Source organism: Phragmites australis, chromosome 18 (genome assembly GCF_958298935.1).
Source record: "Phragmites australis chromosome 18, lpPhrAust1.1, whole genome shotgun sequence".
Taxonomy (NCBI): domain Eukaryota; kingdom Viridiplantae; phylum Streptophyta; class Magnoliopsida; order Poales; family Poaceae; genus Phragmites; species Phragmites australis.
Window position 1 is genome coordinate 558,142 of NC_084938.1, and position 140,061 is coordinate 698,202.

General features: G+C 43.7%; 9 protein-coding genes and 2 pseudogenes across 12 annotated transcripts; 7 read left to right on the forward strand and 4 right to left on the reverse strand.

Annotated features, from left to right (window-relative positions):
• Positions 1 to 15,156: 15,156 nt before the first annotated feature.
• Positions 15,157 to 16,220, reverse strand: LOC133899820 (transcription factor HEC3-like). Its single transcript, XM_062340887.1, has one exon. The coding sequence runs from the start codon at positions 16,099 to 16,101 to the stop codon at positions 15,157 to 15,159; it is 945 nt and encodes a 314-aa protein (XP_062196871.1). The 5' UTR covers positions 16,102 to 16,220.
• A 25,242-nt stretch (positions 16,221 to 41,462) lies between these two features.
• On the reverse strand, positions 41,463 to 41,910 carry LOC133899395 (plasma membrane ATPase 2-like; annotated as a pseudogene).
• Positions 41,911 to 43,047: 1,137 nt separating this feature from the next.
• Positions 43,048 to 45,509, reverse strand: LOC133899141 (glycolipid transfer protein 2-like). The gene is made up of 6 exons (XM_062340095.1): positions 45,186 to 45,509; positions 44,407 to 44,462; positions 44,127 to 44,257; positions 43,888 to 44,023; positions 43,550 to 43,693; positions 43,048 to 43,453 (listed from the first exon to the last, which is right to left on the reverse strand). The coding sequence occupies exons 1-6, from the start codon at positions 45,361 to 45,363 to the stop codon at positions 43,418 to 43,420; spliced, it is 681 nt and encodes a 226-aa protein (XP_062196079.1). The 5' UTR covers positions 45,364 to 45,509; the 3' UTR covers positions 43,048 to 43,417.
• Positions 45,510 to 60,685: 15,176 nt separating this feature from the next.
• On the forward strand, positions 60,686 to 67,014 carry LOC133898820 (TOM1-like protein 5). Its single transcript, XM_062339576.1, has 10 exons — positions 60,686 to 60,846; positions 61,066 to 61,223; positions 61,538 to 61,616; positions 62,173 to 62,271; positions 62,356 to 62,469; positions 62,864 to 63,021; positions 63,742 to 63,817; positions 65,854 to 65,942; positions 66,140 to 66,298; positions 66,377 to 67,014. The coding sequence occupies exons 2-10, from the start codon at positions 61,123 to 61,125 to the stop codon at positions 66,717 to 66,719; spliced, it is 1,218 nt and encodes a 405-aa protein (XP_062195560.1). The 5' UTR covers positions 60,686 to 60,846; positions 61,066 to 61,122; the 3' UTR covers positions 66,720 to 67,014.
• An 877-nt stretch (positions 67,015 to 67,891) lies between these two features.
• Positions 67,892 to 75,238, forward strand: LOC133898860 (phosphatidylinositol-3-phosphatase SAC1-like). 2 transcript variants are annotated; one of them, XM_062339652.1, is made up of 16 exons: positions 67,902 to 68,213; positions 68,317 to 68,521; positions 69,040 to 69,205; positions 69,306 to 69,528; positions 69,704 to 69,780; positions 70,126 to 70,313; positions 70,563 to 70,660; positions 71,184 to 71,317; positions 71,402 to 71,536; positions 72,885 to 73,254; positions 73,465 to 73,586; positions 73,721 to 73,828; positions 73,956 to 74,186; positions 74,268 to 74,456; positions 74,579 to 74,690; positions 74,793 to 75,238. In XM_062339652.1, exons 1-16 carry the CDS (start codon positions 68,142 to 68,144, stop codon positions 75,042 to 75,044), a joined length of 2,682 nt encoding a protein of 893 aa, XP_062195636.1. In that variant the 5' UTR covers positions 67,902 to 68,141; the 3' UTR covers positions 75,045 to 75,238. The 2 variants fall into 2 exon arrangements, with proteins under 2 accessions (XP_062195635.1, XP_062195636.1); XM_062339651.1 differs by having other exon boundaries at positions 67,892 to 68,213; positions 73,956 to 74,456.
• Positions 75,239 to 78,111: 2,873 nt separating this feature from the next.
• On the forward strand, positions 78,112 to 81,041 carry LOC133899601 (uncharacterized). The gene is made up of 8 exons (XM_062340610.1): positions 78,112 to 78,398; positions 78,732 to 78,867; positions 79,051 to 79,120; positions 79,208 to 79,301; positions 79,393 to 79,606; positions 79,758 to 79,899; positions 80,103 to 80,273; positions 80,699 to 81,041. The coding sequence occupies exons 1-8, from the start codon at positions 78,170 to 78,172 to the stop codon at positions 80,888 to 80,890; spliced, it is 1,248 nt and encodes a 415-aa protein (XP_062196594.1). The 5' UTR covers positions 78,112 to 78,169; the 3' UTR covers positions 80,891 to 81,041.
• A 5,948-nt stretch (positions 81,042 to 86,989) lies between these two features.
• On the forward strand, positions 86,990 to 90,860 carry LOC133899246 (uncharacterized). The gene is made up of 4 exons (XM_062340225.1): positions 86,990 to 87,438; positions 89,210 to 90,010; positions 90,109 to 90,264; positions 90,347 to 90,860. Exons 1-4 carry the CDS (start codon positions 87,358 to 87,360, stop codon positions 90,725 to 90,727), a joined length of 1,419 nt encoding a protein of 472 aa, XP_062196209.1. The 5' UTR covers positions 86,990 to 87,357; the 3' UTR covers positions 90,728 to 90,860.
• A 1,273-nt stretch (positions 90,861 to 92,133) lies between these two features.
• On the reverse strand, positions 92,134 to 95,401 carry LOC133899588 (adenylate kinase, chloroplastic-like). The gene is made up of 7 exons (XM_062340587.1): positions 95,136 to 95,401; positions 94,665 to 94,760; positions 94,344 to 94,472; positions 94,125 to 94,259; positions 93,560 to 93,706; positions 92,929 to 93,003; positions 92,134 to 92,413 (listed from the first exon to the last, which is right to left on the reverse strand). The coding sequence occupies exons 1-7, from the start codon at positions 95,325 to 95,327 to the stop codon at positions 92,315 to 92,317; spliced, it is 873 nt and encodes a 290-aa protein (XP_062196571.1). The 5' UTR covers positions 95,328 to 95,401; the 3' UTR covers positions 92,134 to 92,314.
• A 12,090-nt stretch (positions 95,402 to 107,491) lies between these two features.
• Positions 107,492 to 109,539, forward strand: LOC133899126 (auxin-responsive protein IAA25-like). Of its 3 annotated transcripts, none has more exons than XM_062340070.1 (4): positions 107,492 to 107,806; positions 108,563 to 108,849; positions 108,992 to 109,136; positions 109,262 to 109,539. In XM_062340070.1, the coding sequence occupies exons 1-4, from the start codon at positions 107,568 to 107,570 to the stop codon at positions 109,371 to 109,373; spliced, it is 783 nt and encodes a 260-aa protein (XP_062196054.1). In that variant the 5' UTR covers positions 107,492 to 107,567; the 3' UTR covers positions 109,374 to 109,539. The 3 variants fall into 3 exon arrangements, with proteins under 3 accessions (XP_062196054.1, XP_062196056.1, XP_062196055.1); XM_062340072.1 differs by having other exon boundaries at positions 108,992 to 109,170; positions 109,240 to 109,451; XM_062340071.1 differs by having other exon boundaries at positions 107,493 to 107,806; positions 109,240 to 109,539.
• Positions 109,540 to 111,205: 1,666 nt separating this feature from the next.
• LOC133899398 (uncharacterized) lies at positions 111,206 to 117,610 on the forward strand (annotated as a pseudogene).
• Positions 117,611 to 118,492: 882 nt separating this feature from the next.
• On the forward strand, positions 118,493 to 121,559 carry LOC133899054 (serine/threonine-protein kinase-like protein CCR4). The gene has a single exon (XM_062339966.1). The coding sequence runs from the start codon at positions 118,707 to 118,709 to the stop codon at positions 121,257 to 121,259; it is 2,553 nt and encodes an 850-aa protein (XP_062195950.1). The 5' UTR covers positions 118,493 to 118,706; the 3' UTR covers positions 121,260 to 121,559.
• The last annotated feature ends 18,502 nt before the right edge of the window (positions 121,560 to 140,061 follow it).

The following is a 140,061-nucleotide window of genomic DNA, read 5'->3' on the forward strand; positions in this document are numbered from 1 at the left end:
TGGAGGGAGGAGAAGATGAGAGGCGCACGGGCACGCGGTTGGATCAGCGACGCGTGGCCCAGTGGACCGTCGAGGACGCACGAGTGAGCGCGTGAGAGTGGGCCGGCATGGTGCGGCGAGTTGGGCCGCTCGGCGTTGCTGCAGGCTGGGCGCAGCGCGCGCGGGAGGAAGAAACGGAGAAGCTGGGCCGAGCTAGCTGGGCTGAAGAATAGAGAGGGGAGGGAAATTCGGCCCGGGTGAAAAAGAGAAGGAGAAAAGGAAAAGAGAAAAAGAAAAGAGAGAGGGAGGGATTTTGGGAATAATTCAAATGGAATATTTTGAATTTGAATTTTGACTTGGTATTAAGATAAACTCCATTTGGAAATATTTGAACTTTGATTTAAATTTGGAATAAGATCTTTGGGGAAGGATTTGAAACAAAGGTTTCGAACTCAATTTGGATTGGAGCTGAAAAGAATCTAAGAGTATATTTGAAATTGAGAGACATTCAATTTCAAACCTCCACACAAAGAACCAAAGAAATCTCAAACTAATGCATATGAACCAACTTAATGCAGAGACTATTTTGAAATTGATTCTAGTGCACTTTGAATTACCTATGCAACTTATAAATATGAATGCACATATATACTGGTATATATACATCCACTTACATATTCTCTTAACCCATAGTTAGCTTAATTAATCCTAAATTTTTTTAATTTGGAGTGAATTTTGTAATTAATTAACATGCTCAAACTCAGGATGTTACAGGAGGAACATGGGCACCTGTATTGTTACTCACGATTTCGTGAATCAGGATGGAGATCGAGTCCTTCAGCAGGTATTCTAGTCATTCAGCTATATGATCGAGGCATTCCAACATTGTCAGGCGATGATGTGCGTGGATAGGACATTCCTAAAAGGCAAATACAGGGATCATATACTCACATCTATCAAGGTAGATGGTGAGAACCAGGTTCTGACTTTGGATTTTGCATTCATCGAATGCGAGTCTACGGATAGTTGGCTATGGTTCTTGTAGTAGGTAAAGAGAGGTGTTGCAGGTAACAGGCCTAACGTGTGTGTCCTCCACGATTTCTATGCAGGCTTGTTGAACGCTATCAACATATTGTAGAGTGGTGCGGGTGGGGTATTGCCGTGGCTAGATTTGCTAGCCGTTGGTGTATGCGACATCCCAGAGAAAACTTCTACAAACAATTCAAGAGCAAGAGGTTGATGGATATTTTTAAGAAGCTGTGCAAACAGATCCAAAGGAGGAAGTTTGATGCTTTGTGGGTAGAACTGGATAAAGTAACTGGTAAGCTCATGGATTAAGTTTTGAAGAAGCCAGACCAAGGGACACTACTACAAAACATGCCTTATATGCTGGTCTATTACTTCCGGTTCACCAAAACTCGGCCTTGATACAACTATCACTACCAGATTATATGAAAATAACATCACTTCAGGTTTTAAAAACAACCAACATATAATAACTTATCACTGCCTGCTCATATTGTGCACCGGTAGTGATAGGTTTTAGTGCTGGTTCAGTAAAACACCCGACAGAAAAGCTAGGTCTGGACCCGAATTTTTCATCCAACCTAGCCGAACTGGAGTTCATGTCCGTAGAATATACGATCCCCTAATCTCTTCGGCCTACTCTGATCCAGATTTTTCTAAGTCGCCCACCCACCTCCAGAGTTCACGCCCTCTCTCTCTCCCTCTCTCTCTCACCCAACACAACACTCTCCCCCCCCCTCTCTCTATCTCCTTAGCCACCATGTCGGACGCTGGATCCCTACGAGTGAGGGCCAGATCCACTGTGGGGGCAGCCAAATCTACATTGGGGGTACGTGGATGCACACATATTAGAACGCTAGGTAGTGCCGCCAAAAGGATGAGAAGCTCCGCCGCCACCTCAGATCCAACCGCCGCCGCCCCTACCCACTCCTCGACACCATCGACCTACTCGATGGTGCTAAGGGTGATTGCAGAGGGGTTCTTGTGGGTGGAGGAGAGGAGGATGGAGGCCGCGAGGGAGACATAGAGGTTGCGGATGGAGATGGCGCTCCGGCACCTTGACGCGCAGGGGCGGCTCATGGACACGCTCGTTGGCCGCATAGTCGATGCCTTGGAGCGAAGTGGTGGCGCACAGGTGTCTCCTTGCAAGGTTTCTTGCTTGTCTTCATTGGGTAATGGCTTTCGAGTTTAGGAGTTTCTTTGCATTGTTCATTTGTAGTAGTTGTGATAAATATGTGATGTAGTTGAAGTGGACAAATCTTAGTGCTTTAGCAATCTTGTATCTACGTTCGAGTACATATGGTTATGATATGTGTGCCTGCGTTATGTTCGTAGATGTGCTTATTGATGATGTGAATCATGGACAAAACCATTTTGCTTCACACTTCTGGGGTGTAGAGCCTGGGTCTCACTACAAGACCTTTACAAAGCGCCTCCAAATCCATATACACCCACTAAGGTTTCACCACTAACAGGGATTTCATCCACTGCAGAGGCCCCTTCTTGTGCCACTCAACAGCCAATAGGTGCGTATATAATAAGGAGGACATCTAATTAATTTAATAGGCCGTACCCATATAAGCCTCATGGTTGCGCTATTATGCCATGTTACAGGCTCCAAAACCGGTCCTTAGGATCCAAGGCAGGTGCTCGCACATTTCCAATGTGCACACAACAGCCATACCACCAAACCAACCTACCTAGATCCTATGATCAAAGTTGCTACAAAGATTACCCAAACTGGTTCATGTTGCATAGACCATTATTTAGATTAACATTTAACCCACCCGACTTGAAAGCATGACTAAACATTTCTACCCTTAACACCTAGACTACAACACAAGCGACAAGGATAATCACAGAAAGATACTAATAAACCCTAAGCATGCATCTAGAAAGATAAAAGATACACTTTCCTACAATGGGATCAATGTGATCAAGGACACTTGCCTTCAATCGCAGGTTGTTCAAACTCCTCAAAAGTCTGGTCCTGTAGGTTCACGAATTGCTTGTCTCCTACTGGAATCGCGCACACCAGAAATAAACAAGCACAAATATCTAAGAACAGTACACCAAACATTAGCAATGCACTATAAAAAGATTGCTAACGGATAGTACTCGCTGCTACGATCGCGGGAGCACAAGAATCGCCTAAAATGGAGCTCGTATGAAAAAGTTATGAGGGTTTTAAGCTATAGGGGCTTTTCTGAAAAAGAATAGGGCTAATTTGGAAACCAGAAAGTTCCAAGGACTTATTTGTAAAAATTTAGGGGCCTATTTGTAAATAAATAAAAGTTTAGGGGGCTAAAAGAGAAATAACAGGGGCTGGATGGGGCTTTTTTGAAACCCAAAAAGTCTAGGGATCTAACTGCATAATTACCTTTTTAAAAGAATTAATAGATTAATTTTTATTTGGAAAACCTAATTTTGATGTCAGCATGACGTCAGCACCCTGACGTGGTTGCTGAATCGGTTCGGCTGGCTGACGTGGCCATGCCACGTAGGACAAAAGTGTTCACGTGGCCTGCTGACATGGCATGGCTGGTTGACTGGGATTATGAGCACACGTGGCATGATCTAATTGGTCAACGAAGGGGTAAGGCTAGACCTAATTGTGGTCGCTCAAGGTGGATGGGGGAAGTCGGTGGCTGACGGTAACAAGGAGACGGCGGTACCGCCTCAGACATGGTCGGAACATCGCAGGCGACGCTCAATCTAGCGCTACGGGCTACCAAACACGATGAGAAATGGCGCAATCGAAAGAGACAGCAACGAGGATTCTCACCGAAGGCTTCACGGCGGCCGGAGATGGCTCGGCGGTGGTTGGCGACGGTGAGCTTCGGGGACAAGGTTTTGGTGTGGAAGACGCAAAATTGAGGGTCACGGAAGCCTCCTCAGGGTCCTGCGGTGCCGAAGAACCGGTCAGCCGACCTCGAAAAGCAACGGAGGAAGCCAGTGACGGCGAGGCTTACCGTAGCTCGGCGAGGTGATGATTCCGACGGTAGAGAGGGAGAGTCGAGGGGGGGGGGATGCGTTCCTCGGACACGCGGGGGAAGCTCGGCTGCAGCAGCGGGCGCTCGGCAATGGCAATGGCACTCGACGCTGGTGTGGAGCGGCTGGGCTGTGGGCGAACAGGAGAGTGGCGGGTTGGGCGGCATATATAGTCGCGTGTGCGGCGGTTGCGGGATTCACGGGTGCGGGTGGAGACGAGGGCGCTTGTGGTTTCGGCTGCGTTGTTGCGGTGCTGCGCCAAGCGCGGGAGCGAGCGCGGCGTGGAAGATACGCGAGGAAGACGCTGACATGTGGGCTCGGGCTGTCCGAGAGAGAGAGAGAGAGAGAGAGAGAGAGAGAGAGAGAGAGAGAGAGAGAGAGAGAGAGAGAGAGAGAGAGAGAAGGAGTGGGCTGGGCCAGCGAAAAGGAAAGTGGGTTGGGCTAGTGAAAACGAGCGTGACACGTCATGCCCGATTTCAGCACAATAGGTGGTTTTGTTGAAAACACAGTAGGCGTAGAAATTTGATCCATAACCAAACAAGAAACCTTCATCTACCTTAGCAACAAATTTAGAAATCTTTACCTTCTTATTTAGATAAATTATTTACTACCAAAACTTCTAAAGTGTGAAACATTAGGCTTGTTACCGGTTAGGAGCTCATAAGCGGTCTTCTTCAAGATCTTGTGGAGATATAAACGGTTGATGGCATGGCATACCGTGTTGACGGCCTTCGCCCAAAATTGATCTGAGACCTTATACTCATCAAGCATGGTCCTTGCCGACTCTATGAGAGTCGTATTCTTTCTCTCGATAACCCCATTTTATTGAAGGGAGTAGGGTGCCGAGAATTCATGCTTCATCTCTTCTTCATCAAGAAATTCTTCAACTTGTGTATTCCTAAATTTGCTTTCGTTGTCACTTCTCACCCTTTTGATCTTCACATCGAATTCATTTTGAGCTCTTGTCATAAATTTCTTGAATATGGCTTGTGTTTCAATCTTATCATGCGAAAAGAACACCCAAGTGAAATGAGAATAATCATCAATAATAACCAAACCATATTTGTTACCGATAATGCCTATGTAGGCGATTGGTCTAAATAAATCCATGTGGAGGAGTTCCAATATCCTTGTGATCGTCATCACATTCTTGGCAGGGTGAGGAGCTTCAACTTGCTTGCCCGCTTGATATGCACTAAAATTCTTTGTCAAATGAAATATTTGTTAGTCCTAGAATGTGCTCCCCTTTAGAAGTTTAGACAAATTCCTCATATCAACATGAGCTAGTTAGCGGTGTCATAGTCAACCCATGTTAGACTTAGCAATTAAGCAAGTCTTAAGCCTCACTTCATCCGTTGAAAAATCAACAAGATAAAGCTTGCCCTTCAAGCGACTGGTGAAAGATATTGAGGAGTCTTCCCTTTTAGAGACGATCACACCCTCATTAGTAAAAAGATAATTATACCTCATTTTACAAAGTTGTGATACGGATAACAAATTGTTGCTAAGAGATTTAATTAACAAGACATTTGAGATAGAATGATCATTTGATATAACAATTTTACCTAGAACAATTACCTCTCATTTTCCATCATCTCCAAATACAATATTTTCATGTTGTCCTCCATTTTCTTCAAATTAAGAGAACATGTTCTCTCCAGACATATGATTGGTGCATCCACCATCAAGCACCCAACTTGAACCACCGGAGAAGTATGCCTACAAAATAAGTTAAGCTTTTGTTTGAGGTACCCAAATTTATTTAGGTTCTCTCATGTTAGTCACAAGCACTTTTGGCATCCACATATTTTTTTCACAACTCGATCCTTTGTGCAGGCACCAATATATAGAGCAACCATTTTACCACATTGATTCCTCTTTTAAATATAAGATGCATAAAAGGTAGATTGAGGTGCACGACCTTTGGGTTGCTTGGCTTGTGTGGTGAGATAATCTTGCTTTCCTCCCTTGATGAACTTGAGGCACTCCTTGCCATTTATCACCACACGCTCACTTGGTTTGCTTGTATGCATATCAAATCCAATGTCTTTCTTTTGTTTGTTATTCTTGGACTCAATGGTCCTGTATAGTGCGTCCTTAGATTTGTATGTTTTGATGCACCCATACTTAACCAAGGTATTTAGCCTCTCATTCTTCTTTTGTAATGCTTGTAAGGATTGAACATTAGTAGCACAAGCATTTATATTAACATTATAACAACGAGAACAACTAGTACTGGTGGAAGCATGAGAGAGTAAGGTTGCATCATTAAAGGAAAAAGTGTTATTTTCAAGGACATCAAATTGCACTTCAAGAGCTTCATGAGATTCAATCCAAATATTTGAAATTCTCTTGAAGTATAAAATTGCTATTCTCAAGACAAACAATTGAGACATTAGCCAAATTAAGATCTTTGGTCAATTTCTCAACTTTCTTTAGCAAGAAGCTCCTCGAGTTCAAGGTTTCTTTCCTTTTCAAGGATGAGCAAGTCCTTTTGCTTCTCGAGAATCTCCTCTTGACTCTATATTGTTTCCATTAGCTCTTTGATTTTAGACATGGTATTTTTACTTAAACCCTTAAGCAAAGATTCACAACCACTATCACTATCGCTATAGCTATCTAGGAGCTTAGGTTATGATTTTACCTTACGTCTTTTCACCATGAGACACTTAGGAGTGCCATCGTCATCGCTCATGTCGCTAAAGAGTGTTTTTATCGGTGAAGAGGAGTGGATGGTGATAGTGGCGACCCCTTTATTATCGGAGTCAGACTTGGAGTTGGAGTCCCACTCCTCGTCGATGTGAGCTTGACCCGAGTATTTCTTCTTATTGGTCTTGTACTTATCTTTCTTGTAGGGCTTGTTCTTCTTTTGTTCTTTGTCCTTGTTGTTCTTCTTAGGACACTCGGTGATGAAGTGGCCAATTTCGCCACACTCATAGCAAGCTCTCTTGAATGTTCTTCTTTTGGGCATGTCTCTCTTGTACTTGCTATACCCACCCTTCTTCTTAAATTTCTTGAACTTTCTTACAAAAAGGCTATTTTTCATCATCTTAGCCCTTATCTTCACTTGAGCTTGATTCTTTAACTTGTTTGCTCTTGCTTGTCTTGAATGTTACTTCTTTGTTCTTGGAGATTGAGCTTTGCTTGACAAGGTTCTTGACTTCATTTGCTTCCTCCTCCATGAGTTCATGAGCAATAATTCTACCAAGCACATCACTTGGTGTGAGCCTCCTGTAATCCCTTCTTCCACGGATGAGAGTGACCAAGGTGGGATTTCTTGGGGCAAACACTCTTAGCAATCTTCTCACCACCTTGTGATCATCTATCTCTTCACTTCTAGCCCCCTAATCTTGTTTACAAACACCATCATGCGGTCATATTGCTTGTGGGGTTTCATCATCTTCCATAACAAATCTTCCCAATTTTCCTTAAGTAACTCTATCTTTGATTCTCTCACATTTGTGTTGCCTTCATATGCTACTTGGAGTGTATCCCATATCATCTTGGCCTCCTCAAGCCCATCCACCTTGTTGAACTCCTCGGAGCTCAAAGTGCCAAGCAATATACTTGCGGCTTATGCATTGCGGAGGTGAGGAGTGAGTTCTTTGTCTTCATCTAATAGCTCAATACTTGTACACACAATCTTCCAAATACTTGGTTAAAGAGAGATTAAATGCAATTTTATTTTGTGCCTCCAAGCGATATAATGTGTGCCATCGAAATAAAGTGCACGCCTGGATGACACGGATATATAAGAATTAGAGGTATTTAATTTATCATAATTGAATTCAATTGCGACTCTCTTGCTTTTACCGTTACCCGATGTCGAAAGATCATCCTTCAGACTTTTCGGGCTTGCCGAATCTTTCTCTCCGAATGCTGACATCTTCAAATCCTACAAGCGGTGAAGCCTTGTAGGAGATTAAGCGGCTCTGATACCAATTGAATGTACCTGATGTCGCCTAGAGGGGGGTAAATATGCGTTTTCTGAAAATTAAAACTTTGCAGCGGATTATTGAATCCGGATACTCTGGGACAAATAGGAGACTCCAGGGTCCGGAGGTTCTGGGCTCACCCGGATAGTCCGACTGGAACACAAAAAGCAAAATTATGAAAAACCTAAGCAAGTCTAGTTGAATCTAGGGTTACCGCAGGTTTCTAAGGATGTATGTAAGCACATGAAGCAGAGAGGGAAAGAAAGTGGGAGAGGGCCCGATGCCCTACGAAAGGATAAATATCCTAGGTGTACTCAGTAGAGAGTATCTATTGTAACCCGACCTATTTTTATTCTCTAAGGTATATTACGTTTAGCGGCGATACAATATTAGGTTAGTCTTTAGGCGTATTATATATGCCAACGTTTGTTGTCCTCATCAGTGCAGTATGTAACATTCGTGTCAGGTTCTATGATAATTGTGCTTCACTACTACTATTATTCAAGATACCATTTGGACAACTATTTGCACAACAAATATTTTCGGCCGTTCAACATCTGCGTGCCTTATTACCTTAGCCTCTGTGTAGCCATAGTTGATATTTTCATTAGAGTTTGGCATCTTTTATATGATGTATACTGAGCTCTGGCTGTGTCTCAATAATAATTACATGATATTTCCCAAATTATTAAAAAATCAACTATAATGGGGTGTCTCGACCTATCGAACGACGTGCTGATAGACCTGTCAGCTCTCAGCTACCACGACACCCTTATCATTGTCTACGTATGGGCTTGTCGGTATGTAGAATATCGATAGACCTTTTGTCCGTAATCTGTATGCTGACAGGCCCTTGAGCCTAGTGCCACATCGGTTTTTGGCATTCGGAGTACCAACAGGTCCCTTATTTGTACTCCATATGCTAACAGATACATATTTTTGCAAATTTATGAATTTTACTATTATTTTTATAATTTTCTAATAAAATAATATTATTAAAATAATCCAAATCAAAGAACAAGAGGGGGGGAGGTTGAGGGCATGGAGGCAAGTGGTTCACTCAGCTTGTTAGCTATTGTGTGAATGTTCACCCATTGAACGCAAAGCACTTTTCGACGCATCCTGTAGGGTTGATACCCCTACACCTTTTTCCAGTAATCAAAATAATTCAAACTAAACAAGATTCCATAATCGTGCCATGTGAGTGCGTGTATTGCATGCACGTTTGAAGTCTCTTTCAGACAAAATACTTGGCTCAAACAAAATGCTTTTGGGCGAGCACCAACCATCAAACAAGCTGATAGAAGGGCGTACAAACCTCTTATCATCCAATGCTCACTACGCATGTACATACATACATACATACATACATAACTCGACTCATTTTAAAATACGGTAGTAAACATGGGTGCATGATCACGCATCATAATTACATATATATGTGCAGTCATTGACCATGATCAGAACATTGCACATCTGAAAATGATCTGATTTTTAGCAAGACAATATAAAAGCTTAACTTTATGGGGAAAAAATTAAACCAAGTGGTTTGCAATAGGAAATTTAAGATCTGAAACATAACTGTACGTCTCCGAGGATGCGTTACACATGTAACACACTAGAACAAATTGTCCAACGAATACGTTACAGAAGTCACGATATATATGCATACAATTATTTTTTATTGTTGCTGTATATGTCCATGTGGATGTGGAGACTAAATCAGTGCCTACTGGAATACTGCAGGTAGCAGAAAAATAAATTTAACTGAACCAGGTAGACATACATTATATCAATGTCAGAAGTTCAATGTTATCTCTCATTTTTTTGGTTAGTTAGCCAGATAGATAAATATGCACTGATGTAGCATATTATGCTCCAATTGTGCAAATAATAATAAGTCTGCTGCACAAGATCATCTTATTTACGATCAAGGTCAATCAGATGCGTACAATCATTGTGCAAGTTATTGATTTGTGTAATCCGAAAATTAATCAATATGCGACACATACATGTATGCCGATACAGAATCAATGGAGTTTGTCTTATGAGTATGTATTCACCAAATTATGTGTAAATTAGTGGTGCATGTCAAGATTATTTGGTTTGTCACACCTATATGCAATTATCTTGATATGATAATACCAATTGTACCATCCTATAATTTCGTGGTATATCTTTTAAGGTGTGACACTATACCACACACTACTACAGAATATGCCATAAGTAGCGCATCATCAATGTCGGTTCGAGCGTAACCGGTATTATTGACGTATCAGTGCCAGTTCTTAAACTCCCGCACGCGAACCACGATTAAGACCTCATGAATCGGCACTAATAGTGCCTATCAGTGCCAGTTCTTAGCGTCTCAATTATTGCTTAAGCATGGGAATTTAAGAACCAGCACTGATAGCGCCGATTCTTAGCGCCTCAATTATTGCTCCCGCATGCGAACCACAATTGAGGTACCACGAACCGGCACTAATAGTAATTATCAGTGTCGGTAGGAACTAGAACTGGCACTGATGTCTATGTTATATGTATATCCAGCACTTAGCCGCTATCCTCGTTTGCTCCATTCAGCATGACAACGCTCCTCCTCCCCGACTGCCGCCTCCTCCCCGTCCGCAGCCTCCTCGTCACCTCCTCGTCGTGCGTCGGCCCACCGCCTCCTCGTCCTCGTCGCGCACAGACCGTCGCCTCCTCATCCTTGTTGTGCGTCAGCACACCGCCGCCTCCTCATCCTCGTCGCGCACCAGCCCACTGCCGCCTCCTCATCGCCTCCTCGACGTCCCCATGGCGAGTAGCAGCGCGCCAGTGAAGGTGGAGGGCGTAGATCTAGGCAACGTGGAGGCAGCCGCACCATCCTTTCTAACCGCTCGGGTCCAGATGACCACCCTCATACTCCCGACCTCCAGATCCTCAACGGCGTATCCCGTTCCAACCCAGAAGGGCCACGAAACATCTGGGTTAGTTCTCAAATTCAAGTTAGCAAATTGTAGTTAGCAAATTATAGTTAGCAATTGTAGTTAGCCAATTTAGGTCCTGAAATTATATATGTATTTTAGTTCAAAATATGTTAACTTATTATTAGATGTGTATGTCATGATGTTATATGTCTTTCGCTATATCGGTGTTTTAGATGTTACCATCACTTCCCAGTGAGTAACTAGTTTTGTACTTTCTTGTTATGCAATTGATGTCTTGACATAATTGCTAGATTATCCACATGCGTCGATTGATATGGTATTGGCGTTTTTTTTCTCTGGGCATGTAGATGTACATATGACTTGTCTTAGGTAAATCTGCATGCTCAGAGATAAAAATCTCTTTGCTATAAATTATAAGAAGGTCAGTTAATATTACAGTTTGCAGTTAACAAATTTAGAAACTAACATGCCGATTGATGTAGATACTTTCTCATCTACAATAGCTACATGCATTATTACGGACCTTGGTGTCACACCACCTGTGATGACGATCACATTGACTGATAACAATAAAATGAAGGTCACTATCTCTTTTAGCATTGCTTTTCCTAAAGAAGGATATATCACTTTAACAGCATCAAGCTCCAAAACAGACCAAAAACTTATGGCTGAAAAATCTGCTGTCCATGCGCTTCTACAATCGGTTAACCTGCAAATTGGATACATGTTTTCGGACTATAGCTATTTTCAAATTGAAAACGCTTGAACAGAATAAGGATGTGCTTGCAATGACTCTTAGGCTCTCACGAATACATGCAGCTAAAACGGTTGGTGACATGAACATGTAGTATGTAGCTACGATTTTTTCAATAATATTAAAAATTTCCTATATATTGTTGCTCTTTGTTTGTAGGATTTTTACTGGAACACTCGGATACAGATGGATCGTAACTTGACTTCAATCTGACATCTTCTTTCCCAGCAGTGGGGGTACACATTACTTGATCTCAATGCAGGAAGGTCCAGAAAGGAACATACTAGTCACACCTTAAGTTTTAGTGGGATAATAACAGTTTCGTTATTTACAGAAGTCCAATAGAACTTCCGTTTGAAGCAACAGCTAGTGTGCTCATTTATGAACTGAATCATTTTGATGTGATATTTGGAGTTGAAATTTTGCATATCAGCTATGCATATAATGGTATTTGATGTAATTTTAGAAATACATGTAGTTTGAATTAATGTATTAAGTGTTTATCGTGACTTAAACATTAAAAAAATGGATGCATGCGCATATGATGCATTTTGGATTGTACATTTTTTTTTGCTGTCGAGTATCTATCAGTGCCGGTTCTATTTTAGAACTAACACTGATAATCAGTATTAGTACCGGTTCCCAACAGAAAACCAATACTGATTATTCATTATCGGTGTTGGTTCGTGGATGAAACTAGCACTGATAGTGATTTTTAGTGCCAGTTCCATACCCAGCACTAATAGTCATTGACTATCAGTACCGAGTAATCAGTGTCGGTTCAAAACCCGCCACTGATGACGATTTTGAACCGACACTGATGAGGTATTATGCAGTAGTGACAACTTCTACTTCTGGTAAAAAAAAGTGTCATTTTGGGTAAATTTTCACTTAAGTTAGTTCAAGTAAAATTACACTTGGTGAAACCTCTACTTATATTTGTCGCATTTCATGCACACATTCTCCCTGGTCGATATTAAGTGAGAAAAAATAATTAATTTTCAGAGCAAACTGATCGAATGTATTTCTTCATGTTGTTTACTATGTATATTCCTTCAATCTTCATTTTATATGGATGAAGTAAAATTTAAAAGATAAAATGTGTGTATATCAGCTGTTTTCTTGGTATAATGGCTATAGCAGTTATGCAACATATATAATAAACCTTTTGTTACAGTCACCCTTTATCAATTTCGATAGAACTTTTGACATGAAATGTACTGGCAGAGAAATATTAACGTAGCTAGTAAGTATGTAGTAGATGACAGAGATACCAAATTAGTTGACCCAGTGAGCAGTAATAGAGCATGGGTTTAGTTCTATGTCGGACATTTGGAACGGAAAAGTATTGTATGACCTTATATACTGAAAACAAACCATAATACCGAATAACTTATTTGGGTGGTGAGATACTGAGATATGTTATATCCAGCGTTTTCCCAGACATATATACCTAGGCTGAAACTTACATGTACTTCTGTACACAGAGAAATAAAGCAAACGTCACTAGAGGTTACATGAACTATGTTTTTATGGTATCAAACGTGAGTGCCTTTTGACAGTACTTGCACTATATAACGTTGAAAACGCATGGGTAACATCAAAGATCAAAATCTACGCATGATTTATCTCTTTACTCCATTCCAGCTTTCGTGATGAACGTGTCTCATGCACAAGACCTGTTATGTTAGGTTACCATGGTACAAACTTAACAGTACTTGATCTTAATTGTGAATAACTATATAACGAATTTCATACATAATTTGTGGGTCTTGGAAGATTTATTACTTTTCAGTTTGAAGACAATTTTTTTTTACAAAATTTGGGGGTCTTGGACGACTATCCAAACGAATCAAATTAATTCCATGCATGTGTCGAAGTAGTGAAGTTAGATTATAGGTAGACTCTTCACCAATGTTACAACACCAAGAAAATAATGTTCCGTCCATACATATATATGTAAGTATGTAAACTAAACTATAATAAAAGAAAAAGATATGACAAACAAGGGGTGAAAGTTAAAGAATGCAACTGGGCTTTGGGAAGGAGCAAATTGAATATCATGTCAGAAAATGTCAAATATCAGAAGACAAAAATGATTATATGCTCCACACTTCAAGTTCTTCTATTGATCATCATAACTATATATCATTATAAAGGTCCATTTAGAAACCAAAATTATAACTAAATATGCGCGTGACATCAAAATATGAACATGATGCATAGTGTCTGCAAAATTCATTACACCTATAACTATTTTGATATGGATTAAACATATACTGCTACTGCCCAAGATGGACACTAAAGAAATTATATTAACTAACATCACCGCATGACGGTTTACATGAAATACCAGTGCAAATGGAATTTCAGTCCATCTAACACACTACAGTTAACTAAAATTTTCTAATCTGATTTAGCAGAATATAAAACTACTGAGACCATTACAGATATATCTTCACGAACAGAAACGTATACAATGCATTCTTATTGACGCAGGCATGCATGCATGCAATCGAATTTTTGCAACTAGCTAGAGAGTTAAAAAAAGGAAAAAACACAATATATAATACAGCTCTTGTTTATTTTTTTCATGCTAAGAATCAGTACAGGCGCAGGCTACTCCTCTACCTTGCTTAGGTAAGCATGATACGCTGGACATCATACGGACGGCGTAGTAGCTAGCTATAGGTAGACGATAGAGGTCGTCATGCACAGCTTTTTTCGATGGCCGGTTTGGCCGCAGTGTCCTCTCTGGGAACTCTCCAACCCAAATCCTCCTTTCTTTACTGAATTATTTTTGCCCTCTTGATGCATAGAATTCAGCACCTCACCACTCGTGACTGATCATGGCACTGAATACCTTGCACCAATATTTCCATCCTACCTCTATCTCAATTCTCAACTATTTTTTTGAAATAAAAAATAAAATCCCAATTCTCAACTCTCAAGAGAACACGTACAAACAAATATGAGAGGAAGTTTTCTTCCTGGATTTTATCTCTTGAATCCAGACAAGATTGCAAAACTAGTTAGTGACAAACTGCTAATACCAAGTAACCGACCAATAAATGTGAGTGTATCTCTGAAGGGAACTCTGATGGATCGATCACATGATATAGCTAGTCAACACGCTTGTGACAGATCGACTTTGATCGGTTGCCACCATGACATAACACGTACGCAAGCCAGCAAAGCTAGTACAACACATCATGCATGCATGGAGAATTTTATTATATATATATATAGTAGTACTCTACCGCCCCTAAGATTTTTTTGGTTCCTTGAATTTTCCTCAGATAAAAAAGGATAACAGTACAAAACCCCGAAGAAATTAAGAGACATGCATGGTGGTAAAATTGGCACAAACCCTAGCTAATCTTATTAATTAGTTTTGATTTCATAAAACATCAACACCAGATAGAACGAACACATACTAGCTATAGCTATCCTCACAACAAGAACAATTAAGATCAAATCAAAATTACCTCTCTAGTCATCCATCCATCCCTAGTTAATCCGCTACAAGCTTTAATTTCCTTCAATGCATTCCATGGCTGCTTTGGCCGGCGCTGGTGAACCCGAAACCTAGGGCAGCATGTGCGCCTCCCATCGACGACGAGGATGACGGCGATGCCGGCCCGTGGATATCCACGGGCCTCACAAGTCCAGCCCAATCAATGAGCGGCCCGGGACCCAGCGGGAGAAATGGCCCGCCAGGTCGCCCTGGTGGGCCGACGACCGAGGTGCTGGGTCCAGCTGCACCTCCAGCAGCTGCCCCGGCAGGGTATTGCTGGGGTGGCTGGTGCTGGAGATCCTGGACCTGGCGCTTGAGGAACTTGATGTAGCGGATGGCCTCGTCGAGCATGGATGCGGTGTCCATCTTGGTGCCCCCCGGGACGAGGCGCTGGAGGATGCGGATGCGCTCGCTGATCCGCTCGCGGCGGTGGCGGGCGGCGACGCTCTGAGGGTCGTCGCTGATGCGGACGTTGCGGCGGCGCGGCCTCTTGATGGTGGCCGGGTCGATGTCGACCGGCTGCATGGCGGCGATCCGGTACATCATCTCCTTCATGGCGCCGAGCTCCTCCTCGACGTCCTCGGCGCCGGCGCCGCGCTCCTCCTGGCCCCCGGCCGCCTCCTGCCTCATCTCGTCCGGATCGTGGTGGTGCTCCTGCTGCTCGTGGCCGCTGCTGTACTCATGGTGCCGGTGATGAGAAGAGGGGTCGATGTCAAGGCCAAGAGCGTGGCGGCGGTGGTGAGGCAGGAAGAGAGAGGAAGAAGGAGAAGGTTCTAAGATCGGATGGTGGTGGTGGTGGTGGTGATGAGGAGGATGGAGAGGAGGGTGGTGGTGAGAGGAGGAGACGTTGAAGGGCGGCGGAGCCGAGGTGGGGTGGCTGTCGAAGAGGAGAGGGTGGTGGTGGCTGCCGAGACTCATGTCCAAATCCCATGAGCAGCTGCTGCTGGAGTTGTGCGTGATGTTGTCCATGCCGGTGCCACGCACTGCCTCCTCCCTGCTCTAGCTAGATGCTGTAGATGAGACGATGAGCTCCTCCTCCAAAGTGCATCTGTGACCCGGCTACAAACCTACCTAGCTAGGATGAGAAGCTGGTGTTGGCTCAGAGAGAGAGAGAGAATGGCCACATAAAGGAAGGCTTTATAGGGGAATGGAGGTGGGGAGGAAGGGAGCTGAAGGAGACTGAGAAGGCTAGCTTGAGGTTAAAAAGATATGGTGTAGGTATCAAGTGAGGTTTCAGCAAATTTTAACAGCATTGGCAAAAGGCTGAAGAGATAGAAACTGTAAACTTGTCATGGTGCTGTAGATCAGGCTATATCCATTGCATGCTTAGAGGACGGGGAAAAGTTTGCTTCCGCCGCTACCCTATTGACAATCTCCAATTCTCCATATAAAAAATAGTGTAGCTCTTGTCCCATGTTATCACTTTTCACAGCTTCTCTTTTATATACATGCTAGTTGCTATTATATCCGTTTTTATATTGATATCATTCTAAATATGTCTAATTAAATTTTAGAAACTTTGATTATTAATACACACAAAACTATTATAATTTAGCATATAAAAATAATATTAGTAAATTTGTTATGAAAATATTTTAATATCATCTAATTTTTATCAACTTCTACCCAGAAGTAATTATTAAAAATAATAGTCAAACGTGATTATTGAAGACCGTATTGATAACCTAAACGATAAATAAAAGAGAATAGAGATGCTATTTTTTGACTTAATCTCTTTTAACACTGTCATAACAGTTATAAGTTTTGTACACAAATTATAGTACTGGCCATCGGGATTCTCGTGGGCACATCTTTGTTTGGTTCCTTATTTCTCTTTGTTCTTTTTTCTTGCCAACTATCTTTGACCACCGTCAGCTAGCAGCTACACCTGTGTACCTAGGCCGTGAATAGCAGCAAATCACTGAGTAGCTGCCGCTGGTGTTCCAGGACTGGGATTGTATACATCACCCTTGAAAAATAAGAAGTATGTTCATATTGCTAGAAGCACTTGACAATGTCCACCATTACAAAGTAAGTGTGTAACTATTTATTTACTTAATCCAATCCGTTGCACTGATTGGTACTCCGTCCGTCCATTCACTGCAGCAGAACACGATATTTGTGACGGTTTAAAATCGTTATCAGTGATGAATTTTGAGTCACCATTGATTACTTAGCATTAATAGATGCTAGATCTGAAATCGGCACTAAAAACCATATCAGTGTCGGTTGGAGCCACCAACCGGCACTAATATAGTTTTTCCCGATTCAAACTTTTGGGGGTAAAAAAAGCAAGAATTTTTTTTCAACCAGAGGTACCTGACCAGTCACGCTGCTCTCCTGACCGTACAAATCACATGGGCAACCATGACTCAAACTCATGACCTCACAGCAGGCCCTCGTGCGTGACCGCTCTAACCATCTCTGCTATCGTTCGTTCTCAATTATAATAGCAAAATCAATCCTTTTGACATCTTTTGACTGAACATTTGAATAAGTTTATGGATATCTAAATGACCTCAAATAAAAAACTGATCAACTATACAAAGTTGTAGATCTCGTCGAGATCTATAACTTTTATATAAAGTTTGTCTCTATCTGATTTTGTATGAAAACGTTATGAATCTTTTAAGATGAGGTGTCATCGAACACAGCTGAAATTTTGTTAAGATTATTTAGGCATTTAAATGATCTCAAATTATAAAGTTATCAACTACAAAGTTGTACATCTCGTCGAGATCTACATTTTCATATAAAGTTTTTCCCCACCCGACTTCGTGTAAAAAAGTTATGATTTTTTTAAGATAAGCTGTGACAGTAGCAATCATCAGTGTCAGTTCGTGGTTAATCAATGTCAATTCGTGGCTAGAGTGCCGGTTCTTAGCGGCTCACTTATTATTCGCGCGTGTAAACTTAAGAACCGGCACTGATATATCTTAAATTTCGATTCCAGTACAATGATCCTGATATGCCGTTATTTTTGACCCATTCTGTAGTAGTAATTTCTATAATGTGAAATTTTTTTGTTGAACTTAAACTAAAAAATTTACCATGACCACGTGAATGTAAGTTGAAACGCAAATCTAGCAAACCACTTTTCTATCACTAAACCAATATATAACTAACCCAATTCTATGTCAAAACGTACAGAGTTTGAAGCTTAAAATACATGTGCGTCTTATAAGTTTGGATGAAGTGGGTATTCTATTTTCAATTGAACATTATTTGTCGATTACTCAGGGCCGCGCCTCGTATTACAATTGATTCTCGAAAGCATTTATATTTCTGTACAATCTACATGAATCTAGAGGTATGTACATGTACAGGTGCAGAAGCCATATTGTTTTTCTAATCGACTGCTTAAAGCCATGTACTCTTAGATATAATAGCGAAATCTTACTGGCACTCATTAAATTTCATGAGGCAAGCTACATTCTGTGATGCAAGTTATTAGAGCAACTCCAACAAATCATCTATAATACACCATTCAGATCCTTATAAGAATTGTTATCTATAAAAATTCCCCTTTTATATTACTTCACCACTCCAACAATACATCCATATTTCATCTTTTATATTTTCTCTACTATTTTTTGATAGTATTATATAACTAGCAATAATTTTAGAAATAATACATTACTTTATATGAATATTCATGAATTTTTCGTGATTTTTGGGAATTAAATTTACCCCGTAAAAATTCAAAGAAAGTACAAAAATACTCAAATTTAGAGAATTTTTATTTAAAATTTGTAAGAGATTTTTAGTGGGAACTAATTAAAATAGGTTCTTTGTTATTTATTCTATTAGTAAAAAATGGGAATGATTTTAGGAACTCAATAAAGTCATTTTTTGAATTTGTGAAAGAGAAGAGAAGAAATAAAGTTTTAAAGTACCACATCTGAAGTGTGTGATCGCATGAATGGTGTGTCGGCAAAATAGAGTGTCATATAGAAGGTCTGTTGAAGACTTTTTTTAAGAAAATGGATAAAATAGGGATGAAGAGTGGAATAGAAGGAATTTTAAGATGCTCTTAGCACATCTAAGGCCATCTCCAAGAGAGTCCTCAAATCTCACTTTTCCCGTGCTACAGTGTTTTGCGGTGTACTGTAGCACTGGAAATTCATCTCCAACGGATCCTCTATCCAGTGATACAGTGCTGCTACAGTAGAAAAAATAAAGGATGCTGTAATAGTGATAGAGGATGCTGTAATAGTGTTTTGAGGATGAAAATTTGAAGTAGCTGTTGAAGATGGTCTAATACGTTAGATCTTCTCAAGAGGATCATCTTGTTTGTACGGTGCACCTCTCTCTTGCCCGAAGAAATCTTCTCATCCCTCAAGCATATTTATTGCAGAAGAGAGTCGATGGATGGGGTTAGGTAGGAGAAGATGGAAGATAGCCATGCGTGGTAACTAGTAAGTAGGGTGAGGTGGTGGGGTCAACTCATGATGGATATGGTGGTTACTAAATATGGCAATGGTGATGCATGAGAGCAATAGAATAATATAAGCAGAGGACTGCAGCAGGAGAAGAAGAAGAAAGAGGACGCATGCATATGCAAGGCTGATGTGTGTGGGAGTACCAGTAGCAGTTTCAATCAAAGAGCCTGCACCCTCGTGAAGGTCCTGCAGGCTTTCACGCATCCCTAGGTCTCATCGCTCTCTCCTCTCTTTCTCCTATCTGTATTCTTCCTCCTCTCAGGTTTCATCACTGTTCCCTTAGCTTGTCACTTGCCCATGGTACAAACTAGATCCAATTTAAGGCACCGTTGGAAATGCTGGAATTTAATTTAGGGCACTGTTAGAATTTTCTTGATGCCTATAGGAATTGATCAGTTTCTAGTGATATTTGTTAAGATTCATGTGAAACTCCTACGATGTACATATGTCGTCGTCCCAAACAGGCTGCCCTTCAGTTTTCTCGCTAAAAATTTCTATCTTTACGGTATGTCCAGCATTTTAGTTATGAAATGAAACCACTAATATCAATTGTGTTGGCAGTGGTGTTAGATTTATACGGGTGCAGACTCATTAGGAGAAGCTTGTTTGCACTGAAGGCATTATGGGCTGTTTAGTTCTCATCCTGAAGAGGTCAAGCTAAAATTTAGTCATATTAAAACTAAGATCATGTCAAAATTTTGACCGGCAAAAAATTGGAACAGCTATTTTTAAGGTTAAAATCTGGCCTAACTTAATTTGCTATATAACCAAATTGAAGCCAAAATTTCTAAACATGATTAATTTTAGCTTGGCTTCTGAAAAGTAAGAACCAAACAGTCCCTTAACCCCTATGATACTGAAATATAGGTATTCTACTACAATTTAAATCGTTCAATATTGAATGGGAGCATGAACCTCCATGTTTCTTGTGGACAAGATGAGAGGTGATGCACATATCTCTCTCTGCCCATTCTCTCTCTCATGAATGACGAATGCAAGCATTGAATTCCTAGGTTTCCTGCTACAACCAATGTACACCTTCTCTCCGTGGGTAGACAAGCAGTTGCTTCCTACAGATAGCCACCGCTTGCTAGCCCTCTAATCACCGTTCTTTTCAAGTTTACATGCTCCATAATGCAATTATCCTCTACTCCATAGTCGGTATTTGCATTGACAATGCAAAGATTCTGTTCCATGAGCACTACCTATTCTCATGAGAGTTGTGCAGATTCTCCCCCATCCCATGTATTTTTAAAGATGTACTCCATCTCTCTGTCCATTTTCATAAGACATATTTTTGTTATGAAAAAATAAGAGAGATTATGTTCCATGAACATTACTTCAAGGAAGATTTCGATATTTAATTTCTCTTATAATATATTATCGGTAATTATAAAATCAACATCATATTAAAGCACTTTGAAATATGAATCTATTGATACAACTTCAATACACTAAGCATGCATATAATGAGACTAATTGTTAGTCAAAACAAACAAGCTTTAACTTTTTTAAATCAAAATATGCCTTATAAAAAAGTGGACGGGGTACATGCTAGCTAGCAAGAATAGAAAGACTAAGTTAATTTTGTCAAAGTACAAGTGACTTTAGGAGTAGGAGTCAACTGGTCGATTCATATTATAGGTCAATGAATTTGTATTGACCACCAAACCGTCTTAAAAATATATGCATGCATATACAGTGATCTCCATACTGCTTTTATATCTAAATAGAGATAAATCTTGCTGTTTCCTCAAATGGAAACAAGGTAGACATGCATGCAGACAAGATATGCTTGTGTTAACCTAAACAAATGGCACGTGCTTTGTGATCGAATAATCGACTATATATCTATTGATTGCATGACTATCTCTTGAACTTTGGGATAATAAATCAATCAGTTACCACTAGACCAGATTATTAACAATGTTATCCTGCAGGGATGCAGGTAGTACTTACAAGGGATCTCATTTCAAAGTGTTGGAGCAATTTGGAATCAAGACAAACGTGGCCATCACACCCCAGTTGCAGTTGGGTCCTCATCTAAGCTGGCTGAGACATGCATGCATGCATGTTTTCTAAATTAATCATCTCTGCACTAGTTTAATTTCTTATCTAAGCTAGCTGCAGTCGAGTCTCTGTACGACGAAGGTGTAGTCAAGTTAACAGGACAGCTACCTTCACTTGAACATAGCTGATACGTACAACATCATGTCGATCATATATATCTCTGGATTCAATCCACAGATAACCTTCCATACATGGTTCTCTCTAAATATGAGCATGCAATCCCTAGCTAGATTAGGTAATGTTCTTAGTTAATCGTCATTATATATACAAACCAACATAGTATGCACCGAATTGAAGAAACATTGCTGTGCTTTCTCTAAAAGAAAGTCTTCTAAAATAGTATTATCATTTGCCTCTTTGCATCGAATTGAAGAAACATTGCTGTGCTTTCTCTAAAAGAAAGTCTTCTAAAATAGTATTATCATTTGCCTCTTTTAAGGCAAGTAGTTGCTTTTGAACAAAGCATCTCGGCGCAGCATGGAGCCCTGGTTAAGCTGCTCTAGCTACAGTGGTCTCTTCCTTTTCTTTTTCTCCTTTTTCACCCCCACACCACGAAAGTCCCGCTGACAGTAAATATTATCAAAAGCTCACTCCAGCACGCACGTTTGGCAATGCTTGCGTGACCGGTCCTTTGATCACAAAAGGAAACCCCACAACCAGCTTGCTGGTCGTGGTGAAGGTATTCCCCTAACCGGTCTGATCTCATTTAACGCTACCCACTCAAGTGTTTTCTTTCCCCAGGCACCTCCTTTCGATGAGCGAAGTCGTGGCTAGTGCATTAGTGCAGTGGCCCGTCCTGTAGCAATTAATGCTACGCGATGGCCCTACAAGCAGGTGTAACAGTCTCGCAAGTGGATGTGACGACGCGTGACTGGTGGGACAGGATGCATGAGACGTCCCGACAAACCATGCATGCCCACTCATCATAATAGCCTCGTAGTAGGGGTTTTTTACAAGAATGGGATTGCCATAGTTCCGGCATGTATTGTTTGTATATACGCCTCTCATCCTACTATATAAATGAGGGAGGATCAGGCTTGTAAAAAAGGGAACTCTTTTTGTAACCAAGTTGATCCCCATCATAAGAAAATACACAGAACATAGGGCTGTTATTCCACTGGAGGCCTAAACCTGGATAATCACTTATGTTATTGAGTTCATCATCCACACAAACACACACACACACACACACACACACACACACACACACACACACACACACACACACACACACAAACACACACATACACACACACTCGTAGGAAATATTTATCACGCTTCTGTCGATTGGTATACCCTGGGCACATTTTCAGAGATTAACCCTCAACATTGGCTCGCCAGGTAGGGGTGCATTTTCGTGTTTCGGTAAGTGTCAATCACTGCGTGAAAAAGGACAAAGGAGACACACATAAGTGATGGGTCATTACACGACCTGTCACTTATGTCACCTCAAGTCGGGATTAGGTATTTACCCGTCACAGATAACAGGTAATAGGTGACGGGTCCTAATATTACCTGTCACTTATAACATTAGTGACGGGTAATGACTAAACCAGTCACTTATGACTTGATTATAAGTGACGGGTCTCCCTACATCAGTCATAAGTGACGGGTCATGTTACGACCCATCACTTATAATAAATAATAAATGACGGATATTATTATCACCCATCACTTATTACTTAAACCTGTTTTAAGACCAGGCCACCCACTGTGCGGGCGAACAGTTACTCAACAGTTTCACCCGCAGAGTGCTGTCAATTTTCACCGAATCCGCTAGAGATTTTCTAATATCTTGTTGATTTAAAGTTTGAATTGGTGCTAGGTCTTTCAAGGTTTGCATCTCCCCCTTTCCCCCTCCTCTAATCCCTATTTGGTAAATTTGTTATGCTTTGAGTTGTAATCGTTCATTTTGCATCTTTATCCAAAATCTTAGTACAAGTGAGTTGTATTTATGTTAGATTTGATACTAAGTTTGCTTGATCTACCGTGAGATGCCACAGATCTAGTGTATTTGTAGGGAATCTTTAGTCGCATGCTTAACCACAAAATTAAGGAAATTGTTAAGGAAGAATAAATGTTTTTACGTTAATTGTAGTTGACAGATAGAAGTTGGATGTACCCCGAGACCCAGACTTGTCTGGAGTACCTGAGCGGGGTGAAGCATTTCATGAGTGCTGCCTTGGTGGATAAGAAAGATCGTGGTAAAACGACAATGTATTGTCCATATCGCGTCTGCAAGAATGAAAAGAAGTTCCTAAAACCAGACAATATACATGCATACTTGATCATGTGTGGATTTAAAGAGAATTATACATGTTGGAACAAACATGGTGAGGAATGCCTTAACGAGGGAGAGATGGATCGGGCCCTCCATACCGACAGTGTGGATCAAGGACTTACACCCGATGAAATGGATCATGATCTCAGGGATGAGTACATATTAGATTTGAATGATAATGATCTTGAGGATTTTATGGAGAATGTAGACCAAATGGCGTGGGATGTCAAACGGCACGATGAGTATAATAATGATGAGATTGCTAAATTCTTGGAATTTGTGTGGGATTCCAAGACGCCCATTTATCCCAACTATAAGAAAAAGTACATGCGGATATTTAGGAACTTAAAGCTTCTACAGCTGAAGGCAATCTATGGTTGTACCGACAAGAGTTTCAAAGCATTGTTGGATTTGCTAAGAGACATGCTACCGGAGGGGAACTTGGTGCCCGAGGGCATCTACGACGTGAAGAAGATAATTTGTCCTTTAGGACTGAAAATAGATAAAATACATGCATGTAAGCAGGATTGTATCTTGTTTTGTGGAGAGTATGCAAAGCTGGATCAATGGCTCGTGTGTGGAACCCATCCATATAAGCGTAGAAATGATGGTGGTGATAGGGACGGAGGCAAGAATAGTAAAGGTGATCCTAGGAAGGTGGTGTGGTATTTTCCTGTAATTCCCGGTCTGAAGTATCTGTTTGCCAACAGAAAGGAGGCCTAATTGGTGTGTTGGCATAAGGAATGTCGTAAGAATGACGCAAGGATACGACACCTGGCAGATTCTGCTCAATGGTGAATCATTGATTCCACATTTGGTTGGTTCGCCAATTAATTGAGAAATCTTAGGTTTGTATGAGCATAGATGACATGAATCTATTCGGTAATATGAGTACCTCATATAGTACCTGGCTTGTTGTATTATCGATCTACAATCTTCCATCCTGACTTTGTAACAAGTAGAAATACATTATGTTGTAGATCTTGATATCAGGACCGAAACAACCTAGCAACGATATCGATGTACCTCAGGCCTTTAGTCGATGATCTTAAGAAACTCTGGTCGAAAGGCGTCGAGGTTTGGGATTAGTACAAGCAAGAGTACTTTACCTTGCACACCATGTTGTTCATCACCATCAACGATCTGCCAGCACCTCGTAACTTGTCAGGTCAGAGCAAAAGAAAAGGTGAAGCTTACCCCCATTGCTTAGATAACACATGCAGTTTGAGGTTGAATAACTCAAAGAAAATAGTGTACATGCGGCATCGATGTTTCCTTCCTAGGAAGCACCTGTACCGAAACATGGACAAACAGTTCGATGACACATGGGAAAAGGCATTACCTCCAAGGCATTTAAGAAGGGAAGATGTCCACAATCAAGTTAAGAATTTCAATATTGTCTGTGGCAAACGAAAACAATCATCTAAGGATGATGAACAGTTAGAAATATGGAACAAAAAATCAATACTATTCTAGCTAGAGTATTGGGAAAAATTAGATATTTGCCACTCTATCGATAACATCCATGTAAAGAAGAATATATGTGAGAGTCTGATCGATACATTGCTCCAAATGAAGGGAAAATAAAATGATCATGGGAACGCACGAGCTAACCTTGAAGAAATGGGCTTAAGACCAGAGCTCCATGCACAAGATACGGACAAAGAAAAACACATACCCCAGTAGCTATCACTCTCTTCAGGAAGGAGAAAAAAGAATTCTGTGAGTTCTTACACAGTGTGAAAGTTCCCTCTAGTTACTCGTCCAACATCGCAAGACTTGTTTTGGTGAAAGAGCTAAAAATAAAATTTGCCATGATGAAGTCTCATGATTTATATGTGATGATGACGTCACTGTTTGTGGTAGCTATTAGGAACATCCTCCCAATAAAGATTTGTGAGGCTATCCTGATACTATTCCTGATACTATACTGTTAGTAGAATAGTGAATGATTTTGTTCTTTTTGCACTGTGAGTTTTTATTCTTTTTGCACCGAACAGCATGGTTGTACATTCTTTAGCTCGATGATGATCAAGTACATTGAAAATTGAACTAGCAAGTTGAGTACAATATATGAGATCTTGAGTAGTTATCCAATTATTAGATGATCTGGGCAGTAGCTATTTCGCACTTTGATTCTTGTTAGTCCGTTCTTACATACCAATTTTTGAGGCTTTGTAGTCAATCAGTTTAGTGCCTGGCTGTGTTGATCTCCTGGACATGCGCTATTGTTGTCCATAATTCGAGTTAGATCTAGCTGATTGAGTTATGGAAGAGTAGTATATATTATTGATTCAATAATAGAGGTTTTAGCCCTGCTGGTCTGTTGTGCTGCTAGTTTTGTGGTATACAGGTGCTTGATTCTTTTTCTAGTGCTCAAGCACCTGCTTAATAACCGTGTCCAGGAAGCAATAACATTTTCAGAGAATTTGTGCTCGGGATCTTTATCTAGGTGTGATCTCATTTGCTTGTTCAATTTGTGATTTGATTTTAGATCAACTTGGGAGCAAACTTTTATAGTTTTGGAGCCATCTGATAGAATTTTCTGAGAGCAAAAAAAATGTTAACTTTACATCCCATTGTTTAGTTCTCTAATTATCTATACATGATTGCTGCTCTATCTGTTTTTATGAGGACAACTTATATTTCCATGATCATGTATATGATATATGTTCAATTTTTCTCTTGTTATGTTATTTCTGGATTTTTAATATTCATGCTCTTATTATATATATGAATGGCTACCTATGATAGTTAAGCTCTGAATTACCATGGCACTGCCCAACCACGATGATTCTTAGGATAGCAAGATTGCAAACACCATAACTTCTTGATTCGGCTTATCTGTTTGTGTTTTTTCGCCACCTCTTTTGAGCGATGACATCTTAAGGTGCAAGTTTATAGTAATATGAGCAGTTTGTAGTAACCTTGATTCCTTTTCTTTCCTCTATTGAGAATAAAATATACTACACTTGATTTTCATGGGGCAAAAGAAGATTGTCACCCCTGAGAAACCAAAAAGAGGATGCTAGTAATAGAGGCCGCGCCGGCACAAGATGGGGCAGATAGGAGCCTAAGTCTGCACCCGTCGTCCTCCTCTGGCAGCAGCGAAAGCCAGTATCACAGCCCAAGCCCTATTCCATGTGAGCGGGAGGGCCGACATTGGGCAAGTGACGAAGAATACAATCATGCCGAAGAGGTATTGCTATGAGTCAATGCAGTTTATACTTGTTGAATGGAGGAATATTTTTTGTTTATGTCAACTCTCCTTGTTTTCTCCCTAGATAGCGGAAGCGCAGTCTCCAAGCCAGACAGCTAGTAGTGGTGCACGAGCTTGAAAACCAAGGACACAAACACAGTAGCCGACGGACAAGGTTACCATCACGGGAATCAGTGCTGACGGGCTGCCTATGAATGAAAAGGCCCTAAATAAATTTCAGAGGTTCACAGGGCTCATTGTGTTGGTGATATGCCCTAGAGGCGATTGAGTTTGCGGATTGGATCTGCTAATGGGCTTTAATATTGATTAAAGGACCATTAGGGTTTAGAGTCATAATGGGCTTTAATGTTGATTAAAGGCCCATTAGTGTGCTCTATATAAGAATAGGCAGGGGCCAAGGCGCATTGAGTTTTTCAGAAACCCTAGCCGCCTCCTATTCCCGAACTGGGGCCAAGGCGCATTGAGTTTTTCAGAAACCCTAGCCGCCTCCTATTCCCGAACTGGGGCCAAGGCGCATTGAGTTTTTCAGAAACCCTAGCCGCCTCCTATTCCCGAACTCCCTTCGAAACCCTAGCCGGGCGCGCGGTGCTAGCACACCGGCGCACGGCGATTCCATCCTTGTACGTGTGGATACCGTGGAGGCGCTGCTACTATTGCGGTGCTGATCTGCTCGGGAGTACTCGAGACGTACCCGCGAGTACTCGGAAGGTGCTCGGGACGTGCTCGGGACGAGGTTGATGATCGACTACTTGACGCGCACGACGTTGGATTGGTCTGCTCCAACTCTTCTTCCGTTGCACTGCTCGTCAAGTGGTAACGATTCATGATCCCCTACTCGCATGGCTTCCTGGTTGAATGCGGTAGAGAAAATTTATTTTGTGCTAGCGTAGCCTACCCGCAACCCTTCACATTGCTCGGGAGAGGGTGCCGATAACGACTAGGTTCGATGACCTCAGTGACGAAGCAAAGAGGGACTTGTTTAATAATGTCGTCAAGGAGTATCTGGAGTACCCTGGAAACATGAGCGAGCGTTAAACGGTCGCCGCGACCAACGCAGCAATGAAAGCGATCGTGAAACTTCACCGAAGCTTTAAGAGCAAGCTTGTGAATCGGTACTTAGCTAAAGGGATGTCGCCCTTCGAGAGCTACAAGCACTTGAAAGAGGAAGATTGGTATGCTTTTGTGCAGATGAAGAGCTTTGAGTAGTTCAAAATGGAGAGTGAGGAGAAGAAGTAGTTTCGGTGAGGAGAACAAGTATAACCACAGGACCGGCGCAACCGGGTATGTTGGGAAAATGGTGAAATGGCAGGCAGAGGATGAAAAATTAGCCAGAGAAGGCCGTGAGAATCTTTGGTTCCAATTCCTAGGATGATCGTGGTCATATTTGCGTGCGGTGGGTGAGCTATCTGAAAGCGGGAAAATCACATTCAAAAACAGCGAAACCCAAGTAGTTGCAGAAAAAGTCAAAGAAAAGGCAGCCGCAGCCAGCCAAGGTTCTTTCACCGAGATCAGGGAACATGATGTTCTCACAACAACGCTGGGAAACTCGGAGCACCCAGGTCGAGTGCGAGGTGTATCAAGTTCCCGGGACTGGAAATACGGCTTTCCCGAAGACATCGGGATGTACAAGAAGAGGAAGAGGTATGCAGTGGACGTGGATGCAATTACACGAGACATCACCCAGAAAGTTTATGCAAGCATCATGGGATAGCTTACATCAAAGGGAATACATATTTTCATGCCACAGGAAGCTAGCCCCAAAGATGTAGGGAAGAGTAGCTGTGCCTCCAAGGAGGTCGAGCAACAAGTAGCTATTGTCATGACTGAGCCAGATATGATTGAGTTGCTAGAAGGGCCCATACCCTGTAGCCTTGTAGTTAGGCTTGGCGGGTATCACATCGAGGTTGCAAGCGGCCAGGTGCTTCCAGACGTCCGTATCTTACATACGGTCCTGGCACATGCAGGCTATGCCGTGGTTACGATGGACATGGTACATAGCAATGCCACTGATCATGTGTTGGAGCTCCCCCCCCCCCCTCCCAAATGATGAACTCACAACTTTGGGTGAAGCTCTTCGTCAAAGGATCCAGTGGAAGAGGAGCGACATTGTTGTCTCCCATGCATCCCAGTCTAGACGAGCTTCAAGTGCACCATCGTCGTGCCCCTCACTTCTAGAGAAGTCAGCTTCACCGCCTTCTCCTTTGCATCTGGTAGCCTCACTTCTAGATCCAATCCCGTCTCCCCTAGAGAGTCCAAAAAAGAATGAAAAGGAAGCTGAGAAGAAAGGCTCTAAGAAACACCTGCTAAAGATGTTGAAGACCATTGTACCAGCAAAGAAGTCCACGGGTATTGGAGCAGTGTGGACTAGTGCCAACATGAATTCCAATATGGGAAGCCCCTGATGACAGTTGATAGCCTAACAAGAGTGGGAAAAGCATGTGTCAACCTGCATAATTACTATATGCAAGCTTCTAGAAAGAGCAATGCCACATCCATAGTCATACAGTACAAACGATGACACCTCTTAAGTAATGTGACAACTACTTTATTATGGGTTTTGATGACTTATACGACCTCTTCAACCTTGATGGCCTGGACGTTTCATTATTATGGATCTTCATATTGTAAGTCCCTTGAAACTGAATATTTTATGAATTAATACCACTAAGTCTTGAATCTAACTATGTTCTCATATGTAGACACTTGACGAAAGAAACAAAGAAGAACAAGGATTCCATCGCATGTCTTGACCCTGAGGCCATTACAATATCGGTCATGCAACTTCACCCCGACTACGTTGTGGACCATGTGGCCAGGGAAATACAATAATATTCCAAAATGCAGTACCTGATGGGCGCCCACAACACCTATGGCCATTGGATCTTACTGGTCATTTGCCTCAACTGGGACTTGGTGTTCTACCTTGACTTGCCAAGACTAGTATGATCAAAAGGTAAACTTAGATAGCGTGATTACAATGCTATAAAAGGAATCCTCGACGCTTAAGTTCTACCTGACTTAGTTTACATATTTAACTTTTCTAACATTCAAATGCTCCCTAATTGATCCATCTTTAAGTAAGGCTTTTGACAACTACCTTCGAACTCAACCTGACTACAACGAGAACCACGGCCAGAGAGTGACACACAAGACCAACTTCAAGGTAAGTGCTACCAAACAGATTACCAAATGCTCTTTGTTGCTATTTTTTTCCTTTCAATCTAACACTAAATTTTCTTTCCAGCAGTGCCACCAACAACCACCGGGCAACGCCTGCGGATTCTATGTTGCGTAGAACATGCTCCTCACGCTCCGCATGAAGGATATCAAATCCTCCGATGTAAATTCAATACGAGATTATTCATAAGTGACGAGTAACTAGGTTATCAGTCACTTATATATTCCTCCCCAGCACATGGGTGACAGACAAAAGTGACGAGTAACCTAGTTATGTCTGTCACCCATGTGCTGAGGAGGAATATATAAGTGACTGCTAATACCTATCACTTATATTGAATATAAGTGACAGGTAAAGAGGTTACTCGTAATTATGTCTCTCACCCCAACACATGGGAGATGCTTATAGGTGACAGGTCACGGTTATGACCCATCATCAATGATATCATTGGTGACGGGACAGGTCCTTACCCATCAACAATGACTAGTTATGAGTGACGTGTTCGGGGTGACGGGTGTGGGACCTGTCGCCCATGTCCATTATGACCCGTCACCCTTGGTATTTTTTCACGTAGTGGATTACTTGATTGGGCTACCCATGGCCGGATCCACAATGACCGTTGAGTCCCGTTCTAAGGACCCAGGATGCCATGAGGTGTTTGTCATAGGATATGACCTATATGAGCCCTATATGCTCCAAGATTGGGATACCGAAACAGAGTCTTAAGACTCTAAAACCCAACAAGAAGTCTGCATAGCAGCCCATGCAGTAGGGAAGAGTGGAGGTTCTCATCCCACGGGCACCGGCGGTAACCCCTAGGCCATATTCCCAGAGGGAAACCCACCTGATGCTAGACAAGGAAGCACTCCGATACAACCTAGCAACTACAACGCCACCCAGAGGAGCGCCTGCCGAGGAAGCATACCTCGAGGGCATCATCTCCTAGGCCTTCACATCATGTCAATGTTGGGGGCTCTTTCCCTCATGATATTTCACCACTTTGCGGTCAGTAGCTTGACTTCGAGACCATGACACCCGCACAAAACCTACAGACCATACGGATTCTTCTTAGTTGCCTATGGCAATACTAGAGGGTTTGTCGGTGGCACCATGGCTGCACAACCTTGTTCTCCTAATAGAAACCGCACGATGCAAAGTCACGATGGTAAAGACCACGCCCATTTCCATGACTGATGATGGTCGTGGTCGCCAGGAATCATAGTGTGCCCCGCGGTAGGACAAATCCCGTGCCCTCACTGTAACGGGAGGTATTAGGAGAACCCCATCACGTTGGGATAGCAAAACCCCTGACTTGCATGACTCTGTTTTTCAACGTGACCTCTGCAACATGATCCAATGCCAAAGGGCCAACCGAGAGCAAGAGGACCATGTGCAGCAATGGTAGGACAAAGGCAAGCGGCCCTACCGCTCGCCTCTCCCACGTAGATAAGCATCATATTTCTCTATCCCATCGCCAAAACCTCATGACTGTTATCTCTCTCCCCGAGCACGTGCGGCCGCTCATTAGCCAGTAGCTCCCTATTACGGGATAGGGTGCAACACCTTATCAACCCGGTTGCAAGAGGTGCACTGGCCAGACAAGTTCCGGTTGATCCTAGCCGAAAAGTATGATGGCTCTTCTAACTCGAAGGAATTCCTACATATCTACACCAGTATGGTGCAGGCCACGGGTGGCAATGGGAAGGTCATGGCGAACTATTTCCTGACTGCATTGATCGGCTCAGCCTGGTCCTAGCTTATGAACCTCCCCCATGGGTTGGCTCACTCATGGGAGGAATTGTGTGACTAGTTTGTCACCAACTTCTAAGGGACCTATGCTCGACCAGGGGTCGAGGATGAACTATACCAAATTAGGTAACGACGGAACGAGTTGCTATGAGACTTCATCCGGTGTTTCACCGAACGCTGGAACACCATTCCAAAGATCACGGGTGAATCTGTGGTCATCGCCTTCTGCAAGGGGGTTATAGACTAGAAGATGGTCGAAAAGCTGGCCACCAAGCAAGTCCGGAGCACCACTGAGCTCTTTGAGCTCACAGACAAGTGTGTCCAGGCTGTTGAGGCCCGAGAGCACCAAAGTGAGATGAAGCCACAACCAACGTCCGACCGACTCACCTCTTCCAAAGGGGTCAACCGAAAGGAGAAAAAGAAGAACAAGTGTAAGGCAGGACCACCCGAAGTCATGGTGGTCAAGCAAATTGGCCAACCACGTTGGCATTTCAAGAAAAAAGGATAGGAAGAAGGGCTGAGCCTATTGCCCAATCCATCGAACAGACGCCCATGAACTGACCGAGTGCAAGGTCATGCGAGCATCATCGACAAGGAGCTTGGGGAGCTCTAACCCAGGCGCGACAATGATGACGAGGACGGGGCTGACCCCAACTAGTCAGCGCTAGGTTTCTAGCAGGCTGACCACATGGTCCATCACATCTTTGTAGGTGCCGCAATGCATTCCTCGAACAGGGAGTACAAGTTGGTGGTACGTGAGGTATGGGAGACCGCGTCAGGCTCAGACCCTCGTTTGAAGTCGTCGGAGGTACCCCTAACCTTCAGCCAGGTGGATCACCTTGCGTAGGTCAAGCGCCCTGGTCGCTACCCCATTGTGGTTGAACTCACGGTATAGAACATCTAACAGAGTCGTGTACTGGTCGATTGAGGGAACTCCATCAACCTCTTGTTCACTGACGCGCTAGACGTAGTGCAGATTCTGAGGAGTGCCTTGAGGTTGTCTCCTTCTTTCTTCGTAATTACCCCTAGCTCCTCGGCTAAACCATTGGGGCAAATTGAACTGCCCATCACTTTCGGCTCTCTGAATAACTTTAGGACCGAAAGGTTCATGTTCGATGTGGCAAACTTCAGGACAGCTTATAATGTGATCCTGGGGCATCCCACGATGGCCTAGTTCATGGTCGTTGCTCACTATGCATACTAGACAATCAAGATCCCTGGTCCGTCAGGGACCATCATTGTTCTTGGCAACGGGAAGATGACCTTGCACTGCGACAAGACGAGCCTCAACATAGTTGAGCTAACTCCTGGGTCACAGCTCGAGAACGCTGGGCCTAGTGGTCGCCTGGTGAAAGTCCACATCATCGCTAGCCCAGACGATCGGCTCAAAGCAATTTGACTAAATGACATTGGCCCATCCAGTACGGTCCAGATAGGGACCGACCTGGACCCCAAATAGGATCTCACACTCATCAGTTTCCTCTGTGCAAATGCGGATGTCTTTTCATAGAGTTCATCTAATATACCTGGAGTCCCAAGGGACGTGATCGATCACAAGTTGTGTACGAATGGACATGCGACCAGTAAAGCAGAAGGCACGTTAGTTCTCCGCCAACTGGAAGGAAGCACTTCGTGAGGAGGTCGACAAGCTCCTGGAAGCAGGCTTCATCTATGAGGTATAGTATCTGGAATGGTTGGCTAACCCAGTCGTGGCCCAGAAACACAATGGTAAGTGGAGGATGTGTATTGACTTCACTGACCTCAACAAGGCATGCCTGAAGGATCTCTTCCCTCTGCCTTAGATTGACCAGCTTGTTGACTCAACAGCTAGCAGCGATCTACTAAGCTCCTTATATGCCTGCTCAAGGTACCATCAGATTAGCATGTGTTGGGTAGATGAGGAGAAAACTGCTTTTGTAACACCTTTTGGGATCTATTGTTATGTAAAAATACCTTTTGGTGCCACTTACCAATGTTGCATTCAGCTTGTTATTTGACCACAACTCGGTAGGAATGTCGAGGCATGCATTGCTGATGTGGTTGTGAAAAGTAGAACCAAGGTCAGGGACCTCCAAGAAATGTTTGACAACCTTCGGAAGTACCGTATGAAATTAAACCCAGAGAAGTGCACGTTTGGAGTCCCATTAGGGAAGTTCCTTGGGTTCCTCATATTCGGTTGAGGAATAGAGGCAAACCCTAACAAGATCAGAGCCATCGACCAGATAAAATCCCCAACCAGGTTAATGGAAGTCCATAAACTAATAGGATATGTGGCGGCTTTGACCAGGTTCATCTCAAGGCTGGGAGAAAAGGGGATGCCGCTCTTCAAACTCTTGAAGACAAGCGACCACTTCTCATGGACGCTAGAAGCAGAAACGGCCTTACAAGAACTCAAAAGGTACATCTCTTCCCCTCCTGCACTGATTGCTCCTCGACTGGATGAGGAGCTCTTGCTCTATGTTGCAACTACCCCACAGGTCGCAAGCGCGATCATGGTTGTCGAACGAGAAGGATTTCAGCAACCAGTGTACTACATCAGTGAGGTCCTACATGATGCGAAAGCTCAATATCCATAGGCTTAGAAGCTACTATACACCATACTGATGGCCTCTCGCAAGCTCAAACACTACTTTTAGGCCCACAAAATCAAGGTAATCTCGTCGATTCCTATTAGAGAAATACTCCACAATCGGGATGATGTAGGAAGAACTGCAAAATAGGTAGTAGAGCTTGGGGAGTTCGATATTCAATTCATTCCCTGAACGGCTATCAAGTCCCAGACACTGGTTGATTTTGTGGCCGAGTGGTCATCCATTGAGCCCAAACAAGAACAACGGCCATAGATAAACGAGCACTAGACCGTGCACTTCGATGGATCGTTCACGTTGAAGAGAGTGGGGGCTGGAGTGGTCTTGACCTCACCAACCGGCGACATCCTCAGGTATGTAGTTCAATTAAGTATTTTGGCCCCTAATAATATTGCAAAAATGAGGGCCTCTTGTTCGGAATGCAAGAAGCCTCCACACTTGAGATAAAATGCCTATTAGAGATAACGGACTCGCTACTAGTCGTAAACCAAGTGCAAAAGAAATTTCAATGCTCTGAGTCGATAATAGCGGCATACATCATGGAAGTGAGAATGCTAGAGCAACACTTTATTGGTTTTGAGGTCAAGCATGTCCCTCGCAAGGACAACTTCCTAGACGATGAGCTAGCTCGTCTAGCTTCTTCTCGTGAAACTGTCCCAGTCAAAATCTTTGAAGAAAGACTCACATGACCATCCACCGCTACCCCACAGGTCACCTGTGAAGGGGATGCTCCTCTTGAAAATGGAGCACTAGAGGCAACACCTTTGGAGGCAACGCCTCCTTTGGTGTCGTCGACCTCGGATGGCTATCATGTGGTTGCCCTACTTGATTTGGATATGACTTGGATGGATCAGATCTTGGACTAACTTCAAAATCGATGTCAGTAGTATTTTAACTATTTTAGTTGTGTTTTCATTTCAAGCACGGATGATCAAACGTACCCACACCTCTCTCAAAGAAGAAGATATCCAAAACACCCAACTTGACATGTGTCGGTTCATCATGCATGAAGTCATCCACAAAAGTGGCAAATTTTTCGATCTCGAAGGCGAATTGGCTAACCATCCGAGGCTTTATGAGAGGGAGAGGAAATACTTTTAGCAATGTTGACTTGTGATGTAAATTGTGATAATATATGTACTTGTGAATACTATTGTACTTGTGTTAAATATTTGACTTGTGTTGATTCAAATGCTGTTGAAATCTATCTTGAAAATGTGTTCAAATCTGGAGGAAATAAAATATATACTCATTATTTTTTTAATGAAATCTATTTTCACATGCGGTTCCTTAAAAAAACTGCTTATGGAAATCTATATATCTACAGGCGGACACTAAAGTGTGTCGTCTGTAAAAACCATTTTGACAGTCAGTTCTCTTAATGAACCGTCTGTGAAAATAAGGAATCACATGTGGAAATAGATTTTCACATGTGATCTATTTTGCGTCTGTAGAAATCGTTCTTTTTCACAGATCTTCGATCATAGGTGATTACGCTAAACGTCTATGAAAATGGGTTACAAACCGTCTTAAAAATAATTTCTGTAGTAGTAAAACCTTCTAAAGGTCAACATGATATAGCTTATTCAATTAACTCAAATCTTTGTTTAATACTAGCATTTCCTAAAGTGGAAGTAAGAGTTAGCTAATGGGAGGAACAGTGCATGTTATCAACACAGAAGAATCATCTGATCATTACTTCATTAGTAAGTGACCACACAAACCCCCAAAAAAGGAATAATATTTCTAAGGACTTTGAGTGTATGTACATGCATGCATGCAGTATAAATAGACAGGACACCGCATTAGAAGTACTTAGAAGAAGTTACTGGTCAGTAACAGCGAAGGGAATGTTGGTGCTTGTAAAGCTGGGCCGGAGCTGCAAGGAAAGCTCCAAAAAAAAATTGTCACATAACTAACTCCACTGGCCTGTGGTGTGCATGCATGCAAGCAGATGTCTGCCTTCCTGCATCTGCCTAACAGTACTACTTCTATGCACCTTTCGATTAGGACAGGCATGAAACAACAAAGATAAAAATCACATCTTGTATACATATGCGATCTTGCTTTCGACCTAGCTTCTCTGTCTGCGTGCATGCATCGACGGATCGTGCTTGCAGATCGATCCAAAGCTGATACAAACTTATTTTTATATATCACAGAGCAACAATGCAATCAGATCATATTGCAGCAGAGAAATGCATGATGGGCCAGGAAAGCAAAGTCTGCAAGGATCAATGCATATGTGGACAACTCACAATATAGTAGCGGCGATGAATAACTACTCTGTATAAAGCTGTGATCAGATAAGGCCATCAATCCATCATGCATGGAGACAGACTTGCCAAGAAATAGCATGTTCTCTACGCTCGCATACACATTAGGACCATGCCTAGGCTCCTGCTTACACATCCCGAAAGGTGCCTTTCGGGTTTTCAGATAAGCTAAAAAGGAAAGGAATTGTACTCGATCCCTGGTGTTCTAAGTAGATATATGTAAGCGTGAAATTTTAAAGCACTTTAGTGCTGCCGAAAGATTAATTTTGCACTATTTTAGAGTAATATCTTCTTTCAAAGCTAATGGTAGTTCTACCTCTTATCGGTATAGTCTAGCTATCTCAGGATATATACTACCTTTAATTGTCATATAAACAACTACTATCATAAAATCAGTGAAAAAAGACGAAGTGTTCCAGACGGTTTTTTAAAATCCGTCACTGATAAAATACCTATTGAAGGTTACTAAGACAGACGTATTAGTAACATGGCTGTCGTTTAGATGTGCAGAACTCACAAACGGTTTTTACAAATTCATCTGTTTCTATCATACATACATAAAAAGAGTTTAGAAAAACTCGTCTATAATATTTTTACAGACAGTTTCTTATAAGATATGTCTATATCTATATGATAGACATAGAAGGATTTTCTAAAAACCGTATGTAGTTAAAGACTCGGGTATTGTATTAAATATGACCCTTCACTTTTTCGCTTCCCACTACCCTCATAGACACAAACTACTTATCTCCCTCGCTAAAGTGACGTGAAGTTCATCTCCCTCGCTCTCCTCATTGCCATCCGATCTCTTTCCACAAAGATTTTTTAGGGTTTTTTCGCGAGGGAGGTTCAAGATCTGGGCTCTGAATCCCCTTCCTTACACTAAGGTGAGTAGGGTTTGCATCACGGTTTTATTAGGGTTTGTTAGGCTTGAATTCGATTTGTGTACTAAGTATAATGTTGTGTTTGAATGTCCCATATCTACAATAAAATGTCTTTGTTCACTGCTTTCAAGCGTTGGGAGGATTGGGTTGTTCCTATGGCTATTTCTATGGTCCAGATGTTTGATGTCGATTTTGATCTTGTGGAATATGTGTTTTTCGTTATTGTGAAGGGCACCACTGTGGACCTAATTTATGCTGTAAATTGTGTTCTATTATCTTTTATATCTGATGAAAATATCTCTATTGGTGTTCGCTACAATGGAGATATTTTCATAAACTGCAAGACTAGTTGAATCGTCATCTCTTATTTAATAAGGGCAAAGGATTTGGAAGTGATGTAGAGTTCTGGTGCATGATTGAGTTAGTCAGGATGGAGCCTGATCTGGATGATAGCGAGATGATAATTAAAGACAATACTTTTATTGAGATTGTGGTGAAATACAGGTGGTTGAAATAATGTCAATTATCTCATCCTTCTGGAAGACAGCGTCAATGATGTCATCTCATCTTGTTGAAAGAACTACGATATAATTAGGGATTGTGTATAGGTTTATGTTCTGAACAATATATGCTGCTAAGATTATGTACATAGAATAATATGTTCTTATGTGTTATATATTTATGTTCTTATATGTTATATGTATAGAAGTGTGAAATTTTTATTTGTGTGATGTATGTCATATCATGAAAATAGCCAAGAAACAAAATGGTTTATCAAGGGAAAAGGGTCTATGTACATAGATGTATGTGGCACTTTATACATATGGGTTTCAACAAATAGTTTGTGACCCTTAATATGCACGGATGGTTTTTCAGAAAAATCAGTATGTGTTTGTATTGCGAAATGATATGTGTAGCTATATTACAGATACATGTCTTATTAGATCTATCTGTGTGTAGCTCTGTTACAGACAAAGTTATAACCGTCAGTAACATGATTGATATAACAGATACTTTTGTAGAGATAGAACATATAATCGTTTGTGATATGGATTAAAATCTGTTTGTGATATCCGGTTTTAAGCATTGAAGTGTTACTTTTGGTGCATATATACCCGTTTACACGATCGATCGATGAACCAAGCATCATTATTATTGTCAACTTAGCAACTCTCATGCACAAATGTCATTATTATTCATCCCATGCATGTTGTGGACGATACTGATCTCTCTCAAAAAAAAAAGTTAAGCAAGTGATCTCGATCGATCTGGTATTCATGGGGATTGGGGATGGGGTCATCGATCACGATCAGTGAAAATAAATGAAGGGTAACTGTGCATGCAGGTTCTTCTTCTTGTTGCTAGCTGCGTCGAGGTGACCTGCAGCAATGTGCTTTTAGCAGGAGGGAGGCTTTGTTGCTGCTCCTGCTGCTAGAGCTAGTCCCAAGGCAGCGTACTTGTTAGTAAGTTCTTACGCAGCCGGAGACTCAGCTGCCTCTCAGCAGCATGCATGCAACATGCATGCAGTGCCAATAGTACTCCTCTGCCCTGCAGTCCTGCACTATGAGCATTGAGTAGTGATGAGTGAGAAATAGAGAGCAGAGAGCACAGAGAGAGATGTAAAGATGGATCTGATTAAAGAGGGAGGAGTACTTGGGTTGAAGGCTATGGCATTTCGGAGTGTGATAGCGATGTGTGGGGATTGCATCTGCAGGCAAGCTGAAGAGGGCACTGAATCGAATGCCTGAACAGGCCGGCCTAGCTTCCGCTTCAGATTTTGCATTGCCTTGCATCAGAGTGCGCGCGCTCCAAAGGCAACGAAAGCGATGCGCTTTCTTTGCCTCTCCTCGTGCATACGCATATGGCTTTTCAGGCGGGGCACATAAAGAAAATATTCCTGTGTATACAACGTTAGATCAATGATGATGGATCGCCAAAGATTCTGAACAAGAATCATTCAGACTTTGTTTTGCCTCGAAATTTTTGTAGGAAATTTCATAATGCAAGCTTTTTTCTACTAAATGCAATGGCAACCAGCAGGCACGGACGCACGGTTCATATATATGAGATCTGGATAGGTGTCATTGCAAAGTTTTTCATAAGCTTAATTTCTGCCATGGCATGACATTTTTGTCGATGAATTAAACTGGTAGAAATGAAAAGCCATGCAAATGTAAAAGGTGCTACTCATGGATTCAGTGCGCAGGTGCAGAGGCATGATGCCAATGATGCAGTCAAGTACAGTAGTACTAGCTAGCTAGGACAGAGTGAATAAAGCCTTGCTTGCTGATCTGACGAGCATGCATGCAGAAAACCAAAAGGGATATTTGGTTTCCCAAGGCAAGGTAAGGTGAGGTGGTGATGTCTGAGTCTGAGAATGAGATGGAGATGATCAAACTCAAGTGGTGAAGATTGGTTAAGCAAATGCCAACGCCTCAGCCTCAGCTCAGTAGCTGCTGCCTATGGCCTTCTCCACTGCCTCTGCCTATCTGCCTAACAACGAACTGCTTTTGGACCCAAGAATCCAACACTTTGAAACTGCAGGCCTAGGCACCTACCCTACTACTGCATAGGTAATACTGTAGGAGTGTTCTTGTTCACATAGCCACCTACTCCCTAAGGCCTAAGCTAGGTAGAGCATATCATCCTCATCATGGCTTCTTTCTGCATGCAGAGCAATGCAGTGCATGGACTTGTTAGCTCTGTGAGATTAGAGCAGCTGGGAACTTGGGCTGACTGCTGACCACATACAGGGTAGAGCACTGAGGCAGAAAACCAATCGAGCTTCTCAGCTAGGATTCAGCAATCAGCACAGTGTGCAAGAAGAACAGCAGAAACATGACAATTATATGTGGATTGGTCCGTTGGACCCCTGCAGAGAAGGCGATTTATTCAAGTATATATGTGCATCTTCAATTCTTCATTTTCACAGTATTCCCCTGTACTAATGTACTTCAGCACTACTACTTAGATTCAGCCTGTATCGGTTCATTCGGTTGCTAGTTAAAAGTTACTTTGCCATCTTCTTTTCAGCTCTGTATTTTAATGGCTTTTGTTGGAACTCTGAATTCTCAAGTATTTATGACAGTAGTTATTAGGGAATCAGTACTCAGGTATTGTGAAATCAAGTTAAAGGTACCAGTAGTAGTTAACAATAGATCTAAAAAGAAGAGTTACGAAGAATAGAATCTAAGAGCGCCTCTAAAAGAAGCCTTATATAACTCTTTATAGTTGAATTTAAGAATTTTGTATTAAAAACTCTCCAACAGGTACTTATATAGTCCCCAATATTTAGAAATTCTCAATATCCTCCTACATCCTAGCTAGAAATAGGGAATCAGTCAGACTCTCAATCTCACCTGAGTCCACCTACCTACTCCCACCCGCCTGCATCCTCAACGACTTATGCGCATTGCCTCCCTTACCCAGCTTCGACATCCGCGACGGAGGGAGCAGCCGCATCGCGACGCTCTGGGCACGACAGTCTGGCGGCGGGTGTGCAGGACGGAACGGGTCGTAGGGGAGCAGGATGTCGCCGCGCAGCCACTGCGACATGGCGAGGTCCCCTAGGCGGGCCTTCTTTGTCAGGGTGTGAAGAGGATATCTAGTGCTCAGTCCAGCAGAGACTTGTAGCTATCGTTGCTACTCGATGCCGATGTCGGCCTTTTTCAGCATCGGTGCATCGTTCACGCCATCACTGGTCATGCCGCATATGTGCTTCCGGTCCTGCAGCCGCTTCATGATCTCATACTTGTGCTCAGGGAACACCTCGCGCGAAGTCATCGGCCTTCTCGATGAGCTCGTCAACAGGGAGGCCGCCCATCTCGCTGGACTTGTTGTCGAGTAGGTTGGTGGAGGGATACATGTTGCTGCCCATGCCGAGGCAGCGCGCAGTCTCCTTGCCGATGGCTAGCTGGTCGTTGGTGATCATCTTGACATTGACGTCGAGATGGAGAGCCTGGCGTATGGTCTCCATGTTGTCGTGCCTCAGTGGGTCCAATAGTGGCAGGAGGCCAATGAACTGCCATGGGTCACCGACGCTCTCCTTGCTCTTCTCCGGCACCTACTGGTACGACACACCAAGTGAAGAGGAAAGGGGGAGAGAAAAAAAAGAGAAAAGAGAGAGAGAGATGACATGTGAGGTCCACCCGTCGGTGACACAGGAGAGGAAATATAGAGAATGGGTAATGGGAGTCTCTTGGAGGGAAAGGAAATTTACAAAGGGGATATTATTGGAAAGGCTCACTATATGAGGATATAGGGGGTGAGTTTTAGAAAGTTTCTTATAGATGCTCTAAGATGCTTACAGGTAAAGTTTTTTCTTAGAGTAATGGAAAATAAGATTAAAAGAAAAAAAATGCTTTAGGCACTTTAAGTTTTAATTATCTCTTTTTTAAGGATGTGAATTAACTCTTTTCTTGGCCCGGGTATCAACTTGATCTCTGTGCTAGCCCACACAAAGCCCACTACTTTGGAGCCCGAAAGCGCAGAAATAAATCAGCCCAAAATGGTATTTTTCTTGGCCCTGTCTGAACTTTTGTACTTGTGAACTTCTTGGCCCTGGTCTTAATTCATTCGCAACTCCCATATAATTTACTTAATTCATTTTCAGAATTTGACAAATGGAGTCGAGTGTAAAAATTAAAAAAAACGGAGGATGGATGATCGTCGAACCACGTCTCAACTCTCAACAAGTTGCACTATCTTCCCCCCTCTCTTTCAAACGATCAGATTTGCACAATTTTTTTTTAAAAAAAAAAGTGAGGACGAAGACGTGCGCAAATATACGTGTAATTTCAGTTAATAATGAAAAATATACTGCAGCTTTGTGCTGACAAATTAAACAGCTACGAAACAAACCAAACCAAACCTTCGATTATTATTGTCGTTTTGTGAGAGTGCAAGTGGCTAATCGATGGAGCTGATCGTCATCCAGAGATTAGGTGCAACTCATGCTTTCTTCAGTTTGTATCTTGCAGCCGGAAAGAGCAAAGGAACAAAACAGCAAGAGAAAATTATTGGCAGTTAGTGCCGTCAAGCATGAATCGAGATGTGACATTTCAGTAGTTTCTACTCTTTTTAATTTGAGTGGATAATATATAGGTTCCACTTTACTTTCTAGGTGATTGATGCATGGAAGACAAATGGGTAAAAAAACGACCATTTTCACCTTCTTGCAGTCTTTCAAGTCATGAGAAAGATACATCCTTGATGAAAAGAAGGGACGGGACAAAAGGGGAGAGAAGATTTATCCATGTACCAAATGTATCAATCCTCTGAGTTTCAGATAACATCCACTAAAACTACAAGGACAAGAATACCAGACTACCTAGCTAGGAAGAACTAGGTAATTTTGTACTAAGAAGAAAACATGAACTAATCGAGCCGAAGAGCCTGGGCTGTAAGGGTGTGCATCCACTAAAACTACAAGTACAGGAACACACTCAACACTTCTTTCACATTCAATTTGTCACTTGAAATCTACAAGCAAACACCCAAAAACAAGACCATTTCGGTTTTACAAGGACCAAGCAAAGCTAGGTTAATTAGCTTCTGCAGTTATGTACAGTCATCAGGTGATGGGCAACTCTTGTGTCTTAAGAGCATTTGAGCTTGTCCAAGTTGTGCTTAGCCTGCAAATTCATATACAGACTGTATGAGCAAATTCTGACCTTTCATTGGAACTTGAATCTTAGTAAACACACTTGTGGTTAATTAGAAACTCTGACCAAAATGGCATCGATCTCCTCTAAAAGGGGCTTAACAGTATCGGTCAAGATCTTCACATCTTCTGCTAGATCCTCAAACTCTTGGCAATTCCCTATCAACAGCGCTATGAAGATCTCTTTTTCTGGGACGAGCTTCAATGCTACCTGACAGTTTGCAACTATGCTCAACAGATGAGGTCAGTGGACAAATCAAGACGTACAGATTGCAGAGTTAGCTCTGCAAGCATGATCATAAATGTAACTACTGAACAAATTTCATAAATTCAATTGCTGTACTTCTCAAATTTTTGTTTTTTAAAAAAGTAATTTATCGGAGTGCAGAATGAATCAAGTGATACCTTGTAAGCAGCTGATGAGATCCAGCCATGCCATGGCTTCAGAGTACATCTATATGCTTCTTCCACAACCTCTTCCAGGCTCGAATCAGGGGTTTTCACCAGCCTTTCCAGTAAATATTTTGAAAAATTTATTGACCTGAATTGAGCCATGTCACAACACATTTCATAATGAAGGTTTGCAACAGGATGGACGTGGTAAACATGAATGACAAACAAATACTAGAAATCACTCAGTGTACCTAGCCAGCCAGATGATAGCTCTGGTGCAGCTGTTGGTCTTCTTTGATGTCCCTTCCTCCACTTCCTCGGTCACTATCGCCGTTAAGCTCACATATTTGGAAGGATCTTTTGCATGCAGTTCTTCTAATCTCTGGGAAAATTGCAGAATTGGAATTCTTGATTAATGACTTGAATTTGAACAGATGAAGTGATAAGTGCAGAGAAACATGGGAGTCAATTGTCTACAGTTGGGTGGCTTGTTCAGATCAGAAGGGCATCTTGCATAGAGAGATCAATTACCTGGACATTTTGCTGAATGTCTTGCCTCAGGACTAGCAACGTTGGTCCAATCTCATCTTCACCAACAAAAAAGTAGTGTTTGTCAGTTCAACCTGATTTTTCAGATACATAATAGAGGGTAGCAAACGGAAAAAGGAACAGCTGAATGGATTAGCATGTGAGTTTGATACATTGGTACCAAATCAATAACTAGTACTTTGGCATCTCAAAAAGAAATTACTTCGGGAGAGGTATTCTACTAAATCACTTTGTGCAAACCTAAAAGAAATATTTATCTGCAAAAGTGATTTCCAAAGTTTCTCCTTTCCCCATTTTACATGGGTTTCCATGGGCATCTCCATCTCCATTTCCAATTTCATGGCATCATGAAAGAAAAAGGTCAAAGGTCTCTGTTGCCACTTATTCAGTTGAGGCATTCATTCGCTCTAAGAAACAAACAAGGTATAAAGGGTTTATGCAAAATTCTCCAACCACACATGGCAACACAATGAGGAGTGCTAAACCTGACCCACAACACATGCACACAGCACCTGCATCCAAAAATGGCAAATTATTTCTTTGTTCTCTAGCTTATGCTCACATGCTCAGTGCAAAGTAAGACTCTGAATACGAACAGTACTTCTCCTGAACACAGAGAACATTTATACAAACAAAATAAAATAAGGATGGCTCCTCACAAAAACATTAGAAGAGCTAAATCATCCTGAAAATAAATCGACCCCAATAAAAAAATAAAAACCAGTATAGTACTTGCAAATGAAAGAACATCATTAACTAACCAAGGACATGGATGAGCTGCTTGGAGACACAGAGGAGATCCATGGTGGATGACCTTGGCTGCTCCTGCACCTGCTCCTGGTCCTCCTTCCCATCTCCTGAACTGAAGAAGGAGAGCCCCTCCATGGCCAACCTCAGCTCAGACTTGCCCTTGCCCATCTCCTCCCTTCTTCGCTTCATCTGTCCTCCTACTACCTTATCTGAACCCCCATGGCTCAACTAATCCACTACTTGTACACACACATTCAGTTGCTCATTAGCTGACATTTCTTGGGACAAATGATGAGGTCAACTTCTTGTTTCTGTCTTTTTCATTTTAAAAAAAGAAATAGTGTGTCCTGGTGTTGTTGTTCACATCCCTCTATGTGAAGTCAGAACAGCAAATGGCGTATTATTGAGAGTAAAATATGGGTGGTGGTTCCTGTCTTTACTCGTCTTGGAGATGATTTATTTGTTTGATGCAGCTGGCCTGGACTTGTTTAACAGTTCACGCATTGATGTCTACATGTTATAGGAACCTTGTTATATTTTAGTTTTAGTGAAAACCATTGGCAATCTACATCCAACTCCAGCTTGTAAAAGCATATATACATTCTCCACGGAAACTCGTACACTAAAAATTAGATTTTTCCTATTAGACAATTATGTTGTTTTGTGCCCGTATCAAAAACCTACAACTATTTTAATAAATATTACAAAAAATTATAACTTTATCACTGTAGTTCACCTATCATCATCTATGACATATAGTATGAGGATTAATCGTGGGTTCACTTGTTGCCAAAGGATCGTAGGTGGGTCCGCGATGAGAAAGTTGTAGTTTTTTGCAACATGTGTCAAAATAGTTGTAGGTTTTTGAAATGATCACTATACATTGTAATTTTTTATAACATGTGTTTAAATAGTTATAGATTTTTGAAATTTACTTTTACAATTTACATGAAGTATACATATCATTTGACCAGAAAATAACCAATTGAGACCAAACATATACAACAACTTATCAAGATTAAAATCTTAATTCTTTTACCCAATCCTGTTAGAGATAGAGTTATTAGATAAGTTAGAATCTGTTGTAACATGTCATTTGAATTGTATTCATAGTAGATAGAGATTGGAGATAAATTAGAATCATGTTTGTAAACCACGCGCGGCGGAGTTCGCTGGCTCCTATTAATAAACACAGCTGGCGTGGTTCGCTGGCTACTATAAATAAACATGATGCGGCTCAGAAGGGTTATTCATTTCACAATTGGGATAAGGCAATCCGCCCAGCACAAACAATTTTTCTTAAGGGGAGAAATGTGCTAGAAGGGATGGTAATCTTACGTGAAACAATCCATAAACTTCACCATAGGAAATTGAACGGTGTCGTTCTCAAAATTGACATTGAAAAGGTATATGATAAGGTCAAATGGCCTTTTCTCATACAAACTTTTTGGATAAAAGGTTGGTCCCAGACGTGGTGCTCCTAGGTAGAGAACTTCATCTCAGAGGTAGTGTGGCCATCAAAGTAAATGACAACATCGGCCCTTACTTCCAAACAAAAAAGGAGTACGCCAGGATGACCCCTTTCTCTAGTATTGTTTAACATCATGGCGGACATGCTAGCAATTTTCATAGAGAGAGCAAAATCTAATGGCCTGGCTAGAGGGGTTGTGCCGCATTTGATTGAGGACGGACTATCCATCCTTCAATATGTAGATGACATCATCATATTTATGAACCATGACTTGGAAAAGGCTCGAACATGAAGCTCTTACTTTATGCTTTCAAACAATGTTTGGTCTCAAAATCAATTTTCATAAAAAATAAACTATTTTGTTTTGGGATGCATAAGACGAAGTTGGACAATATACATAAGTATTTGGGTGTGCGATGGGTCAATTACCATTGAGGTACCTTGCCATTCCAATCCACTACTAGAAACTAAGTAATGCTAATTGGAAAGGAGTAGATGATCGCTTTGCTAAGAGACTGGGCAGTTGGATGGTCAAACATCTATCATCAGTAAATAAGCTACAATATTTAATTTTGACACGTCGAAATATTTGTTTTCCAGTAAATAAGGTTTGCCAAGTTCTGCTCTCTCCAACTGAGCTACATTGGTCAGCAGTTAAAAGAATATTGTGGTACCTAAGAGCTACTTTAAATATTAGGATAAAATTTAGTAAGTACAATTCTATGCTAGTCAGTGCCTTTTTAGATACAGATTGTGCTTGTTGTCTAGATGATTGACGATCTATTAGGGGTTTTGTTGTATTCTTGGGATCAAATCTTATATCTCAGTGTGCATAGAAGTAGACGACTGCTACGAGATCTAAGTACAGATGCAGAGTATAAGGCTTTGGCTTGTCTCATCCACCAGTAGCACATCTTTGGTGTGACAACATCGGTGATATATATATATATATATATATATATATATATATATATATATATATATATATATATATATATATAGGAAAACTAGTATGTACTCCTGGGTGTATATACTTCCACCTCTCATATACCACTTTTACACGTGTGTTATACTTCTTTATCATTTTAAATATATTTCATTAGTAATTATAAGATACTACAATACAAATCCCACAAAAAAAAATTATGAAATTCCATGATTTTTATCATAATTTACGTATATACTTCTTTTATGTATAAAAAAGAGGATATAGCAAAAAATGAAAGGCTAACATTGAATTTTTTTTCATACAACTCATATTGGAGTATCTTAGAATTAGTATTAGAGTATACAACTCATATTAGAGTATACTCTAATACTAATTCTAAGATACTCCAATATGAGTTGTATGAAAAAAAATTCAATGTTAGCCTTTCATTTTTGCTATATCCTCTTTTTTATACATAAAAGAAGTATATACGTAAATTATGATAAAAATCATGGAATTTCATAAAAATTTTCGTGGGATTTGTATTGTAGTATCTTATAATTACTAATGAAGTATATTTAAAGTGATAAAGAAGTATAACACACGTGTAAAAGTGGTATATGAGATGTGGGAGTACATACACCCAGGAGTACATACTAGTTTTCATGCAACGACTAAGCACATTGAAACTGATTATTATTTTGTACGAGAGCACGTTGCACACAAGCTATTAGATATTCAATTTGTATCTTCAGAAGATCAAATTGTAGATAGATTTACTAAACCTCATTTAGCTCGACAGCTAGAAGGATTTAAACACAATCTTAACTTGTGTAAATTGTGACGGGGGGCTGTTAGAGATAGAGTTATTAGATAAGTTAGAATCTGTTGTAACTTGTCATTTGAATTGTACTCGTAGTAGATAGAGATTGGAGATAGATTAGAATCATGTTTGTAAACCAACTTGTAAACCACACCAGCGGTGTTTGCTGGCTCCTATAAATAAACATGACGCGTCTCTTTAGGGTTATACGCTTCCACAATACTTTACAAATCCTACAGGCCTATTTTTTTTATCCAAATGACACACATAAGCCTAATGTTCGCATACTTATCTTGCTGACAAGTGTTCTACTTGAGTACTTAATTATAATATCATCATCATGACACCATCATCATTATCGTTTTTTAAATCTAATATTGGTGTTTAAAAAAGTTCAGAAGCAGTGCATCTTGCATTTAGTCATTGGTCAATGGGAATCAAATATAACTTGAGCTTCGCACTACGGCAGAACATGATATTAGTGACGGTTCAAAATCGCTATCAGTAGCAGATTTTGAACCGCCACTAATTACTCGGTATTTATAGACAGTGACTATCAGTACTGGGTCTGGAACCGATACTAAAAAACATATCAGTGTCGATTGATGGCTCCAACCGACATTGATAGTCCAACTATCAGTGCTGGTTGAAGCCACCAACCAGTATTGATATGGTTTCCCCTGATTCAAACTTTTTAGGGCCGAAAAAAGCAAGATTTTTTTTTTTTTGCAACTAGAGGCAGCTGACCAATCACACTGCTCTCCCCATCGCACAAAAGTCACACAATTTTTGCTCACATACGACAACTAGGACTCGAACTCCAACCTCATAGCTGACCCTCGTGCGTGACCGCTTTAACTATCTCAGCTATCGTTTGTTCTCGATTATAATAGCAAAATCAATCATTTTGACATCTTCTGACCGAACATTTGAATATCTATATGGACATCTAAATGACCTCAAATAAAAAAATGATCAACTACAAAGTTGTAGATCTCATCGAGAGCTATAATTTTCATATAAAGTTTGTCTGCATCTGACTTTGTATGAAAACGTTATGAATTTTTTAAGATAAGTTATCATCGAACACAGCTGAAACTTTGTTTAGATTATTTGGTAGTTAAATGACCTCAAATTAAAAAGTTATTAGCTACAAAGTTATATATCTCGTCGAGGGTTATAATTTTCATATAAAGCGGAATCTGACTTCGTGTGAAAAAGTTATGATTTTTTTTAAATAAACTGTGACAGCAGCGATCATTAGTGTCGGATCGTAACTAGAAACAATACTGATACTGACAAACCGACAGTATACATCAATGTTAGTTCATGCCTAGAGCTAGAACTGATACTAGTTTATCAATACCGGTTCGTGACTGAAACCAGAACTAATGTATCAGTGGCTATTCTAGCCATGAACCGTATTGATAAATATTTTTAGTGCCGATTCTTAGCGGCTTATTTATTATTCGTGCATAAAAATTTAAAAACAGGCAATAATACATCTTTAATTCCGGTTTTAGTGCAACCGATGCTGATTCGATTCTTCCGGAATCCAGAGTGTTGACAATGTCGTTAGCCCTTGTCTTTTCCAACATCCTTTCCATGCTCAGATAACCACGGCAAATCCATGCATGCATTCATGTCTCCAGAAACGGATTCCTTGAGCTGCTGACCATCCACGGACGTCATGACGTGACATTTATGCATCTAATTCTGATCATAATTATTAAGCCACTTCAATCAGCGGGCTACTGCAGGCTCAAAAGAGTAATTGACTCTGATAAATCTTTCTCGATTTCCCTAATCTCCAGCCACTCTGAATCTCTTCACCCAAAGTACTGTCTTCAGGCAAGAAGGAAAAGGTGGCATGAGATTCTGACTTCTGAAATATTAAACTTACCAAATGCCAGTGGAGTGTATCAGCCTGCAGGTAAACTAGCTGAACCCACAGAATCTGACCCCGATTCCACATTAACAGCCACACATTTGCCAAAGCAAAGTCAACCAATATTTGTATATAATCGAATAAAGAAAAAACTGTGATAACCACCTATCATGTATGCTTGTATATCAGCAATCAGGCATGTCCCGCACCACTCTACGGCAATTGTGAGAACCAATTGTACCCTTTTCTTTACAGCCCCTAAAATATGTGCATCACATGACTTCTTCTGTTGACATATGTAGCCTATGAGAGTGCTTTGCTTCTTGAGAGAGTTTAACTTGGATGTATGTGTGCATATATAATAGTGTAACATTGTGATAAGATTGGATAAAGATGCTGATTTCGCAATTTGCAGTTTCCATGTTAGTATATTGATAAATCAGTGGTGTGTGTGTAATGACATTTTGCTGTGGAATCTTAGAAAATGGTACGAGGCAATAATATTAGGACTGGTGTCCTAGCAGCTACATTTTAAACAGTGGAGGAGGAGGGACTAGCTAGGGAGCACATATGGTGTATGGATGTATGTAATGCAGCCTGTGTTGATTAGGGACCTGATGAAACAGAAACGGTCTGCACATTTGTTCCTCGCACAAAAAGGATAAAATAAAAATACATCTGTGCGAACCTTTGGTTGGAAAATTGGCGGTAGCAAAATTCATTCTTTTTGCGTCTTTTAGAAATTGGATCGGCAGCAGCAGCAGCATAATTTTTTATCGGATGTCTCCGAAGAGACAGCAGCTAGCAGCATAATTTCATGTTTGAGTAATCTGAATATCTGAACAGGCAGGCACATGTATCTAGAAACTAAACACATTAACAAGGTAGGCAGTAGACTGTGCAAGCAGAGGGTTACTTATGAATTTATGATGTCAGTATAAGTTGCAGAGGATTAAAAAACATAGATTCTCAATGAACTGCCTTGACATTCTCCAAAGAAAAGAAAATATGTCAAATTCATGAGTGGATATGCCATGCATCTCTGAAGGATTCGAAGGAGTTCATCTAAAGAATAACAAGTGTGGATGGATACGTATGAACCCTTCATGGCACCAGAAAAGAAGAGAAGAGAAGAGAAAGGACAAACAGTATTTAGCTCCTCTTGCGGGCTTTGAGGCAGTATCATGGATTCGGGCTTTGATGTTGGGCCGGTCGAGATGTAGAGGTCGCCCCAGAAATGTTTGAGAACCGGTGGTTTAACAGCAGCACAGCAGCGATAGAGAAAGGGTGTACGTAGCTGCATCATTCTTACTGACCTCCTTAATTCAATTGTTGCTGCCTGCCTTTGTCTTGACAGTATAATACTGTATTAATTGTGCACCTGCCTGCACAATCTAGTCGTCGTTTAGGTAAAGCAGAGGAGGCCATTAACATGCATGCTGGGAAATGAGCTGAACTGAAATGCAATGGTGATGGAATTGGCTGCAGCTCATTACGCAAGTGATGGCTACTGCTCCCCCCCCCCCCCCCCCCTGTGAAATGTAAGTGATGGCTACTGTCTCATGGCCAGACCAGAAATGTAAGTGTGACCGTTCCAGCTATATATCATCATGACAGCCCGACACATGCACACTCTTAACATGTATATCATCATATGGTTGGGGAAAGGCTGATGAGTCCCTAATCTATTTAAATTATAGGTACTAACATGAGTTGAATAATACTGGGCGGCCGGCCATGCATGCAATGTTTTAATTTCTTTACGACTTCTTTGTGCCAGAAGCACCACTGAGAACATCTCTAATAGTTGAATATAGTTGCTATATCTTAGACTGAGAGAGCATATTTCTCAATGTTATAACTAGCACGATTTTTCACGTCTCACAAAAGAGAGAGGTAAAAGTACTAGTTTTTGAAAGGGAGAAATAAAAAGCTAATAATTGCAACTCACCTTAGCACTCTTTTCTTTATAAGGTATAGAGAATTATAAATGACAAGACTTACATAAATTTTAAAAATTATGTTTTTTCAATTAAAAGATAATCACTATCTATAACTATCGGAGATATCTCGATATTGACTTTTAAGTTCCACACCTGCACTGACTGAGACGCAAACCATGAATGATAGGTGTCATACTATTTCCACCTGTCATCAATCAATTGGCAACCGCTAACCATACTAGTACTGGAGGCACAGTTTTATTTCGTAAATTTCCTTGCAAGATAAAATTGAATAGGAACCGAATATATAAAATTCGAGAAAACCAGGGTGGGCCCACTTAGGGTCATGGGTGTACTACATTCAAAATTTTGTGCAAAAATTATTCTATATATAGTATTATTCTCTAGGTACGATGATGTACTGATGCGGCAACCCAAGCCAACTCGGCCAACTTAGGCGGGCACGCAGCCACGATGCGGCCCAACCGTGAACCACCGAAGCCCATGACCCAGTCTCCACTCCCCATGGTCTGATGGAGTGCCGGCCCACGCCCATGGGTGACGGGGTCACGTCATTCATGCACGAGCTGACACTTAGGCGGGCATTGCGTTCGTAAATATTAAGTTAGTTCTAACCTCGCGAACAATAGTTGTATTATCTCTCGATTTTTATCAAAAATTTATGTATTGTTAAGTATTTTAAATAACTCTTAGATGTATACAAAGTTAATAAAGCTACAAGAATATAGATAACCAACAGCTCAATATATAAGTAATGCAACTCAATATAGATTCTACCTATATAAACCCGACATTAACTCGCTAACCATGCAAAAGTACATACGCGATAACTTATCAATTTAGACTCCATTTAATTCAAACAAATGTGCAATATACTTAGATGTTTATCTTGCTGCTCCGGTGTTTGACTGATACTTCTGGCGTAACACTCGCATAACTCAGGTAGATTGGTGTTGCCTTCACTTGTTTGGATCGTTGGCGTAACGCTCTCTAAACAAATCAAAAATGTATTGCATAAACAAATGAACGATGAAAAATATGCAAATGATGCATGATTGGATAATAATAGAGCATCATGTTTCGAAAATATTTGCAAAAGACAGCCAGATGATTAGAATTCCAAAGTTTGAAACCTCGGATAAGATAACCTACGTGCACAAAGTCTTGAAGAGCTGGTAGTTAGACTGACGTGCAAGTGGCGGTCAGACCACGAGCATGCAGAGAGTTTAGGGCTCTAGTGATCAGAACGAAGGCATGGTGGCGGTCAGACCATAGACCCTCCTAAATTTAGATGTTTTAAATTGATCTACTGGCGGTCAGACCGGTCCTGGTGGTGGTCAAACCGCCAGACCCTGCCGGCAGCACCTTCGCAGGGTCGCTAGTGAGGGCTCTAGCGAAACCTTCGACAACGAAGGGCACCAAAGTACTCCATAAGACTAAGGGAACATATTCTATGATTGTTTGGATGACATGCACGGTCCGAACACGTAAAACCCCAAAAATAAAATCTGGACCTAGTATTCACTAGGGTTTTGCAGCGAAAATCGAAATGACAATCGCCTAGGGCTAGGAAACGACGAGAAAACTGTAGATGGATGTTTACCTCGGCGTAAAGGAACTTTGTATTTGGATCAGAATCCTCTAGGGAAGCTTCGATCCACTGGTTGGACTCCCGGAGGGTGAATGAGCTCGCGGAGGAAGAAATGGCGAGGAAACCCTTCTGACGGGAATGAAAGGGGGAAGAAGCTTCGAGAAGTCCTTTGGAAAGCTCGTGGGAGTCCCCACCTCTAATCTCTAGCCGTCGATATGTCTATTTGGAGCTCTCTCTAGGGTTTGTTGGAGTGAGAGAGTGAGAGATTGAATGAGAGGGAGAGAGAGATGGGCAAATGAGAGAGAGAGGAGTGAGAGAGGTAATCGATCACTTAAGGGAGCCTCTGTGCACTGGTGGTTAGACCACGAGAAGCCCACATGGCTGTCCACCTGGCGATTAGACCGCGGTTGAGCCCGATCAGACCGCGAAAAGGGTTTTTGCTAAATTTTGTTCTAATTTTCCCATCATTTCTTTCTTCTTTTCTCCATGGTATTTAAGGTCTTCAATGTCTTCCTATACCATTTTCACTCCCGAAATATCCAAAATAATAACTAATCATATTAAACATACCACCATGATGGTTATGCATGTTTAATCCTGTAATTAACATTTTGGGATGTGACACTTTGCGAAGTGGAATGCTCAGTGTGAAGTGGGACGTTCCAGTTGGTATAGATGGTTCTATCTAAGAATCATTTGTACTGTGTCATTTGTAGAGACGGTTCTAAACAGAAACCGGCTATACTATTAGTACATACGGTCCTATTCGGGAACCATCTTAACTGGAGTGTTCCACTCTGTGAGAACTATTTCTTGTTATTTTTTCGGACGGTTCTAGCTTGGAGCCGTCTGTAGTAATATTTGCACAGATAGCTCCGTAAATAGGTGTGTACTAAGGTGTCTCACTAAATCATTTTTTAAGTAATGTACCTTATGCAATGTACATTAAGGTTTCTCTAGCCTCTATGTGTGATTTTGATAATTAACGATAATATCTATGGACTAACAATTGAATTAAGAATTATTAGTAGGTTGTTCCATAGGTAATACATGGAGGATTGAGTATGGATGCATTAAGGAATGTCATGTGATCAAGAGAGATATATCAAGATGAATGAGCTCTATGTGATGCTCATGACATGAAGGAGAAACTAAAAAGATTGACGATAAGCGTGGAGGCTAAGTTATTTATGAAGATTAAGTGACTAAATATATGAGATTGTCAACTGAGTTGTATGGGCTGACACATATGCTATGTGTTTGAGAGTGAGTGGGGTTAGGTTCCATATAAAGATTGACAACAAAGAGTGAATGTCAAGTTAATTGTGAAGATCAAGTGACTTAAGGTATAAAGTTGTCAATTAGGTTTTATGAACTAACCCATATGATTTGTGTTGGAGAGTAAATTGAGGTTAGGTTTTATAAGAATGTATGAGTTGAATTAAGATATTCAAAATGCCAAGTTAGAAGAGCAAGATCAAAACAAGTTCAGTGGATAACTTATGTGCTTGATGCTTACAGTTTATGTCTTGGTGGTGAATTGGATGAATATGATGTGAAAAGAGAAGTTTTCCATGCTTAGTGGCTGGGAAGCAATCAAGTGATCTACATCAAGTTTCTGGAGATCGAGTGAAGATCAAGATGGAAGCAAGGATGATCATCGTCATAAAGAGAAGAGGAGTTGATGATGAGCCTTGAAGAGTTATGAGAAGCGTCGGAGCTTGGATGATGTGTTCGTCAAGTCCGACGAGATTGTTCAAGGCAAATGTATAATTAGAATATGTTTTTTAGTTTTACCGGTCTCAAGTAGTTTGGAGGGAGATCATATTATAGTATCAAGAGACGTACTATCAAGAGGGATTGCCAAAAGTGTTGCTCGATTGTTGTGTCGAGTTCTCAAACCATGTACTTAGTGCGGGATGTGTATGTGTTGAGAGTTCGTTTTAGGAGTCCATGGTATCTAAAATGTGTTTTAGATTTAACCCTTTGTGTTATCAGCCTTAGTGGCGAAAAATGGTTGTAGCTAAGCCTTAGTGGTGGTTGGCATGTTCCATGTTGTACATAGTTTAATCTTGAGGGATTAAGTTTTGTACAATAGGTGAAAGTGTCTGAATCAACTTTCGAAGTGTTACTAGTTTCGATCAAATATGATTGAGGTCATGAATTCAGTAGGGATGTGAAGTTCTATGAACAAGCTTTTGTAGGGTCAAAATCATTAAAATTTGATATCAGGATCAAAATTTATCGTCATTTTTTAAATGTTGGTTGTGCTGATTGGATGTTCTGATCCATCAGAGTTCTTGGTTTGGAATTAATTTTGGATCGGATGTTTCGATCTAAACATTAGATGTTTCGATGAGTTGTTTTTTTTAATCTGACCGTTGGGATTTGAAAGATCGGATGTTCTGATTTGGGGATCAGATGTTTCGATCAGTGCAGATTCTTTCCAGTGACTAACTTTTGGAGTTGGGGGTTGTCGGTGTATCAGGAACTAGGGGTCCCTGAATCCCGAGGCCAGGTCGGCTATCCGCCACATAGCGCCATCCTGCGAGGTCTCTCATATAGGATGAGAAAAGCTCAAGTCCCGGGAGAAGGTGCTCGGGGCCACAGTCAGTGGTCCCCGAGCACTCCAGTTCCCTGATGATCCACAGAGTCTAAGTACCGGGAAGAAAGTGCTCGGGGAGGTGTACGGTCACCCCCGAGCACCTTAGTCCCCCGATGATCAGAAGAGCTAAGTTCCGAGAGAGAGTGCTTGGGGCCGCGAGCAGCGGCCCCCGAGCACTCGGTTCCCCGAGGGTCCGTACAAGAGTATTCGGGAGAGAGTGCTCGGGGCTGCACGTGGCAGCCCCCGAGCACTCGGTTCCCCGAGGGTCCATGCAAAAGTGCTCGGGGAGGCGAACAGTACCTCCGAGCACCCGGCACCCCGAGGACAAAGATGGCATTCTCGGGAGAGAGTGCTCGGGGATGCGAACAGTACCCCTGAGCACTCGGTACCCCGACGACTCAGAAAGGCCCCCGAGGGGCCTACCGATGAGGTGTCAACCAGCCAGAGGTCCGAGGCCGCATTTAATGAGCGTGCGTGGCCTGTCGCCTCCAACTACTCCCGCCGCGCTCAGCGTCAGTTCCTGCCACGTTTTGGTAGAGAAGCGTGGGGTCATTAATTGCACAGGTCCCGTCCCGCGCCATCCGGCTTGTCTCGGGATAACGTCGTGAGGATCAAGGCGTTCCGTCTGCCGCACTGCTGTGGCAGGGGAACAAGACAGGGCGAGCACGCCGGGTTGCTCTGCGGCTGCCCGGTGGGCCCTCTTCACGGCGCCCGTTGCCAGGGCATTTATGGTGATGGGCGACCTGGCGTGCGACGTATTTTCCACCCCCGGTCACTTCACCCAGAAGAAATGATGACGCCCTTTTCCATTTATGACGTCTTGGAACTCGAGCCCCCTCCTTCCCGTTCGGGGCATGTCTCGACCGGCGGGTACTTAAAACAGTCGGCGGCACAGAAGCAAAGGGAGAGCCATCCTGAGGAACGAAACAACAACAAGAGACACACCAACAACGAAGAGTAGACACGAAGAACACAGCGCAAGAGAGACACGGTGAGCAAGGTTGAGCACAGTTCCTGCCGAAGAACAAGGGGCCTCAAGCTCATAGTTAGACCAACATCTTTGTAACCAGTAACATCCTTGAGGGACTTCCTCAGGACAGTTATAGCATCCATACAGGAGTAGGGTATTACGCCCCCGTGCGGCTCGAACCTGTCTAAATTCCGGTGCATTTACTTCTTCTTCCACTAGGTCGTCACCCCCACCACCAGCTGTTGCATTCATTCCCATTTATTTCTCCGACGAACTTATTCAGGATCATCCCCTCGGCCGAATCTCTAAAAAGGGGTCTCTCGGGATCCCTGCGATAGGAGTTAATCCTCCGACAGGGGTATAAATACTCTTTTGTCTCCTTGCGTGTGGGCACGTTTTGGGAGGGGTTTGAAGTTGATTTTCTAGTGCTTGCAAATGCTTGAGAGGTGTTGGAACTTGGTGTTCCACCTTAGAGTGCTCCCCTTCTTTTTTTAGAATTGCTTTGTGATATTTAATGACTTTGTGGCTTAGTGAGTAGAGAGAGAGGTGTGGTGCCTTGGTGGTCCACGGTCGGTGTATTAGTTGTGTGTGCTTGAACATTTGGTATTGATCGTGTGTGAGTTCGAGAGTTTGTTATTCTTAGAGACTACCATCTCCTAGATTGCTCGGTGGTGGGTTACCGACGATCTCCTCAAGTGAAGATTATAAGGAGGTTCAGAAGTAGCAGCAGAACTCACAATCTCTGGAGTGGAGGAAGAGTTGGCCATAATAGAGACAGAGAGTACATGTGTGCAACCTCGTAAGGAAAAAGGTTGAAAGAGACCCAGCTTAAATGTGACTGATCTTCCTCAACAGAGACGTAGGATATTAATGGATATCTGAATTTTGGTAACAAATCATTTATCTCCTTATTTTCTTACTCTTGTGCATATGCTTATTTGTATGTGCATTGAATTAATTTCGTGATATTCAATATATCATTTTGCATTGATCGGATGTTTCAATGAACAGTATCAGAACATTCGATGAATAATACTTTTAGAACATCTGATTAGAGTTTTTTTTCTTGCATATCTTGCTAGATTTAAATAATCTTTATCACGTTAGGATTGTAACATTCACATTTGTTTAGTATGTTTGTGCACTAGTTGAGTCTAACATATTTAGTTTTTTCACTTATGAAAAATTCATTAGTTTATTTTCGCTGTAAGTTTAATCCAAGTATCAAAAGAGGATGAACTTTTAAAAAACAGCTATTCATCCCCTCTAAACAACTTCATTATCCTTTCAGTACATTACTAATTCAAAATTATCTATGTGTTGCAGGGTTCACTATTGTTCAATGTGCTGATCAATTGCAGTTGTTGCAGCAAGATAATGGATGAGATATTTTTTTAAAGGTGCAATTTTTTTTTGAAGTATACGATCAAAATTATAGATATAGATTGTGGATATAAAGAATATAAAGATCTCTTTCGGAATGGCCGTAACGATGAGCTTTGGCTTTCACTTTATCCTGCTTGCGTTGTACAGGGGTTTTAAAAAAACTTATGTGACCATTGTTGGTGTGACATGAAACAATTTATTTGAGCCACATCACCCATGCTATCCACACCTGCACTGACTGAGACACAAACCATGATTGACGTTAATTAGACGAAGGCGTCATCAATCAATTGGCAACCGTTAACCATACTAGTACTAGAGGCATAGTTTTATTATGTCGTAAATTTCCTTGCAAGATAAAATAAAATAGCAACCGAACACATAAAATTCGTGAAAACAAGAGTATATATATTCGAGAAAACAATGGCTGTGCTGGTGTATAAATTTCCTACCTGCATGGAAATTCCATTCTCAAAGAAAAAAATTATGTGGGCTCTGTTGTTGTGACATGAAGCAATTTAGGGCTTGTTTGTTTCAGCTTCGGATTCTGGCTTTCAGCTTTTACAATTCGAAGCTGAAACAAACAGACAATTTTTGGTTATAGCTTTTTAAAATCTGCTGGTTGGATTGTGATAATCTGAGAAGCTGGTTTTTCTCAGCTTTTGATAGATTGTGAAAGTCCATTTTACTAAACTGTCCATTAAAATTTTTTAGAATCTACAGTCTAAAAGCTTTTCACAATCCAACTTTTCACGATCCAGCTTTTTACAATTCAACTTTTATAAACTGCTTTTCAGAATCTTTAGCTGAAAAAAACAGGCCTTAGTTGAACCACATCACCCACGCTATCCTCTCCGAGAACGGCACCGCAGACTGACAGGTGGGTCCACAGTCACGAGGTCCCACCAGTCAGCGGACTGGCTGTTCTCCCTTGTCCGCGCACGCCGAAAGCGCGACCGGTGTATCCAGGCTAGCACTAGCGCAGCGCGCGACGGGCCCACCCACGTGCCTCCCCCGGGCCCACAAGGGAAGCCACCTCACCTACGCCGCGGCGGTCACGGGATGGTCCACGTGTCGGCTTCGCTGGGCTCGGTGCGTCGGACGGCGTGCGGGCCCCACCCTGCCTGCTTTGTTGCATTAATCACACTGCGCTATTTTTTACTAGGCCCCTGTGCTTTGTGTGATTTCCTTTTTCATCCAAATGGTCAAACTCTGATCGCAGTCCAAGTGAGGCAGCGACACGGTTATTGGACGGACCCCCACTTTAGATTCTTTCCAAGAGACTTCGTTATGGACAAACGCGACAAGAGGTTTCCAGAAATGAACTCGCTTTCTTACAATTCTTTATTCTCCCTATTCTCCCTAGTGTACTTTTTTTTTGTCTGTTTTTCTTCTTAGAACTCCTCCACTTTATTTGTATGTACATTCGTAATTGGAAACTCATGTTAAGTATAAACTTATGACGATGCAAATACTCACAGGTATCAAATTCGTGGATATCATGCGAGAGTTGAGAGCAAGGAGGCAGCTAAATGACAAGAGCAGACGAACAACTTGCGTGTTGTCATGAAAATATCACGGTTATTTATCGACCAATGAAATAATCATTTAGTAGCTATACTATGATAGCATACATCAACAAAATATCTTGTAACCGTTATGTTCCTACGAATTTTTTAGACTTTTGAAAGAACTACAATATGAAATTGTGTCCACAAATATGCATTAACAACAAGGAAATTGTGTGGAAACCTCGACAAGAAATTCAGGGAAACTTCGAACCAGATGGTGATGGCACAGTTATTGATAGAGATAAACCGATATCAGAAAGATTCAGGGTGCTATCTGTAAGAGAAGAAAATTTGTTACATTGAAATTTCTTTTCATAATCCCTAGCTTCCAGACTCCTCTCTCTCTCTCTCCGCCGTGTTCTCCCCTCCAACTGAGATCACTGCGCGCGACTCCCGCGCCATGGCCTCGCCGCCGCCGCCGCCGCCGGCTACGAGACACTAGCAACGCTCCTCGAGGCAGCTGCGGCCGACCCGGGTTCGTGCCTGTTGTCGCTTCTTTGCTTTTGTTTCCCTCGATGTGATCTTCTGGTTCAAGTTGCATCTCTTCTTCTTTCGCCCCGAAAGAATGTTCCTTTCTTGCTCGCCGGTTGCGGTTTCTGTTGAAAGACGCGATCTTTACGGTCGGCACGGCCTTCTGTAGGAGAAGAGGAAATATTTTTTTGCTCTTTAACTCATCTTGTGTTGTGGAATATAGGCTTGGATTTGCTGACGAGGGGAAAGGGATAATAGAGTGAAGGAGGCGGGGGAGAAGATGACTTCCGAAATGGTAAAGGCGGCGACGAGCGAGAAGCTCAAGGAGATGGATTGGGCTAAGAACATCGAAATCTGCGAGCTCGTGGCGCAGGATCCTGGGTATTCTTGCCATTCCCGTCTGCTCCTGCTGTTCCACTAGATTTTCTGTTCAAAATCATTGGTTTTGCTATTAGCATTGCGATTTTACTAGATGAAGCTTCGGTTAATGAGTTTGGCAACAAGATGTATCTCTTTTTTTTGGTGATATTGAGTGCACGATCTGTTGATCCTAAGACAGCTATCAGTTCTTTGTTGCCAGTTGGCGTCATGTTTTTTTCTTTATGTAAATCATGGCTCATGTGTTGCCATTTGGAAAGAGTGTTTTTGCTTACTTGAACGATTTGTTTATTTTACGTTCCTGTTACTGTCACCAGAAAAGCGAAGGATGTGATCAAGTCTATAAAGAAGTGTATAGGGAGCAGGAGCAAGAATACTCAACTCTATGCTGTTATGGTGAGTTATATGCACAGCGGTAGCTCCCATGTGTCTTGATTCTCCGATTAAGTGCTGCACTATGCAAGTCTAGATTAGTCACAGGAATGCACTCCTTGCATTTCTTCATAGTTCATATCAGGGACATGTAAGAAGAGAGGAATTAGTTGTGCTTTTTACAAACCCCCCCCCCCCCCCCCCGGGATTCCCTGAAAAGAAACTGTGTAAATCCTAAAAAGGACTTGTTGCTAATGGTTTGGTGCAAATCACTTAACAGTTCCTTTGATTTTGAAGGGAGCATAGAACTAGGAGTACCTAAGATGTTTTCTTGTCTGTGGGGTGAATTATATGCTTTATATATTATTTCTGGATCTTTAAAGTCTTAGCTTAGTTCTTGTTGTAACGTTCCTGCTATCACTATTCCTTTTTTTTTGCCATTTTTTTTTTGCGAATCTGCTATCACTAATCCTAAATGACCTGCCATTTTCCTTGGGTAATTTTAATTAACTCATCGTAATGTGCATCTGTATTTCTATGATTAATCTTTAGTCTTGATTCACTGTGCTGTTTGTTTCAGCTATTGGAGATGCTCATGAATAACTGTGGAGAGCCTATCCACAGGCAGGTCATTGATAATGGGCTTCTCCCGATACTTGTAAAGATAGTGAAGAAAAAGGTAAGTTCTTCCTCACTGAATGTTGGAGGACAGTTGTGAAACTTTACTAATTGATGTTGACATAACACGCTATCTTGGTTGCAGACAGAATTACCAGTCCGGGAAAAGATATTTCTTTTGCTGGATGCGACCCAAACATCCCTTGGTGGAGCTAAAGCAAAGTTTCCTCAGTATTATGAGGCATACTATGACTTGGTGGTAGGTATCGCGTTATACATTTTAATTCTTTCACTTTGTTCCTTCCTTCTCTCTCTTGGTATCATGTTGCAAATTCCGATAGGGCCAAGTAAATCTGTATACTGTAAGGATTTTTACTGGAATCTTTTCCTGCACGCCAAGAACAAATGCATGTGCTCTTCTTATAGGAATTCATTGATAACATGTGGGTGTCATAAAAAGCCTCAATATTTTTTTTTTGTTGTGCTGTGTTTTTGGTAGTTACATGGTTTATGGCTTAACCACTTCTATGACTCTAATATGCTCTGCAACTGTTCTTTTCATTGTATATTCCTTTGTAACGTTCAGAGTAGAAAGTTGACACCTTTTTGGGGTGTTGTTACAGCTGAAGCTATTATTCTGTTTGCTTTTGTAGTCTGCGGGTGTGCAATTTTCGAATCGTCCAAACATTGTTGTTACGAGGGCAGAAGTTCCAGTCCCAGAAACAAGAACAGAACCAAATAAGGACGGTTTATCTTCCAGACTGAATGAGGGTCAGAGGGAAGTGCACACTCAGCCTGCTTCTGACACAAGGTACTTTATTGTCATCAATAGTCCGCACCTCATGTTGTATGTTGCATTCAAATTGATTTTCCCCAAAGTTCTTTCTGAAATTTTGGCATTGCCTATATCTTTTGGTTTAAATATCTTCTTAGCTAATGCTGTAAATTAAGGTAGCGTACCGGCACTCTAGCCTTTCTATATTTGGGTCAAAAGTTCCATGGCGACACTCTTGTTTGTCTCTTTCCTGGTGAATAATGGTAGTTGCCATCCATTCTCATGTCATTTTGGTAACAGTATTACAGAGTTCAGTGTATGGTAATATTGTTAAGTTGTTCTCTATGCCATTTTTGGCTGCTCTGAGCTATCCTTGTTGATGAATTTTGAGTTGTGGTAGGAGCCAGTAGCATGATGTTCAGAGGGAATTGGTGAGTGGTGACGACAAAATGGAACACCATGAAGCAAAGCATATTTATATGTGACATTTCACCCTGTATTAATGATCCTGTGTTTCTTCCTTCACCATTACTTCCTTCTGGTGGAATCTTATGTTGTACTCTGTACTGATTTATGTTCAGTGATCAGTGCAGTTGTCTTTAGGATGCCTTGATTAGCATACATGGTAGTCTACAGTGTTGCTTAATATTTTCAGACAAGACAATTGCATGTGACAAATATTGCTTTATCGCTGTTGGATGACCAAATGCATATTGGATCTTCAAAGTTCTAACTGTACATTTTGGTGTATTTCAGTATAATCCGGAAAGCCACTAGTGTCATGGAAGTTTTAAGGGATGTGCTTAATTCCGTGGATCCTAGACATCCTGAGGTATGAGATGAAATCACTGTTTGCATCCTCAATCATGTTTTTTTTTTTTCTCGAATACGCGAGAGAGCTGCTTAGCCCTGGCTGCACACCACAAAGTGCCCTCTACTTCCACTGCTCGCACAACTTTATTTGCATCAGGAGAGGTAGCATTGAAAACACAATCATTTTGATGTTTCCAAAGTTCCCAAGCAACTAGAATGATCAAGGGGTTAAGCCCTTTCCTTTGCTGCTTGTCTACCCGCTTGATTGATCGACTCCACCAGGCTGAAAAACCATCAACATCAGGAGGTGGCACTAGCATTTCGAGACCAACCCGCCGAAAGACAAAGAACCAAACTTGCCGTGAAACCACACAGGAGATAAGGAGGTGTTGCATTGTCTCACCAGATTTAACACAAAGAGGGCAGCAGGGAGGATGAGAAAGATCTCATTTCGCTAATCTGTTAGCTGTCCAACAACGATTGAGTAGGGCCAGCCATATGAAAAATTTGCAGCGCAGCGGAGCCCATGATTTCCAAATCCTCTTTCACGGTGCCCACAAAGAAAGCTTTAAAGGCTTACTTGCAAGAATATGTCCCCGAGCTAGATAATTTCCAAGAGTGCTGATCCTGCACATCATGCTGTAGAACAATATCTTCCATCAAATCCCACACCATCAAATACTCCTCAATGGCTTGCATTGTTAGAGCACCTTTTATATCAGAGACCCAATGGCGGTTATCAAGTCCCTGAGCAACTGTCCTTTGATTTATAGCTCGCTTCGGGACCAACGCAATAAGATTAGGGGCCAGCTCGGCTAGAGCTCAACCATGCAACCATCTGTCAGACCAAAACTTGGTGTCCATTCCATTACCAACCAAGGTCACAGTAGCCATATAAAACATTGCTTGAGCACATGGATGGACCTGCACTTGCATACCGGACCAAGGTCTGGTAGGATCAGTTTTTTTGCAACCAAAGCCACCTCATACGTAGAGCCCAACCAAGAGTAGTCAGATTATGGATACCCAGGCCCCCATACTCAATTGGGAGGCAAACTCTCCACTAAGCCACTAGGCAATTGCCGCCATTAGCTTGCTCCTGCCCCTTCCAAAGAAAACCTCGTCTCCGCTTGTCAATTGCCATGATAACCCATTTAGGAAGAACAAAAGCAATCATGAGATAAATAGGAACGGACATGAGCACTACCTTGACCATGATGAGTCTGCTGGCCCTGTTCATCGAGGCTTTCCATCCTGGGAGATAATTGGCCACTTTATCCACAAGAGGTTGGAGTTCTGCTTTAGTGGGTTTTCTAACTGATAGAGGCAAGCTAAGATAAGTGCAAGGAATTTTTTTACTTCACAAGACAGCACCCCATGAATTACCTCCAGGTGCTCATCCTGGCACTGAATAGGTGTTACTGAACACTTTAGGATGTTTGTTTTGAGGCCAGAGGCTGCACCAAATACCTAGAGTATACGTGTAATCAGTTCAAGGTCCTCCTTCCTTGGCCAAAGAAAAAGGACCGCATCATCCGCATACAAGGATACCCAATGTAGGATACCTTGGGCAGCAAGTGGCTGTAAGAATCCACCTTGACATGCTCGAGGAATAAGCGTTCATGACGAGTATGAAGAGCATGGGGGAGAGAGGATCCCCTTGTCTAAGACCCCAGTGGTGCACAATTTCATCACCCTGTTCACCATTCAACAACACTCTGGTGGAAGACGAAGCCAAAAGAATGCATAACATGTCACACCAACGATGGCCAAAACCCAATTGCTCTAGCACTTCCAATAAGAAAGGCCATGAAACTGAATCGAAGGATTTGGAGATATCCAACTTTAGAAGAATGTGTGGCTCCTTGGATCTGTCCAAACTCTTGGCTGTTTGTTGGACAAGGAGGAAATTGTCATGTATACATTGATATCCAGATTTCATCACTTTCAATCCTTTTGTTCTGGGGAAGCTAACTTGCGTGAGGCACGCTGTATTCTTCTATCTAAAAATCAACCTGCTGTCAAATCTTACACCTTTGTACTGTATTCTTGCAGGAGGGAGCGACAGATGAATTTGTTTTGGATCTTGTAGAGCAATGTACATTTCAAAAGCAACGGATAATGCACCTGGTTATGACATCGAGGTACATGTTCAGATTTTGTTACCATATTTCAGTTTTTCTTCTGCTTTGACATACTGCTGCTGTAATGGTACGGTCCTTGGTTTTTTTTTTTTGGGGGGGGGGGGGTGGGGGGATTATATTTCTCCATATAAGCAAGGGCATGGTAATAAACTGCTAATAGTTACACTGATATTAGTGTTTTCGCTACTATTTGCTAGGGATGATCTGGTGGTATCGCAAGCTATAGAGCTAAATGAAGAGCTGCACATGGTCCTTGTTCGACATGATGCATTGCTTTCAGTTCAACCAACTACAACATTAGCTTCTAATCTGAAGGAAGAAGAGGAGGAAGAAGATGCTGAAAGTCTCTATCGGAGGTATGATCTATCATTCTTTCTTCTATCAATGGTGGAAGGCAGCCTCTTACGGCATTCATTCTTTCCCTGTTGAAACAGGCTGCGGAAGGGAAAGGCTCTATCACAAGATTACCAAGACGACACCATGCCATCGTTCCGTTCCATACCCGAGGACAAGATGCGGCGTCCACTCATCATCCAGCCGCCTCAACCCGAGAAAAAACTTGGAGCGCTGAACATCCGCTTGCCAAACCCAGAGCCGAGACCTGAACCTGCTCCGTTGATACCGCCGCCGCCTGCCAAGCACGCCGAGAGGGAGCGGTTCTTCAGGGAGAAGAGCACAGACGGTGTCACCAACTTGCCGGACCACCTGAGGGGCCTGTCGCTGCACAGCCGGGACGGCAGCAGTTCGTGCAGTGGCAGCACTGATTATGGCGACTGAGGGGGAGTGGCAGTACATACAAGGGTTTGGTTCTTCGGGTTGATCTTTCATGTCATCAGGCGATCATACACCTCTCTCCAGAGAGGCCACGAGCCTTGTCTTCTTCATACTGACCTGTGTACACTTGGTTTGGTAGCTAATTCTTTTCTTTTTCTTTGGCTGGCATTGGGCGACCGTTGTGTAGGTGTGTTGTGGGGTTTTCAGATCTACAGATGATTGAGAGCTGTGGTCGATCTGCAGTGCGCTGCAGGATGGGGTATACTTTTGTTAGAAGCGTTGGTCTGCTTTCTCCTTTTGTCTTTCTGTTTGTGGATGTGGTGTGCACTTGGTTGTGTCAGGGGCGTGCGTGTTATTCATTCAGCTTTAGCTAGCTGCTGCCGGCCCGGCAGCAAATGGTCGGTCGTTATCGTTGGTAAAAGCTACTGTGCAGTGCAGTGACACTGTAAGGCACCTAGTCCAGGGTTCGAAAATGCGATCACAAACCGCGAATATCGATGCTTAGCGGTTGATTCGCTAGCACTTGTATTTCGAAAACCGTCGCTTATCGGTTGAATTTGAATTCAAATTCAAAAAATTATAAAATCTGGCCAAATTTTCACTTAATTCTTTGAATTTTGATCAATATTTGAAGAATTCGTTGGGAATGGATTTCGGTGCTGCACCATATTTATGAACCCTGCCCTAGTCTGTATATCGGAATTGGTCTGCTGCTTACTCCAGTGAAGAAAAATGGTTGATGTTTTGGACGGTCTCTGCAAATAATTGTAGCCATCGATTTCTCTCGTGACCTGGGTTCGAAATCTGGATAGAAAACTAGCGTCTGTTTAACATAATTATTATACTAGTATACAACCATGAGTGTCAAACACAAGCATATATATAGCTTAGTGGTTCACTGATACAGGGTGAAAAATTATTGCTAGTAACCTCTCATATTGATTATATAAATTTGTATAAATTGTTAGATATATATAGTGGAGTGAAACCATGATCATCTCAGTTCAAGCTTCGCCTCTGAACACAAGTAGCGTTATATTTGGTTTGCATGATATGATACGATACGAGCAAATTTGTGTGACAACACAAGTTTCTTTTGTAGCTGAATTAAATATATGCAAGGCCAGAACAATGCGTAGAGGAAACGAAGGGTTTCTTTCTCATCGCCAATGTCTCGACGAGTGCAACGCGAAGCCGGACAGGAGGAGGAAGCCGGCGATGGCGGCGGCGGAGTTGGGCTTTGGACAGTGGATGGCGCCCAGGACCAGGACTTGGATCCGCGGAGGATGAGGAATGCGCGTCTGCCCCCGCTGTGACGTATTCCTCTAGTACGCCACCACTGTAGGGTTACGGGGATCCTGCGAATACGCCTTCCCTTTCCTCTCCTTCCCCCTCTTCCCTCGTCTCCCTTCGTTCGCGTCCGAGATGGCGGCGGAGGCGGACGACCCGTCGGCGGCGGCCACGCTGGAGAAGTTCAGCCTCTACGAGACCCGCGCCGTGAGTACTACGACTCATCCCCCCCCCCCCCCCCCACATCCCGATTTGGGAGCTTGGTGGGATCGCTCGCTGAACGAATGAATCCACCCGAGCTATTGGGCAGAGGTTCTACGTGATCGGGAGCTCGCGGGAGAAGCGGTGGTTCCGAGTGCTCAAGATCGACCGCTCCGAGCCGTCGGAGCTCAACGTCAGCGAGGACCTCGTCTGGTACTCACTCCAGGAGGTCAAGAGCCTCCTCCAGCGCATCGACGAGGGAAACCGGTCCACCGGTGGGCTCACCTTCGTCACCAAGGCGTACGGAATCGCAGGTCCCTATTTTCAGTGATCAATTGCCCACCGCATTCATTCACTGACTCATCTCTATCGCCCTGGATTGGAATGCTAACCCTGGTTCCACAGCAGCTTCTTTTGTAAATTAACTTAGAAATGGTTCATCTGAGGTATTCTGCTGGGATTGCTGATGTTTTCTTTTTCAGCGGATAAATTGTTAGTGATTAGCAGGGTTTGTTTCGATTGTTGTAGAAGACGATTAATGAATTCAAAATATAAATAACTCTGTTGCTCTGTGTAAGGAATGCCCCTAGAATCTCTTGGCGAAAATTCGGTTGTTGCTTACTGATATGAGTTTTCCAATCAGCCGATGTGAGTAGTTCTGAACAGAATAATGTAGAACTGTAGAATATAATGAAAATAAGGAGAGGTATTTACAAACCTTATGTTTATTCCCCAAGTTGGCAACTAACTTCTTCTTCTTCAAGAAAAAGGCTCATATCCTTTTGTGGTTGCTTCTCAAGATTCCTGTTTTTATTTTCTTTTTGCTATGTAGGTTGCATCAAGTTCCTGGAGTCGTATTACCTGATTTTAGTTACCAAGCGCCGCCAAATCGGTTGCATTTGTGGGCATGCTATATATTGTATAGACGAGAGCCAGATGATTACCATCCCACACACATCGGTGCAGACAGATGTTGCAACCTCTAAGAATGAGCTGAGGTATAAGAATGAGCCTTTTCTGCACTGTTTCATATTTTTGAATTTGTACATGCTAGTATACGTTTACTGAATTGAAAAAACATTATTGCCTCCGTAATAGGTACAAGAAGCTTCTGGCTAGTGTTGATCTCACCAAGGATTTCTTCTATTGCTACACATATCCCATCATGCAGAGCTTGCAGCAGAATGTCACGTCTGCAGGGATGAAGGAAATGGCTTATGAAAATTTGTTTGTCTGGAATACTTTCCTGACAGAGCCAATTCGTTTAAGGTGCCACAACACTCTCTGGACAGTACCTCTTGTCCATGGTCACTTCAAGCAGGTTCTGAATAATAAACTGTCTACTACATATACTTTTTCTTTTGCTACTGTTACCTTTTCTATTGTATGACGCTTTGGAATTAGGACTTATTGCTTGGTTGATGAGTTCCAATTGAATTATCTTAGACCTAGCGTATTGTGTAACTAAAATAACATGCTTCACATTTATTTTCCAGGTCAAACTTTCAATTTTTGGCAGAGAGATAAATGTTGTCCTCGTCTCTAGAAGATCCCGACACTTTGCTGGGACACGGTACGTTTTACTTTTATGTACTTTACAATTATGCCATATTTCTGGATGTCCTTTTGCCTTTGTGTAAGCTGAGTTCGTTATTGAGGCTTATGTCCTCTTCCATTGAGCATTCTTTTTTTGTTGCTGTTGAGTTATCAAATGCATATCTTGTTTAAAAAACTTATCACATGCATATATAGGCTATTTTTTTGGGTGAATCAGTGCTCATACATAACTTTTCAGTCAACAATCATTTTCTATTGTATTTTATTCACTTTACCACTTGACACTTCTTCTCTATGCTCTGCAAGTTATACATTATCTTGTTCAATTGAAAATTTACAAATTTCCACATGGTGTCGGTAGGTATTTGAAAAGAGGTGTGAATGACCATGGGAAAGTTGCTAATGATGTCGAAACAGAGCAGATAGTATTTGAAGAAGAAGCTGGTTCATGTAAGGGAAGAATGAGTGCTGTAGTACAGATGCGAGGATCAATCCCTCTCTTTTGGTCGCAAGAGGCTTCACGACTTAGTCCTAAGCCTGATATTTTTGGTTAGTAAATTTTGTAAATAATTGCTTATAATCTCAGACCAACAAACAGTTTGATTGCAAGATATTCATATATCAAAATAAGATTATATTTTCTTATGGTCGAGTATGAGACTTGCACATCTGAGAATGTTCTTGAGTTTTGGCTATTAGATGCTTGTCCAACTCCTCAACTTCTAATCTGACCATGCTTCTAGAATCTTGAAATGCATAAATTTCTCAGTGCTTTCTCACCTTCTGATTTCACTGCAGTGCAGAGATACGATCCTACATATGAAGCAACCAAATTACATTTTGATGATCTCGCTCAGCGATATGGACATCCTATCATAATACTCAATTTAATAAAGGTACATACCTGCAACTTGATTTTGCAATCCCAAATTATCTTCATATGTTGATGTAGTTATGATTCTCCCGAATCATTAACTTTAATGACTCCTTTGTGTCCGACAGAAGAAAGATTATCATTATCCTGATCCATTTTCCAAAGTAATTTACTTTCTTTCCCTTAGGTATTTGAGGCTCGAATTCGAACTCATGTATTGCACATAAGAATTGGTTGCTGCAGTTACACCCTTGATATCTGTTTGGAAATGCAATATTCTTTTTGTGTGTATCTTTCTGGATTCTTCATGTTTTGCCAATTCCCATTACAAGTCATACTGTATAAAAGTACTGTGCCATGTGGAGTCAAAACTGAACCAAACATTTTATATCTTTTTCCTGATTAAGTTTGGCTTGGACATTTTGGTTCAATTTTCTGGTGTAAGTGTGTAAGTAGTTGCTATTTCACTTGTTTGTACTGACAGCCAACATGTTACCCTTCATCCTCAATATGTTACTCATCAAGTGTTTGTGTTCTCTATGCAGACTGTTGAAAAAAGGCCACGCGAAATGATGCTCAGGCGTGAATATTTTAATGCAGTTGGATATCTTAATCAAAATGTCCCAGAAGAGAGGAAATTGAGATTCATCCACTGGGATTTTCATAAATTTGCTAAAAGGTTTTCAAGTGATTCTTGCTAGCTTCAAATTTGTGCAAGCTAGTGTTTGCTCACTTGCTAATGTTTCCCATTCTGCTTTGTCAGCAAATCCGCAAATGTATTGGGTGTTTTAGGAAAAGTTGCAGGTGAAGCACTGGACCTTACTGGGTTTTACTACAGCGGAAAGCCAAAGGTCCAGAAAAAAAGGTCAACTCAACTTAGTCGAACTGGCACTGCAAGGTACATATGCAATTTGTTAGGAAGAACAGAATTTCACATAAAGTAAATGTGTATATCGCTTACAACATACAGAACTATTGCATCCTTCCATCGTGTAGACTTTTTCATCAGAGAATCGACAAATTGAATATAAGAAGCGAGCAGTTGCATATACATGTAATCATCTATTGCTACCACACTAGCAACTGGGGGTAGCACCGATATTGGTATCAGCTATGCACAGTGTAACTTATAAGCAGGGATGGAGCTAGAAATTTTCTATCAAGGGGGCCAAAGAGCAAGAGCTAAACAATAAGAGGTTCCCCCTAGCCCCCTGCTACCTCCGTCCCTGCTTATAAGTATTATCCATCTGAGGCCTGTATGCTAATGCAAGATGATCGCAGCTATGGAGAGTATAATTTAAGACTTATCTATCTAAGGCTTAAATACTAACGCAGGATGACCACTGTTGAAGACAGCTTACCACTACAGTTGATCAGATTGGTTTATGTCTAATAAAGTTACATGCCATTGAAGAATGATATTGGTGCTGAGTTGTCCAAATGATGTTTTTCTTTTTTTTGGGAATTTGAACGCACCATTCTTTTCCAAGGAGCAAATTTCACTGTAGGTACCTGTCCATTACTCAAAACTTTGATTCAGTGACACATAAGTTCTGGCTTTTTCAATTTATTTTGTTGTTTTCCACTTTAATGAACTATCATTCTTCAAATCTCCTTTTAAGAAAATTTCTAACATGGCACGCCACCTCACATTATGTGGTGCATGCTATGTGGCACTAGTTCAATGATATCGCATACTAAGTGGATCCAGCTGTACCTGAAACTTTGGGGACCTAATTGTTTCATTTCATACAAAAATTATAAGAATGTGTACTCTGTTGAAGTTTTGAATAAAGAATTTGGATATGCTGCTGTCATGTCATATGATGGAGGAAGGAGCAGCACAGAACCTTCCTAGGGCTGGCACGTTACTGTTCACGCGAATAGTACCGTGCGTTACTGTTCGCGCCCGCACAGGGTTGGTTTGTTCCTTAGAGATAAGATTAGATCAGTTTGAGTTGTTATCTATTTCCTTAGTTTTAGAGATAGGTTGCTTAAAGGTCAAGTTATCTCATCTATATAAGGATGGGAGTGTAATGGTTTTCATTAAGCAAGAAATATATCAAGGCTCCTAAGAGGTTCTCCTCTATCCCTGGCCTTGTGGGCATCGGCAATGGTCACGCCGCTTGGGTTCAGAGCCATCTAAAGTATGGCCATGACACCTGCAAAATCAACTCTTTTTTGAGAGAGCACAGTAGCACATTTCCTAACTGTAAACTGACCATGTTTTCCCCCTTTTTGCACAGGGATGGCTCCCTTGATATAAGAGCTAGTTCTGGAGATCTTTCAAGGCTCTCGAGTAATGCTGATGCACTTAGTTCTACAGCCTTTCAGGATATGAGAAATGAGGCTAACAAGCAAGGGCCTCTTGGTGATACTCCTTGTTATCAAACTGGTGTTCTTCGTACAAATTGCATAGACTGCCTGGATCGCACAAATGTTGCACAGTATGCTTATGGCCTTGCTTCTTTGGGGAGGCAACTTCATGCAATGGGACTGACAAATGTCACAAAAATCCACCCTGATAGCAGCATTGCGTCAGCTTTAATGGAAATGTATCAGAGCATGGGTGATGCACTTGCTCATCAGTATGGAGGATCTGCGGCACATAACATGGTCAGTATATTTTCTTTATCATGTATTTGCGTTGAATGAAAAATAAGTGTTAGTCATGTGTAATGATCATAGGGCCCTCGCGGGATTTGTGTGTATGAGGTAGGAGGGGTTGCATGTATGATGTACTGTTGCCTCTTTGGCTCTTCCCCTAGTTTCAAACATTCAATACTCTCCAATGAACGCAAATTGCATCCATTTGTTCCCTTTCAGGTTTTCCCTGAGAGGCAAGGGAAGTGGAGGGCTACTACTCAGTCTCGGGAGTTCCTGAAATCAATTAAACGGTATTACAGTAATGCCTACACTGATGGTGAGAAACAAGATGCTATAAATCTGTAAGTCTGTCATGTGGCTTTACCATCTTGAATATATTAACCAGACAAGATAGTGGATGAGCTCTTGAGCTGTTTACTGCCAGTGAGTGCAATTTGATTACCTCCTCTGATTCATAGTTTGGTGATATTATCAGATTTCTGGGATATTTTCAACCTCAAGAAGGAAAACCAGCTCTTTGGGAGCTGGATACTGATTACTATCTTCATGTAACAACATCTTGGGATGATAGCTACCATTTGAGGCAAGTTTTAGCAATTCTACAGTTCAATTATTATGACTTAACGATTTTAGTCCTTTAATACATTAAGATGTAGCACTTGATGTAAATTTCTCCTCCATAAATTGGTGTTATTCCTGTAAACTGACAGTTCCGCTCCTGGAAATAATGTGTTTGTGGGATCTGGAGTTGCATTGCACCCTGGAACCATATTGAGCCCAGTTCCAGCATGTAAAGAGGATTTCTCAAGGATGAAACTTACTTCATTTGACAAACTTATAGAAAGGACATGCAGTTCGATAAGGAATGTAAGACTTCACTATGATGCTGATCTAAGGCCAAGTGGAGGTGTCGGAACTTCTGGAATGGCACCAGATGCAGCGTATGTTTTTATGTCACTCATGGTTCATGATTGGATTTGTTTTCTTGATGTCACCCTTATAATTTGTGTTTCTGGCTTTAGTGAGATACAGCTTAAAAGCCCAAACTGGTTGTTCGGTCAAAGAAAACACACTGAGACAACTCCAACAACTAGAGTTACTCTGGTAGAAAATACGAGCGATGGTAACAAAGATGACTCTAATGTCTCTCGATGTGGGGAACTGAATTGGCTATCCTCAGCTGATTCATGCGAGGAGGACATTTTCAGAAGGTGATTTAATAAATTGTTATAGCTCTTTACAAATGTATCTTTTGTCAGTTCTTTTGACACCCATCATGTTCACAACCTATCCGTGGACAAATTTGAACTTTTACTAACTATTAATTATGCAGGTATCTTGCCTTCACCACAGCAGATGTAGAGAATGGCTGGTATGGTGGAACACTGATATACGACCAAGATGAAAACAGCGGGGCGTACAAACATTATTCTGAACTTTGCCAGGTGAGCATTTCAATGGATGCACATTGTTCTTGGCAATGCTAAAATCTCATCATCTTGCTTCCGAATGTGTAACTTCACATATTTATGTTTGTGGCATTGTAGGGACCTGTCATGGATCCTTTCGAGCATGACCCCGAGAAAGAACGGCATTACGCGGAGGCCCTCAGCGTGGATATTGACATTGCAAACGATGCACGGGTAGAGGCAGAAATGCAAGCCGCACTGGATGAGTATCAGATCATAGGGTCGGACCTCAGCATCATCCCTTCATGCGGAGCACTCGCCGAGGATCCAAGCCAGCTCACGAGGTGGATCATCGGAGATGAGAAGCTGCGTGTGGGTACTGCACAGTAGCCCCTTTTTTTTTTGTGTGGAGGGCCGTACAGTACAGGTCGCTTAGTCGACTTGTGATTCATTCACCGACTCATGGTTTGTGTATATAGTACAAGTGTTCTATAAAAGAATTACGCGCTGTATGTAGCCATTTTTCTGGGAGCACACATCCAAATAATCATTATTGGAGGTAAGCTCAGCCTCTGTTTGTGGGAGACCGCGGCCTCCTCTGTCTTGCCTTGCGGCTCTCCCGTTGCTAGATTTGCATTCACAGCTTGTCACCATGCTAATCCGGTTCCGTTGGGTCACATCCTTACCTCTTGTGCCGTTGATACTAGCCCACTAGCTGTCCTTTGCCTCATGTGGTCTCACCGCACTGCCTTATTCGTTGGGCCAATCTGCTTCCCTAGCATCCTTCTGGGCTTCGGAAGAACACTGGCGACCCCAAAAATCCCCTCCCCTCCCCGATACCTAAACCTTGCTAGCCGTGGCGGTCATCGTCGCCTAATTGTCACTCCATCTAAAATTTAGGAAGCATGATTTAGAAATGGCACTGGAAATCGACCAAGGCATGTGAAGCATGATTCATAGTATGGATGAGGATCACAGAACAGGTCGCCTCAACAAACACTGTCTATAGGATAGGACAAAATCCAAAAATAGTCAATATACGTGATCGTATTTATTATAATAGATAATATGTTACCGTATTTATAAATTTAGTATGTGTATTCGGTACCTTGTTCACCGAAAACGTGTTTTCGACACCTGAAGTGCCGAATACCGTATTCGACACCTCATATGCTGAAAATAGCTGTATTCCGCACCTGAGATGCCGAATACAGTGCACAATACCATATTCGGCACCTCAGTTGCAGAATATAGCCTGCCCTGTGCCACCCTCACGTGCCCGAAGAAGCTAGCAAGCAGTTGTACTTGCGTGTTTAAGTTTTTTATTTAACTCTCGATTTTGTTTGGAGTATAAAAATAGTCTAAAAATTCTAAACGTTTTCATGAGAAAACTATAGCTCACTAGCAACCCGTTTTTACTTGGTTTGATTAAAAAAGCCTGAGCCAGTATTTAATTAAAATTCTCCAAATAAGCCTACTTTTATAAATTCTAGCAATTTTTAATGCCTCAAATAAATTCTCAAAAATCAAGAAAAATTCATTAATATTCTTCTCATGTGATGTACTAGTTTATAAAAATATTTCCAACCCTAGGTTATTTTGTGAAAAAGTTAGTTTCTTTGTAATGCTTCATTTGTATGTATTTTTTATCATTTCATATGATATTCTCTTTTTAATTCAATTTGAATAAAAAATTCAAACATGCATAAAACATTGGTTCTCAGATAAATATTAAGCGTTTGTAATGCTCCATTTATATATATTTTTATCATTTCATGTGGTATTCTCTTTTTAATTCAATTTGAATAAAAAAAATCAAACATGCACAAAATATTGGTTCTCAGATAAGTATTAAACTTTTGTAATGCTTCATTTATATACATTTTTACCATTTTATGTGATATTTTCTTTTTAATTCAATTTGAATAAAAATAAATTCAAACATACACAAAACCTTAGTTATCAGATTAATTCAAACATTCTCCATTTAATCTGTTGCCAGCACCAAGCTAAAAACGTCGAGCAACCACTCAGATTAATATTAAGCCTCTTCTTGCTATTCTCTATACTTCATTTTCTTCATCGATTCTCTCTTCCTGCTTTGAGAGATGACATCCCTATCGGCGTGCTCCTTATCTGGTTGTTTAAATTTAAGATATATCATTTGTCATATTTAATTGATAAATATTAAAACTTGTCGTATCACTACCTGCTTGGAAAAGATAAATGCAAATATATATATATTCGCGATTCCTGAGTTCTATACTTCTTAATTGTGTGGCTTTATCATCTTAATAGTAGTTGTCAACCTGTCATACATCACATGAGAAGAGTATTAGTGAATTTATGATTTTTTGGGTTGTATACATCAATATGAATGTTTGAATTTTTTATTCAAATTGAATTAAAAAGAGATTATCACATGAAATGATAAAAATACATATAAATTGAGCATTACAAAGGAACTTACTTTTCCATCAAATAACATAGGGTTGGAAACATTTTTATAAATTCGTACATCACATGAGAAGAATATTAGTGAATTTTTATATATTTTTGGGAATTTATTTGAGGCATTAAAAATTACTATAATTTATAAAAGTAGGCTTATTAGGATAATTTTGGCTTAATTTTTTGGATCAAACCAATTAAAATGAGTTGCTAGTGAGCTCTAATTTTCTCATTAAAAATGTTTAAAAATTTTAGACTATTTTTGTACTTCGAAATAAAATTAAGAGTTAAATAAAAAACTTAAATATACGCGTACAACTGCTTGCCAGCTTCTTCGGACATGCGAGCACGAAACATGAACATGCGGGCTGTATTCGGCAACTGAGGTGCAGAATACGATACTGTGCACCGTATTCAACATCTCAGGTGCCGAATATAGCCGTTTTCGATATATGAGGTGCAGAAAACATGTTTTCGATGAATAAGAAGCTAAATACATATGTTAAATTTATAAATACAATAATATGTTATCTATTTTAATGAATTCGATCATGTATATTGGCTATTTTTAGACTTTTGCCCAATAAGATATAATCGAAGTATAAATACGCTGTTCTCGTCTCCACGAATAATTTAGGTAACTAGTACCAATTGCATAGCTTTTTTGACGCATCCAAGATACTCTAACAAAGAACAACAACTACTTACATACACATCACAACAAATAGTACTACATACATTGCATTACAAAATAGAGCAATTGATGTTATATAAACAAGGAATCCAAATCAAAAGCCAACTCTTGTTCAAGTAAAGAAGGCAGCTGCTCGGGGAACTGGCTCCTCTACCTTTGCTAGTCAACAGTACCGGGGACGGTAAAATCAGCACATTAGTCTTATAAACAGTACGAGCGTTACAGTATTTTACTGCAAATTACTGTTCACACTCTCGTAAATTACAATTACACTAATGTTCGCCTCTGACTTTACCCAGAGGAGAGAACCAATACTAGCTGAGAGAGAGTAGCAGCTTCAGTACAGTGTCTAGTTGAGTTGGCTGAGGCCATGGCCATGTCTGTCTCCTCCCGCGCCCTTCTTCGCCGGATCGGCGGCGCCCTCCTCCGCCGCTCCTTCTCGGCGGGGGCCGAGTCCGGGTCCGCCGCGGGGTACCACGTGGCGGGCGGGCCCAGCTACATGCGCGGCGCGGTCTTCTGGGAGCCGGGCCGCCCGCTCACGCTCGAGGAGTTCCGCATGCCGCGACCCAAGGCCGGCGAGCTCCTCATCAAGACCAAAGGTTCCGCCTTTTTCTTCCCCTTCTTTATCCATGTCGCTATGTTTCAATTTTCAATCAACATGAATTCGGTTGCTTGTCCGATTGTCTCTCTAATTTAGAATCCTCAAGTGGATGTTGGTGTTTAATCATGTTGTATAATCCATGAATTAGAGCTGACTGGGGTCTCAAGTCAAGTGATTTGACTGCACAGTCTCTGCTCTGATGCTCGACTTGAGATCCTGCATTATGTGAGGGCGATGGGGTTGTTACAGATTGGAGTATTGGGGTTTGTTTTCATGAACTAATCTGACTCCTAAGATTTTCATCTGATGTGGGGTCAACAAACTTATGCAGCTTGCGGTGTTTGCCACTCCGATCTCCATGTCCTCAAAGGTGAACTCCCTTTCCCAAGCCCTTGTGTTGTGGGCCATGAGATCACCGGGGAGGTTGTCGACCACGGTGCACACACGCCGGTGGAGATCATCAATAGGTATTTATATCGATGCAACCGAGCTGATATGCTCGAGAAAGAACTGCTGCCTATCCTGGCAGATGTATATCAACATGGTGTCATTGCAATCATATAACAAGTGGCTGTTGATTCAGTTTTGTCGATTTTCTGATACAGTGTGTTGTTTTCGAATTGATTGTTTCTTTCCTGAAATTATTCCAGGTTCCCAGTTGGAAGTCATGTCGTTGGTGCGTTCATAATGCCCTGTGGGAACTGCTTTTACTGTGTCAAGGTACAGCTTCTTTGGATCATGACATCCCTTTTTCGCTAGCGCATCGATGTTTTCTTGATTTTATGCATGTGCTTTAATTTGATACAGGGCCAAGAAGATCTGTGTGAGTCTTTCTTTGCATATAATCGTGCTAAAGGAACTCTATATGATGGTGAAACTCGACTGTTTCTACGCGGCAATGGTAATCTGGGAATATTTCTTTGATCATTCATCAGTAATGCTGCAGTATAATTGTGTTTTGCTCAAAGTATCAAGAAATGTTCCATCTACAGGGAAACCGGTGTACATGTACAGTATGGGCGGCCTTGCAGAGTACTGTGTTGTGCCAGCCAATGCACTAGCAGTTCTTCCTAATACATTGCCATACACAGAGTCTGCAATCCTTGGATGTGCAGTGTTTACCGCGTATGGTGCCCTGAGGCATGCTGCTGAAATGCGTGCTGGTGATTCAGTAGCTGTGATTGGAGTTGGAGGGGTTGGATCAAGGTTAGCTGATGCCTGATATGAGGATGTTTCCCATCCATGTTTCTCTATTTAATTTTGACTAGAAAAACAGAAGCATGACTATCTTCTCTCTTACTGGTGGCTTAAAAGTAGATATTTTGTTCACATATCCTCATATGTCAAACATTTGCAGCTGTTTACAGATAGCGAAAGCCTTTGGAGCTTCTGAAGTCATTGCAGTCGATGTTCTTGATGAGAAACTCCAGAATGCTAGAACACTTGGAGCAACCCACACTGTAAACGCGGCAAAAGAGGATGCTGTTGAAAGGATAAAGGTATGCATCAATTGTCAAGTTCTGTGATTTATCAATGTAACCACTGAAGTTCACAAACTACTCCTATCCGCTTTGCTATAAATGTTGAGGTTGCCTATCTTGCTATTTCAGTTTCTTTTGTGTTTGTGGACTGCATGTTAATGTGCATATTGAACAAGTCATCCGGTGTCCCTATTCAAATGTGAATGTCTTACTTTTCGCAGGAAATTACTGATGGAAGGGGTGTGGACGTGGCTGTAGAGGCACTTGGTAAGGCACTGACGTTTGCCCAGTGCACGAAGAGTGTACGAGATGGAGGCAAAGCTGTTATGATTGGGCTTGCTGCAACAAACGTAGTGGGGGAGGTTGATATAAACCGTCTCGTTCGACGACAGGTGCACAATTGAGCTCCACTGAAGTAATTTTGGCCTGTTTTTCTCAACATTTTTTTTTGAAAAAAATGTTTTTCCAATGAGCTGCAAAAAATAATGTTAGCCCAAACCTTGAGTTGTTGGCTGCTGTGTCACACAGTCAAACTTATCTTGTTGGTAAAAAAAATGCCTTTGGCAATTACTCATTTAGGCTAAATGCAGCCATCTTCTTGATCTTATGCTCGTAAACTGAATATCATAGTACCTGAAACTTAGGAATAAACTGCTACATGCTGTGCTGATATCGCATCTTAAGTTTATTATAATCTCACTAAAAGATTATACCATGATATAATATGCCAGCAGGTGCTAATATTTGTCTTGCTCCCCTTGCTTCCATTATAGTATATGCTTGGTTCCTTAATCTTTATATGTTTACTTGGAACTAGGTGAAAATCATTGGATCATACGGTGCGAGGGCCAGGCAAGATCTTCCTCAGATAGTGAAGCTTGCCGAGAGTGGCGCCTTCAATCTCCAGAATACCATATCGAGGAAATGCAAGATCGAAGAGGCGAACAGCGCCTACGAGGATCTCAATCAGGGCAAGATCGTTGGTCGAGCTGTGGTAGAGATCATGTAGCGCTAATGAAATGATCAATCTGGGTCGAACAATAAGCGTGTGCTCCGTTTCAACATAGCATGCCTGGTATTGTCTTACTCCTCAGTGACTCTTTCTGGATTGTCTGAAACTATTGACGCGAAGCAATGTGGAGATTTTTTTTTTTTCCGAATACGCAGGAGAGCCTTGCATGTATGCCGTCGTCATTCTGAAAATCTTGATTACAGTACTTGCATTTAGCCGCGAGAAAGTCAGCATGGACCACAATCAATTTCCTTATCAATCATCATCCAGAAACACAATAAAAAAGCCTCCATAAACCAATCGACAACGCTGAAACCATAAAATGAGGTAAAAAGAAGAAGAAACCAATTACCAGGACAAAAAAAAAGTTCAAAAGTGAGCCTGTTACATCAGTATCTGAAGCATGTTACACACAATTTCCCTGTCCCAAAATTTCTGGGACAAGCTCAAGGTATCAAGGCACCTAGGCTTGCAACGATAGAATGTGAAGCATCGCACGTACTACATTTGAACCTTTTTTGTTTGGAAAAATATTTTTTTTGTTGGAATGTCAGATGTAATTAATAACCCCATCTCGCCCCACTGGTAAATAGGGCGCCGTCGAGAGATGGCGAGCCAGAGAGACAAGGCCATCACCGTCTCCGACCTCTGCCAGGCGCTGGCACTGGCACCCACCGCCGTGTCGCCGCCGCGGAGATGCGAGTCCAGGACGCCGCCGCTTTCATGGAGATGGTCAACGTCCAGCAGAAGGGTTGGAGGGTCGTCAATGGGAAGCGGATGAACAAGGTGGTGAGCGCGAGCAACGTTCTCACGATTCTGGAGCTGGCTCTGCTTCCCGCCGCGCGCGCTCGTCTTCCCGGTCGAACAAGCAACGCTCAGGGCACTCACCGCCTTCTCCAAAAAGCTGCACGCGCGGGCTACGGCGGTGGGGGGAACCTTCTACCGAAGGAGAGCACCCTCTACAACAACATGCAGTCGTACCTCGAAGGCGCCTCCACCAATCCTCCCCTCCGGGCTGATACGCTGAGGGCGCTCATCGACCAGATGATTGAGCAGGTGAAGGAGCTCCGCACGGCCACATTCTCCCTGGACGATTAGTAGCTGAAGTCGTCAGTGCGATGCGAGCAACATACTCAAGAGATGGTGCTGCTCTCCTGGTGGTTTTCGTCAAGCTTAGGAAGCAAACAAGGTGGTGATAGCAGTAAGGAAATAGGTTTTTGTTCGTATGTGAATCAAACAAGGGTGGAGATATCAGTAATGCAATAGGTTTTTGTTAGTATGTGAATCAAACAGGAGTGGAGATAGCAGTAAGGCTTGTTAGGTGTGTGATGGAGAGAATGCCCAAATAATCAAGACATTTGATCTAAATTTGAATGGATGATTTGGAGGAGTTGATGATTCACTTTTCTGAGAATGCCCAAGATAAGCAAATTTGTTTTGTTAGTATCTCTGTTTCAATTTTCTGTCTATCGTGTTGATAATTTGGAGGCGGAGGCGATGCGGCGGCTGGGAGGGAGCGGCGCGGCACGGCGGCGGGAGGGAGCGGCGCTCCTGCTCCTGATGTTGTTGGTGATAATACAACAACAATTTTGTATTTATTGATGTTTCGATTTACTGATGTTGTTTCAATTTTCTGTCTGCCGTGTTGATGATTCGGAGGCAGAGGCGATGCGGCGGCTGGGAGGGAGCGGCGCGGCACGGCCACGGGAGGGAGCGGCGCTCCTGCTCCTGATGTTGTTGGTGATAATACAACAACAATTTTACATTTACTGATGTTTCGATTTACTGATATTGTTTCAATTTTCTGTCTACCGTGTTGATGATTCGGAGGCGGAGGCGATGCGGCGGTGAGGAGGGAGCGGCACGACGGCGGGAGGGAGCGGCGCTCCTGCTCCTGATGTTGTTGGTGATAATACAACAACAATTTTGCATTTACTGATGTTTCAATTTACTGATGTTGTTTCAATTTTCTGTCTGTCGTGTTGATGATTCGGAGGCGGAGGCGATGCGGCGCGGGGAGGGAGCGACGCGGCGGCGGGAGGGAGCGGCGCTCCTACTCCTGATGTTGTTGGTGATAATACAACAACAATTTTGCATTTACTGATGTTTCAATTTACTGATGTTGTTTCAATTTTTTGTTTGCCGTGTTGATGATTCGGAGGCGAAGGCGATGCGGCGGTAGGGAGGGAGCATGCGGCGGCAGGAGGGAGCAGCGCTCCCGCTCCTGATGTTTTTGGTGATAATACAACAATAATTTTGCATTTACTGATGTTTCGATTTGCTGATGTTGTTTCAATTTTGTGTCTGTCGTATGGATTATTCGGAGGCGGAGGCGATGCGGCGGTATCTGCACCACTACCAGGGTCTGTACCAACTTCCTCATCCACAACAGTGGCAGCATCTCTCGCATACAAGGTGTTCGGTGGGAGACCTCCGCTACTTCGGGACACTTCGCCCGGGCACGCGTTCATCTCTGCGCCGTGCGCTGCCATGCTTCGGCCTTCCTGTCACGCGTCGTGACTCAAGCCGCCTCCCTTGCATCTGCAGGTGCCATGGCCTCCGCCTCCTGGTTACAAGCCTCCGCCCTCGCTGTAGAACACCACTCCGTCGTCTGGCCACCGAAATCATCCGCTCCAGAACATCGTCCCAGCTGCAGATCAGGAGGCAGCCCTATTGCATGAGGTTCGGCGGCTACGTCGAGCACGACATCACCCAGCACACCTACGGTGAACACCTGAGGCTTCGGCTGGCATGCGAGGGCAACGAGCGCGACAAAATCGACAATGAGCTCATGGACTACTCCAGCGGCCAACCGGTGGTGCTCAACACCAATGTGCGGGTCAACAGTGACAGCAAGAAGGAGCACCCTGCAGCCACGCCTACCATGTTTTTGACGGAAGGCTTCATCCACGTGTTCCACCTCATCGAGCTCACCACCGGCCATGCCTTCGACATGCTCGCCGCCCACCACCGCGCCACCAACGATGATGTGCTGCAGAGCCGCTGCCACAGCCTAGCGCAATGCAAGCACTGGAGCAGCAATGAGATTATATTCAGACGGCAAGCACTGGAGCAGCAAGCACGGCTTAAGGATGCTCTGAAGGAAGCATGGAGTGATGAAGTGCAGTGCATGAGATATGCTGCCGACTCTGCATCAAAGATTCAAGCTTGTGTGGCTAGAACTCCTCAGGGAAACAATGTTGACCAAAGTGTTGGGGCTAACCCCTCCTAGACTGATGAAGCACCTGTGTTTGGAAAGCCTCCTCGGTGGTTTACTTACGTTGAACTAGAACCTGCAACTGGTGGTTTCTCCCAAGCAAATTTCTTAGCTGAAGGTGGATTTGGCTCTGTTCAATTAGGTGTCCTTCCTGATGGCCAGGCAATTGTTGTTAAGCAACACAAGTTTGCTAGCTCCCAGGGTGATGTTGAGTTTTGCTCAGAGGTGGAAGTTCTTAGTTGTGCACAACACAGAGTTGTTGGAGAAACACAAATGAACCTAGCTAGCAGTAGAAGTCACTGCTTATACATTTTCTCATTACAACAGGGATCCACTTTAGATGAGAGGGTAAAAGCTGGGAAGATTATTCTTGTTGGCTTAATTGCTCAAGGTGCTAATCGTAATTTGATCAAGGCAAGGATGTTGTTGCAGGCACTTGCAATCAAGGGAGTGATAACTGGTGTGGCTGTTAGCAATCAATTTTCTGAAGTCCAAGGTAATGTACAAGATGGGAGAAACATGCATGGTGTACTGCTAATGGCTTTTTCAGTATACTTGCCGAACACTTTGGAGTTTCAGAGTACATGTGCACAAAGAAGATGAAGCTATGATTTACTCTACACAAGGTGCAATCGTTGATGAACTGGGAGGATTTTGGAGGCTCATCTTCACAGTACCAGTTTTGCTGGTTTGGAACGAAGGTGATATATTCCTCTCCTTTGGTTTGGCTGGTAACTCAGTACCGATTAAATTGGAGTTTTGGCATACTGGGCATGAGTATAGGCGCAACAAAAACGTTGTGAAATTGTCATTTGATATAGGGGATCGTCTATTGGAGTGCTTTGTTGTTGATCAGTGGGTAGTTGCATCGCCGGAGGTGCGGCTGTTGGGGATGTGGAACCTGCTGCTGGTAGAGAGGGGGTATCCAGGAGAGCAGGTTGTGAAAGTGGCAGATTTTGGGCTAGCTTGTCACCAGGATCACGGTGTTGGTGCTATGGCGGCTGGTGGTGTAGGGCTCAGAATTACTTCCGGGAAGGAAGAAACACCCAGGGATTCGAGGGCTCAAGCAAATGGTGTCATTTTCCAAGTGCAAGTGTTCATCAGCTCATGAGATCGGCTCGAGAGCAAACCGAATTTCAAGGAGGGGGGAATGTCATGACCCAGCTGACAGGTGGGGCCTATACAGCTGACAGGTGGGGGCCTAGCTCACAGAGAGCAGATACAAAAAGGAAGCAAGACCGTGGCTCAAGACATCGATGAAAAATATTGAATATACCTCTCTTCTTTCTCCCTGGCCATCTCTCTTATCCCATTTCCCTTGTTGTTCTCCTTCCCCAGACTCTTTCCACTATTTCCAGTCTAGATTGCTTCTTCCTTCTGAGTTCATCTCAAGTGGTACTATGCAGTGTAATCGAACCAGTGATCAATATAGCTCATGTGCTTGCTGATTCGGTGTGTGTCTCGGTGTTCTGGAGTTGATTTGTGCGTTTGATCATCCGGATTCGTAACAATTAATGTCATGTCCCGGTTGACAGGTGGGACCTATACGACTGACAGGTGGGGGGCCAGCTCACAGGGAACAAATACAAAAGGAAGCAAGACCGTGGCTCAAGACATCGAGCTGACAAGTCGGGCCTATACGACTGACAGGTGGGGGCCCAGCTCACAGGGAGCAGATACAAAAAGGAAGCAAGACCGTGACTCAAGACATCGATGAAGAATATTGAATAGACCTCTCTTCTTCCTCCCTAGCTATCTCTCTGATCCCCTTTCCCTTGTTGTTCTCCTTACCCAGACTCTTTCCTCTATTCCCAGTATAGATTGCTTCTTCCTTCTGAGTTCATCTCAAGTGGTACTGTGTCGTGTAATCGAACCAGTGATCAATATAGCTCATGTGTTTGCTGATTTGGTGTGTGTCTCGGTGTTCTGGAGTTGATTTTTGCGTTTGATCATCCGGATTCGTAACAATTAATGTCATGACCCGACTGACAGGTGGGGCCTATACGGTTGACAGGTGGGGGCCCAGCTCACAGGGAGCAGATACAAAAAGGAAGCAAGACCGTGACTCAAGACATCGAGCTGATAGGTGGGGCCTATACGGCTGACAGGTGGGGGTTCAGCTCACAGGGAGCAGATACAAAAAGGAAGCATATACAAAAAGATGTTTTTTAGCGAAGTTTTTTTTAGTTATTCTGTTACTTCTGCATTGTCTGGCGATGATCTATGAAAATTGCAGAGAAATAGTTGCAAAGCATGTTTACATCTGAAATTCTTTCTTCATATCTGGAAAGTTGTATGCCTGAAGTTCTTTACATTGTCAGACATTGTGCTAGTACATGGTGATGCCATCTCATAACATTAGAGTTTTTATATACTGCCTTAGATCTGCTTCTTGATTTAGTACTAACGTCAATAGCATGAGAGCTTCTAGTATTTCAATGAAAGAAGAAAGGATTCTAAGTTACAATGCCAGAAAACTGCTAGATTTAATACTAATGTTGTAAGCCACAAATTGACTAGTTCTGTTACTGTCTAACTGCTATGCCTCCAGTTGAAAGTTCTTTTTAGTTCAGAACTAGACATAGGTGGAATACAAATTTGTACTTCCATCATTTCATTACTAGCCATCTTTTCACTTTTGGACAGCTTGAACATGGTTATCATCTGATACAATTCAACTTGAAGGTGAACTTGTGTTGACTAAAAGTTATGTCGAGCTATCCACAAGTGCAGAGTAACTAGTCGTGAGTCATGTATACATAAGAACCTGAAGAAAGTTATCATCTGAAATTCTCTTGGTATCTGAAAAGTTGTATATGGACATTCTGACAAGTATGTACTGCAGTTATATGTGCAGATATGCATGTGTACCCGTCGGGAATTACGTAGTTTCCTGACGGGCTCCCGTCAGCGGCGTGCGTCGGGTCTTGTCGGATTGGAGGAGACGGAGATATATACTCCAGAAACGGAGCATATGGCGGCGCCTTGTCGGATTCGAATCGAATCGAAATTCTTCAGTTCAAAACCAAACCAGAAACGGAGATATATACTCCAGATGGATATAGAGGAGAGGAGGGGAAAACCAAACGCCAGTGATTTCTCTGCTAGATAGATAGATCCGAGGGATTTCAAGAGATTGACGTTGTGGTCTGCGCCGGCGGTGGCGAGGAAGTCGAGGCTCAGGAGCACTGGCTGCAGGTCGTCCCAGTTGATCTGCACCGTCCCGCCACGCATCTTCGAGTCCTCGATGGATTCCTCTCAACGAGTTGGTGATGGTGATTGCCAACATGGCGAAACATTGAGATACTCAATCCCATACCTTCCTGAGGTACGGCAGCATAAAATTCTGATGGAGGCTTATTAGATTGCAAGCTTAATTCCACCGTGACTGCTCTAACCACACTAATTCATAAGACTATGCTAGCTGAATACTGTATTTTTTATAAACATAGAGAACATCTTTTAGTGCTGCAATTGGTCACTCCTACACTCCTAGTGAATTAGTAGTAGCTTTGTTTTGTTCTAACTTCTCTGTGCAAAGGCTGGTAATATCACCATCACATCAATATTATCTATACACATTCCATTTTGTTATCTATGAAGGGTACATTACCTCAACTTCTCGGATCAATACGCATTCCATTCTTTTCTCACTTGTCCTGTCATCCAGAGCCTGAGCACATCTACCAATAATGAGGCATATGACTGTTGATGCTGTTTGATAGTTGATACAATTGCGCGCTGTTCCTGATAAAATATGCAATATGATCATAACTGAACTGGCTAGGATCTCTCACTTGTGAATTGTCCACTTTGTGGGTTATGGAGAGATTCGACTGTGATATTACCAGCCTTTGCAGAGCGAACAGATATAGTATCAGCTCCATCAGAGTCTTTCTGGGAGCAGTCATACAGCGCTTGTTCTTAAACATATTGACATTGCATTCGTCTTCTCCCCATAAATACATATCAAAACATATCTTTAAGCATAGAGTATGTCAAATTATTGTCAGCTGCCTCTGTATTGATGCACTTACTAAGAGTGTCTCTAGCTTCCTTAGAAGGTACAGCCTAATAAGATGGTTGCTTTTTATGTTGGCCAATGGCCATACGGCATGGTAGGCATCATTAAATTTCATTTTCCTCTTAAGTCCAACTGCAGCATGTGATCCCTGATACAAGCAATTCGGAGCCATGCCAAGTACGTATGATTAGAACATAAGCTTGAGCAGACCTAATCATGTCAAGCATGCATATTCATTTGAGAAGAATATGAAAAATGGTCAGTCTTGATAACATAAGTATGATGCTTCAGTGCTGCGATGCTGAAATGTCGTGCTGTAACCAAGTTCATGCGAGCATTGATTGCCATATTCAGTATAGAAAAAAACTTATCCTTCTTTCTGCTGGCTTCACTATTCATGCTAGGACATTGATTTTGGCTATTTTCCTACCTAAATCCATGACAAATGACCGGTTCAATTGCATGTTATTTCATGATGTCCTTTTTTTATATGGTCTTTTCAATATGTTATATCTTTCATCGTATCTGGCAAGGTTTACGTCTATCTTACACTGTAACTGTCGAAACTTCTTGATTATGTTTCATGGGCTTTCGTTTGTTTAGGTATTCAGGTGTACTATTTATGCCCTATGCAGAAGTTACCCATTTATTTCTGTTTCTTTGCTATTCTGACCTATTTATAACATGCTATTGCACAATAAAACATCGTCCTGTGCATTTTGGTTGACACAAATGCACAGAAACCTATATCATTGATTACTCTGTGCTCTAATGCAAGTAAGGATAGATATCTTAGTAGTTAATCTGTGCTAGCCATTAGTAACTGTCCTTTTTTTTGTCAGAAAGCCACTAGTAACACTGTTAGGGAAAAACTTCTCTATGCAATGCTCAGTTTACCTACCACTTTTACATTCAATCGCACCATCTACCTATGTAATACAGCGCACCTTGTGCAATCATGCATAGAGCTACCTGTGGTAGACGATACTCCATGTGATTCTACTGTTTTCCTTTCTCTGATTGAAATTCCATGTAGCTTTAATGTTGAAATTTTATGCCATGCTTGTGCATGCAGGACATCTGGTGTCATATACATTCCCTAATGCCAATGTGTGATGCTGCTCGTGCTGCTTGCCTTTCTCGCGCCTTTCTACGTTTCTGGAGATCTCATCCCATCCTCACCTTGGATTGGGAAACCTTGAATGCACATTTAGGAAATTTCAGCGGCAAAATTGACAGCATTCTGAGAAACCACTCAGGCAGTGGCTTGAAGATATTGGAGCTTGATTTAGATGATGATGACAGTACTTTTCCTCATGTCAACAGTTGGCTCCAGGCTGCTGTTACACCAGGGATTGAAGAGCTCACCCTTACGCTACATAAAAAGTACAACTTCCCATGCTCACTTTTATCTGATGGGGTTAGAAACTCAATTAGGTATCTTCAACTTAACTCTTGTACCTTCCGTCCCACGGCTGGACTTGGCCCCTTGAGAACCCTAACAAGTCTGTGTCTGCACTATGTGCGTATTACGGGGGATGAATTAGAGTGCCTTCTTTCCAACTCCCTTGCTTTGCGGCAGTTGTTCCTCTATGATTGCAAGGAGATAATTTTCCTGAAGATACCTTGCGTGCTGCAGCAGCTCAGCTGCCTGACTGTTACTGATTGCTGGAGGCTGCAAGTGATAGAGATTAAAGCTCCAAATCTCTCCAGTATTGACCTTAACAGCGGAGAAAAGATAAAACTCTCACTTGGAGAAGCATTGCAAATGAAGGCCTTGTACATGCAAATTGCGAACGCCGTCTGTTATGCTCGTGCTGAGCTTCCGTCCATTATGCCAAATCTTGAGACTCTTCAATTAGCTTCGGGTGCTGAGGTGAGACTTCAGGTTCTGCAGAGTAGAGATACATGCGTATGACAGTAGTCATACCTTGTGTGTATAATTAATCTGAACATGACATATTTGTTGTGCAGGCGGTTAATACACCAGTGCTGCCTACCAAATTCCTCTACCTCAAGCACCTCACCATTTCTCTTCTATCAGGAATGACCTTTTCCCCATCCTATGATTATCTTTCTCTGGCTTCTTTCTTCGATGCGTCTCCTTCCTTGGAGACTTTGTTCCTGAATGTAAGGCGCTGTTCATCCTATCCCGCAAAGATATCTGGCCACTCTGTTGGATCCATTGATTCAATTTCCTTTTCATCTTCAGGTATCTCGGATACATATGGAGCATGAATCAGTTCTTGGAGGTTCCTCACATTTGAGGCAGCTGCCTGAACACCGCCTTGACTGCCTCAAGAGTGTGGAGATCGTAGGTTTCAGCTCTGCAAAGAGCTTGGTTGAGCTCACATGTTGCATTGTCAAGAACGCAGTCTCACTTGAGTGTCTTATGTTGGACACCCTCCATGGTAGCTTTAGGTGTTCCGAGGAAAGTTATAAAACTTGCAGTTGCAGTCCCATTAGCAAGACTGCGCTGGAGGAAGCCACTAGAGCGATCGTAGCTATAAGAACGTACGTTGAGGATAAAGTTCCGCCTACCGCCAAGATGACTGTTCTGGAGCCTTGCAAACGGTGTCATTCCAGTGGATGATCCTAGTACATCTCTTAAGTTGCAGCCGGTGCTATGCTGATGGAGGGTGGCAGATGTCATAAGTCATCTTAGTCGCGCCATGTATAGTCATTTTAATTTAATCTTGATGAACCATGCTTTGTTTCTTAGATTATCGGATGAGTTATCTTAAATGCGCAATTTACTGTCACTTTAATCTATGTATGGAGATGCCTTTCTCAGTGAGTTACTGGAATTAGCACTTGACTTTTTCTATTGTATTTTTATCTCTTGGGAAAGAAATTTACTGAAGCAAGTTTATCTGTTCCCTCTAAATACCAGTTCCCGACCCTTCGATCTCAGTACGCGCGGTGCTACAGTTGTTATACGCTGAAAATACTATTCATAAGCGCGGTACAATAGCACCAACGATAATGTATCATGCCGCATACTATAACAGCAGGTTAGAGATAAGATTAATTGTTAGATATCAAATTAGAATAGATAGGGATAAGATCTATTAGTTAGTCTTAAAGATAAGATTTGTTGTTTCAGATTGTTAGAACTGACTCCTATATAAAGGAGGGTGCAGCACCCATTGTAATCAAGCAAGAAAAATAGATCTAGTTTTTAATCCTCTTCTCTAGTCTTTCTAATATGTTGTCTCCCGAATCTATGTTCTAATCCCTCCCTAAAAACCGACGTTGTCCGATTAACCTTTCAACGGATGTTTATCCTAACATTTGGTACCAGAGCTGGCAGGTTTCAAATTCAGTGAGGGTTATATTGCTCAAGCCATGGAGGGATCTACATCCGCCCCCACATCTGTTATGCGCTGAAAATACTATTCACATGTATGGTACTGTAGCACCAACGGTACTGTATCATGACGCGCACTATAGCAGCAGGTTAGAGATAAGATTAGTTATTAGTAATCAGATCAGATTAGATAGAGATGAGATCTATTAGTTAGTCTTAGAGATAAAATTTATTTGTTCAGATTGATAGGACTAACTCCTGTATAAAAGAGTGTGCATCAAATATTATAATCGAACAAGAAAAGTAAATCTAAGTTCGCAGTCCTCTTCTCTAGTCTTTTCTAATATATTATCTTTATATTTTAATCTCTTCCCAAACAACCGATACCGATCGCCGAATGTTTACCTAACAACTAGGGATAAACCAAGAAGCCAAGAAGCGGAGAAATCCACCAAAAGCGGCGGGAAATGGCCACCGCGAGGTTGGGGACGGTGCGGACAGACTTCACTTGCGTGGGACAGATCCGGTCCATGTAAGCAAAAGCCGGCCCGATCTGGGCCCAAAAATACCTGAGGGAAAAAGGTAGCCCGGAAAGAGCCTGAGATCATGACAAAACTTGTTTCGGCAGGCATCACAAATATCTGATGCCTCTCTCTCTCCAGTAAACTAAACAACAGGCACAGCACAGATGCAAAACAACCCTTTCATTTGGGCTGAAGATCAATTCATTCAACATCTCTTCAGTGGAGAATACATGTACATCAGCACATGGTACAACAACAGGTGGGACACTCTGAACCAAAATTCCCATGCTTCAACAGCATCAACATGGACAAGTATCGTGTGAGACAGGCGCATATTTTTCCCCGCTCATGCGCTAGCCAACATTTCTGTCTTCTTGTCGAGGCTAGAATCCAGTAGCTTGTCAATCTCGGCAAACACATCTTCCACTGTGGCGTCTCCTTTCACCTGAGTCGCCGAGGCCATCCACACAGAAAAGTTGAAGGTTAGCGCACAATGATGCAGGTTTAGCAGCTGCAGAGATAGGTAACTGAATACAGCATGATACTTAAACATTACACATAGCATCATAAGCAGAAAATATACGACTCTCACGTTACGTGTTGCCCTACATGATTAGAATTATCAAGCTATTACCTATGACTGCATGTAAATTTGGTATTGCCTAGATACTAGTGAATACCATACTAACACCAGCCTATCAAAGAACATACAAAGATAATATGTAGACAAGTTAAGAGAAGGCATAAGAGTAATGAAGAGCAACAGATAAATTAACAACAGAAAATGTTACAGCATCCAAGTATAACAACAGAAAAGCTTTCTGCAATCGATCAGGATGTCAGACTAATCTGTCATAGAATAACTCGTGAAATATGGACAACATCAAGCAGGATAGCATATCAGCCTTGAGGCAACCAATAGAACAGAGAGCTTTCAATTTAAAGAGATGAAGTGCATACTTTGACTATAACATCCTCATATATTGATAGCAAGGACTCAACATTTTGATAATGAGTCTGCAGCCTCAGCTTAACCTGTAAATAGCAAAAGGCACGTGAGTGAGAAGTAGATAATAATAACACCGTTTTCACAATCTATATAAATAGCTAAGCAGTTGATGAGAAATATATGATGGAAAAAAGAGTAAGCCAACTCAATAGTCACTCTACATAAAGTTCCAGCATCATAATATGCAGTTGAAGAACTAGCATCCTATATCAGCAACACTACCAACTGAATTCACAATTCCCACCACAAGAATCACAGCACACCGATAGCTAGAAGTAGCCCTTGAAAAACATTGCAAGGCCTTGTCCGCTACAAATTTACAATAACAATATCAATATCATCGATGACACTTGTTTCTATCTCTCAGAAGAAAATGCAGTGTTTCAGTGGATTTGAACATAGATTGACAGATCTGGCCCATAGGTACATCATAAAGTATGTTTATCTTGTTTGAGATATTAAAAGACCAAAGAAAGACGTGTTACAGTAACATTGTAAAACCTTGATAAGAACTTCCATCCTATCTAATAATAAATCTATGTTTGCCATTTCTCTTTACTAATAACCTGTAGAAACATGTACCTTTTCTTCTGTATCATCAAATCTTTGTGTAAGCCTTGCAGCAATTTCTTCATTCTCTGGTGGAGAATACTTAAGATGATATATTCTCCCCGTTACAGGATCAAGCCGTCTCCCAACCACCCTTTCAACAAGAATTTCGTCTGGAACCTATATTGCCAAAGAATGAGCCAAAACTACAGATTCTCCATTTCTGTAATTTAACCACTAGATTGCAGTCCATTTCACTGTGATAGGGGAAACATGACAGATACAGTGTGAATGCAAATATTCATCCTTTCAAGAAGGGTGAATCTCTAAATTTGATCGTGTAACTTACAACTGAAAAAAAAAATGCTACATTAACCTCTGACAAAATAATGTTATATCAGCCGTAGTTGGCAGATTTGTTCTGTTCAACCTTTCTAGTAGCCTAAGGATAGTTAACATCAGCGTTTCAATGCCTGGAATGAGTGTTCAAAGAAATCTAATTGATACTGCTAGCAATTTAGCATAAAGGTGACAAATAATCTAAAGCCACATATGATTTTGGTTACGTGTCAACAGTTTGATCTAGCTGGGTACTTACATCTAATAGAATGAAGATATCAGGCCGGATTCCAAGAGTTTCCAGTGCCATGGCCTGCGAATAGCTTCTTGGGTACCCATCCAATAGCCAACCGTTCTCCTGAGCATCTGGTTGCAGAAGGCGTTCCTTGACCATCTGGCAGAAACCCAAAATATGTTTTCAGGAGCATTACCAATAATTTCGAATCACATCAATGGAATCCAAAAAAATGGCACCTACATTAACAACGATATCATCGGGAACCAGCTGCCCCTTCTCCATGAATTCCTTGGCCCGCTTCCCATTCTCAGTCCCAGCAGCGATCTCCGCCCTTAGCAAATCTCCAGCAGAGATGTGCACCACACCATACTGCAATTTAACAGTGTATGTGTCAATTACTTGATACAATTAAGAAAAACAGTCTATATTTCTCGCAGAAATGTCTACTGAACTGTTAAGCTCTACCTCAATGCCCTCATTACACAACATAAACATGGCACATGAGTATGATACCACGCATTATGACGAATGCTGAAATAGCTCAATTCCCAAATCACTTACTTTGGCCTTGATGAGCTCACATTGCGTGCCCTTACCGGATGCCGGTGCCCCTGCTATCATGACCTTTAGAGGATCAGCCATCGCTGCCACCACACCCTGAAATCAAGAACCTACTAGTAAGAATATTTCGGTAAATTCGTATAACTGTGCAAGTCCCAAGCATTAGGAAAATGGAATGGCTAGGGTTATCGAGATCTACGCTCTGATAGAGGATGCATTGATATATAGACTAAAACTACTAAAGTAAACTAAACTATTATAAACAGTTGCCAATAAGGTAGTAAAACTAAACCAACACAAATTGATATTCTAATTTTTTAAAACAGAAAGAACTAGGAAAGCTACCCAAGATGAAGAAAGACTTGAACTTTCTAGCTGTTGTGGCCAAATCACTAGTAAGACAAGAAAAAATAGCATCCCCCGGTACCAAAAAATCCAAACTGACCGAACCACACAGAGCAAAGGGCGGACCTTGGCCGCACGAGGCAAGGAGCGCGGTTTTCTGTAGGCCGGCGAGCGGCCGCCGGTGGAGCGGAGCCGGAGGGAGCGGGAGCTGGCGGGCGAGCAGGGAAAAAGGAGGCAGCCGCGGGCGGTTGGCCTCTCGGCCTTCACTGGCGGCGGGGAGAGGTAGGAGGCGGTGGCGGCGGCCATGGAGGAAGCCATGGGCGGCGCCGGCGGAGCGAAGCAGCAAAGGCAGAAGAGACACTGGACAGAAAATAAGGGACTCTTTATAAGTTTTTTCTGTTTGTTTTAAATTTTATTTATTTTGTGATATAGGATTTGATCCACATTTTTTGAGGCCTCGTGTTTTCTTCTCTCCTGTACCGCTACTTGCTTTTCTGGTGAGCTTTTAGTTTTCGTTTTCTCGCTTACGTTGCTCGTTGTTTCATGGGATCCCTTGTTTCATTGATCTGGTTAGGCAATATGCAAGACAAAAAAATTCTAGGCATTGTTCATAAGCTGCATTGATAGTGATTTGTAAAAGGCATGTTTCATAGGAGTAAGCTTTGTCTATTTTGTTAGAAGAATATGTTTATTTAAAAAAAAAGGTTTTTACAAAAAAATGTATTTTCTTCTTCAATTGAATCATGGCCTGAGACAGATCAGGCTGGGCTGCTTGCGATTTCACTCCATCCAATTTCCTACTCCTCGTGGTCAGCGTTTGCAGAAGACTGCAATGTGCAATCTGCATTAGTCTGGCAGGAAAGGGAATAAAAAACTGAATCTCTCAAGATTTCCAACAGTCCATGCGCATGCCAACACAAAAAGGTCCATTTGAAAATTTCTCATTTCATCGTGCCTGAACTGAACATCTCTCAAGCTTGGAATTGGATTGGTCACTTGGCTTTGGTTTCCCTCGTCAAACAGCACATGTTTCTTACCCCAAGAAAAAGAAGAGCACATGTTTCTTTGCTTCCTGTCCAGCTTATCCTGACTGACCGAAGAAAGATGCAGCCAAATCATCTGCATCTTGAGAGTTTGCGATAACTAATTCACAGTTTCTACGTTATCAATCACAGAAATCATGGTAACATGCAAGCATTGGGTTTCTGTCATCTGACTAGTGCCAGGGTTCAGAGCATGGAGTTACAACCAGCAAACTTTACCTATTGTTTTCTTTCTTTCATGGAGAGCGCATCTGTGTTCTGGAGCAACAACAGATAGTAGTAGCACAATTATTTGTTTGCGAGAAGTAGCCCAACTACAGTTACTACTATTGAGCTATCTGATGATCTGAACTGCATTGTTTTCAGGTTATGACTGTTTCAGCCATCCTGAACCATGTCTGATTAAAGCTTCAGGAAGCATCAACTATAGTAGGCTGCAAGTCAACCCTTGCTGTATGATCTCTTTCTGTCTCTATTCGTGTTGAGTAATGAGTTCATTGAGTTGAGTGGCAATAGATGTCTGTCTACAAGGCTGCCTCCTCTAGGTATTGCAGGTCGTTGTACATGCTGGGAGGTGCATGCATTACACAGGAGCAGTTGAAACTTGCAAAGCTATTGACTTTTAGGAAAAGAGGAAAAGGGAACTGGAAAGGTTGGGAAATCTTGTTAGATTTCGGGGGGATCCATCCATCCATAGCCCACAGGAGCCACCTTTAGCAAACACGTAATCCCCTCTCTTTTTTCAGGTTTTCTTTTGCTCAAATGGTCAGTCCATGATCCAGTTGTTGTCACTTTAGCACTATTTCTTCTCCAATTATAAAGAGTTAGCTAGCAAAATGGATCTTATCAGGGTCAAATCTCCACATGAAGATTATCGCAAAAAAGGGCTTTTCGCAAAAAAAGAGGGTAAAAATTAGCACGGCATGTATCAGTACTTTATTTGATTTAAATTGGTTGCACAGTTGTACCTGCATGAGACTATTACCTAGACAAATTATTCTTGAAATTGGGGATCAAGTAAAACCTCAAATTAATCTCAATCTGAAGCTAATAGTTGTTACATGGACAAACTAATTCTTCAGAAAAAAATAAAGGAAACAAACATGGTTGACATTCCAAAAGCCTTATCTACCACTCAACCAGTGTAGAAATCGTGCAGCAACAATGCTGTAGCACCACTGAAAAGAGCAAAACCAAGCAATCCTTTTCGTCGATTTCGGCAGACACAATCAGTGAAACAGCAAGTTGCACAACTAGTGGTTGTCACTCAACCTGAACAAGACCAGGTTTCAGAGTTGGATTGCACCGTTCATGTCATGTGTTAGGGGGGAAGAAAGAAAGAAGCTTGCATTGCATGGCTCACATGAATCAAACAGTCTTTCAGGTGAGAAATGGTGCTCAAATTGGAAGCTTACTGACTCAACAATCATCTGATTTAGTGATTGGTATATTTTTGTCACTCCATGTAGGTGTAGGTTCCATATTGCATGGGCAGTGGCGAACCTGACCAAATCCACCGAAAAACATCTGACGAACTGAATTTTTTATTCGAGTAAATTCTGACGAACTGAACTGTGGTTGGAGTTTCAGACAACGACCCGGTGCCATCACCATTTCACCTTTTCCCTGCTCCCACAACCGAGTTCATTTGAGTATGAACTTTTACAGGGCGGTTTGAAAGTTTCATCTCTGACTCTGTGAAGTACTATGGATTTTTCGGTGGTGAATTGGATCGTGGGAAAACGATCGTAGCCTGAAATAACGTCCAGGCACCGTGAAAATTTGTCTTTTTTACTTCTTCCTCTATGCAATTTTTCGACGCCTGAATATTTTTGCGGGTCTTCTCCACTATATTAACCATCTCTAGAATTTTTTCTATAATATTTGGTGGAGATTTGGATCGCCGGGAAGCGATCTGCAGCGCAATGGAACCAGGGGTGGTCGGTATTTCAGATAACGACCACCCCAAGGACATTTATCTTTTTTGCTGCCCCATGTCCCGAATTTATTCGAGTTTGAAATTTTTTTAGGACAATTCTATATCGTACTCACTGCCTCTTCCAAAATTTTCCAGAATTTTATGTGGCGATTTGGATCCTAGGGAAGCGATTGTCTCTGTTTCAGGGGGTGATCGGTGTTTCAAATAACGACCACCCCTAAGAGCATTTCTCTTTATCGTTCCTCCATCTACTGAACCCATTTGAGCCCGAAATTTTTCAGGGAGATTCGATACTGTAATGCTCGTCTCTACTAATTTTCATACAATTTTTTGTGGAGATTTGGATCGCAGAAGAGTGATTTTGCCGTGGTCAACTGTGCTGCTGCTGCAGCGACGTCTATGCATGAATCTGAAAGGCCCGAGCATGCAGATAACTTCATAATCTTCTTCGCGTCTCCCTTCTTTACGCGTTTATTTATCTCATTGTTCGTCTAAATCGACAAGAATAACTGCAGAAATTCTGGAATGCCGCTGAACGATTCTTGGTGTTCCTGAACTCGGCCATGCGGCACAAGGCAGACATAAACTACACTGCAAATCAAGTGAATCCTCCAGATAAAGACAGAAACAAACATGGTTGACATCCCACTCAACCGTTTCATGCAATTTGTGCAGCTAGCTACAATGTCATCGCACTGGTGAAAAAGAGCAAAACCACACAATCCTTTTCGTCGATTTCGACAGACACGATGATAGTATACTCGTGGCAAATTGCGCTAGTGGTAGTCAGTAGTCACTCGAGCTGAGCAGAGTTCAGAAAGACCAGGGTTTTTTTTTTTTTTTTTTTGAGTGGAGAACAAATTCCATTAGACCCTAGGCTCAGCTAAATCACTGGCCATATGATTAGTTACAAAATCCAGAAAATAATCCAGCCATAGATGAGGATCATCCTCTCCCAGGCTAGCACCATAATTTGCTAAAGCATCTGCTACCGAATTACAATTACGAGTGCAGTAAAATACCCCGACTTCGGTGAAGTGTATCGATATCATAATTCACGCTTCCATCGCCAAAACCCCACAGAGAGGAAAGATCAAAAGTAGTTCCCTTCAGAGCAGCAACGAGATTCAATGCATCAGACTCAAGAATAATTCTGGTCATACCCCATATGCTCTCCTGACGAAGAGCTACCAGCGCTGCTTCCGGCTCCGCCTGCAGGGCATTGCCAACTCTTTTGATTTTCCCTGCACTTGCCGCTCGGATCTTGCCCATCTCATCACGTACTACAAAGCCCCATCCTCTTGATTTATTTTCCTTATTAAAGGAGCCATCAATGTTTACGTTCAATACCTGACATGGTGGTGCTTTTCATCTTGCTTTTGGCTTCTTGGTTGGGCTCAAACTTTTCTTTTTTAGCTGGTCAAAATCTGACAAAAGATAGGCAATACGATGGCTGATTGCATCATTATTCCTACTACTATCTTCTGAGTTTATTTTGTTTCTTGCCGACCACCAGACCCACAACAGAGTGCAAGTTTTCATCTGCAATGCTGGCTCCAAAATCCATATGGTTCTAAACATTTCTTTCACTGACTAGCAATCTATCAGCTTCAGTCAAACTTCCTCCATATTTTCTCTTCTCCATGCTTCTTTTACCCATTTGCATTTTAAAAATAGATGACCCCATCTTCATCCAATCTGCAACATACTAGACATCTTGTGGCAGCATTGACGCCTCGACATCAAAGTGCCATGCAGGCATGTCCTTGAATTGTACATTTACTACTGGGATTGACAATATACATTTTGCATCACTTGGGCAAAAAAATGAGTTTACCAACTCCGAGTCCCATTCAGCCGTAATTGGATCAATCAATTTAGAAACCTGTTGAAGGATGCATTGACCCCTATGTGTAGCTGGCATACTGGTTACCCCAAGAGGGAGCTACTTGTTATTCCATATATCTATTGATTCTTTATTCCTGACCCGCTATATTATTCCTTGCTTAACCAAATGTGCACCTTTAAGAATACTACGACATGTATATGAAATACATAGCCTAGATGTTGCCCTGAGAAAATTTCCTTATGGGAAATACCGAGCTTTTAGGACCCTAGCACAAAGTGAATGGGGATCAAGTAACAAACGCCATGCCTACCTCGACAGCATGGCCCTATTGAAAATGTACATATCTCCGAATCCCAATCCACCATTCTTCTTCGATCGTGTCTTTTTCCAGCTGACCCAGTGTATCTTCCTCTTACTGGCTCCACCAGAAAGACCAGGTTTCAGAGTTCGATTGGACCGATTGTGTGTTAGGGGGAAAGAAAGAAGCTTGCATGTCTTACAAGAACCGAATAGTCTTTCAGTTTCAGGCGAGAAATGGAGAGGAAAAAAAGAACAGAAAAGAAAAATGGATGCCTGGCGATTGACAGACAATGCGAGTTCTGATTGGTATGTTTCCCAATTCCTGTCAGTGACAGCAGTGTCTGACAATAAGGTGCAGGCAAAGAGTCTGCATGTACACCAGCTGCTTGATCGTCTTCCTGCCAAGATTCTTTCCTTTTCTTGTGTGTTAGTTACTGTGAGAACGTTGTGGCAATGATTTGGAATCGACCGCAAAGGTGAATTCTTATCGTCTTTCTGACAAATGACGGAGAAGTGATAGAACCTGAATTGCGTGCAACTGATTGTTTCTTCTGCGTAGCATATGGTCCAGAGATACGCACTGCCTTTCCGGTTTCGATCATTCTTCAGCTCATCTATCACGCTGCTTTCAATTTGCTGTTCTCATGAACGAACTATACACTTCATCCAAATATATATAGAAGAGGTAGCTATACTTCACGAAACTATTTATGAGATGTATAGAAAAAAGTTTATTATGGGTGATTCTTAAACTAGATTTTAAGAAAGCATATGATAAAGTTAAATGGTTTTTTCTGTAACAAACTTTACGAATGAAAGGGTTCTCTCCTGTTTGGTGCTCATGGATTAAACAATTTGTAAGAGAGAGAGTATTGCAATCAAGGTCAATAATGATATAGGAAAATATTTTCAGATAAAGTAAGGTACGAGGTAGGATGACCCTCTATCACATATTCTCTTTAATACTGTGGTAGATATGATGGTTGTTTTGATTGGTAGAGCCAAAGAGACGGGTCAAATATATGGAGTGGTGCCTCATCTATTGACGATGGACTATCCATACTACAATATGCAGATGACATAATACTTTTTTTTATGGAATATAATATTGATCAAGCTAAGAATATGAAACTGCTATTTTGTGCATTTGAGCAACTCTCTGTCTTGAAAATCAATTTCCATAAAAACGAATTATGCTGTTTATGGGGAGGCTAAAGAGTTTGAGAAGCAATATTCACAAGTTTTCAGGTGCGAGATGGGGAACTACCCCTTTAGATATCTTGGCATCCATATGCATCACAGGAAGATAAGCAATAAAGATTCACGAATAATAGAGGATAGATTTCAGAAAAAATTGAGTGGCTGGGAAGGCAAACTTTTGACTGTTAGGGGATGTTTAGTTTTGATTAATTCAATTTTAAGTAGCGTTGTGATGTACATGTTGTCCTTTTTTGAGATTCCTCGTGGGATTATTAAGAAATTGGATTATTATAGATCAAGATTCTTTTAGCAAAGTAATAAACATAAGAAAAAAATATCGTCCGGTGAAATAGAGAATCTTAATAGACCTAAAGACCAGGGTGACTTAGGCATAAAAAATCTTGATGTTCAGAACAAGTGATTGCTCAGTAAATGGCTTTTCAAACTTATAAATGAAGATGGGACGTGACAACAATTGCTAAGGAAAAAAACTTAAAGAATAAAACAATAGTCGAGGTGAGATGGAAACTTGGGGATTCCCACTTTTGGTCAGGCCTAATGAAGGTCAAAGATCAATTTTTAAGATTGAAAGCTTTTCATCTAAATAACAGTACAAAAATTAGATTTTGGAAAGATATTTAGCTTAGAAGATCAACTTTTCGAGAACTTTATCCACATCTATACAGGATAGCTAGAAAGAAAAATGTAACTGTTGCAGACATCTTAAAGTCAGAACTCTTTAATGTATCCTTTCGTAGAGCTCTAATATAACACAATTTGTATGACTGGAATGTTTTGGTTGCAAAGTTGGCTTTTGTGCGACTTAATGACCAAGAGGATGGGTTCAAATGGTCCTTGTAGGCTATAGGAATATTTACGGTACAGTCTATGTATAGTAATATGATGAATTATGGTTTCAATAGAGTATACCTTTTTTAAGTTAAAAATCCCCTTAAAGTTAAGGTTTGATTTAATTAGAGAGGTCACTCTCACGAAAGATAATCTACTTAAGCAAAACTGATATGATAGTGTCTAATGTTGTTTTTTAATAGCAATGAGACTATCCAACATTTATTTTTTTATTACCACTTTGCCAAGTTTATTTGGAGAGCGGTGCAAATTGCTTTCAGTATTTTACCTCCAAAAAGTGTTTCACGCGTTTTTTTATGATCAGTTATGCAATATGGACCCAGAGTTGAAATCTCAAATTTTGGTTGAGGCAAGTGCTTTATGTTGGGTCATTTGGCTAACTAGGAATAAAATTGTTTTTGACAAATCAAAATCAAACACTTACATACAGGTAATCTTCAAGAGAACATATTAGATTGGACATTGGTCCCTACTACAAAAGGCGGAGGCAAGACATCGAATGAAGTGGGTGTGCCGTATCATGAAGACCATGATAATAGAGATTTTCGTCAAATATGGATGGATGTTTTAGGAGGCTCGGTCTTTGAAATTGGCTTTTCATCATATTTATGTTCGAATTTATAATAGTTTTTGTCATTTGTTGGTCTTTTATTTGCAGCCCATGGCTAAATTGATGTGATAATGGATGGTTGTGTGTATGTCTTGTACAGAGATCGGAATAATAAAATATTCTCTTATTTAAAAAATGTATGTATGTATAAGCATGGCCACGAAAACCTGAGCAAATCCAACGGAAAACATCGGACCAACTGCGGTTGGGATTTGAAACAAGGACCAGGCACCGCGAACATTTTCCTTTTTTACTTGTACCTCCGAAGAATTCGTTTGCGCCTGAAATGTTGTGGTGCCCCGGCACTGTAACCCATGTCTTTGCAATTTTTCTAGGATTTTTGGTGGAGATTTGGTGTACCGACGAACATTTTTTTTTGTTTCCTCCATCTGCCGAAATTATTTTAGTTTGAAATTTTGCAGGATGATTCGATACTGTAACACCCATCTTCACCAATTTTTGTAGAATTTTCGGTGGAGAATTGCATCCCAGGAGAGGGATTTTGCTGTGGTCGGCTGTGCTGCGCAGCGGCAGCGGGAAGGAAGGGAAAATAACGTCGTCTATGCTGAAAGTTCACAGGTCAATCTGAAATTCAGGAATGCTGCCGCGAAGCGTGAACTTATAGAACATGCAATTCGCTGAATGATTCTTGGTGTTCTTGAACTGGGCCATCTGGAACATCAGTGAGAAAAGAGCTTATGCAGGGATCTAAACATGTGTGAGGAATCTATCTCTTTTCAATTAGCACCTGAAACTTTGCATGTTTTCTCCAATAATCAGTTGCCTGCACATTACAACTAAAATACAAATATTGAATGCCCTAACATCAAATATAAACTAAAGGTATAGGGATGTGGATGCGTCATAGGAGCGCTGCCGAATGAATATACCGGGAGCTATGCCGTAGTTTGATTTGAGATGAGATCCGAAAAATAAGAAAGAGATTATCCGCTAATTTTTCCTCCTGATTTCTCCATTTATTTGCATTAGTAAAACGGATCTCATATCCGTAGTCGATAACGAGGTGGGGTGGCTGAAGGATGAGGGTAGATGGTAAAGGTGGGTGCATTATTTAAATTTTAGAGTTTTTATTAGATGAGAGAAAAGTAGGAAAAGATCTAATATGTGAACTAACTTATATTTTATATAGTAGAGATATAAAAAATCAAATCAGGAGCCGGAGCAATTTGAGGAGCCTGACTCATCATGTATCATTGTGAGCCCGAATTTTGTTAGCATAAGTCAACAAAAGCTTCTTATTAAGTCTACTTTTGTTGCATCACCTTGTTAGCGCATATTTCTCACGCGCATGCAGCGGCTACAGGCGCATGCAGGAGACGCCATCTCCGGAGGCTAGTTTAGATTGTTTCTGTGTTTAGTTAGCCTATGCACGGCATGTATCTTTCGTTTCTATCTCAGTCTCCGTGTACTCTCTATTTAATTACCGCCTCAAGACTAATACAAGTAGTTGCGTTGAGTAAACCTGTTTTCATGGTATCAGGCGGGGATCGATCCCCTCGCTTCCGCTAATCACCGCCGGCCTCTCGCCACGGCGCCCCTCCGTCGATCGCATACACAAGCGACGACGCGTTCCCAACCCTGCCGCCGGCACCCCCGCCGGTCGTGCTTCCTCCTTCCTCTTGTGTTGGCCTCACGCCACACGAGCCGCCGCTGTTGCTTCTCTTGCCGGCGTGCACTATCCACTCGATGACAAATCCACAGGCTGATGCCGCCGTGGAGGAGGCCCGTCTCGCTGCGCTTCGTCAAGCGGCCGCCAACGCCACAGCAGAGGCCAAGGCCGCTGTTGCCAGGGCGGAGGAAGCCGCACGTCGCCTCGTCAAGTACGAAAACCTAGAGCAATCCCAGCTACATGCCCAGGCCGTCGCGGTGTCTAACATCAAGACGATGATCCCCTTCGTACTCAACCAGACTTCCTCGCACTACAATCGGTGGCGCACCTTCTTCCTCAACACGGTGAACAAGTACGCCCTCGACTGCCTCGTGCTCTCCGACGACGACTTCTCTGCGGACCCCCATTGGCATCGCATGGATTGCACCATCAAATCGTGGCTGTTCAGCACCGTCGCCCCTGAGCTCATCGAGGCGGTGTCCACCTCGTCCCCGACGTCGCGTTCCATATGGGTCGGTCTCGAGGACCAATTCATCGGCAACAAGGAAACTCGTGCTATCATCCTTGATGCTGAATTCCGGACACTCGTCCAAGGCGATCTTTCCGTCACCAACTATTGCCACAAGATGAAGAGCATGGCGGACGCTTTGGGGGACTTGGGTGAGATGGTCCTTGACCGCACCCTTGTCCTTAATCTTCTCCGGGGCCTCAACGAGAAATTCTCCTACATGACGGCGTTAATCAAGCGCACCCGGCCGTTCCCGACCTTCTCCGACGTCCGTGCGGATCTTCTCATCGAGGAGGTCACCTTGGCCAGCAAAGGCCACCACTCCGACGACGCTGGTGGCTACCATGCCCGCTCGTCCCCCGACGCTGCGCGCCCCGGGCCCTTCCTATCCCCCCACCGCGCCGAGGCCCGGCGACCCTGGCGTCCCTGGCGGCTCCAACAACGGGAACGGGGGCTGCGGCTCCAACCGCAACCGCCGGCACTGGCGCTCCAATGGGAACGGGGCACCTGCTTACTACTCCTTAAGCACTAAGTAAGAAATCTATCTGTACCAAAAGGGTTATTCCAGTGGCTATTCTGTCATGATTTTCGGATGGACAAGATACTCTTGAGTAACCAATCAATCATGATACACTCGCTTTCGTATGCGATTAGGGAGACCAATCATGTTGGAATGTAACTTACATAGGGCTAGCTATGTTTGCATTTTGCGCTGATGCATAGATTAGTAGATCTCTGCACCCTTGGTATGAGAGATTAAGAGACGTTCTGCTACTAAAGCAGATGCATGCAACTGGTAACTGATTGGTACAAAAGATGAGTGTCTTCTTGTGCTGCATGTAAAGAATAGATGCTAAACATTATGTTAACATGGCATGTGAGGAGCTGTCGTTGTATGAAGGGGATCAAGAACAATGTTGTATTTCTTTTTCTAGCTTATGTAAAAGATAGTACGATTCGATTGATTCTTTGGAGTCCCTTTTTTTCTAGTGTGGAGGCATATGTAGGGAATCATATGCCTTGCATCTATATTTATGTAAAGCAAATTGAGTAAGCATAGGTAGTCCAGCACGTCTGGTATAATAGATACGGATAGATCTTTGGTTAGAAAATCAAGATGTATTTGTTATGCATAAGGGAGCAAATGACTCGTTTAGCTACCTTAGCATGGTCTCATGCGTGTACAAAGGTAAAACTTCATTTGGTTTAGTGAAGATTGTTGGTCTTGTACAAATTAAGAACCATGCAAAATTTCTTTACCTAAAGTTTAGTTCTTACAACAAGCACTAACATTTCGAAGGCTGGAAAAGTTGCGGGTTTTTTTGGGTCTTTGTAAATCTGTAGGAATTGCCTGGTTGACTGATATGCTGATACCGACTCTACACTAAAGGCTCTAAATAGCTATGATACATTAGGAACTGGTGAATAGTCCATTTGTAATCAGGTAACCACGTATGTGCAGTAGCATCACATCTACGCATGTCAACACCTCCCATTGTGGAAAGAATTACCGTCTAATTTCGGAGTCTTCTTTTCAAGAAGATGACATCCACTATGGTGGGAGTACAACCAGCAATTTCTCTCCTCAAATGGAATAAAACAATGGAACTAAAAAAATATTGACAACATAGGCTCAAATGCGCTTTAGGGATTATTTTTTGGACTGGAAACCCAGAGCGTGCATAATGCAGTAAAGAAAAAGAAAGAAAGATTCTTGAGACACATGTTCATGCTCAGTATTACAGTTATCTAAATGCGCCTGCCAAATTTTCTGCAGGGAAAGTACCACACAAGGTCAGACAAAACCACACAAGCAACTTTTGCAAACGATAAGGAGATCGATGTTCATCCACTTGAACACTCGCGTACTGATCAGTTTCATGCACTCAACCTCGCACTGAAAGTATATGAGCTGCTGTGGACACGTGTTGCCCTTTGTCCTCGCCACGCTGCAAACATTTCCCTTGCGTTTCAGCTTGACCTGAAATACGCCGTATTTCTATTCTCAAACGAGTCAGAGCTCTTGCCTTTTGTTTCACAAAAAAAAATAAAAATACAGCTGAAGTGTTACATGAACTCGATCCATACTACTGAATCCTCCAAACATCACGGCTTATGATACATGCAGTTGATGATTGTTAGGGTTCAAGGTGCTTTCTTTCTTTGATGTGTAATGTTTTCTACCGCAAAGTTGTGCCCTTCGCCGCCTTGTTCTAGGCCGTGCTTTTGTTGTAAAATCTTCTCTTCTTCTATAATGGATGGCAGAGCTCCTGCCCGTCTTTCAAAAAAAAAACTCCAGGCATGCATTGCCTTGATCACAATTTTTTTTTGAGATGCCTTGATCACAATTGGTACTAGGAGAATTAACTTTTACATATATATGGTTATCATTGCTCATACTTTTAGTTAGCCTCCCACTAGTTCACTTTAGTAGTACTTAGCACAAAGCCACCTGCCTTTCTCATCATCTGTTATGCTTCCCCTTTAATTATTCCATCACAGTTACCCCAACACCATAAGTATCCACAGGCTCCCCCCTCACAAACACTCACCTGGACACCACACACTAGTAACAGTATGTGCTAGAGCTGCAGCTTGGCAGAGAGGCCATGAAGAGTTCTTCAGTTGCACCAAGCCTGAAACTGAAACAGGAGCAGGTAGGTGATGAAAGTAAGCTGCAGGGAAGTGGTCTGAACTGCCTTGAGCTTAGGCTTGGCATCTCTTCAGACAATGACAGTAGTCCATGGCTTGGTGTTGGAGTGGACCCTTGGAGCCTGGCTGCCAGGCAAGAGAAGGCAGCCTTGGAGCAAGCTCACCAGATGCCTGATTATGAGTGTGCTCTCCAAAGGTTCGGTTATCAGTTACTGCTCACTACCAACTTAAAGCTTTTTGTTTGCAATTATATTGCGCCGTGAAAGCATCATTCCTTTTTAGGTTGGGAGGAAGTTTAGTTCTGAAAAATTACTCTTATCCATTTGAAATAGATCTAATCAATCGTTTTGATGATCTTTTTTAGTATATGTAAGTTTTAGTTAGACCTTGCTTTTTTATCTACTTGGACCTTATTTTGGAATAACATAGAACAAAATGGAATAAAACACTGCACCATATGCTCAGAGACAGAATTTTTTTTTGATAGAAATTACCTCGGTTTTTATTGAAAACCAATAAACAGGTTTACAAGCATCAGGTCATATACAGGACAGGCTGGGGTTATCAGTGGACTAGAGGAGCACAAGTCGCGAACAACAAGACCAGATCATCGGAGATAGAATTTGGATGTAAAGAGGGGAGACTGAGAAAAACAAAAGGGGAAAAGGGTAGCAGAAGAATATTAAAAGATAATAAAAGAAGCAGCACAGACCATCAACATGCATAGTAGAGCCCGCACAGCTTATGACAAGAACGCCAAACAAAAAAAACTTGGAGAAAAGGACCTTCACATTTCTACCAACATGCTGAGTTGCTGTCAACTGCCATGAACTGAATTTTTTTTTCTTCAAAAGATAACTGATTTTATTTTTTTTGGGCATTGCAGCCTTTTTTTTTCCTCTTATTGTTTGTCAAACATCTCAGAAAGTTGAAGTTTCCCAACGATGTGCAGAGACAACCGCGCCGCCGCACCACCTCAGCTGGTCGGATGGCCGCCGGTGCGCGCGTTCCGCAAGAACCTGGTAGGAGCGAAGCCTGCAGACGCCGCAGAGGATCTCGTCAAGGTGAAGCATGGCTCCGATGACGGCCTCGGTGCCGGCGAGAGACCGCCGACGACCATGTTCGTGAAGGTGAACCTGGAGGGCTGCGCCGTCGGGAGGAAGGTGGACCTGCAGGCGCACCGCGGGTACGGCTCGCTGTCCCGCGCGCTCCAGAGCATGTTCCATGGCTTCCTCTCAGGTCCGGTCATCGTCATCTTGCACGCGTCTCACCATCGAGCTCCAAGAACCTGTTGATCATATATAGTTATATACTCAATACGGCAATACGAGTGAACTCAGCAGACTGGTAGTGTGATGGATGCTGTCGTTGTCTTGTTCAGATGGTCAGTGGAGGATCGCAGCTAAAGACGATGACGATGAGCAGCAGCAGCAGCTGGAGACGAACAAGGGCCCCAAGAAGACGTTCATCTTGCTGTACGAGGACAGCGAGGGCGACCGGATGCTCGTCGGCGACGTTCCATGGGAGTAAGTCCTTCCTCCTCTCTGCTAACGTGCGTACGTACTGGACATAACATTTGAAATTAAACATCAAGACATGTGGAAGTCGTTGATGCTGACATGGTTGCAGGCTGTTCATCGCTTCGGTGAAGAGGCTCTACATTGCACAGGACCGACCCTAGGGCGCAGAAAGAAGAGCAGCAACTAGCCAGATGCAAGGCCAGGAGATCTATTCTGCCAAGAGCGATCATATTGTCATCTTAGTTGTATGATAGCTAATGGTAATTCTTATATATATAAGAAGATTAATATGTGCTTTTAGGAGTACTACTCCTAGCTTAATTCATAGTTGATCTAGTTACAACTAAAATATATACTACTTTCTAAGATATATATATTTCTTTATAAATGAAGTATACTTTTTGTAAGATGTACATACATAATTTTGAACACTCATTAGAAAGGAAGTATGTACACCCAAAAGTATAGAAAAAGCTTCATATATGTACAAGTTAAAGCGGTGAAATGCATTGAGATCGGAAAGAACACCAACGGCGAAAGCACTCTGCTGGGAACTAGTGGATAAAAGGGGGTTGGATACGCCCCTCTACCATATCTATACAAAACCCTAGTTCGGGACTGACGGAGCTCGAACCCGTATTTTTTTATCTTCCTGTAGACCTTCAGAATAATTTTTTGGATTCGAAATATGACGTCGATGTGATCATAGTAGGATGGACGTTGAGAATGGGCCTAGTCCACGGAGCTCATACTTCAGCGCTGCAGCGCTTGGTACTCGGACCTCGGCTCGAGGCATTTTCTCTACCCCTTCTTACCCTGAAGGTATTGTATCCCCAATAGTGTTTCCTTAATGGCATAACAAAATCAAATTGATTTATGACAAATTAAAACCGATAAAACTTGAATTGGCATGCCATGGACCGAGATTGTTGTCGCCGCTGTCACCAAGGAGCAGCAACGCCACCCGTCGTGGCGCATCCCTCCTCAAACTTGCGCTGCCCCATGACCAGGAGGGAGCAGCATAAAGAATATAACAACTTTACACTGCGTCTTGCAAATTTAACACTCGAGGGAAGGGGTGTGAACCTGGCATGGAGGAGGAGCATCCCATAGCTCACGCTGTCCGGCGACGTCCGGGTAAGGCACTGGGGCATGAAGGCGGCAGGTGGGGAGGGTGGATCGGGTCTTGGGGTCACTCGCGGTTCGTCTCATTGGCACAGCCATCCTACCTGCCACCTGCCCGTAGCCACATCAAGACACGTATAGCTGCACAATATTATCCGTCGTCGCTATCATCGTCTTCCCCTGCACCGCCCCCGCGATCATCGTAGCAGCACACCACCCCTAGAAGCGGCCATCTGACACGTAGAACCAGTACATATACCAATGTAATTGTAGGCTAGACCGATGCAGTATGTACAGAGGAGGGTGCGAGAATGGAAGCCGTCGCCGTTTAATATGAAGGAGACCCTTAAGGTTAATAATAGTTGATTGATAGCAATTTTAGAATGAAAAATATGATCTAATTTTGCACGATTGGTGATCGTTCAATCATCTTGAGTGGATGATGAAGATCATCTAAATCTATTGTAACCGATGAATTATATAGGAGTAAGATGTACATGTGTGGTTGTAATTTAAGAAGTGATGATCACTTTAGGAATTTTTAGCTCAAGATTGAATTGAATCATATGGAGGGGTCTGTGTCCAAAATAGGTCCTTGGAGGGCAAAGCTATGTTTTGCATAGCTCGAGCTCCAAGATTGTATGTTAGATGTAAAATTTGTATAATAAAATAAAATAATTTAAATATTTATTTTTTATTTAAAATAAAACTAAATGATTCAACTAAATACCTAAATGCACTTACAGTTTCAGATCTTGATTCCTTAGAGAGGTATATAACCAGCTCCGAAAAATCTTGCATCCGGATCCGGGCCAAACAGTCCCTAAGCGTCAGTCTGCAGTGCAGAGTAAGTTGACTCGAGTCAACGGCTCTATTTCCGGCAAGTTGACAAAGTCTCGGGAAAGTTGGCAAAGTCAACAGACTACGAAAGCATTAGCCCATGAAGGCCCAACAGCCCAGTAATAATGCCCAACGCTGTCCATCTCCCAGTCATCGTCTTCGTCTCCGTCTCCGCCTCCGCCCGCGTGCGCGGCCCCGAGGCGTTCCCGCGCAGGCGCAGCGCGCGCGCCTCACTGGCCGCCGCTCCCCGCGGTCAGCTAGCTAGTACTGGACCGCAGTGGAGTGGAGATCCATCCGGATTTGGGGTTGGATTCCTCTGCTGGTAAGGAGCCCTAGCTTGCTTCGCTTGGATGGATTTGTAGCGGGTTCTGCGCGCAATCTAAGCCCAATCTCCCTTTCTCCCCGTGAACTTGTAGCGGGTTCCCTTGCTGAGTCGATCCATCTCGGTTGCTATTTGTAAGTAGGAGGAGGATGAAGCGCAAGCGTGGCCGCAAGCCGGGCAAGAAGAGTGCTCCTGCGACCGCCGCGGCGGATGTCTCCTCGCCGGAGTCACCGTCCAGCCCGAGCACCGAAGCAACAAACAGCCCGGCAGATCAGGGTGAGGATGCGCCTGTTACCGCTGCTGCTGCTGCAGCAGTGCCTGAACCACCACCACCACCTCCTCCTCCTCCTGAACCCGAGAAGCCAAGAACGGCTGCACCAGTTAATCCTGTGGACATACCATATGCTAAGCCAAAAGTGAGGGCCGTGTACGGCCGTGTGAAGTTGAAGTTGAAATCTTCCAAAGCGGCAGAGCTGCCGCCGCGGCAGAGTTCTTCGGAAGCGCAAGCACCGGCTGCTGATGCTGACAAACCCGGAAGTGCTGATGTCCCTGAAGTAATCAAAGAAGTTGCTGCGGAGAAGTCTACCATCTTAGCAGATGGGCAGCAAACAGATGGACAGGTGTCAGAGTTGAGTGGTTTTGATAAGGCAAAGGGGGCGAGGAAAGTAGGAGGCATCAAGATCAAGTCCGCTGGATTTTCTTCTGTAGAAAATAACACCCCAGATAGGAAAACCGATTCCATAGGTGAGGCTCCTCCGAGCAAGCTGGAAACTGTTTCGGAAAGCAAAGAAATTGAGGACACATTGGAGCTGAGGAGCTCACAGGAGTCGGAAGAAAAGCAGTCTACACCGGAATGTCAGTGTGATGAGAAAGAGCTGGCTGCTGCACTTGAAGTGAGTAGAGTTTGGCTTAACTTTGTATGAGATCTTCTGTCCCTTTAAATTTCACCTAAGAGCAGTGTTCGCGGAGACTGTCGTCTAGCGCTTCTAGACGATAACTAGACGGATGACGAGGGCTTGTCAACCAGTTTAGACGATGACTAGACAGCCGTCTAGCGTGTCTAGACGACAACTAGATGCTAGTCTCAGAGTGACCGTCTGTCTATGTCTAGCGTCTAGGTGAACATTGCCTAAGAGAGATTTGAATCTACTTTAAGGCTCTGCTCATAGTCGTTTCTACTTATCTTTTGCTCTCAGGCTATCAAGAAAGTCATGAACATGGATGCAGCTGAACCGTTCAACACCCCAGTGGATCCTGTTGCATTAGGAATACCTGTGAGTATTTTCTGCTATACACGGTATGTTTCTCTCATTTGAAATGATCTGAACCTTTCGACTAGCTTTACACGTGACTATATTCCTTCCAAACGAATCTCGACTTGTCTTAACACATAGTTCGCTCATCCCCTCATACGCTTTGATACTGTGTTGATCACTTACTGATCGTTCAGATGTAGTATGTATCGCTAATTAATTACTTTTTTTGGGTGACTCTGCCTATCAGTGGGTTGCCTGCCTTACATTTGTCGCTAATTCCAAATTTGGACATCTAAGTGCTGGGCTAGTACATTATGTTTTTCCAATTTTAGTAATTAGAATTTTATCAATAAGTATCACAGAGCTATTTATCTTGCTATAATGAAAACTCCACTATTTGACATCTCTAGACTCTTGGTGCTAAATACTGTCAGGTGGATTACCTTGCTTGTAACAACAGTTCTGCGCCCAAGTGCACTTTGTCACGTCTTGAACATAGACAAGAGGGCAGAAAACAACTATCACAATTCACAAATGTATATCACTTTTTTTAATAGCTGCCATTTGTCGTGCACATTTCTGTAATTATCTTTGTGGACTGTGGTCTGTGTCTTAACCCAAGTACCTAACTATCAACACTCCTATGGATTTTGGCACAGTATGTCAAGATTTAGAACGTGGTAACAAGTATTTGAATCCAGAGGATGTCTGGTGTAGTGATGAAAATAAAGCAAATGTGGTGTATTTCGTATAGACACATTTATTATATGCGTGGCCAGGAAAATTTGGTACTTAAAATCTATAATGAATTACTAATGCTATTATGCCACTATCCTTCCAAATTTGATTGCAACAGAAAACAATCCTGACACATCATTGGCATTCATTTTGAGTCATTTATACTTTTTCTTTACCTCTACATGTGCATGTGTTCGAATATACAATAACTCAAATATTACGTAGGTGGCAATGACAACACTAGCGATGAGGATGCCAAAGGACACTCAAAAAGCAAGTCTAAGAACAAACGGCGATGCCCAGGGTATGTAATCAATCTTGTCTGACTTTTGATCTTTTCTAGAGGCTAAACTATGATGTGATCGAAAATCTGATGTGCCATGCAACTTCAGCAATCATATCAAGTGGAACATTTGTGAAGTACTATGCTGATAGGAAGAGATCGGAATGAACAATTCTATGGGGAAAAGATGATCCACTCCACTAGAACAGATACTATACATTATACAACATTGACAATTTGATATTTTATATCTTATACTGTCGGTCTTATGTCAAGTGCTGGCATTAAATTTTGGTTTTGGGATGCTTATGCACGCTACTTTAAAAAAATATTTGAAAAAAAGGAGATACCTGTAATATTCGAAGATCGTAAGAGAACTATGCATCTCTTTTCTTTGGAATTCGTGCTGCTCATCAGGGGTTATCATGCTACCCCATTTGCATTTCAGATGTTGGGTCAATTAATTGTTACTTGGCTAACCTATACTTCTCTTGCAACATGTTAGTTGGGGCATGGAACCAGTGTTTGCTGAAATGAATATGCTTTCTTGGTTAGCTAAGTGGTGGTGGACCATCACCAATCAACACTAGTAGCACACATTTACATTTCCCTGCAATGGCACTGTAAGTCCTGCAGTTGCCTTTGCTATTCTCTGTGTTACTAATTACTGTAGGAAATGTTGTTCTGTGATCTTACTCTTACATGATGTGTTTGAATGCAGGAATGATCGCCACAAAAGTGACTGTATCTGCGCTGTTTGTCAAGTTACACGATGTAAGAAGGAAAGGGATGAAATATTGGCTGTCGTAGATAATGAAACTGCTGCCATGAATAGTAATGCTCTTGACCAGAACATTATGGAGGTTAGCATGTCTTCTTTTTTGTTGTTTTTTTGGGTCAAGGGTGTTGCTTAATGTGCTTTAGTTTTTATTTCTCCATCTTTCTGCTGCCCTTGTAATAGACTCATATCGCACGGTGTTCAGTGGAGCTATCATGCCTTTGTTATTTGCATTTTTGTGTCTACACATCATAAGAAGTGCTTACTATATTGACATGATGCTCAGCATGTACTACATCTGCTTTAAGTGTTACAAGTGTCATTTTTGGCTTGTGTAGTCGAACTTTTTCTCCCCATTTATTTAGTCGTGGCAGTTATAGATGTGTGTTTTTACTCTAGATATTAGGGGTGTTCTTATTTTCCAAATGTAAAACTGTTTTCCAGCATGCAGACCATCTTCACGTTGAACTAATGTATGTGTTGCATATCAGGGCAACTCTGGCGCTATTAATCCTGGTAGTCATGATACTTCTTCTAGTCAGGAGCAAACCACCACAAACTGATTTGTACAAAGAGACAGCGGAAGCAAATGATTCAGATTTTCAGATGGATGATCTTGGAAAATATTCCAGAGATCAGCCATCTAGTTTGCGGCATCCTGACTATGAAGATGAGGGCTCGAGACAATACTTCGAGGGAAAAGAATGGGTTGGGTATAGAGATATGAACAGTCAGGAAGAACATACTTCCACTCAGCCTAATGAGTACTCTGATGTTGAGCATCGCCAACAGAAGGTAACTATAGCCAGACTGCCAGGGCAGTTTCTGCATTTTGTTTCCATGTATATCTTGCCACTGTATGGCTAACTAAGCTTTTCAACCTCATTTTTTGGGCAAACAAGATGCCCGAAGAATGGAGGCGGAGTATATTAGTACCAATCTTCAAGAATAAGGGGGATATTCAAAGTTGTACTAATTACCGTGGGATTAAGCTGATAAGCCATACGATGAAGCTATATGAGAGAGTCATTGAACACCGCTTACGAAGAATGACAAGCGTGACCAAAAATCAGTTTGGTTTCATGCCTGGGAGGTCGACCATGGAAGCTATCTTCTTGGTACGACAACTTATGGAGAGATACAGGGAGCAAAAGAAGGACTTGCATATGGTGTTCATTGACATAGAGAAGGCCTACGATAAGATACCGCGGAATGTTATGTGGTGGGCCTTGGAGAAGCACAAAGTCCCAACAAAGTATATTACTCTTATCAAGGATATGTACGATAATGTTGTGACAAGTGTTCGGACAAGCGATGGTGACACCAATGATTTTCCAATTAGAATAGGACTGCACCAAGGGTCAGCTTTGAGCCCTTATCTTTTTGCTTTGGTGATGGATGAGGTCACAAGGGATATACAAGGTGATATCCCATGGTGTATGCTCTTTGCAGATGATGTGGTGCTAGTCGACGATAGTCGGACGGGGGTAAATGAAAAGTTGGAGCTGTGGAGACAGACCTTGGAGTCGAAGGGTTTTAGGCTTAGTAGAACTAAAACTGAGTACATGAGGTGCGATTTTAGTACTACTAGGCACGAGGAGGATGAGGTTTGCCTTGACGGGCAGGTGATACCTCAGAAGGATACCTTTCGATATTTGGGGTCGATGCTGCAGAAGGATGGTGAAATCGATGAAGATGTGAGCCATCGAATCAAAGCCGGATGGATGAAGTGGCGCCAAGCTTCCGGCGTCCTCTGCGACAAGAGAGTACCACAGAAGTTAAAATGCAGGTTCTATAGGACAGCAATTAGACCTGCGATGTTGTATGGCGCAGAATGTTGGCCAACTAAAAGGCAACATGTCCAACGGTTGAGTGTAGCGGAGATGCGCATGCTTAGATGGATGTGTGGCCACACAAGAAATGATCGGGTTCAGAATGATGACATACGTGATAGAGTTGGTGTAGCACCAATTGAAGAGAAGCTTGTCCAACATCGTTTGAGATGGTTTGGGCATATACAACGTAGGCCCTCAGAAGCGCCTGTACATAGCGGAAGAATAAAGCGTGCGGATAATATCAAGAGAGGTCGAGGTAGACCAAACTTGACATGGGAGGAGTCTGTAAAGAGGGATCTGAAAGACTGGAATATCACCAAAGAACTAGCCATGGACAGGGGTGCGTGGAAGTTAGCTATTCACGTGCCAGAGCCATGACTAGACTTGCAAGATCTTATAGGTTTCATCTCTAGCCTACCCCAACTTGTTTGGGACTGAAAGGCTTTGTTGTTGTTGTTGTTGTTGTTGTATATCTTGCCATTATTTGATAATATGCTAGGATCAACAGAGGCAAAAAAGGTTCTTTATAAGCTATATTACGTAGTGGTTGGAATCAATTGATTCACATGTTGACTTCATTTCATCCTCTAGTCTTATGTCTGCTCTTTTTTGACCCGGGCAATTTGGTTTTGGTCCCACTCACATGCTCTGTTGGTACACCTGTTAGTGGCTTACTGCGCTTTGTGCTGTTTCTCTTTGTTATTGCCCGCACCACATCTTAATAACTGCTACCAGCAGGCATCATAGCAGGCAGCAAGTCAATGTTCCATGCCTATGAATTTGCGGAAAAGGCTAAGCTCAGGTTTTGTGTCATTTCATCACAGGCACAGGTAGAGAGCAGCCAAGAGATTGAAATGGAGGATTATCCCATTCAGCAGGAGAACCCCTCATTCCTGCAACTGTGTGCGAACTTTTTCCCCAGCAACCAGAGTTCCATTTTCAGGGGGCGCCATTCTTTGTTCCGCCGATGATGCCAATCTCCATTAAAGTAAAGCCCCCTATACGCCGCCATGGCAGCGATAATGAAACGGTAGCAATTTTGCAGTTTGGCTGCTCGGCAGTAGTTTCGTGCAAGAGAAGCTCCAGGCAGCCAGCTGACTTCGGCAAAGCTGTACCCAGAAGACATGGAAGCTGGTTGGAACGAAGCTATTTAGTCTAAACAATTCTTGAAGTTCAGGATCTGGTATGATGTAGGTGTGACATTAGTTGAGATATTCCTATCTACGGGACATGGATTCAGAATTTTCTTGGTGTACACTTCATTTCTGTACCGGTCTAATTGTGATAACCATATGTTGTTTCATTGCTTGCCGCCCTGGCATAGGGTTGGCCTGAACCCCCTATAATAATTGGATGGATTTGTTTAGTGTTTGGGCAAATTCTTCTCCCCAACTGCTACCTGACCTGAGAAAAGATGCTTGCTCTCAAACTCAAAACAAAAGTTCGATCTGGATCCATAATTCAGAGTTGAATATTGGGAGTGAATATTTAACACATTCTCGAATCAGTTGGTCCTAAAACTGTCACCTACTCCCCTAATGTGCCTTAAGATTATTATTTATGCTAAGAATGATGTCTGGGCAAGTGGCACACCCTGTATGGTTTCTCTGATCTACTGGTGATAAGTTCTCTGCTTATTTTTCGCTTTACGCTTCGCACTTGATACACTTGTGATAAACTGTGCTAGTTTGATTTCTAATGAAGAGCAAATTTAAATGTAGAAAGGATGTGCAAGCATTCCTTGGTCGTTGAATGAAAGCGCTTTGGTTGTTTGCTTCTTGAACTAGTAAACCTCTGAGGTAATACTTGAGCTTAGTGCGGCCGAGTAAGTTGCAACCTTTTCCATTTGGTAAGAATTACAACTTGGGAAAAAGCCATGTCGACCAAGGCATAGCAAACCCTTGGCGGGAGAGAGAGAGAGAGAGAGAGAGGTGATCAGCCGCAATGAGGTAAATCCGAGTTGATTTGGAGCATTAATCCATAACAAAAATTGCTTGAAATTGCAAATAAAAAATGAAGGAATAGTTTGAAATTGAGTAGCATCACTGAAAATTGAGTAAGCCAAAAATTCACACCATCACCACTCTCTTCTTTTCTTCATTGACACTTGAATTTCAACGGACCAAGTCAAGTCTACCAAACCAACCCAAAAGAGAACAATCTCAACCTCACCTCATCATGAGTTATGAATTCGTCATCGCAATTTTAAATCTTTAAAAAATCCAAGCAAACGCATTCCCTCCATCCACCTAGAAACAGAAGGGGAAAGCAACCGCCGCACCCACTTCTCCTCCATCCTCTCGATTCTCTCTCCCTCGCGTCCCGCCACCGCCACCGCCGTCCACCGTGGGATCCAAGAAACGGGTTCCTCGCGCGCTCATGTCGTCTTCTTCCTTCGGATGCCAATGTCTCGCCATGCCCATGCCAGCCACCGTCCTCAGCTCTTCCTTGTGACAAGAACGAGCCTTCTCTTCCTCGTCGTCCTCGCCGGCTTCGTCCTCGACGTGTCCTCTGCATCGCGGCAGTTCTCCACGGTGGCCATCTCCCATGCGCCGAAAGCCACCCTCGTCTGCGCGCTCGTCCTCACCGGCGATGCGTCCGCCTCCGGCTCCAATTCCAAGCTGCACTGCACTTCGTTGCCCGACGGAGGGCAATTCGTCTACCCTTCCGCCGACATCCCCTACAACGCAATCGCCGCCGGTACCGACTTCCTCTGCGGACTCATGGCCCCCATCGGTGGACACGCCGCCATGCGCTGGTGGTCCTTCTCCGAGGAGGCCGCTGCGAACAGGTCCCGCCCCGTCGGCCGCCGCCTCTACTGGGGCCCTTCCCTCCGCGCGCTCTCCGCTGGCGGCCCCCACGCCTGCGGCCTCTCCGACGCTCACGACCCCACCTGCTGGGAGTGGCCGAACCTCAAGCTCCCCAAAGGTCTCGACTTTTCCCGCATCGCGCTCGGCCAAGACTTCCTCTGCGGCATCGTCTCCGGCAACGACACCGCCATGCACTGCTTCGGCAGCATGAAGGCGCCGTCACTGCTGCCGACGCCGGCGGCCTTCAAGACAGTTGCCGCAGGCAACCGGCACGCGTGCGCGGTGGACGAGGAGGGCGGCTTCGCCTGTTGGGGCGACGGCGTCCCGGTGGTGCCGGCCTCCGAGCTACCGGACGACATGTGGGCCATGGCGCTCGGCCACAACACTACGTGCATCCTCGACAGCAACGGCATCGTGCGGTGCTGGGGCGGCGTGCCGGTGCCGGAGCAGTACAAGCACACGGCCTTCGTGGCCATCGAGGCCGACGGCGACGCCGTCTGCGGCATCTTGATGAGCAACTACTCCGTCGCGTGCTGGGGGAGGAGCGATCACTTCGACAGCGGCCACATCATCTACAACGGCACCATGCCCGGCGCCTGCTCGCCCAAACGGAGCTGCCCCTGCGACATCATCCCGGGATCAGGGGCGCTCTGCGGCAACGGCGGCGGCGAGGGCGGCATCGAGCTCGCCGTGTGCAACCCTTGCACGCTGCCGCTGAACGCGTCCAGGATCGTCATCGCCAACGGGATGAACGAGAAGGCGGCGGCGTCCGACGGCGACGGTGGCGGTATGAGGAAGACCTTGGTGGTCGCGTTCAGCGTGGCCGGCGTCGGTGCCGCAGTGCTCGCGGCGGTGGGGACGGCGTTTTACCTCGTGGTGTTCAGGAAGTGGGACAAGAAGGTGCACGTCACCGTGCGGCTCGGCGAGTCCTCGTCGCGGCGGCTGTGCCGTGATGCGGAGAACATGGTCATGCCGGCGCCGCAGGTCTCGCCGCTGCGGCCCGCGCGGGCCCTCGGGTGCGAGGAGTTCACACTCAGGGATCTGTCGCGCATGACCAACGGCTTCGCGGAAGAGAGGAAGATCGGGAAAGGCAGCTTCGGGTCGGTGTACCGCGCGAAGCTCCCCGACGGACGCGACGTCGCCATCAAGCGGGCTGAGCGCGGAAGCGGGCGCAGGCGGCGGCGCATCGACGCGGAGCGCGCGTTCCGGGCGGAGCTGCGGCTGCTGTCGCGCGTGAACCACCGCAACTTGGTGCAGCTCCTCGGCTTCTGCGAGGAGCGCGGCGAGCGCATCCTCTTGTTCGAGTTCATGCCCCACGGCGCGCTCCACGATCACCTCCACGGCAGCCGCGCCGGCGCTGGCTACTCCCCGCTGTTCGCGTCGTGGGAGGCGCGGCTCCGCGTGGCGCTGGACGCGGCTCGCGGCATAGAGTACCTGCATTGCTACGCCGTGCCGCCCATCATCCACCGCGACGTGAAGCCGTCCAACATCCTCCTCGACGGCGAGTGGACGGCCAAGGTCTCCGACTTCGGCCTGTCGCTCGCCAGCGGCGGCGGCGCGGCGCAGGCTGCCTGCTCGACGTCGGCCACGGCCGGCACAGTCGGGTACATGGACCCGGAGTACTACAGGCTGCAGGAGCTCACCGAGAGGAGCGACGTGTACAGCTTCGGCGTCGTGCTGCTGGAGGTGGTCACCGGCCGGAAGGCCATCCACCGGACGAGCGAGGACGGCAGCGGATCGCCCCGGAACGTCATCGAATTCGCTGTGCCGGCCGTCGAGACGGGCAACATCACCAACATCCTCGACGGCCGCGTACCCCCGCCGCGCGGCCACGAGGTCGAGGCGGTGGCGCGCGTCGCCAAGATCGCCTCCGAGTGCGTCCGGCCGCGCGGGCGCGCCCGGCCGATCATGTCCGAGGTCGTGGCCGAGCTCGAGTGGGCTGTCACGCTCTGCGAGGAGTCCGTGACCGCCGCCAACGCCGGGCAGCACAGCTCCCGGCACGGCGGCTCCGACATGTCGCGCTCGCACTCACGCTCCGAGTCCGACGACCCGAGCCCGTTCCACACCCGCGAGCTTGGGTTTGGGTTTGGGTTTGGGCCGGGCCGGGCCGCAACGCATGGCAGGTCTCACTCAACAATGTAAAATCATTTTTATTTTTTCTTTTCTTTTTTCACGGTTGGTATAGTTAGCTAGGCTTAATTAGTTGCTGTCCATAAACATTTTTAAAAGGAAAACATGTTTATCATGTTGTCGATTGTTATAATTCAAATTTTTTATTTGGAGAGAGAGAGAGAGAGAGAGAGAGAGAGAGAGAGAGAGAGAGAGAGAGAGAGAGAGAGAGAGAGAGAGAGAGAGAGAGAGAGAGAGAGAGATCAGTGTTTGACAAGATCTGACATGTAGAGCTTGACAGAGAAGAAGATTGGAGCTGATTTTTGGTTTTTATTTCTGTTTTGTTTACAATTTCTGGGGGTTGGTAGGTTAGAGATGGAAGCTGTGACTTATGGGCTATATATGGAGATGTAACAACTCTACTCAATCCAACCAACTAATGTTAGAAAAATACATGGATGGATGCAATCATGAGTCAGTCATACAATGATTTGGTTTGATTATTCTCACAACTGTCTTGTATGATAATACGTACCAGCTCCTTGCGGTTCTTTCTCATTTCCAGCAAGTAGTTGCAATGTTCCATTGTATACATGGATTTAATTTCCTTGTCTTTTAATCCTCAATTAGTAATAAAATGCTCATAACTAATTCGATTAATTTGGATAGGATGGACGTTAAAGAATGGTAGGCAGATGTTTTTTTTTCCTTTCGGCTCGTATCATATATACTACATCCATTCTTAAATAGATATTATTTTAAAATACGAGCAGTTAATTTTTTTTTAAAAAAAATTAACCATTAATACACACAAGTTTGCTAAGGCTCAACCCATGCAAAATGATATGAGTGGATTTATTATGAAAAATACTTTCTTATGATTATATGCTTAACAAATTTTGCTAAGAAATAATTAAAACACGTGTGTATATTGAAGACCTTAAACAAGTAAAAAAGAACTGATGTGCTAATAATTTTAGCAGGTGAAATTATTAATGCTAGTCTAATAGTCTACTGATATGCCCATAAAAATCCACACAGACTCAGAGATACTAGAAGGTATAGTAGCAAAATTTCCTTGACGCTTACGCATGGAATTGAATACCAAACGATCTAGCTAGAGACTACATGTACATACGATTATACGAAGCCGTCTTTTCTTGCTATAGATATAAGGAGCGACTACATGGAGATAATTAGTTTTTTTCCCATATACGTACATACTCCTACATCTGTACGTACGTTCGTACACACCATTTCCTCCATATTTAGTCCGATTCATACTTGTACTGCAGCCGTGTCGGGGCAAATATGAAAATTTGAAACAGATGGAGAAGAACCGGATTCCATCCACACTTGACCAGTTCCAAACAAACACAAGGGAACGCAAATAAAGATCAAGAAAAGCTAGCGTATATAGGTCGAATTATTAGTATTTTGTTGGCAAGGTCAACTCCTGAGATTGCCGGATTCACGGGGAGCTATGCTATTGAGCAAGTCAACTCCATACCAGACCAGACGAAGCTACCTGTAATCTGAGAATTCGAGTGTTTCTGAGTTTCGTTTTCCATTCATTCCACGCGGTTGCCAGTCGTGCAGTCCTCTCTCTCTCTCTCTCTCTCTCTCTCTCTCTCTCTCTCTCTCTCTCTCGTCTGGACACAGCAGGAGCTAGCCATTCATACTGACGAAGAAGATAAGAATAACCTGACAATCACAAGAAGAGAACAAAACGATAAGAGAGAGATAGAACGAGAACGAGTGCCCACTTGTGTCCGTTCATGGCAAGATGCCAAACTGCTAGTGTGTACAAGTACAACTGCCGCGTGAGGGAATTTGTCGTATCAAGCAACTCACAAGCTTCCCACTGTCTAACTAGTCTCTTTCTGTCTTTTCTGTGTGCTTTCACATCAGCTTTGCCGCATGCAACAGTTTCAGTTTCACATCTGCGGATACAGCTTTTGTGGCTGCTGCCGAGTTTCTGTGCCAATGCGGAGCTAGCTAGGCCTTTGCATGGGAGGAGATAAATATAAATGTGTAGCACAAGCAAAACATGTAAATATATTTGTTGCTTGAACCAAGTGAGAGACGATGCATGCTCAAGTGGACACAAATTTGCATAGAATATAGGGAAATTTTGCTACAGGATACGTTTGAAGTATGACCTTTGTTGTAGGATTTTTTTATTTGTTGGTGGACATTGTTTCTCTGTGATAATTTTTTGCAGGACATCACACCCATTATAAGAATATTATTGGCTGAGAGGAGAGAATTATTGTGAACATGATACTCGGTGCCTCCTTAACCAAGTTTGAGTTAGACCCATGCCCAACCGAGTCGAACAGCAAGCATGTCGAGCCGGCTTTATCCTCCTAGTCTCGAATCCCTAATCCCCAATCAGACTCGTCGCCGCTATCTCCTCGCTGCCGCAACCAAGAAAGGCGTCGTCTTCCCCCGCCGTAACCAGGATGTCTCAGTGAGAGCGTGCAAAGAGGATGACTGTCGGTGTATCAGGAACCGGGGGTCCCTGAGTCCCGAGACCAGGCCAGCCGTCCGCCACGTGTCACCATCCCGCGAGGTCCCTCCTGCAGGATGAGAAAAATCTAAGTTCCGGGAGAAGGTGCTCGGGGCCACAGCCTCTGGTCCCCGAGCACCACAGTTCCCCGATGACCCGCAGAGTCCAAGTACTGGGAAGAAGGTGCTCGGGGCCACAGCCTCTGGTCCCCGAGCACCCCAGTTCCCCGATGACCCGCAGAGTCCAAGTACCGGGAAGAAAGTGCTCGGGGAGGTGCCCGCTCGCCCCCGAGTACCTTAGTCCCCCGATGGGCAGAAGAGCTAAGTGCTCGGGAGAGAGTGCTCGGGGCTGCACGTGATTGCCCCTGAGAGCTCGGTTCCCCGAAGGTTCTACAAAGGTGCTCGGGAGAGAGTGCTCGGGGCTGCACGTGGCAGCCCCCGAGCACTCGGTTCCCCGAAGGTGCGTGCAAAGACGCTCGGGAGAGGGTACTCGGGGTTGCACGTAGCAGCCCCCGAGCACTCGGTTCCCCGAAGGTTCGCGCGAGGGCACCCGAAGCCCCGACGACCTAGAGGGGCCCACCGACGAGGCATCAACCAGTCAGAGGTCCAGGGCCGCATTTAATGAGCATGCGCGGCCTGACATCCTGACATCCTGACATCCCCAACTGCTCCCGCCGTAGTGTCAGTCCCTGCCATGCTTTGGCAGGGGGCGTGGGTCCATTAATTGCACGGGTCCCGTCCCGTATCATCCGGGGTATCTCGGGATAACGTTGCCAGGATCAAAGCGTTCCGCCTGCCACCCTGCCCTGGCAGAGGAACAAGACAGGGTGGGCGCGCCGGGTGCCTCTATGGCTGCCCGGTGGGCCCTCTCAATGGCGCCAGGGCGTCCACAGTGACGGGTGGTCGGACGCGCGCCGCGTTTTTCCACCGCCCCTGTCACTTCGCCCAGAGGGAATGATGACGCCTTTCTCAGTCGTGGCGTCTTGGAACATGTGCCCCTTCTTTCCCGTTTGGGGTATGTCGTGGCCGGCGAGTGCATAAAAGGATGGAGATACAGAAAGAAGAAGAGGGATGAGAAGACATCGAAAGAGACCGGATTGACTCGAGGCAATCGACCGTGCTACACTTAGACGAAGAACACCGCAAGCAAGCTTGAGCAGAGCTAGAACAAGGGAGCCTCAAGCTCTCAGTTAGACAATACATTCTTGTAACCAGACATATCACTGAGGGATCCCCTTCAGGAAAGGATATTGCATCCACACAGGAGTACGGTATTACGCCTCCGCGCGGCCCGAACCTGTCTAAACTCCTGTGCATTTACTTCCCCTGCACTAGGTCGATCGTCCCCCACCACCGGCCGTTGCATTTATTTCCATTTCCATTTATTCCTCCGACGAACTCATTCAGGATCATCCCCCCGGCCGAATCTCTAAAAAGGGGTCTCTCGGGATCCCTGCGATAGGAGTTCACCCTCCGACAGCTGGCGCGCCAGGTAGGGGGGAACATCCCTGAATCTGTTCGTTTGTTTTCTTCCACAGGTCGTTTCGACTGGACGCCAGAGGCCGAGCAGGCCTTCCGCGATCTGAAGAAATACCTCACCTCGCCACCCGTGCTGGTGGCTCCCTCCGAAGGTGAGCCCCTACTGCTCTACGTTTCGGCCACTCCTCAGGTCGTGAGCATGGTGCTGGTGGTGGAGCGTGATGAGTGCGTGGGGCCAGGTGCTGGGTCCCAGCTCCCAATGGCCCCCGAGCACTCACCCGTCCTCGCGGCTCCCCCTGAGCAAGGGGTCGAGCCCGAGCACTCTGCTCCTCCTGACCAGGGAGTCGAGCCCGAGCACCCGGCCAGCCCCGACCATGCCGCCGAGCCTGGGGGCTGCAGCAATCCCCCGGGTAAGGCCGCCGTCCGGGCCCGCCGGGTGTAGCGACCGGTGTACTTCGTCAGTGAAGTCCTCTGGGAGGCCAAAACAAGGTATCCCCAGGCTCAGAAGCTGCTCTACGCCGTGCTCATCGCTTCCCGGAAGCTGCGCCACTACTTCCAGGCGCACAAGGTCTCGGTGGTGACCACGTATCCACTGGGACCCATTCTCCGGAACCGGGAAGGCACCGGGCGTGTTGTCAAGTGGGCAGTGGAGCTGGTGGAATTCGACCTGCACTTTGTCAGTCGCCAGGCGATCAAAAGCCAGACGCTCTCCGACTTCGTGGCAGAGTGGACACCCGTCCCCGAGATCGTCCCAGAAGAGATCTCTGCCTATCTCGGGCACGATGCGCCTGGGTACTGGGTCATGCACTTCGATGGCTCCCTCTCGCTGAAAAGCGCAGGGGCCAGAGTGGTTCTCACCTCCCCAATGGGTGAAGAGCTCCGGTACGTCGTGCAGTTGCAGTTCCGCGCGTCCAACAATATGGCGGAATATGAAGGTCTCATCGCCGGCCTCCGGGCTGCGGTGGGGCTCGGGATTCGTCGCCTCCTGGTCAAAGGGGACTCCCAACTGGTGGTCAACCAGGTATCCAAGGAGTACCAGTGCACGGATCCTCAAATGGCGGCGTACGTGGCAGCGGTCAGGAAGCTGGAGAGGCGTTTTGATGGCCTGGAGTTGCGGCACATCCCTCGCCGCGACAACACTCTGGCCGACGAGCTCTCCCGCCTGGCCTCCTCCCGTGCGCGCGTCCCTGCCGGAGTCTTTGAAGAAAGACTCGCACGGCCTTCCGTCCTGCCTGCCGAACAGGACGAAGGGGAAACCTCGAACTCAATTCAGGGGACCCCGGCGGTGCCCTCAGTGGGAAGCCCCGTCAGGGTGCCGCCGTCCGATGAGTGCGCTGCACTCGCTAAATGTTCTCAAGATGCCTCGTGGATGTCTGACATCCGAGGGTACTTGAAGGAAAAGTTCCTTCCCGGGGATGAGGCGTTTGCCGAAAGAGTTGCTCGGCAGTCCAGATGCTATGCCATAGTAGATGGGGATCTCTACCGGCGTAGCGCAGGAGGTGTCCTCCTGAAATGCATCTCCCGGGTAGAAGGCGGCGATCTTCTCGCTGAGATCCACGAGGGCGAGTGCGGTGGCTATTCATCGTTCCGCACGCTGGTCGGGAAGGCCTTCCGGCAAGGTTTCTACTGGCCTACAGCTCTCCAGGATGCTTCCGAGCTGGTTCGGCGCTGCAGGGCGTGCCAGTTCCACGCAAAGCAGATTCACCAGCCAGCTTAGGCTCTTCACACCATCCCCCTGTCATGGCCTTTCGCGGTCTGAGGGTTGGACATTCTGGGTCCATTCCCCCGAGCAATCGGGGGCTATACGTACCTATACGTCGCCATCGACAAGTTCACCAAGTGGCCGGAGGCGGTCCCAGTCCTCAAGGTGACCAAAAACACGGCGCTCCAGTTTATCCGCGGCATCACCAGTCGCTTTGGCATCCCGAACCGGATCATCACCGACAACGGCACCCAGTTCACGAGTGCCCTGTTCGGGGACTACTGCGAAGACCTCAGCATCAAGCTCTGCTTCGCCTCTGTCGCTCATCCTCGGAGTAACGGGCAAGTCGAGCGCGCCAACGCGGAGATACTGAAGGGCCTCAAAACCCGGACCTATAACGTGCTCGCCAAGCACGGGAAGGGATGGGTGGACGAGCTGCCCGTTGTGCTATGGGCTAATCGGACCACGCCAAGCCGCGCCACCGGGGAGACTCCATTCTTCCTCGTCTACGGCGCTGAAGCGGTCCTCCCCTCCGAGCTCACTTTAGGTTCCCCTCGGGTGCATGCATATTCTGAGGGTGAGCAGGAGCAGCAAAGGCGCGACGACGTTGACTACCTGGAAGAGCGCCGGCGGCGTGCCGCCGTCCGGGCGGTTCGGTACCAGCAGAATCTGCGGCGATACCATCTGCGCCATGTCCGGGCCCGGTCTCTCGAGGTGGGGGACCTAGTTCTCCGACGCGTCCAGTCGCACGAAGGAAAGAATAAGCTGTCCCCATGTGGGAAGGTCCCTTCACCGTGATCGGGGTCCCGCGAGAAGGTTCTTTCAGGTTGACGGCAGAGGATGGGTAGCCGCTCCTGAACCCGTGGAACATCGAGCACCTGTGCAGGTTCTACCCGTAGCTGGCCGTACTCATGCCTCAGGTCAACCAGGCCGGGGGCTTCCCCCCGCCCAAGTTGACCGGGGGCTACCACCCATTAGGTAAGTCACTCAAACTGTAAAATTTGTAAATCCAATATCTCAATATTCGGTCGTATGTCAATTTCTTTTTCCTGGATTCCGTATGTTTAACCTGTCTGGTGAGATGCTCGATTGTGCGAGAAAAAGTTCGCTCTCTCATTTTCCCCGCTGATAAAAGAATCCCAATCGGTATGCATGCGGACAGTTGCCGCTGACTTACGTCCGGCATGGTAGGCTGTGGTGTTCGGTGTCGTGGCAGGCTCCCGGGTACTACCGAGTTCCGGGGCGCTCTGGGTAATCCTATCGCTCGAGCTGCTCGAGTAGTCCGGAGCCCAGGCCCCCGGGACGGGCTGTCGGTGCTCGGTCTGGTCTGTCATACCCGAGCGCCACCGAACCATAGGACCTCTGGGTTATGCCTCTGTCTGCTCTCGTCCGCCGGTTTGGGTATTCGAGAGGTCTCGGGTCAAAAACGAGAGCAGTCTATAACAAGTACCGCACTGACAGAGCACACCAAGCAAAGAAATTCCCCATTCTCTCTTAAGTCACAGACCGACAATCAAGAGCAGCTCGACCACGAGGGCCTCGATGCCCAGGTCGCTGACCGGCCCCAACGGTCCTCGGGTGGTCCTACCGCTTAGGCATAAGTGGTCGAGATCACCCGACCCCGGGATCCTCATGTGCCCCTTGACGCTCGGGCACTCCGGCTGAAGGAACCAAGTCCCCGAGCACCCCGAGCTCGGAAGCACACGCTCCTCCTGGATCGGTTGGCCGGAAGGCCAACAGCTGTTCGGTGAGTGGTTAAATTCAAACAAATTTGCATTCAATAATGTTATGTTCCCGAGTCGTCCTCGGGGGCCCTCGTATTTTAATCTGCTCGGCGAAATGATCTCCTCGCGCACAAAACCCTACCGTGCGTCTACTTTTTCCTGGAACGACAGAGCGGTTTGTAGAAAGGTGTACCGCGCATACGGTAATGTCCGTCCGAAGCCCTTCATGGTGGTCGTGGTGTTCGGCCCGCTTTTAAGGACCCCGAGCACTACCGAGTCTCTGGGTGTCCTGGGTAATCCTATCACTCGAGCCACTCGAGTAGTCCGGAGCCTAGGCCTCAGGGGCGGGCTGTCAGTGCTCGGTTCGGTCCATCTTAAGCCTGGGCACCACCGAACCACGGGGACTCTTGGTCACATTTTTGCCCGCGTGCATCTCCGGTCTACTGACTGAGTGGTCGCGAGGTGAAAAAGTATTCACCGGTCATGGCGTTTTCCGTGTTGGATCGATCCATCTCCCGAGCAAGGAAGTTCGTGTCTTTGTCTTTTTGACTTAGACGATGCGGATTCGCGAGGGCTCGGGGGCTGAACGCGCCAAGAACGACGATCGGGACGACTTCGTTCTCAGGGATGGAAAGGTCGGGAACTGTCCGACTGAGTACTCCCCGGGGCTTCAAGGCAAAACATCGGAAGGAACACTAAGTACTCAAGAACACTGGAGTTGCGAGCCCAAAGAAAAGCTGCCATTATATTCACAAGGAAAATACAAGCATTTCTGAGGGATCACTCCTATATTTACATCTGTCCAGGACAACAACAAAAGAAAAAGAAACTACTACAAAAAGCCTAGTCGGCGGCAGAGGCGGTGTCCGAGTCATCTGGGTCATCCCCGGGGGCTGGCGGCCGCGGCACTTCCCGCCTAAAGCCGGCCGCCACTTCGGCAGCGGTACTCCGAACCGCTTCCCGGGCGGCCTCTCCCTTGGCTTCAACCACTCCTTCCCGCGCCGGCTCCAGCGGGAAGTTCGGGTCTCTGCTTCGGTAGCAGGCCAGGACGTGCTCGGCCACCGCGTGGGCCAAGCCGCGTCCTTCCCGGGCGGCGAGTTCCTGGACGGCCCAGGGCAGCGCCTCGAGGCGCTCGCAGACCTGCTGAAGCCCTAGGACTTGTCGTGCGGGGCTGTCACTCTTCTTGTCCTCGACGAGTCGCCCGAGACTGGCCTTCTCCACGGCCTGCCGCATCCGCCGGAGTATGTCCTCCAACATTTGCTGCAGGTTGACCCGCGAGACGAAGGCAGTCTCGAGCTTCTCCTTCGCAGCCCGCAGCTGCGCCTCGAGTCCCTGGCCCCCGGCCGGGCCAGAAGAATCGCCGACGGTTGCGGAGCCGGCGGCTTGCTTTGTCTGCGCCACCAGTTCGGACAAGGCGTGCTCACGGGCGGTTAGCTCCGCCTCGTGTTTCGCGTTCTCCTCCTCCCTGGTGGCGGCGGCCACTACCGCCGTGGCAGCCTCCCCCTCTCGGCGGGTTAGCTCCCCCTCCCGACGGGCCAGCACGTCCTCTTGGTGGGCCAGCGAGTCCTCCCGGGCACCCAGATCCGCCGCCGTGATCTCATTGTCCACCTCCCGGAGGGAGATGTCCTCCTCCCACCGGCGGATATCTTCTCTGATCCTCCGGAGGTCGTCTTCCCAACGCTGGAGGTTGGCGCGCGTCTGTTCGGCCTCGCCCTCCCGGCGGGTCAGCTCGGCCCGGAGCTCCTCCGCCGCCTTCTCGCGGACTGCGACCGCTGCCTCCCTCTCCTGCGCCTGCCCCACCCTGGCAAAGGCCTCGGTAGCCTGCTGCCGCGACGCCTCAACCAGGCGGGCGGCGTCTTCTCGCTCCCGCGCGGTTTCGGCGCGGGCGACCTTCAAAATCTCCCGTTCCTGCGCGACCTCCACGCGGGTATCTTCCAGGAGTTTCTGCTCTCGCGCGGCCGCTGCACGGGCCTCTTCCTGGGCACTTGCAAGCTGCGCCCTCTCCAGGATCAGCCGGGCGCGCTCTGCTTCGAGCTGCCCCTCCTTCGCGTCCACCGCCGCGCCCAGCCGCCCGACCGCCACCTGGACGCCCTCGATCGCGGCCAGGAGGGGGTCTGCAAGCCGGCCGGGCACCGGTGGAGCGCCGGCCTCCCCGCGGTTCGCCTCCGGGGGGTCCGAGGTCCCCATGGGACGCCACACAACCATCCGCCCCGGGCTCTGCCTGCCCGGGGTAGGTTCCACCGGTGCCGAAGACTCGGGCGGCGGCCGCATTCTCGCCTCGGCCGCCGCATCCGCCGGCCCCGGCAAGGCCGCTGTCTCCGCCACCATCCGCCCCGGGCTCTGCATGCCCAGGGTAGGTTCCACCGGCACTGAGGGCTCGGGCGACTGCTCCGTCCTCCCCTCGGCCGCCTCTTCCGCCGTCCTCCCCTTGGCCGCCGCGTCCGCCGGTGCCCCCGCCGTCGCTGCGTCCGCCTGCCTCGCCGCGGCCGGCAGGCTTGGCTCTGGCCCCGGCGCTCGAGCTCCTTCAGTCGCGGTGGCGCCTGCGGGCGGCCTGTGGGAGATAGGCGAAGATTAAAATCAAAGCTCAGTTCGGGCAAAGAGCGCCCAAGAAAGAGCGAAGAATAAAACTTACCCGGTCGTCGTCCCCCGGTACTGCCATTTGGCCGCCGGGAGCCTGAAGTCCGGATCCGGCGGCGCCGGCCCGGAATCCTCCCGTCTCCTCTTCCGCTGGGGGCTCGGTGGGGCCGCCGCACGGCTCTCAGGTGCCGGGCCAGACCCCATCCGCACAAGTCGCGGTTCCAGGACCGGGAACGCCGCCGCTGCCGACGGCGACGGCGGGGAGTCTGGCACTGGGATATAGACTCGGGGGCGCTTCCCCCGATCCCCCGGCGCCACCACCACTGCAATGTCGGCGGTGCCCTCTTCTCTGGTGCGGCGGCTACTACCCGCAGCGGCCCCGCCACCAGCCCGCGCCGGGCTGTTCGTGGCCTCCTCGCTGATCAGCTCGTCCAACCCAGGGAGCTCGGAGGCCTCGGGGCTTCGGCTCCTCGGCCGGTCCACGAGCCCCTGGGCATCGAACTCCGGCAGCTGCGCCATGATCGCCACACGGTCGGGATTGGCGCAGAGCGCCATCTCCAGCCACGGGAGTTCCGCCCGGCTCATGTCTTCCACTCCGGTTATCACTCGGGTCATGCCTCTCAGCTCCGCTGGGCCCAGGTCCCAGCTTGCGCCGATTTGGGTCCGAGTGATGTCCTCAGGCCCGGTGTAGAACCAGCACGGCCGGGCCCGCTCCCGCAGGGGCGGCAGGCGACGGCGCAAGAAGTCCGCCACCACTATGACCGAGGTCAGCCCGGAGTCGCGCAGGAGTCTGATGCGCTCGAACACCGGCTCCAACCTCGCGTCCTCCGGCGGCGGCGGCGGCGCTCGAGAGAGGGTACTCGGGGTTGCACGTAGCAGCCCCCGAGCACTCGGTTCCCCGAAGGTTCGCGCGAGGGCACCCGAAGCCCCGACGACCCAGAGGGGCCCACCGACGAGGCGTCAACCAGTCAGAGGTCCAGGGCCGCATTTAATGAGCATGCGTGGTCTGACATCCTGACATCCCCAACTGCTCCCGCCGTAGTGTCAGTCCCTGCCATGCTTTGGCAGGGGGGCGTGGGTCCATTAATTGCACGGGTCCCGTCCCGTATCATCCGGAGTATCTCGGGATAACGTTGCCAGGATCAAAGCGTTCCGCCTGCCACCCTGCCCTGGCAGAGGAACAAGACAGGGTGGGCGCGTCGGGTGCCTCTATGGCTACCCGGTGGGCCCTCTCAATGGCGCCAGGGCATCCACAGTGATGGGTGGTCGGACGCGCGCCGCGTTTTTCCACCGCCCCTGTCACTTCGCCCAGAGGGAATGATGACGCCTTTCTCAGTCGTGGCGTCTTGGAACATGTGCCCCTTCTTTCCCGTTTGGGGTATGTCGTGGCCGGCGAGTGCATAAAAGGATGGAGATACAGAAAGAAGAAGAGGGATGAGAAGACATCGAAAGAGACCGGATTGACTCGAGGCAATCGACCGTGCTACACTTAGACGAAGAACACCGCAAGCAAGCTTGAGCAGAGCTAGAACAAGGGAGCCTCAAGCTCTCAGTTAGACAATACAGTCTTGTAACCAGACATATCCCTGAGGGATCCCCTTCAGGAAAGGATATTGCATCCACACAGGAGTATGGTATTACGCCTCCGCGCGGCCCGAACCTGTCTAAACTCCTGTGCATTTACTTCCCCTGCACTAGGTCGATCGTCCCCCACCACCGGCCGTTGCATTTATTTCCATTTCCATTTATTCCTCCGACGAACTCATTCAGGATCATCCCCCGGCCGAATCTCTAAAAAGGGGTCTCTCGGGATCCCTGCGATAGGAGTTCACCCTTCGACAGCGACCCTGCCCGGTCCCGTCGATTGCGGAGCATAGACTTGCCTTCTAAGCCATCGAGCCTCAAATGGGTGCCTCTCGGGTAAACAAATCCCTCCTCCTTCTCATCCTCCTTCTTTAGATTCAGAAGTGTAGTAGGCAGAGTCTATTTTCTTGTTTGTACCTTTCATTTTTCTAACACAATGCATATCTGTTAGGATGGATACGAACTCTACTTGCAAGGTTGCTCTTAGAATTGTAGCTTATGTAGATGGATGAGTGATGGTCAGCAAGATTATCATGTGACAAGCAATATTAATTGGGTTTTAAACAAGGATACAACCTACTTTATAGATTTGATGAATGAACTTGATAAGGAGGTCAAACATGGTAGCAATCAAGAGCTAACTATTACATATGAGACAAACGAAATAATAGGTATGCCGAGATAAAATCTGACAGTGCCTTACTCGATGCATTTAAACAGTACTAGAAAATTAGGAAACTCCCATTGCATGTTTTTGTGAGTGGGATAAGTACCAACCCGATACAGACGACTAGGAGCAGGAGGCCATCAGTGTTGCCTTCACCGTTGCCTGCTCACTGCCATCTTCTAATCTCGTCATCGTTGGTCGAGGTGGGGAGGTATGTGGAGAGGATGACAATAGTGCGGTCAGATATCATTGTGTGGAATTGAACCGCGAATAGTCCAACTCATTGAGCCACCAAACAAGGGTATTCTCGTCTTTTCACAACAATTCTATCTCCTCTCAGCCCCAACAATACTATTATAATAAATACGGTGTCCTATAGCAAATTATCACAAAGGAACGATATCCACCAGCTAAATAAAAAAATTATATCCCACAGTAAGGACTACACTTGAAGTATGTCCTATAGTAAAATTTCACTAAAATATAACTCTAGTTATCTCTTTCCTCAGAAGCATGAGATCGATGTTATTTGGGTAATTAAGCAAAGAAGCAAGGCACTGCATTTGATTAGTACTGTAATTTATAGCCTATGGACGCAACGCAGATAATCATCGATCCAACCTAGAATTAAGCTTGGTAGGCCATCCATCCTGCTCGATCTCATGCGTGTCGTATGAAGGATGCGTGCCTACTATCGACTTCATGCGTGTCGTACGTACGTGTGTCGTGGGAAGGATGCGTGCGTGCTGCTGCCGTGTCATTTGTCGAAGCCCGTGAGGCTGGTTGGTGAGCCTCAACCAACACGAGACTTACATGCACATGCATGGGACATACAGCCATCACACGCGTGTTAGTTAGCAAGGAGGTAATATATATACACATTATATATCTATTATGTATCTAGATATATTGTAGTTCACTGTTGCGTCACTCCGCAGTTAAGATAAAAAATAGTATAGTTATGACTCACAATATATGCCGGTTACTACAAATATATATGGTCGTAACTGTGTACCTTATCTAGTCGTAATTATGTACTTTTTGTCATGTGATCGCACAGGGTCACCTCTGCGCATACCCCAGTTACGATCCAAAAGGCAGTATAGCTGTTATCGTAATTGGCTTTTTTTGTCATATGATCGTAACTCAACTATCTGTGATATCGTAACTGACTATTTTCTTAGTGTAACTGTGATCGTAACTAGGTCACCTCTGTGTACACCCTAGTTACGATCAAAAAAGTCAACTAACTTTTTTATCATATGATCGTAACTCAACTATCTGTGATGTCGTAACTGACTATTTTCTTAGTCGTAACTGGGGGTGACGCAGCAGTAAACTACAATGATTATCATAATTATATATTTTTTATCATGTAATCGTAACTCACCTATATGTACCGTCATAACTGACTAGTTTCTTAGTCGTAGCTGGGTAGTGCGAAGGTGACTGCAGCAACTGAGGACGACGCAACATAGTTCACTGTTGTAGCTAGACGCAAAATAGACTCTCTCTCTCTCTCTATATATGCATTAGCTAGTTGACTATAAAAACTTAAATTGATGAGAAAGAACCGATAATTCGCTTATACTTCAATATATATATATATATATATATATATATATATATATATAGGACACCTATTCTATACTCCTGGAAGTATGTACTCCCACATGCAATATACCACCTAAACAAATACTTTATATTCTTTTATCATTTTTAGTATACTCTAATACTAATTCTAAGATACTTCAATATAAGTTGTATGAAAAAAATTCAATGTTAGCCTTTCATTTTTGCTATATACTCTTTTTTATACATAAAAGAAGTATATACGCAAATTATGATAAAAAATCATGGAATTTCATAAAAAAATTTGTGGGATTTGCATTGTAGTATCTTATAATTACTAATGAAGTATATTTAAAGTGATAAAGAAGTATAACACATGTGTAAAAGTGGTATATGAGAGGTGGGAGTACATACACCCAGGAGTACATACTAGTTTTCCTATATATATATATATATGATTGAGCATGTATACCTACTTTTGGTTTTATTGTATTGACGTACGTACTAGTGTAGTACAAGGAAAGCGATTGCAATTTAGTGGACAGGACGGCCCATCTACACTGCATTATATTACAGCATAAGTGCACCACCCACAACGTACGTACGCCACGTTTGATGTAACAGAAAGATTAATTGCTTGTTGTCAGATATATAGATCGCAGTGTGTGTATATATATAGTCGTAATAGACCTACCATATTACTCACTAATTTATTTCAAAAGTACCTAAGCTTTATCTAAAATCCATTAGCTATGGTTATATAAGATAAGTTCTTAAGGTTCTCTTGGTGAGTTTCACCTAAAAAGAACACTTAATTAATCTTGAGTACAAGATTCTATTGCCCTTGTGAGCGCAAGTCCATGCATATGCAGGACTAACATAAGAACCAACGAGGAGGTTTCCCCTATAAAATTTCTCGTATAAAAACTCATCTCATATAAGCAAACTAAGAAAGATTTTTAAAGGAAAACTATTTTATTTTCACAAGCTAGTTTACATATGGATTTTCCATAAGAATCCTCTACATAGTTCCTTCACAGCTAATCGTTCTTAGTACTAAATATTTTATAAGTAAGATACTACACACTAAGATCGGAAGGGCTCTCGAAGGCTGTCTGGAAATTGGATTGCTCTGGTTTTGCTCCTTGTGCTTCCGGGTGCCTCTTCCTTTTGGTTGTCCTGCTTTTATAGCCAAGTATGAACGTTTATCTATTAGCCTTACAAGCATCATATGCTCCAAATGCATCATGTAGTTTCACATGTATGCATGGAGATTCGTTATGTTGTTTCTGACCGGCTAGCTCCAAAATATTCCCTGTTAAATATTCTTATATAAAATTATTTTGTACTATTATATTCTTTACTCCATATTCTCATTATTAATTTATGTATAGAGAGAGAGTTGGGTACGCAAAGCAACCAACCGATGGGAAAGAGAAGAAGAAACAAAGAAACTTAGTTTGATATGCATGTCAGTTTCGATCAGTCATGAGAGGCAGGTAGCCATGCAAATGCGTAAAAAATGATGAATTAAAGTAAGAGAAGTTTCGGAGACAGTTTAAACATCTGAATTAAACGACATATATGTGTAAAAAAACGATGAATGTATTTTTTTTTTTTTGGAGAATGAGAGCTTTATTGATTACGGCATAATGTCTCATTTTCTTGATCTCCAACATATGCAGGTTATCCGTCTCCTGCTTAGCTTCAGCTATTATGGATGCCACCACCGATCTATCATTCGCCTTTGAAAGTAATTTGGCTACCACCACCGAGCAATCTGACTCCAAGATGACCGGCAAATTGAACCATTGGGCAGCCAAACGAAGACAATCCAGACAGTAAACTATAATTTTTTTCATAATTATATATTTTTTATAATGTAATCGTAACTCATTTATATGTGTCATCATAACTGACTAGTTTCTTAGTCGTAACTAGGGTGATACGAAAGTGACTGCAGCAACTGAGGGTGACGCAATGTAGTTCACTGTTGCGTCTAGGGGCAGAATAGACTCGCCGCGTATATATACATATATATACATACATATACATATATACATATATATACATATATAAATATATATATACATACATATATATATACATATATATACATACACACACATATATATATATATATATATATATATATATATATATATAATATACATAACTTTGCTGCTGCTTATACTAACGCTTTACAACTGCTGAACAAGAAAAGATTGGTCGACCCTTTGGCTTGCTTATACAACTGTTTGACACTGTAGTCTTTATTACAACGTTTACTTGCTACCATGGCCTATATAAGCTTTATTTCCCTTCATCTCATCATCATCGATCTCCCTTGCTCGATCTATCCGCAGGCAGGTTCACATATATAGTGCACAGACATAATTGATCCAAGGAATATCTTATTTAGACATGAGCAGGTAGCTAGGTATCTTGATTCACCAAAGTTTTATCTCAATATATACTGTGTGAATGATAAAGAAAATTGTGATTTTACATCCACGGAGTCTAATTCAAAATTTTCATCTATTTTCACCCAATTGAAATTTATAAAGGCAGTGCGATGAAAATGATGCATGATACAACAGTTCACATGTGTTTCTGATTATTATTTTTCACGGAAGAATTGAGCGGCTAAGATTGCTCCAATTATGAACATTACGCAGCAGGTAATCACTACGTGAAAAATAGATAAAGGAGATACGAAATGAATAACGGGTTATAACCCGTCACTGATGACCGTCACTAAATCATAAGTGACAAATCATCCTAAGTCAGTTATAGGTGACGGATCGTAGTTGTGACCTATCACTTATTACGACTCATAAGTGACGAGTTATCCTAATTAGTCATTAGTGATGAGTCACAACTTAACTCATCACTAATGACTAACTCATCAGTAACGGGTCATGCTAGCCAGTCATTAGTGACGGATCATAACTTGACTCGTCATCAATGACTTGATCAATACATAGAGCTATCATTTCATATATTGTGTGTATATATACCCTAAATATTCATACATATACTTAGATTTATATAGATACATATACACAACATATATATACACAACATTTTTCTCTATGCAAAAGTGCATGTACATATACTCATATATATGTATAGTAGGCCAAATTTTTTATTTTTATTTTTCTCTCATCTTAGCAGCACTAGAATAGGAATTGTTGTATAATTTTGCTCAAATTTGATGTAAGGGAGGGCGGCTATGGACACAAACACGCGTTCCGAAAATGGTGTAGAAACTTCCGGGGGCGAGAAGTCAATCTTATAAGCCGTTTTTGGCCTCAAAAAATTCTCCGAACCCAACAAAATCGGAGAGAAACGGATGTAACTTTTTTTTAGATGTCTGTAGAGTCAAAAAAATTCAAAATCGGAATTCGTATATAAAAGTTATACCTTTTTTACTAAAAGCACTATGGTTTAATTTTTCAGAAAAAACATCATCGATGACGGGTCATAATTGTAACCCGTCACCTATGACTTGCATAAGTGACGGGTCACAGTTATGACACGTCACCTATTACCTTCGACAACGAAGGTTAAAAGGACAACATAACCCGTTTCTATTACAAGCACATGATAGCCGAGATGGTAAGGAAGTCGCGCGCGAGGCTAGGCGCGAGTTCGAGTTCCACAAAATACAAAAACCAAAATATGTTTGAAAATGATGTAGATTGGGCATATGTGATGGGTCTTGTATTAGGTGCCTCTCGGGTGAAATTTTTTTGACTTTTTTCGTGTCTAAAAAACATGAAACATGATCAACAGTCATAAGTGACGGGTCACTGTTATGACCCGTTACCTATGATATTCATTGGTGACAGATCAAATTGTGACCCGTCACCTATGATCACATTAGTGACAGGTTTATACCTATCACCTATAACGACTTATCAGTGACGCGTTCGAGATCCCATATTCTTTTTTCACGGCTTCAGAAAAAGCTATCTATCTATATATCCTAGAGCCTTGCTGCTAGGCAGCCAGCTAAAAAGCTTCATGGTGATTAATTGATTGACAGTGCTCCTGATGTCTGATGGTCGGATCGATCGACACTCCTGATGAATGCGATTAATCTCAATTACTGATCTGCCGGGCGACGGCGTCATCGATCTCTTAATAATTTGTTCCATGCAGCTGCGTCACCGTGCCTGCCGGCTGCTGCAAACTTTTGGCATATAAGTCCCATGTTGTTTGAATCAGCCGCTATATATGCGCGCCAAAGAGTAATTTATCAGTCGTGCATGGAGACCAGAACTAAGTCGATGCGTCCATCGATCTGGCCTAGTAGTCTGCGTGCGTCTCGATCTAGCATCTGCAAATTGATCTGGAAAACAACCACGAAACGATCTAAACATGCGGGCGCCCGTCTTCTTGTTCGCGACAAGGACAGAACGAAGAAGGCGACCGACTGCTAATTGGTAGATCGATCGAGGTGGCGTAGAGTTCAGACATCCCGATTAATTGATCCACTGCTCTAGAATTGAATTATGCAATTCAATTGTGTTGAAAAAGTGCATGCAAAAGTTTAATAAACTGTAGACCATAAAACCAAGAAACTGACATTTCAAGATACAGTACGCCATGTGCTGCCATACTGAACTGTCAACAAGCTAAGCATTCATCCGACATATATGATCAAGCCTATCTAGGTGTACTCCAATTTGAATTGCAGCCCAAATTTGTTCTCTCTAGGTCTCATCTCTTTTAACTGCAGCACAAAAGTTTTGTTGTTTGTCAGGAAATAAAAAGTTTTGTTTCATTCTATTGAGCATCGAGAGTATCCATGTTTGCCTGAATATTTCTTGATGAAACAGAAAACGATGCTCACCTGAATAACAACACAACTTGCTCATGTTTCGGACATGGACTGAGGTGATATCTATCAAAATATCTCATCTCTAGTTAGGTTAGGTGGCGGCCAATTAGTTCCTGCTTTCTGCATCAGCAGCTTGTTATCTAAGCCTCCACAACAACGAATGTTAGCTG

Excerpts from the sequence above, each read along its gene's own strand:
- LOC133899588 (XM_062340587.1), bottom strand. The coding sequence starts at position 95,327 with ATGGCTTCCTCCATGGCCGCCGCCACCGCCTCCTACCTCTCCCCGCCG. Across the intron at positions 94,473-94,664 it reads GTGAGCTCATCAAGGCCAAA|TATGGTGTGGTGCACATCTC; the intron begins GTAAGTGATTTG and ends GTTAAATTGCAG. Across the intron at positions 94,260-94,343 it reads CCGATGATATCGTTGTTAAT|ATGGTCAAGGAACGCCTTCT; the intron begins GTAGGTGCCATT and ends GGTTTCTGCCAG.
- LOC133898820 (XM_062339576.1), top strand. The coding sequence starts at position 61,123 with ATGACTTCCGAAATGGTAAAGGCGGCGACGAGCGAGAAGCTCAAGGAG. Across the intron at positions 61,617-62,172 it reads CTCAACTCTATGCTGTTATG|CTATTGGAGATGCTCATGAA; the intron begins GTGAGTTATATG and ends TGTTTGTTTCAG. Across the intron at positions 62,470-62,863 it reads AGGCATACTATGACTTGGTG|TCTGCGGGTGTGCAATTTTC; the intron begins GTAGGTATCGCG and ends TTGCTTTTGTAG.
- LOC133899054 (XM_062339966.1), top strand. The coding sequence starts at position 118,707 with ATGCCAATGTCTCGCCATGCCCATGCCAGCCACCGTCCTCAGCTCTTC.
- LOC133899820 (XM_062340887.1), bottom strand. The coding sequence starts at position 16,101 with ATGGACAACATCACGCACAACTCCAGCAGCAGCTGCTCATGGGATTTG.
- LOC133898860 (XM_062339651.1), top strand. The coding sequence starts at position 68,142 with ATGGCGGCGGAGGCGGACGACCCGTCGGCGGCGGCCACGCTGGAGAAG. Across the intron at positions 69,206-69,305 it reads ACCTCTAAGAATGAGCTGAG|GTACAAGAAGCTTCTGGCTA; the intron begins GTATAAGAATGA and ends CCTCCGTAATAG. Across the intron at positions 69,781-70,125 it reads CGACACTTTGCTGGGACACG|GTATTTGAAAAGAGGTGTGA; the intron begins GTACGTTTTACT and ends TGGTGTCGGTAG.
- LOC133899601 (XM_062340610.1), top strand. The coding sequence starts at position 78,170 with ATGGCCATGTCTGTCTCCTCCCGCGCCCTTCTTCGCCGGATCGGCGGC. Across the intron at positions 79,121-79,207 it reads ACTGCTTTTACTGTGTCAAG|GGCCAAGAAGATCTGTGTGA; the intron begins GTACAGCTTCTT and ends AATTTGATACAG. Across the intron at positions 80,274-80,698 it reads ACCGTCTCGTTCGACGACAG|GTGAAAATCATTGGATCATA; the intron begins GTGCACAATTGA and ends ACTTGGAACTAG.
- LOC133899246 (XM_062340225.1), top strand. The coding sequence starts at position 87,358 with ATGGATTCCTCTCAACGAGTTGGTGATGGTGATTGCCAACATGGCGAA. Across the intron at positions 87,439-89,209 it reads CAATCCCATACCTTCCTGAG|GACATCTGGTGTCATATACA; the intron begins GTACGGCAGCAT and ends TTGTGCATGCAG. Across the intron at positions 90,011-90,108 it reads AATTAGCTTCGGGTGCTGAG|GCGGTTAATACACCAGTGCT; the intron begins GTGAGACTTCAG and ends TTTGTTGTGCAG.
- LOC133899141 (XM_062340095.1), bottom strand. The coding sequence starts at position 45,363 with ATGAAGCGAAGAAGGGAGGAGATGGGCAAGGGCAAGTCTGAGCTGAGG. Across the intron at positions 44,463-45,185 it reads GCAGCTCATCCATGTCCTTG|ATGAGATTGGACCAACGTTG; the intron begins GTTAGTTAATGA and ends TTGTTGGTGAAG. Across the intron at positions 44,024-44,126 it reads GCTATCATCTGGCTGGCTAG|GTCAATAAATTTTTCAAAAT; the intron begins GTACACTGAGTG and ends GGCTCAATTCAG.
- LOC133899126 (XM_062340070.1), top strand. The coding sequence starts at position 107,568 with ATGAAGAGTTCTTCAGTTGCACCAAGCCTGAAACTGAAACAGGAGCAG. Across the intron at positions 107,807-108,562 it reads TATGAGTGTGCTCTCCAAAG|AGACAACCGCGCCGCCGCAC; the intron begins GTTCGGTTATCA and ends AACGATGTGCAG. Across the intron at positions 108,850-108,991 it reads GTTCCATGGCTTCCTCTCAG|ATGGTCAGTGGAGGATCGCA; the intron begins GTCCGGTCATCG and ends TGTCTTGTTCAG.